Source organism: Aquarana catesbeiana, linkage group LG04 (genome assembly GCF_042186555.1).
Source record: "Aquarana catesbeiana isolate 2022-GZ linkage group LG04, ASM4218655v1, whole genome shotgun sequence".
Taxonomy (NCBI): Eukaryota; Metazoa; Chordata; class Amphibia; order Anura; family Ranidae; genus Aquarana; species Aquarana catesbeiana.
Genome location: NC_133327.1, coordinates 338,092,730 through 338,236,908, shown reverse-complemented (window position 1 = coordinate 338,236,908; position 144,179 = coordinate 338,092,730). Strand labels below are relative to the sequence as shown.

Sequence of the window (144,179 nt, the reverse complement as noted above, 5' to 3'; positions counted from 1 at the left end):
CCAGCTGATTGGAGATTATCTGCAGGTGTATACTCATGTCACCATAAATATGTTGATCAGGTATACAGGGGTGACACGAGCGCACATTCGCTAAACCGATAATATCTTTGCAGAGAGAACACATCCCCCCCAGACGAACGTCTGTGCATCGCACAGGGGCCCTTTCGCCGGCAGACATATCCTCACTCTGCAAACACCTCTCTCCAACCTCAGGAAGTTTTCTACTACCTAACGGATCTCAACCAGCGTCAGTCTGCCCCAGTCAGCTCTTTAGAGCGGGCTGCGGGAGAGCTAATGCTGGGAGACACTATGACAATACATATTAAAATACATCTTCATAAAATTTCCACAACAACTGTTTTGCACTTTTGAAAATCCCCTGTGTGGGCAACCATTGTATTGGACTTTCTTTTCGCTTTTGCTTAATAAAAGTGGGCCACCAAGCCCTTAACCACAGTTTGGACTGAAGCAAGCTCACTGAAAATGCTCACGACCACTGAGATAACCATCCCTCATATAACAGTATATAACACACTATCATAGCACTGTCATAGCTTTTGTGTGTAATTTTTGCTAACATCAATCACATATATTTACACATATGTGATTATATATTAGTCTCTGTGCATGTTCTATACACTCACACAATACAATCTCTGTGCAAATCCATCACCGGTTGCTTAGTTATAAAACATAATCATTCAACTCACATGATCCTCATGTAATTGTAGGCAGAACAACAGGTATGTTAAGCAAATACTTATAAAATTAAAACCACAATAACTAGCCGTTTAATGGCTGCAGCCTTTTTTTAAAGCGGTTGTATACCCGCTGTCTTTTTTTTTTTTCTACACCTGCAAGGGAAAAGGCATAATGAGCTAGTATGCACCGCATACTAGCTCATTATGAGATACTTACCTTAGAACGAGGCGCTGGCATCTCACCTGGTCCATGCCGAGGGAGCTGACATCTCCCCTCGGCGTGTCTTCCGGGTATCGCGGCTCCGGCGCTGTGAGTGGCCGGAGCCACGATGTCGTCACTCCCGCGCATGCGTGCGGGAGACTTCTGCCCGGCAAGCTCCGGAGTTTGCCGGGCTGTCAGCCGAGAATCCCCTGTGCGCATGCGCCGCTGCAGTCAGCGGCTCATTGCGAGGGGAATATCTCCTATTATAGGCTTACCTGTAGGTAAAAGTTAAAAATAAAGGTATACAACCGCTTTAACTGATGTTAAGGGGAATATAATTTAATTGAAATCATAAATAACTCAATATTTTATAGGCATGTAAAAAACAACTATAAAGCTGAAAATATATAATTAACGTTATATATATATATATATATATATATATATATATATATATATATATATATGTAAATGACTTAAGTTATATAAGTATAACTTAAAGTTATTGAAAAACCTCTGATATGAACACAGCATATCCCTCTATAGTTGTATTTGTCTCAATCCAGAGCACCAAGTGTCATTTCTGTCTGCTGCTTTATTCCTGTGCTATCTGCATAAATCACTTGACAAGTTTTCCTGACACCCAGAAATAAAAAAGAGTGACAGGGGTGGGAGCTCCAGCACACAGTCAGTGAGGTATGCTTGTGTGTGCTGTGTTAAGGAGGGTATATCCCTTCCCTTCAATCAGCTCTCACTGAGCTCTGCAGAATGTAAATTCAGCTCCCTGTCCCCTGCTTCCTGAAAGTTCAAAAATGCTGTATAAATTCTTTTGAACGGCTGTAGAGAAGAGAAGGCTACAGATAAACAGGTACAACTTATGAAGGAGGATTTGTTTTATCTCTGTGAATCACTTGAGGCCAGTCACTTCACTAGGTATATGTAAGGGTTTACATTTTAACCCTTTTAGTTGCCAAGTATTTGCCAACTATCAGATTGCAATAGGAGATCATTACCATTAGACTTCATGCAATGTTCTAGCTCACTATAAGGCCTCATTTACATTTACCTCTTGCACTTGCGTCATTTAAACACAATGGAAATTTTTCTGGGAGATGAAGTTTTAATTTTGCTTGCATTTGAGTAATGTCAACTCATTTACATAGCGTTCTAGCATTTCTAATCACATCTATTGCTTCTAAAGGCAGCTAAATTGACCACATATAAATAGAGGTAAATGCATAAAGTAAAAGGTGCAATGAAAATCATTACATGCATTAATATGCATGTATAAATGTCCCATCAATGCATTAAATTACAGCTATGTCATTGCTAGTGTGAATGATGCCTTAGTCATATACAGCTCTTCTGTTGTGGATTGACAGAAAACCTTCTATTGCCAGGAAATGGTAATGACCCTAAAGCTACTTTCACAGTGAAGCGTTTTTCAGGCACTAAAAGGCTAAAAATAGCACCTGTAAAGCACCTGAAAAACGCCTTCCAAGTGCTTTCACACTGGAGCGGTGTGCTCGCAGAATGGGAAAAAACTTCCTGCAAACAGCATCTTTGGGGCGTTGCATGAGCAGTGAATACACCGCTCTTAAAACGCCCCTGCCATTGAAATGAAGGTCCAGCGCTGCCGAAGCGCCCACAAAGCACTTCGGCAGTGGCGCTTTATCGCTGCCCCCCCCCCGTCCCAGTGTGAAAGTGCCCTAAGGTTGCCACTTTTTCTTCAAGTCAAACCCAAACATTTTAGCAGCGCACAGTATTTTTTTTAAAGCATACACTATAGGATTGCAACAGAACTTTGACACATTTGGGCACGCCAAAGAGAATAGTAATGCAGCGTGCATAGTGCCCCCTCACCCTTCTGTCAGGCCCTGTTCTGAGCCACATTCCTGGCTGAATTGAATGTCTGGGTTTCAGGCGGACTGAAACCCGGACACATGATTCAAAACCCAGACTGTCCAGGTGCAACAGGTGGCAACCCTAAATGGCCTTTAACCTCTTCTGGGAGCAGGGCTGCCATCAGGGGGGTACAGCTGATACAACTGTAAGGAGCCAGAGCATCTGGAGGGGCCAGATCAGGCTAGGAGAGGAAGGACGGATGAAGGGGAGCCATGTTGTGCAGTGCAGAAACAATCTTCGCAGAATCTGCTCTCTGTGGCATTAAACTCAGACATTGTACTTTTTACCGCCACCTCTGGCTACTATGTGCATGTGCACCCCTCGTGTGCTGCATGTACTAGGTTATGTAGTGTGATCGGCTGCAGCCCCTCTGTGTCTAAGCAGAAAGGGAGGGGGGCTGTTTGTGTACAGGTATAAGGGGGGGGCTGACATGTATACAGTTGTGGGGGGCTGACATGTATACAGTTGTGGGGGGCTGACATGTATACAAGTGTGAGGGGGGCTGACATGTATACAGGTGTGAGGGGGGCCTGACATGTATACAGGTGTGAGGGGGGACAGGCATGTATACAGTTGTGGGGGAGTTGATATGCATACAAGTGTGAGGGGGCCTGACATGTATACAGGTGTGAGGGGGCCTGACATGTATACAGATGTGAGGGGGGAGGCCATGTATACAGGTGTGAGGGGGGCTGACATGTATACATGCGTGAGGGGGGAGGCTTATGTGTATACAAGAGTGAGGGGGCCTGACATGTATGCAGGTGTGATGGGGGCCTGACATGTATACAGGTGCGAGGGGGGCTGACATGTATACAGGTGTGAGGGGGGAGCTGACATATATACAGGAGTAAGGGGGGCTGACATGTATACAGGTGTGGGGGGGCTGAATGCATACAGGTGTGAGGTGGAGGGGGGCTGAGTGCATACAGGTGTAAGGAGGGGGGCTGATATATACAGGTGTGAGGAGGGGGGCTGATATATACAGGTGTGAGGAGAGGGGCTGATGCATACAAATGTGAGGAGGGGGGCTGATGAATACAGATGTAAGGAGGGGGACTGAGTGTGTACATTTATGAGGAGGGGGGGCTGATATATATGCAGGTTTGAGGGGGAGTGCTAAGTGTGTATGGGAGTGAGAGGGGCTGACATTTGTGCAGATGTGAGGGGGTTGCTGATTGCGTACAGGTGCGAGGTGGCTGAGTGCGTATTTGGTTTGATGGCCCGTGGGCAGGCCCTGGGGAATGTTGGTGGTCAGGCTTGGGGCGGGGTGCATGGCCTAAAGCTGTGTAAGGGCATAGTTGCCAACAGTCCCGATTTTCCCGGGACAATCCCGATTTTGGGACCCTTGTCCCGATTTAATTTTGTCCTGGGTGTTTTCCCGAATTTTTGGGGTTTGTCCCGAGAAAATCGTGAGTGTTTTTGTAAAAAACGGCAACGGCTCCACAAAAATGGCCGCCGTTGCCTCCACGAGTCAGTCACAAAGTTCCCCTTGTGTTCAGTGCAGGGGAGAGGGGCAGCCAATCCGCTTCTCTCTTCAGTGTACAAATAGAAAATTCTATTGTACACCGAAGCCTATTGGCTGGAGGGATTGGCAACCCCTCCCCGCTCTACACTGAACACAAGGAAGACGTGATCAGCCTCCACTGCCATCACCCTCCGCCCCCGTGTGTCCAACGGAGCTCTGAGGAATAGTGGGAGTGACGGGAGGGAAGAAGGGAGGCTTTCATCTGGCTGTTCAGGAGTTGTCTGACCTGTGAGTAGTGGCCTGTCAGTGTAGTGGGGGAGAAGAGAGATAGGGGGAGGGGGTGTACTCAGTGTATGGGAGGCTTGGAGCTTTCCCTGCAGTACACTTCTCAAAGGCTGAGGTCCAGCATGGAAGGACCGGGGCTCCGCTGGCTGGGGACATTGATGGTCCTGGCTCCCCTCTTGCACACCATGTCACCACCATACCTGCACCCCTCTCCCCCCGTGTCACCACCATACCTGATTCCCCCCTCCCCCCTGTGTCACCAACATACCTGCACCCCCCTCCCCCCTGTGTCACCACCATACCTGCACCCCCCTCTCCCCCCCTGTGTCACCACCATACCTGCACCCCCCTCTCCCCCCCTGTGTCACCACCATACCTGCACCCCCCTCTCCCCCCCCTGTGTCACCACCATACCTGCACCGCCCTCTCCTCCTCGTGTCACCACCATACCTGCACCCCCCCTCTCCTCCCCGTGTCACCACCATACCTGCACCCCCCTCTCCCCCCCTGTGTCACCACCATACCTGCACCCCCCTCTCCCCCCCTGTGTCACCACCATACCTGCACCCCCCTCTCCCCCCCTGTGTCACCACCATACCTGCACCCCCCTGTGTCACCACCATACCTGCACCCCCCTGTGTCACCACCATACCTGCACCCCCCTCTCCCCCCTGTGTCACCAACATACCTGCACCCCCCTCTCCCCCCTGTGTCACCAACATACCTGCACCCCCTTCTCCCCCCTCTGCTGGGGGCACCTTATGTAAGGACAGACTCTGCTGGGGGAACCTGATGGCATCTGGTGGCAGGTGACGTGGCAGGTGACACGCTCAGGGGTCCCACTGATTCTGCATTATGGTGAGTTGAATGATTTCATTATTTATATTACAATGTAATAATAGTAATAATGCGCTTCAATCATCCTGACATTATAACAACCATGGTGCCGGGATGATTGAAGTGCTAACACCAGGTGTTTGGAGTATCTTTATCTGCTGATTATTAAACTCTGGAATACACATTGCTATTATGGTGTAGGATCTGGGTCTGCTGTCCCTCCATCCCTCTACCCCCCTTTCCCTCTGCATCCCTCATTCATCTCAGACTCTAACCACACCCCATTTAGCCACGCCCATGTAAGCCACGCACACTATTTCACGTAAACCACGCCCATTTGTTTGCGCGGCGCGCTTCGCGCGCCGCATTTTTCCTTTTTCCTATGCCACGCCTACTAACGCATGCCCCGCCCCCTAATTATAGCCTGACTCCGCCTACAGCCAAAAAAAGTGTCCCGAATTTTTTTTTCCCAATGTTGGCAACTATGTAAGGGGCCCAAAAATTTATGATGGCTGCCCTGTCTGGAAGTGTCTAATAACTGTCTGCTGACCCAGCATCTGCATACCTTCCCTCCCCACATATACTTTTATGTATCTGCCAGCAGAAGAACAAAGGGGAATACAACAGAGTGTCAATGAGTGACACTAAGAAGGCAGTGCCCAGGGCTTTTAGATGTCTACACAAGGAAGGCTTTTACAGATAAATGAAATGCATAAATTCACATATATTCTTACAGGAAGATTATTTAAATAAATGTTCTAACAGGGTCTCTTTAAGCTCTGCCTTAAGCAATCCAACTCCTACAACTTGGCCAAAAAAATGCTGCTCTGGCTTTGTGCAAAACTTACATATACAACATTTAGCTACAATTTTACTTATGCATACACTGTTAAGATTTTAGCTAGGAAAGAAAAAAAAGAAGACTTTTTCATTATCAAGCCGACATGCTGTTGGCATTTCTTAGTTGCCATGGAGATACCAATTCATAATAATGACTTTTTTATCAACTACCCATTATGAGTTCTTTTTAGTGTCTACAAAGTACATTTTCTACTAATTTAGCATGAGAGTGAATAGCACTTTTCTTTTAGTGCAGAAATCATAGATGATGAATTGTCTTCTTAAACGTGTGTTTCTCAAATGACAGTACCATATTTCACACTGTTCTCATCTGACCTTCATTAGCTGAAACATAGCTTTGTAATATTATTTGTGTGTGTTATTATAGTGTAAATCAATATATATGGATATATCAGACATACGGATCGGGGTAGAATTATCTTGCACCATTTTTTCTTAATTAATGTATTCAAATTAACAATTGAAGCTTTTCAGAAGGATGAAGCAACGTGTTTTGTTTTTTTTATTAACAGTAATGAACTTGGATGGGTTTACAAGGCGTAAGGTATGTAATACTCACTCCTACATTTAAATGAATGGCTAACCTAATATAATACAGCACTATGGAAACTAGCGAGCTGGGAGTTGAGAGATTAATATGCTTAGCATGGTAATTTAAAATAATAACATAACTAAATTCAGAGAGGTGAGATGGAGTGTCTGATGGTTTCAAACAGTGAGACATAGTATACTACTAACACTAATAAGACAAGCTAGAAACCACATTTACTGATTGCTAACTGCTCTAACAAACCTAATGAAATGGATGGTCACAAGCTATTTTAGGACAGGAACACTTACAGTGGGAACGAAAAGTATTCATCTCCCACCCGCAAGTGGTCATCTCCCGCCTCGACTACTGCAACTCCCTCCTCATTGGCTTACCTCCAAATCGGCTATCCCCACTTCAGTCCATCATGAACGCTGCTGCCAGGCACATCCACCTCACAAACCGCACAGCGTCTGCTATACCCCTCTGCCAATCCCTCCATTGGCTGCCACTCAGTCACCGAATTAAATTCAAGATACTAACTATAACTTACAAAGTCATCCACAACCTGGCCCTCAGCTACATCTCTAACCTAGTCTCAAAATACCAACCTAATCGTTCTCTTCGCTCCTCCCAAGACCTCCTGCTCTCAAACTCCCTTGTCATCTCATCCCATGCTTGCCTTCAGGACTTCTCCAGAGCCTCTCCCATCTTCTGGAATGCTCTACCCAAATCCATCCGATTTTCTCCTACTTTATCAACTTTCAGACGATCCCTGAAAACTCATCTCTTCAGAGAAGCCTATCTGGCCCCCACATAACAACTGTACATTTATCTTCTCAATCAGCACATCACCCACAGTTATTTCCTCTTGTATCTCTTGACCTTCCCTCTTAGATTGTAAGCTCTAAGGAGCAGGGCCCTCTGATTCCTACTGTATTAAAGTGTATTGTATTTGTACTGTCTACAAGTTGTAAAGCACAACGTAAACTGTTGGCGTTATATAAATACTGTATAATAATAATAATAATAATAATAATAATAATAATATTCAGACCCCCTTAAATTTTTCACTCTTTGTTATATTGCAGCCATTTGCTAAAATCATTTAAGTTCATTTTTTTCCTCATTAATGTACACACAGCACCCCATATTGACAGAAAAACACAGAATTGCTGACATTTTTGCAGATGTATTAAAAAAGAAAAACTGAAATATCACACGGTCCTAAGTATTCAGACCCTTTGCTGTGATACTCATATATTTCCTTGTCAAAAGAAGTTTATTGAGTATACAATATTATAAAGATACATAAAGTAAGTTTACAAGGATCTATAAAGTAAGCTCATTGTTTTACAGTAGGGTTTATATAGGTAAATATCATGAAATTTCAAATATTAAACATTGGGTTCACGTGAACCTAAATTAAAAATATATATCATTTCCTTAGTTACTTTTGTAGGTATTTAAATGATTTATACCTACTATACATATTGTTTACAAGTAGAGTGTATATAGGTCAAATAAATTCTGATAATGAGCTTTAATCGTAAGGTGGAGAAAAGGAAAGAGAAAGAAGAAAAAGGGTAGAAAGGCAGAGGTATGGTCCACAAGGTTGTCCCGCTCGTCAGTTTATTATACTTTTTAGTTCTCTTTGAAGCCTTAGAATGGGTGTCTCTGTAAGTCATTTAATGTGATACTCATATATTTAACTCAGGTGCTGTCCATTTCTTCTGATCATCCTTGAGATGGTTCTACACCTTCATTTGAGTCCAGCTGTGTTTGATTATACTGATTGGACTTGATTAGGTAACTCACACACCTGTCTATATAAGACCTTACAACTCACAGTGCATGTCAGAGCAAATGAGAATCATGAGGTCAAAGGAACTGCCTGAAGAGCTCAGGGACAGAATTGTGGCAAGGCACAGATCTGGCCAAGGTTACGAAAACATTTCTGCTGCACTTAAGGTACCTAAGAGCACAGTGGCCTCCATAATCCTTAAATGTTTGGTACGACCAGAACCCCTCCTAGAGCTGGCCGTCCGGCCAAACTGAGCTATCAGGGGAGAAGAGCCTTGGTGAGAGAGGTAAAGAAGAACTCAAAGATCACTGTGGCTGAGCTCCAGAGATGCAGTCTGGAGAAAGTTGTAGAAAGTCAACCATCACTGCAGCCCTCCACCAGTCGGGACTTTATGACAGAGTGGCCCGACGGAAGTCTCTCCTCAGTGCAAGACACATGAAAGCCCGCATGGAGTCTGATAAAAAACACCTGAAGGACTCCAAGATGGTGAGAAATAAGATTCTTTGGTCTGATGAGACCAAGATAGAATTTTTTGGCCTTAATTCTAAGAGGTATGTATGGAGAAAACCAGGCACTGCTCATTACCTGTTCAATACAGTCCCAACAGTGAAGCATGGTGGTGGCAGCATCATGCTGTGGGGGTGTTTTTCAGCTGCAGGGACAGGACGACTGGTTGCAATCGAGGGAAAGATGAATGCAGCCAAATACAGGGATATCCTGGGCGAAAACCTTCTCCAGAGTGCTCAGGACCTCAGACTGGGCCGAAGGTTTACCTTCCAGCAAGACAATGACCCTAAGCACACAGCTAAAATAACAAAGGAGTGGCTTCACAACAACTCCGTGACTGTTCTTGAATGGCCCAGCCAGAGCCCTGACTTAAACCCAATTGAGTATCTCTGGAGAGACCTAAAAATTGCTGTCCACCAACTTTTACCATCCAACCTGACAGAACTGGAGAGGATCTGCAAGGAGGAATGGCAGAGGATCCCCAAATCCAGGTGTGAAAAAAGACTCATGGCTGTATTAGATCAAAAGGGTGCTTCTACTAAATACTGAGCAAATGGTCTGAATACTTAGGCCCATGTGATATTTCAGTTTTTCTTTTTAATAAATTTGCAAAAATGTCAACAATTCTGTGTTTTTCTGTCAATATGGGGTGCTGTGTGCACATTAATGAGGAAAAAAATGAACTTAAATGATTTTAGCAAATGGCTGCGATATAACAAAGAGTAAAAAGTTAAGGGGGTCTGAATACTTTCCGTCCCCACTGTACATGTAATTCCTTCATTTATATTAAATAGTCTTTTGACTGTACATACGTAATTCACAGATAAAATCTGCCCTTCATTGTCATTAGCCCCCTACTAAGTATTCACTCTCAGTAAGTGTATACTGTATTTCAGACGCAATGTATTAAATGGCCAATGATCAGTGCTATTAGTTACAGGTCAGTACGCAATATTGTATACAAACAAATAACTAAGAATATTGATTTAAATGCATATTAATACTATAAAGAAGACATATGAAAAAGCTTACTTGATACTAATAACAGGGGTAGAGACTTTTACTGGCTCTTGGTTAAAACCATACTATTTCCTAATGGGTTTTTTTTTTGTGCAGGGTCATACCTAGTAATAAAAAAACATAAAACAATGGCAGAAAACCCACTGGTAGGTACAAACGAAGAAGAGCTGCTGGCAAAAAAAAAATAATCAGACAAACTACATAATACCTAGTAATAAAACCTTAACATTTCAGGCATGAAGGTATGTGTTGGGCAGTAGTATATCCACCAACACAAAGGTGGCACTGAGCTGTTTTTTCCAGCTGGCAAGAGACCATTGAGGACTAATTTTGTCTTTTGCTATGGGCTTAAGGTAGTGATCTTGTGGAGGATGATGTATCTTTTTGGACACCTAAATTCCATGAGGTTTGGGCAGCCATCTTGACACAGAAGTCCTTAAATAGGCGATTATGCATCATTTGACTTGCCCACATAGTGAGATAGGGATAGAGCCCCTGTTGGATAGGGAGAGAGTAGAAGTAACATTATGGAGAAGTACCTGTCAAGGAGGGAAAAGATTGTTTTTTCCTTACAGGGTGTCTCCTCTATCATCTTCTCAGAACTGTCTCCCAGTGCCAGCCAGATATCTACAGAGACTTTCAGGAATTGCAGTCAAATATATAATTATGGATTTTCCCTCACTTTCTTTCCTAGAGACAATGGTCATCAACACAACTAGAGAAGATAAATCCCCCCAGCGAGCTTACAAACAGTGTATGTATATATATATATATATATATATATATATATATATATATATATATATATATATATATATATATATACAGTATATACACATACATACACACAGTATACTGTATACATACTGTGTGTGTGTGTATATATATATATATATATATATATATATATATATATATATATATATATATATATATATATATATATATATATACAGTATCTCACAAAAGTGAGTACACCCCTCACATTTTTGTAAATATTCTATTATATTTTTTCATGCGACAACACTGAAGAAATGACACTTTGCAACAATAAAAAGTAGTGAGTGTACAGCTTATATAATAGTTTAGATTTGCGTCCCCTCAAAATAACTCAACACACAGCCATTAATGTCTAAACCCCTGGCAACAAAAGTGAGTACACCCCTAAGTGAAAATGTCCAAATTGGGCCCAAAGTGTCAATATTTTGTTGTTATTTTCCAGCACTGCCTTAACCCTCTTGGGCATGGAGTTCACCAGAGCTTCACAGGTTGCCACTAGAGTCCTCTTCCACTCCTCCATGACGACATCACAGAGCTGGTGGATGTTACAGACCTTGCACTCCTCCACCTTCTGTTTGAGGATGCCCCACAGATGCTCAATAGGGTTTAGGTATGAAGACATGCTTGGCAAGGCCATCACCTTTACCCTCAGCTTCTTTAGCAAGGCAGTGGTCATCTTGGAGGTGTGTTTGGGGTCGTTATCATGTTGGAATACTGCCCTGTGGCCCAGTCTCTGAAGGGAGGGGATCATGTTCTGCTTCAGTATGTCACAGTACATGTTGGTATTCATGGTTCCCTCAATGAACTGTAGCTCCCTAGTGCCGGTAGCACTCATGCAGCCCCAGACCATTACACTCCCACCACCATGCTTGACTGTAGACAAGACAGACTTGTCTTTGTACTCCTCACCTGGTTGCCCCCACACACGCTTTACACCATCTGTACCAAATAAGTTTATCTTGGTCTCATCAGACCACAGGACATGGTTCCAGTAATCCATGTCCTTAGTCTGCTTGTCTTCAGCAAACTGTTTGCGGGCTTTCTTGTGCATCATCTTTAGAAGAGGCTTCCTTCTGGGACGACAGCCATGCAGACCAATTTAATGCAGCGTGCGGCATATGGTCTGAGCACTGACAGGCTGACCCCCCACCCCTTTAACCTCTGCAGCAATGCTGGCAGCACTCATAAGTCTATTTCCCAAAGACAACCTCTGGATATGACGCTGAGTGCGTCCACTAAACTTCTTTGGTTGACCATGGTGATGCCTGTTCTGAGTGCAATCTGTCCTGTTAAACTGCTGTATGGTCTTGGCCATGTGCTTCAGCTCAGTTTCAGGGTCTTGGCAATCTTCTTATAGCCTAGGCCATCTTTATGTAGAGCAATAATTCTTTTTTCTAGATCCTCAGAGAGTTCTTTGCCATGAGATGCCATGTTGAAGTTCCAGTGACCAGTATGAGTGAGAACGATAACACCACATTTAACACACCTGCTCCCCATTCACACCTTAGACCTTGTAACACTAACAAGTCACATGACACCGGGGAGGAAAAATGGCTAATTGGGCCCAATTTGGACAGTTTCACTTAGGGGTGTTCTCACTTTTGTTGCCAGTGGTTTAGACATTAATGGCTGTGTGTTAAGCTATTTTGAGGGGACAGCAAATTGACACTGTTATACAAGCTGTACACTCACTACTTTACATTGTAGCAAAATGTCATTTCTTTAGTGTTGTCACATGAAAAGATATAATAAAATATTTACAAAAATGTGAGGGGTGTACTCACTTTTGTGAGATGCTGTATGTATATATATATTATATATATATATATATAGCACTGGTAGATTTTTAATCTACCGCTGATAGGTAAATCTTGTGGGTTACTTGTTAGAGGAAGTTAGATTTGCTTCTGTTTCAGCTTGGCTGAGTTGCGTGTAGTTCCACACTGTGCCGATGGGTGTCGTTGTCACCATGGGCTGGTGTTGGAAAGGCAACATGTTGAAGCGTATGAGTGCTCCTCTGTCCCGGAGACAACTCGGTGGAAGTGGTCCTCCCAGTTGCATTCTAGGAGAGGGTATTTATGGGACAGACGCCATGTTTAGGGGTTCATTTTCAGCCACCTGCTGGCCCTCCTGGCCGACAGGTATGTGTTAAGGGTACCACCTCGTGGTCCTCCGTTCCGGAGGCCCACGTCGCTGCGGCGTGTGGGTGGGCCCAGAAGCCTGTCTGGGGCCTACCACAGCAGCAGAGGAATGATCCTGAGCTGTCTATCCTGAGTGAAGAAGCTGGACAACCGAGGAGATCCCAGGGGAGGACCCATCATGGAAGGATCGTGCGTGGTGCTGGTCTGGAGAGGGGCCTGGTGACTCGGTTGGAGGACGTATCCTGAAGTAATCTTACTGCATAGTACTGCCGGGTTGGCTTAAAGGTTCAAGTACTGTGTCTGACATTCATCGCAAACCAATACATCCTGTGGCAGAGGATCGTACGGGTTTTATTCCAAACAAGTCTGTGGCAGAGACTTTTGTTCGTGCTGCGTACTGGCTGCTAGGCAAGTGAGAGAGGCCTATCCATCCAAAGAATGTTCTAAAGAATACTAAGGAAAGGTATTTGAGCTTCCCTGCAATTTTCCTTCTGCCTCTTTCCTGCTACTTCCTTTATTATTTGTTCATTAAAGCATTGGAAAATATACTCAAGTGTTTGGTGCTTATATCGTCCAGAGGTAAACTCAACGGGACCCTAGACCCGGTGACGGTGAAACAGAGGTATCGAGAGTGAAGGTAACAGCCCGCTTTAAACCAGCAGCTCCACCGAGAGTTAGTGCTACATGTGGGGGCGTCATCCGGGATTTGTTGGCCATCAGTTCTCGCAACCCGGAGAAGTGTTTCACCGGGAGTTTACGGTGAGAGCTGGACTTTGTCAATTTCTCAGGAGAAGAAGAGGTTAAAAGTTGCAGGACTTTATTTCTGACTGCGTAGGCGGCGGGCGCCAGTGAAATCCTGGGAGCTATGTGATCAGAGGAACAAGTGGGAGGAGCCTAGCCTACTTGACACCGCGTGGGACGCGTGTGTGTGTGTTGGCGTCAGAGAAGAAGAGAGGCCTCGTGATCGTGCTGAGAAGATCCCGCAGAGGAAGCAGAGCCCGCTTTAAACCAGCAGCTCTACCGAGAGTTAGTGCTACATATATATATATATATATATATATATATATATATATATATATATATATATATATATATATATATATATATATATATATATATAGCACTAACCCCCGAAGGAGCTGCTGAAATAAATTGGGTTGTTGCCGTCACCCCTTTACCTGTAATTTCACCACATCAGGAACCTAGAGTCCATGTTGAGCTTTGTATCCAATAATGTATGCACCATTCACTTTAGTATTTTTCCAATGCTTTAATGAAAGAACTTGAAAGAAGTAGCAGTGAAGAGGTAGAAAGGGAGTTGCAGGAAAATTCAAATACCTTTTTAGATCATTGAGGGATTGAAGATCTTAGAGACGATTATACCTTCAGTCCAAATATCTTTGCCCATCAGGATAGGTCTCTCTCACTGACCTAGCAGCCGGAATGGCGCACGAACAAAAAGTCTCTGCCACAGACTTTAAAGGAACAAAATTGTTGTACGATCCTCTGCCACAGGATGTAGTGTTAGATGAACAGTCCTCTGCCACAAGACGTGATGGTTTTAGATGAATAGCGACACAGTACCAGGAGCTTTAAGCCGACCCGGCAGTACTGTGCGGTAAGTTAGGTTAGGATGCATCCTCCAATTGAGTCACCAGGCCCCTCTTGAGACCAGCCTTCCGCACGGTCCTTTCCAAGATGAGTCCTCCCCTGGATCTTCTCAATTGTTTGGCTTCTTCCCACAGGACAGACAGCACAACTCCTCGGGCCAGCACGGAAGCCATCACATACCTCTAGGCCAGGAGGGCCAGCAGGTGAAAGAGAACCCAAAATGGCATCTGCTCCTTAAGTACTCTCTCCCAGAATTCATAGCAGTGGACCACCTCTGCCGAGTTGCTTCTGAGAAAGAAGAGCACTCAATACACTTCAGCCTGTTGCTTTTCAACACTGACCTGTGGTGACAATGACACCTACAGGCAACAGTGTGAAACTGCACACAACACAGCCAATGCTGGAACAGAAGCTAATTTAGCCATAGATTAAATCTGAACTATATACAGAACAGATAACCCACTAAATTTACATATAAGCATACATACTCCCCCCACCAGAAAAAGACGGTGTCCTCAACGTCTGTCAAAAATATGACTCTCAAGCCTGAGAGTAGGTATTTGAATCAAAAACTTGGATGGGAAAGAAGAAAGACAGTAAGAAAGAATGTTACAATTTCAAACATTAATCAACATTTGTTCACATCAGTCATGTTACAGGAACCTCACTATCTATCTAACTGCAAGGCCCCTAACAGCTTGATAGGAGATCTGGTTTTACCTTAAAAAGAACAAAATTAAACACACAAAAATATACATCAGCATTACTAATCAAAGCCTCACTCCCAGGAGAATGAAACTCTCTTCCACACATTTTCCTTTAAATGAAAAATGAACTAAAAGTAATTTAAAAGTCCATCCCTATCTCTGGGCAAATTCCACTATTTAGCAGAAGAAATCTAGTATAACAAAGAGTCTTTGGATATAGGAGGGCCGAGGTAAATGAAATCTTTTGACCACGAAGTTCTCTAAACCCTGGCACTATCTGGCTATATCCCCCAAAGTTCTCTTTTCTTTAGCAAAGGAGAAAACAACAGTCCCTTTGCATAATCATCAACAAAACCAGGGATCTGGCAGAGTCAGTTTCTTCCCCTGTTTATCCACGGTGGTGATAAAATAAACAATGTCATCTTTTCCAGGTCTGCAAATGACCACTTTGTCAGCATAGATGTGCCGACCGTAATTCCAATGTAGCAAACACCCATTGAAACGTTCATCTATAGCAGCAGAATAACCAGCTTTCCGGAAAGGTTTTGGTACAGACAAATAGTCCCAGACAGCTTCACGGTACCACTGCTCTTGATTAGCCTCAATTTCCTGCATAACTTCTTGAGTAACATAAGGAAATTCCAGACCATACTCTGTGGCAACTCGTTTGGTGAGCACTCTCTGTAGTCGGGCAAGTCTAGGTAAAGCTCTGGTTTTTCCCAGACCAGGAGGCACACAAGAATTTGGCGATTTGTGCACCATAGATCCGATGGGCATCGGCTCAGACTCAAACGAACTAGTAACTTTAGACAATGTCTCTGTAATAGTACTGTGCGGCTCCACACATGGTGATGTCTTCCCAGAATCTATGGCTATCCATTCTGAGAAGGTAAAAGTAGAAGCAATATCTTCACCCTGGGCCCACAATAATTCCTGTGACATTGTCTCAAACAAATCATCATCACCGGAGAGATCTGACAAAGAATTTATCTCCGAATCTCTTAACTCCTCTGCCGGTAAATATTTACAAAGAGTCCCAGATATGTTCCCCTTTGATCTCTCACCCGTTCCTATCTTGGACTTCTCCGGATTCATGCACTCCTCCGGCTCCAGTTCAGGTAGTCTCCGGGGTAGGCGGCTAGCCTTCACATACCCCACCTTCCTCGGGACAGGTGCAGCGGGAATAGCTGTAGTGGAAGTAGAAACAAAAGTGATGTCCGCTGATGAAGCAGTAACAGCGACATCTCGCTCAGGAACACTCACGGTAGCAGATGAGACTAAGGCCTGTTTCTCTCCAGCAGTAATGGTAGTAGTTTCCACCGTAGCGATCCCTGTAGCCCAGTCAACTCGGTAAGCACGGGGCGACATTGTAGGTTGCTCCACTGTGAATAGGTATTCTCCGCACTGCAAACATCGGACAAATGGACGGAGATGTATGGCCCGTCCCTTAGGCCCCTTTCACATGGACGGATAGAATGGTGCTTTTAGCTGCGGATTTTCGAATTTTCTACCGCAGCTAAAAGCACACAATGCTTTCCTATGGCCCCATTCACACACTGCGTTTAGCTGCGAATTAGGTACATGCGGTTCTGTGCGGATAGAAAAAATAGAATTGACTGCGTCGAGGAGCGATTTGGCGCAGCTATCCGCAGGTAATCGCAGTGCACTGTGCCAGCTGCAGATAACAGCGCCAAGCTGCTCATCGGGAAAGGAAAAATTATTTTTCCTTTCCCAATGAGCGACAAGCACGGGGATCCGACTCGGATCCCCGCCAATGCCCGACACTGTTTGGTATGAATCTTGAGGGGGAACTCCACGCCAAATTTTAAATAAAAAAAAGACGTGGGTTCCCCCCCAGGGGCATACCAGGCCCTTCGGTCTGGTATGGATTTTAAGAGGAACCCCTACGCTGAAAAACGGCGTGGGGTCCCCCCCAAAATCCATACCAGACCCTTATCCGAGCACGCAACCCGGTCGGTCAGGAAAGGGGGTGGGGACGGGCGAGCGCCCACCCCCTCCTGAGCCGTACCAGGCCGCATGCCCTCAACATGGGGGGTGGGTGCTTTGGGGGAGGGGGCGCCCTGCGGTCCCCCCACCCCAAAGCACCTTGTCCCCATGTTGATGAGGACAAGGGCCTCTTCCCGACAACCCTGGCCGTTGGATGTCGGGGTCTGCGGGTAGAGGGCTTATCGGAATCTGGATGCCCCCTTTAATAAGGGGGTCCCCAGATCCCAGCCCCCCACCCTCTGTGAATGAGTATGGGGTACATGGTACCCCTACCCATTCACCTAGGGAAAAAGTGTCAATAAAAAAAACACTACACAGATTTTTAAAGTAATTTATTAGACAGCTCCGGGTGTCTTCTTCCAGCTTCGGGGGTCCTCTTCCGACTTCGAGGGTCTTCTTCCGGCTTCGGGGGTTGTCGGGAAGAGGCCCTTGTCCTCATCAACATGGGGACAAGGTGCTTTGGGGTGGGGGGGCCGCAGGGCGCCCCCTCCCCCAAAGCACCCACCCCCCATGTTGAGGGCATGCGGCCTGGTACGGCTCAAGAGGGGGGGGGCGCTCGCCCGTCCCCACCCCCTTTCCTGACCGACCAGGCTGTGTGCTCAGATAAGGGTCTGGTATGGATTTTGGGGGGGACCCCACGCCGTTTTTTCAGCGTAGGGGTTCCTCTTAAAAATCCATACCAGACCGAAGGGCCTGGTATGCCCCTGGGGGGAACCCACGCCATTTTTTTATTTAAAATTTGGCGTGGAGTTCCCCCTCAAGAATCATACCAAACAGTGCGAGTCGGCACCCTGTCGGGTTGCCATGGAAAGGGCAAACCGCAGCCAAACGCGACTGCAGCCAATTGCACTGTGCAAATGCAGCTGATCGCAGTGCTTGGAGTCTTGAACTCCACAGGAAAAAAAACATGCTTTTACCTGCGGCAGAATAGCCGTCCGTGTGAAAGGCGCCTTACACTTGTGGCAAAGCATGCCCAGCCCTTCAATATCTCCAACAGTGTATAACACGAACTGCCCCTGCGGCTTCAAACGGATGCCAGTATCCGTCAGCAGGGTTCCAGTTAGCATAGCACCTGCAGTGGTACTTGTAGGGAACATCTTGGACCCCATGGCCGAAGGTATCAGTGGAAAAGAAGACAGGGCTGCACTCTGATCCTCTCAGTATGATCACGAGGCCTCTCTTCTCCTTTGGCGCCAGACACACACACACACCTGTCTCACGTAGTAACAAGCAGGTGTAGCTCCTTTTACTTGCTCCTCTGATCACGTAGCTCCCGGGTTTTTACTTCTCACCCGCAGCCTACGCAGTCAGAAATGTGATCCTGCAGTTTAACCCCTTCTTTTCCTGGAGAAAGTGACAAAGTCCAGGAACCTCTTTTTAGTATAGACTCTCTGTGAAAAACTTCTCAGAGTTGCTTAGGGCAGCGGCAAACAATCCCGGACAACGTCCCCACATGTAGCACTAACCCCGGAAGGAGCTGCTGAAATAAATTGGGTTGTTGCCGTCACCACTTTACCTGTAATTTCACCACATCAGGAACCTAGAGTCCATGTTGAGCTTTGTATCTAACAATGTATGCACCAGTCACTTTAGTATTTTTCCAATGCTTTAATGAAAGAACTTGAAAGAAGTAGTAGTGAAGAGGTAGAAAGGGAGTTGCAGGAAAATTCAAATACATTTTTAGATCATTGAGGGATTGAAAATCTTAGAGACGATTATACCTTCAGTCCAAAAGATCTTTGCCATCCTGGATAGGTCTCTCTCACTGACCTAGCAGCCGGAATGGCGCATGAACAAAAAGTCTCTGCCACAGACTTTAAAGGAACAAAATTGTTGTACGATCCTCTGCCACAGGATGTAGTATTATATGAACAGTCCTCTGCCACAGGAGGTAATGGTTTTAGATGAACATCGACACAATACCAGGAGCTTTAAGCCGACCCGGCAGTACTGTGCGGTAAGTTAGGTTAGGATGCATCCTCCAATTGAGTCACCAGACCCCTCTTGAGACCAGCCTTCCACACGGTCCTTTCCAAGATGAGTCCTCCCCTGGATCTTCTCAATTGCTTGGCTTCTTCCCGCAGGACAGACAGCACAGGACCACCTCTAAACCAGCGGGCCCCAGACGACCTCTGGGCCCACTTATAGCAATGCAGCCTCGGGCCAGCATGGTCCCGAGACTGAACGGAAGCCGTCACATACCTCTAGGCCAGGAGGGCCAGCAGGTGAAAGAGAACCCAAAATGGCATCTGCCCCTTAAGTACTCTCTCCCAGAATGTATAGCAGTGGACCACCTCTGCCGAGTTGCTTCTGAGAAAGAAGAGCACTTAATACACTTCAGTCTGTTGCTTTTCAACACTGGCCTGTGGTGACAACGACACATACAGGCAACAGTGTGAAACTGCACACAACACAGCCATTGCTGGAACAGAAGCTAATTTAGCCATAGATTAAATCTGAACTATATAAAGAACAGATAACCCACTAAATTTACATATAAGCGCCTGATCAACAGGAGCAGGGCGCTATATATATATATATATATATATATATATATATATATATATATATATATATATATATTGCATTGTCAAAAGTATTAGGACGCCTGCCTTTACATGCACATGGACTTTAATAGCATCCCAGTCTTAGTCTATAGGGTTCAATATTGAGTTGTCCAACCCTTTGCAGCTATAACAGCTTCAACTCTTCTGGGAAGGCTGTCCACAAGGTTTGTGCACTGGTGCGCAGTCATGTTGGAACAGGAAGTATGCTTGACAAAGGAATGCGGCCATTCTACCATCAATGGCAAGCCGATTCTGAAACGCGTCGCACTAATGTGACGTCATCACCGGGTGCCACGCTTTGTTTGCTCTCCAAGCCTCGCTGTGATCTCCCACACGGCCGGCCATGTCATAGCTTAGAGGCTCTCTATGCACAGCGGTGAGCGGCAGCGCGGCTGAACGGTTGCTGTGACGTCTCCCCCCCCGTTTCCTGTCCTTTTAAACTTGGAACCCTTATCCTGATATCCAGGAAACCACCAGGATAAACACAGCAGGATATGTGTTGGACTGATTACTACTAGAGTCTGCATCCGGCTGCACCAGCTTATCTCCCATCTCTGGATCTCACATCCCCTGCAGGAACCGCTGCGACCTGTAGTTCTACTGCTCAGCCAACTGACCTGAATGCAACTTCTCCTACCCTCATGTGAGTGGATATTGTTGTTTTTAATTGTTATTGGTATGTCACCCAGGATTGTCAACCAGGCAGATTGAGCAGATCCAGGACGATTATATAGTTTTGGAGGAAACTGTGTGTCAGTTTTCTCTGAGGTTTGTAAAGTCCAGTTGGGGACCTAGAGCCTGGAGATTTTGCAACGATCTTGGTTGGAGGAAATCTCCAATCCTGGGACCAGGATTTAGAGCTAGCCGGAACACTGATTGTTCAGGTGTGTGTGGGCCTGATAGTAACCTACAACCTCTAAATACTTGAGGGGTGTGTGTCACGGGCAGGGCCGGATTTCTTCTCAGCCACCCCCCACCTGCACTAACACCGGCGACAGGGGCGGGGGCAATGGGGCAATTGCTCCCCCCGAGAATATAATGAGCGGGTGAGCGAGCGGATGGGCAGGCCGGAGAGTGAGTAATCATGCCGGAAGGTGGGCGGTCAGCTGGCGTGTGACTGAGGCTGAGCGAGCAGGCAGGTGTTGTCAGAAAGCAGCTCCCCATCTGAATATGAAGGGACAATGCATCGCAGCCATCTTGGTAATCCTGCACTCGTCCACAGTAAGCCTAGTGTTTATAAGTCGGCAAGCGGACATCTTTATACACCCACCAGAGTCTTGCTTTTAACAGTTATTTTTAACAGTAAACTCAACTTATATTTCACTAAATAAGCTGAGTTTACTGTTAAAAATAACTGTGAAAAGCAAGACTCCGGTTGGCGTATAAAGATGTCTGCTTGCCGACTTCTAACTCTAGTCTTACTGCTGACCAGTGGAGGGGTGTACCAAGATGGCCGCAATGCAACATCAGTTGCATATTCTGATGAGTGGCGGCTTTCTCACATCATCTCTCACCCTGCATCACCACAGCTGAGCTTCTGACATCACTGTGCAGGCGTGGGCAGCAGAGAGATTACATTATCTCTCACTGCCCACCCTCACTCTCGGACACAGCCACTGGAAACTGACAATCCGTATCTTGTGGCAGGCGACATTGGCAAGTGACAATCCGCATCTTGTGGCAGGCGACATTGGCAAGTGACAATCCGCATCTTGTGGCAGGCGACATTGGCAAGTGACAATCCGCTTCTTGTGGCAGGTGACATTGGCAAGGGACAATCCGCATCTTGTGGCAGGCGACATTGGCAAGTGACAATCCGCATCTTGTGGCAGGCAACATTGGCAAGTGACAATCCGCATCTTGTGGCAGGCAACATTGGCAAGTGACAATCCACATCTTGTGGCAGGCGACATTGGCAAGTGACAATCCGCATCTGGTGGCAGAGGATGTGGCAAGTGACATGGCAAGTGACATTCTGCATTTGGTGACAGCCAATAGTGGCAAGTGACAAGCTGCATCTGGTGGCTGGCGACGGTAGCAAGTGACACACTCAGGGCTTCCACTGATTCTTCTATAGTGAGTTGAACTATTTCATTTTATATTACAATGTAATAATAGAAATAATGCGATTCAATCAACCTGACACCATATCAACTATGGCGCTGTGATGATTGAAGCGCCAACACCAGCCATTGCCCCGACAAATTGCCCGCAAAATTTTCTGGCAGTGCCCCTCCCGAAACTAGGCTCTGGATCCGCCCCTGCCCGGCGGTAGGGTGCCCACGTGTCCCGGATTGCCCGGGATTGTCCCTTAATTATGATCTTTGTCCCCTGTCCCGGGCACTTTCATTCCGGGACAATACAATTTCTTTTGGTGGTATTTGATGACCTCTGCGGTTTTTATTTTTTGCGCTATAAACAAAAAAAAGCGACAATTTTGAAAAAAAAGCAATATTTTTTACTTTTTTCTATAATAAATATCCCCAAAAAATATGTATAAAAAAATGTTTTTCCTTAGTTTAGGCCAATATGTATTCTTCTACATATTTTTGGTAAAAAAAATCACAATAAGCGTTTATTGATTGGTTTGCGCAAAAGTTATAGCGTCTACAAAGTACAGGATAGTTTTATGGCTTTTTTATTATTATTTTTTTTTTTTTTTAGTAGTAATGGCGTAATGTGTGTGTGTGTGGGGGAGGGGTGGGTGGCATTGAAGGACCCAGCCTTGGGGCAGCAAAGGGAGTAAATCCAGGCCTGGTCATGGGTGCATTTAGTGCAAAAAGTGACAATAAAAGTGCAGAAAATAAATATTTGTATATTCACAAAAATCCACAAAAAAAATCCTACTGTGTAAACTTCCTAACGGCTTATATATAATACATATTGTTATGTTCAAACGAAAATAAAATAAAATAAACACAATCCTGTGCAAAACCTGCAATTCAAAGTGACATTTCTTTAAAAAAAAGTCAGATAAAGTGACACTGTGCTCCTTCAAATTGTTCTGTGCTTCTTGGAAAACAGTGCCCCATAAGAAACACACTCACCGCTATTATTCACCCCACAAGGAGGTATTTCACCTTTTTACCTTCACAGTATGAGCCACTGTGTAGCCTGTGGAATGGGAGGAAACTTCCTGCCCTGTGTTCTCCAAGTGCCTCCTTGTCTGCGATGTAAGTGGTCTCCTCACTGTTAACCTCTTAGATGTTGCCCACATGTAGAGAGGAAAGTCTTTCCTCTCCTTAGGGTGAATTTATTGATAGAGGCTGCAGCTCCTCATTTTTCATTTTCACCATAAGCGTGGGGGTCTAATAATTTTTTCACAGGGCCTGATAGTAGAGTCAGGACCAGGGTTCTGGGCTCCACCCTCCTGAGGAGTCCAGGCCTGCAAGGGAGAAGCATGCATGGCATAGTTAGACAGAGGGCCCAAGCCTGTGGGCTGAGCAGCACGAAAGCTGAAAAAAGGTACAGTGTTTGTACAGGAACTCTGTTATATGGCCAAGAGGGCTGAAGCCTCAAGCCTGAGCAGCTGTGCTGCTAAAAAGCCAGGAGGCTCGGTATTTTCCACGTGTGATTATTACTGTGAGGGTGAAACCCCTGTGTGGGCAATCCTGGATGGATTTGTTTTTCTTTTCATTCAATAAAATTGGGGCAAAAAAACCTTAAACTGCATACCTGGCGATATTAATATATATATATAGATAGATAGATATAGATAGATATATCTATCTATATATATATATATAACTTTTCTGGCCCCAGACTCACTACTAGTAAGGTCATAATTTTGCTCCCTCCTAAACTCTTGGTCCTTTGCCAACAATTCTTAAATCAGTGGTGGTCACTTTAATGAATATAGGGGGCCTCAAGTTCAGCCCCTGATATGTCCAGGGGGGGCAACACAATAGTTCTAATTTTCATGAATTTGTGTTGTAAAACAAATATCCAACCAAGCTTTAACCCTAACACGAGGTAACTTGTGCACTGCTGTGCGTGCATTTGGTGCCATTCACCGCTACAGTGGCGAGCAATGCACCCGCACTGCACTGCACATTACACTCTAGAGGAGGTTCTACAGTGTATGGCCAGTTGAAGAAAATTTGATAGAAGGGATTGCAATGTTTGTGTCCAGTGGTAAAATATACTTATATCTAATGAACACATTTCCAACCACAGTTTCTTACAGCCTCATGCAATTGTTATGGATACATCTTCTTGTGTGATCTTGCACATGTTCAATTTTCAGCTATCTTGCATCTTGAGTGGTGATGGTGAACTGTAACGTTCCATGGATTATGTACTGAAAAATATGAACTAATGGGAAGGTGTTTAGGTACTGTCACAGACCTAGCCAGAACAGAGGCTGTTGGAGAGGACTGTATGCAAGCCTGTTGCCTTTTGATTATGGGCCCTGGATTTTCAATGGATTCATTCTGTTGGGACACATCCTGTGAGGAGATGCTGGTGTCATCAACCTGTGTTTATGTTAATTGAATGAGCTAATGACATTGTCCTCTATACAATGTAGGAGACGGGACGACTGCTATAACTGTGTGAAGCTCGGTGACCACAAGTCTGGGCGAAAGGTCATGTCTCAGTCACCTAGGCTGTATAAAGGATTAGATAATTAGCTCATGTTAATTAGGTTACGTTTGTATTGTTAGAGTAATCTTCTCCTGTGTATATAAGACTGTATTCTGGTTCTGAATAAAGAGAGTTCTTGGTAGCAACAAGTAAGTGTCGCCTTGTTTGTGCTCAGAGAGGTTGGGATATCTGTATACAGACTGGGAGGAAGTGGTATATGACGGAAGCACTCAAGCGGAGTGTGGGACGTTCCGTGACATTGGTGGCAAGCAGCGGGAAAGCTTCCTGCAGTCTGGGACATCCAAACTTCCATCTGGATCCAAGGTCCAGATAGCAGGAGAGGTACAGATACCAGCCGCCATGGTGAGGAATTCAGAAGGAGGTTGCGAGAGATGCAGATACAGCACAGAGGACCAGTATCGGAGCAGGTCCTGCTGGGATGGTGTGATTCTATTCGCTGCAAACTCTGGAAGGAAGCGCTAGCCCGTGAGCAGCGACACCAGGGAAAAGTTCTCCCCTCCATCGAGGAAAGGTACTGGTCGCAGTACGGACTGCGGGTGCGGTTTTTGGGAGAAAAACCACACAAGAAGCAGACAGCTGAATTAAGCAGGCTGGTCTGGGCAGAGATAAAGCTGGATGAGAGCTACAGAGCCCTCCGGTGGCATGTATCCCAAGCATGTCCCTGGATAGCGGATGACAGCCCAACGGAAGGCTTAAGCTACGGCGGCTTGGGACTGTTGTTTGTGAAGCTGACAGGGGACCCTAACTTTGGGAGTGATTTGGAGCGGCGGGTAGACGAAATCATGGATTTCAGAGAAGGGCTACTGAACATTTCGGAAGTGCACTGGGCACAGGAAGATTTGGAGTTTCTGGCCGTTCAGGAATGGGAGCTAGAGATCGCCTACAGACGGCTGCTAGACATTGCTCAGTGCCAGGGCTGGGCTCCCTTTGCCTGGGACTATCAGGAAATACCAGCTGACAACCCTGAAATCCTGGCTGAAGAGTCGGCAATGTGGCAGAGCAATAGTGTGCTTTGCCAACCTGCCCCCACAGCTATGGAGGCGGAGGTCTTATGGCGGATGCAGCAAGTGCTGACTGACCTTGATGATCCTGTTTCTGCATGGGATGATCTTGGATGGAGGAATGTGCCTGTCCAGCAGCATGCCAGAGAATCTGCAGTGGAAAATCTGGAGATTGCCATCCCCAAAGCTGAAGTGCTGACAACAGGGCAGAGCTCTGCTAATCTCTGCCCAGCACTGATAACATCTTCTGGGTTCCATGGACAGGAGATGGTGAACCTCCATCCCCAGACACCAGTTGCAGAGACAGGGGATTTGATAGACTTTTCTGCTGAGGAAGAACCATCGGGTGAGCCCCCAGCAGAAGAGTTGGGATTAGGGCCAAACTTCATTGCGCTCTGCTCAGCACTGATGGCATCTTCTGAGTTCCACGGACAGGAGATGGTGAACCTCTATTTACAGACACCAGTTATGGAGGTAGGGGATTTAATAGACTTTTCTGCTGAGGAAGAACAACCTGATGAGCCTCCAGCAGAAGAGCTGCTATTGGGGCCAAACTTCACTGTGCTCTGCCCCGCACCAACAGCAGTATCTGTGGAGTTACAGGGAACTTCCCCAGTTGAAGCACCGGCAACCGGGCAGAGTGCTACCAACCTCTGGCCATCACCTGCAACAACTACAGAGTTCCAGGGAGGTGGGGCAGTCGGCCTCCCTCCCCAACAGGTAGCCAGAGCAGATGGTGTGGGGTTTCCAGCAGAAGGGCTGGCAACAGGGCCGAGGACTGCTGGACTCTGCCCTCAACTAACAGAGGATGGATTTCCTGTGAAGGTGGATGGGACTTCAGTCTCCACCTGTATACCCCAGGGATGCTGGGCAGTGGGCCCCGATCCCCAACAGCATGACAGAGTGAGCCCAGAAACCCTGTCTTCTCTCCAGCGGCAGAAAGGATTCCAGGGAGAAGAGCCAGTCCAGGCCTCTCCCCAGTGGCAGATATGTTCTCTGAGAGAGGCAGAGGTTGGCTGGGTGAGTAATACTCTGTTTGGAACAATTTGTTTGGGGTACTGTGTGGGTACAGGCAGTAGAGGACTTGAACTATGGACTAACTTCGGAGTCAACCCGTCTGGGGTCTCCTCCTGTGTTAGTCTCCTGCCGAAAGGGGAGAAATGTCACAGACCTAGCCAGAACAGAGGCTGTTGGAGAGGACTGTATGCAAGCCTGTTGCCTTTTGATTATGGGCCCTGGATTTTCAATGGATTCATTCTGTTGGGACACATCCTGTGAGGAGATGCTGGTGTCATCAACCTGTGTTTATGTTAATTGAATGAGCTAATGACATTGTCCTCTATACAATGTAGGAGACGGGACGACTGCTATAACTGTGTGAAGCTCGGTGACCACAAGTCTGGGCGAAAGTTCATGTCTCAGTCACCTAGGCTGTATAAAGGATTAGATAATTAGCTCATGTTAATTAGGTTACGTTTGTATTGTTAGAGTAATCTTCTCCTGTGTATATAAGGCTGTATTCTGGTTCTGAATAAAGAGAGTTCTTGGTAGCAACAAGTAAGTGTCGCCTTGTTTGTGCTCAGAGAGGTTGGGATATCTGTATACAGACTGGGAGGAAGTGGTATATGACGGAAGCACTCAAGCGGAGTGTGGGACGTTCCGTGACAGGTACATTTCAGGGTGACACTTTCAGATCCTGGAAATCAGGATGAATCCTGAAAGCTGAAATATTTGGATGTGACCTCATATACAGTTGTATGCAAATGTTCAGCACCGTATCTCCTCAATTCACGATATATTCGATCCATTGTTACATTCCACACTAGGGATGAGCTTCGAGTTCGAGTCGAACTCATGTTCGACTCGAACATTGGCTGTTCGCAAGTTCACCGAACAGCGAACAATTTGGGGTGTTCGCGGCAAATTCGAATGCCGCGGAACACCCTTTAAAAGTCTATGGGAGAAATCAAAAGTGCTAATTTTAAAGGCTAATATGCAAGTTATTGTCATAAAAAGTGTTTGGGGACCTGGGTCCTGCCCCAGGGGACATGGATCAATGCAAAAAAAAGTTTTAAAAACGGCCGTTTTTTCAGGAGCAGTGATTTTAATAATGCTTAAAGTCAATCAATAAAAGTGTAATATCCCTTTAAATTTCGTACCTGGGTGGTGTCTATAGTGTGCCTGTAAAGGGGCGCATGTTTCCTGTGTTTAGAACAGTCTGACAGCAAAATGACATTTTGAAGGAAAAAACTCATTTAAAACTACCCGCGGCTATTGCATTGCCGACAATACACATAGAAGTTCATTGATAAAAACGGCATGGGAATTCCCCAAAGGGGAACCCCGAACCAAAATTAAAAAAAAAAAATGACGTGGGGGTCCCCCTAAATTCCATACCAGGCCCTTCAGGTCTGGTATGGATATTAAGGGGAACCCCGGGCAAAATTTAAAAAAAAAAATGACGTGGGGTTCCCCCTAAATTCCATACCAGACCTGAAGGGTCTGGTATGGATTTTAAGGGGAACCCCGCGCCAAAAAAAAAAAAAAAAAACGGCGTGGGGTCCCCCCAAAAATCCATACCAGACCCTTATCCGAGCACGCAACCTGGCAGGCCGCAGGAAAAGAGGGGGGGACGAGAGTGCGGCCCCCCCTCCCTCCTGAACCGTACCAGGCCACATGCCCTCAACTTTGGGAGGGTGCTTTGGGGTAGCCCCCCAAAACACCTTGTCCCCATGTTGATGAGGACAAGGGCCTCATCCCCACAACCCTGGCCGGTGGTTGTGGGGGTCTGCGGGCGGGGGGCTTATCGGAATCTGGAAGCCCCCTTTAACAAGGTGACCCCCAGATCCCGGCCCCCCCCTGTGTGAAATGGTAAGGGGGTACATAAGTACCCCTACCATTTCACGAAAAAAGTGTCAAAAATGTTAAAAATGACAAGAGACAGTTTTTGACAATTCCTTTATTTAAATGCTTCTTCTATCTTCCTTCATCTTCTGGTTCTTCTGGTTCTTCTGGCTCTTCTGGCTCTTTTGGTTCTTCCTCCGGCGTTCTCGTCCAGCATCTCCTCCGCGGCGTCTTCTATCTTCTTCTCCTCGGGCCGCTCCGCACCCATGGCATGGGGGGGAGGCTCCCGCTCTTCTCTTCTTCTCTTCTTCTCTTCTTCTTTTCTTCTTTTCTTCTTTTCTTCTCTTCTTCTCTTCTTCTCTTCTTCATTTTCTTCTCCGGGCCGCTCCGCAATACATGCTGGCATGGAGGGAGGCTCCCGCTGTGTGACGGCGCTCCTCGTCTGACAGTTCTTAAATAACGGGGGGGCGGGGCCACCTGGTGACCCCGCCCCCCTCTGACGCACGGTGACTTGACGGGACTTCCCTGTGACGTCACGGGGAATGCCACAGGGAAGTCCCGTCAAGTCACCGTGCGTCAGAGGGGGGCGGGGTCACCGGGTGGCCCCCCCCCGTTATTTAAGAACTGTCAGACGAGGAGCGCCGTCACACAGCGGGAGCCTCCCTCCATGCCAGCATGGATTGCGGAGCGGCCCGGAGAAGAAAATGAAGAAGAGAAGAAGAGAAGAAGAGAAGAAGAGAAGAGCGGGAGCCTCCCCCCCATGCCATGGGTGCGGAGCGGCCCGAGGAGAAGAAGACAGAAGACGCCGCGGAGGAGATGCTGGACGAGAACGCCGGAGGAAGAACCAGAAGAACCAGAAGAGCCAGAAGAACCAGAAGATGAAGGAAGATAGAAGAAAGAAGAAGCATTTAAATAAAGGAATTGTCAAAAACTGTCTCTTGTCATTTTTAACATTTTTGACACTTTTTTCGTGAAATGGTAGGGGTACTTATGTACCCCCTTACCATTTCACACAGGGGGGGGGCCGGGATCTGGGGGTCACCTTGTTAAAGGGGGCTTCCAGATTCCGATAAGCCCCCCGCCCGCAGACCCCCACAACCACCGGCCAGGGTTGTGGGGATGAGGCCCTTGTCCTCATCAACATGGGGACAAGGTGTTTTGGGGGGCTACCCCAAAGCACCCTCCCAATGTTGAGGGCATGTGGCCTGGTACGGTTCAGGAGGGAGGGGGGGCCGCACTCTCGTCCCCCCCTCTTTTCCTGCGGCCTGCCAGGTTGCGTGCTCGGATAAGGGTCTGGTATGGATTTTTGGGGGGACCCCACGCCGTTTTTTTTTTTTTTTTTTTTGGCGCGGGGTTCCCCTTAAAATCCATACCAGACCTGAAGGGTCTGGTATGGAATTTAGGGGGAACCCCACGTCATTTTTTTTTTTTAATTTTGGCCGGGGTTCCCCTTAATATCCATACCAGACCTGAAGGGCCTGGTATGGAATTTAGGAGGACTCCCACGTCATTTTTTTTTTTAATTTTGGTTCGGGGTTCCCCTTTGGGGAATTCCCATGCCGTTTTTATCAATGAACTTCTATGTGTATTGTCGGCAATGCAATAGCCGCGGGTAGTTTTAAATGAGTTTTTTCCTTCAAAATGTCATTTTGCTGTCAGACTGTTCTAAACACAGGAAACATGCGCCCCTTTACAGGCATACTATAGACACCCCCCAGGTACGAAATTTAAAGGGATATTACACTTTTATTGTTTGACTTTAAGCATTATTAAAATCACTGCTCCTGAAAAAACGGCCGTTTTTAAAACTTTTTTTTGCATTGATCCATGTCCCCTGGGGCAGCACCCAGGTCCCCAAACACTTTTTATGACAATAACTTGCATATAAGCCTTTAAAATTAGCACTTTTGATTATTCATGTTCGTGTCCCATAGACTTTAACGGTGTTCGCATGTTCGAACTACTTTTTTCCTGTTCGCATGTTCTGGTGCGAACCGAACAGGGGGGTGTTCGGCTCATCCCTATTCCACACATACAGTTGTATGCAAAAGTTTAGGAACCCCTAATACTTTCCATGATTTTCATTTATAAATATTTGGGTGTTTGGATCAGCAATTTCATTTTGATCTATAAAATAACTGAAGGAAACAGTAATATTTCAGTAGTGAAATGAGGTTTATTGGATTAACAGAAAATGCGCAATATGCATCAAAACGAAATTAGACAGGTGCATAAATTTGGGCACCCTTGTCATTTTGTTAATTTGAATACCTGTAACTACTTAGCACTGATTAATTGGAACACACAATTGTTTTGGTGAGCTCATTAAGCCTTGAACTTCATAGACAGGTGCATCCAATCATTAGAAAAGGTATTTAAGGTGGCCAATTGCAAGTTGTAGTTCTCTTTGACTCTCCTCTGAAGAGTGGCAACATGGGGGCCTCAAAACAACTCTCAAATCACCTGAAAAAAAAGATTGTTCTACATTATGGTTTAGGGGAAGGCTACAAAAAGATATAATATACCCTGAATTGAGAATGTCAGTGGGATATAATAAACCTTGAATCTATGGTGTCAATGGGATATAAAAAACCCCAAATTGATGGTGTCCGTGGGATATAATAAATCCTGAATCAATGGTGTCAGTGGGATAAAATAAACCCCAAATCAACAAAGTCAGTTAGAAATAATAAACCAAAATCGATGGTTTATTATTTCTAATAATGTCCATCCACCATCAATCACACCGCCCGACAGACCCAAAAAATAGAAAAACAAAAAAAACTCCACCTCCACTGGAGGCCTCCCAGCGACTGATGTCTTTTTGCTTTGACACATCTGATATAGGCAAGGACGGGGCCACATCAGCAGGGATGGGGGTCACTCGGTTACATCAACGGGTGGCTCCACCGTTGCCTATATAACAGCTGTCAAGGCCGGGAGACCTCCCATGGAGGCGGAGCTTTTTAAATTTTTTTCTATTTTTCAGGTTCGTCGGGCGGCGCGATTTAAGATAATTGGACATCGTAGGACACTTTTTTTTTTTTATAAAGTAATTGTCAAAACTGTCTGTTGTGGTTTTTACTTTTTGACACTTTTTTTGGTGAATGGGTAGGGGTACAATGTACCTCTACCCATTCACATGGGGGAGGCTGGGATCTCGGGGCCCCCTTCTTAAAGGGGGCTTCCAGATTCCGATAATCCCCCCTGCCAGCAGACCCCGACAACCACCAGCCAGGGTTGTCAGAACAAGACCCTTGTCCTGGATTTTGGGGGGACCCCACGCCATTTAAAAAAAAAAAATTGGTGTGGAGTTCTAATTAAAATCTATGATAGACCAAAAGGGCCTGGTATAAGTTTTGAGGGGGACCCCACAATGTTTTTTTTTTTTAATTTTGGCATGGGGTTCCCCTTAACCACTTCAATACACTGTATTATATACTCTGCACTGCACTTTATACCCTGCACTGTATTATATAGACTACACTGACTGCACTATATATTCTCCACTGTGTTATATATACTACAATGACTGCACTATATACTCTGCAATGAATTATATATACTACACTGATGGCACTATATACTCTGAACTGTATTATTTATACTACACTAACTGCACTAACTGTATTATATACTACACTGACTGATTGCACACTACACTACCTGCCTAATCTCCATTCATTCACTATATACAGCCGCGGTGTAAGCAGCAGCCTTATATAGTGTGCAGCGTAGAATTAGCCCCTGAGCCATGATTGACCAAAGGCACCCTGCCATTGGCCAATCATGGCTCTCACAGCACATCGCGCTGTGATTGGCCAAAGCATGCAGGTCAGGTGTATGCTTTGGCCAATCAGCAGCCATCAATGGACTGCGATTATGGGGCGCTCTGCGGCAGGCGAACTTGCCGCAAGCGCCCCATATGTTCGTTTGTTCTACAAACAAATGAAAAGCTGATATTCGAGCCCATCCCAACTGGGCACATAGCAAACAACTGTATTCTATGGGCCCCAGCAGTGGCCTGTGTTTATCCAGTGCGGGAAAACTGCCAGTCACCAGTCATAGTGAGAACAAGCCTGTAGTTTACACAAGAACTGGTGTGGGTGCTCCTGAACCACAGAGAAGGACTGACTGCCTGTCTGGCAATTATACTGTATGTCACAGAGCGGGCGCCGAAGTTGCAAGAAGTCTGGTTTTATGTGGAGAATGCTCAGTCCAGACGCTTTGCCAACAATTAAAGTGGAAATCCAGCTTAGACCTAACTACTCTTAAAGCTGTCACCTCCGCCCTCTTAACACCTATGCTTACTAACTATTTTCAGCTCCAGTGTCGGCCAGCATGGCTGCAGTGGCTGAGGAGAGAGCGTTGACAACAGATTGGCCATTGAAGACTATGGGTGACGTCAACACTCCAGGCATAACCTGCCATTGTCAGAGAACTGTCGCCTGCAGCTGCCGCTGACTGACAGAGGGCAATGGGATCACAGGACCAGACCGAATTGGCCTAAAAATAGGTAAGTATACAATATATGTTTTTCTTGCAAAAGGCGCCACAAAATCCTTTTACTATAATGCTGACAGTAGTAGTGACAGCGACAACACTACTTCTGTGAGCCCAGTGCTGGAAATATAAGATACGGAAGACTGCTCATGATCAGAAACAACAAATAACAAAAAAAAGCCTTTGACGTACGAGAATTTTCATACATTATTTCTATCCTCAGTTCCGACTTGCAGTGAAACATTGAGGAAAACCCATCGTTCACCTGATTTTCTTAGAGTGTGTACCCCACATTAATCAGTGGTTCCAGTGGGAAATAATAAACTCCAAATTGATGGCATCAGTGGGATATATTAAATCTCAAATCGATGGTGTCAGTGAGATATAATATACCCTGAATTGAGAATGTCAGTGGGATATAATAAACCTTGAATCTATGGTGTCAATGGGATATAATAAACCCCAAATTGATGGTGTCCGTGGGATATAATAAATCCTGAATCAATGGTGTCAGTGGGATAAAATAAACCCCAAATCAACAAAGTCAGTTAGAAATAATAAACCAAAATCGATGGTGTCAGTGGGATGTAGTGAACCCTGAATTTATTGTGTCTGTAGGATATAATAAACCCTGAATTGATGATGTCAGTGGGATATAATGAACCCCCAAATTGATGGTGTCAGTGGGATATAATGAACCCTGAATTGATGGTGTCAGTGGGATATAATGAACTCTGAATTGATGGTGTCAGTGAGATATAATAAACTCTAAATCAATGGTGTCAGTGGGATATAATGAACCCTGAATCAATGGTATCAGTGGGATATAATGAACCCTGAATCGATGGTATCAGGGGGATACGATGAACCCTGAATTGATGGTGTCAGTGGGATATAATAAACCCTGAATAGATGGTGTCAGTGGTATATAAAAAACCTTGAATCCATGATGTCAGTGAGATATAATAAACCCTGAATCTATGATGTCAGTTGGATTTAATGAACCCCGAATTTATGGTGTCTGTAGGATTTAATGAACCCTGAATTGATGGTGTCAGTGGGATATAATGAACCTCGAATTGATGGTGTCAGTGGGATATAATGAACACTGAATTGATGGTGTCAGTGGGATATAATGAACACTGAATTGATGGTGTCAGTGGGATATAATGAACACTGAATTGATGGTGTCAGTGGGATATAATGAATCCAGAATTGATTGTGTCAGTGGGATATAATGAACACTGAATTGATGGTGTTAGTGGGATATAATGAACACTGAATCAATGGTATCAGGGGTATATAATTAACCCTGAATAGATGGTGTCAGTGGTATATAATAAACCCGGAATCAATGGTGTCAGTGGGATATAATGAACCCCAAATTTATGGTGTCAGTGGGATTTAATAAACCCTGAATTGATGGTATCAGTGGGTTCTAATAAACCCTGAATTGATGGTGTAAGTGGGATTTAATAAACCCTGAACTGATGGTATCAGTGGCTTATAATGAACCCTGAATAGATGGTGTCAGTGGGATATAATGAACCCTGAACTGATGGTATCAGTGGGTTATAATGAACCCTGAACTGATGGTATCAGTGGGATATAATGAACCCTGAACTGATGGTATCAGTGGGATATAATGAACCCTGAACTGATGGTATCAGTGGGATATAATGGACCCTGAACTGATGGTCTCAGTGGAATATAATGAACCCTGCATAGATGGTATCAGTGGGATATAATGAACCCTGAATCTATGATGTCAGTGGGATATAATGAACCCCCAAATTGATGGTGTCAGTGGGATATAATGAACCCTGAATTGATGGTGTCAGTGGGATATAATGAACCCTGAATTGATGGTGTCAGTGAGATATAATAAACTCTAAATCAATGGTGTTAGTGGGATATAATGAATCCTGAATCAATGGTATCAGCAGGATATAATGAACCCTGAATCGATGGTATCAGGGGGATACGATGAACCCTGAATTGATGGTGTCAGTGGGATATAATAAACCCTGAATAGATGGTGTCAGTGGTATATAAAAAACCTTGAATCCATGATGTCAGTGAGATATAATAAACCCTGAATCTATGATGTCAGTTGGATTTAATGAACCCCGAATTTATGGTGTCTGTAGGATTTAATGAACCCTGAATTGATGGTGTCAGTGGGATATAATGAACCTCGAATTGATGGTGTCAGTGGGATATAATGAACACTGAATTGATGGTGTCAGTGGGATATAATGAACACTGAATTGATGGTGTCAGTGGGATATAATGAACACTGAATTGATGGTGTCAGTGGGATATAATGAATCCAGAATTGATTGTGTCAGTGGGATATAATGAACACTGAATTGATGGTGTTAGTGGGATATAATGAACACTGAATCAATGGTATCAGGGGTATATAATTAACCCTGAATAGATGGTGTCAGTGGTATATAATAAACCCGGAATCAATGGTGTCAGTGGGATATAATGAACCCCAAATTTATGGTGTCAGTGGGATTTAATAAACCCTGAATTGATGGTATCAGTGGGTTCTAATAAACCCTGAATTGATGGTGTAAGTGGGATTTAATAAACCCTGAACTGATGGTATCAGTGGCTTATAATGAACCCTGAATAGATGGTGTCAGTGGGATATAATGAACCCTGAACTGATGGTATCAGTGGGTTATAATGAACCCTGAACTGATGGTATCAGTGGGATATAATGAACCCTGAACTGATGGTATCAGTGGGATATAATGAACCCTGAACTGATGGTATCAGTGGGATATAATGGACCCTGAACTGATGGTCTCAGTGGAATATAATGAACCCTGCATAGATGGTATCAGTGGGATATAATGAACCCTGAATCTATGATGTCAGTGGGATATAATGAACCCCCAAATTGATGGTGTCAGTGGGATATAATGAACCCTGAATTGATGGTGTCAGTGGGATATAATGAACCCTGAATTGATGGTGTCAGTGAGATATAATAAACTCTAAATCAATGGTGTTAGTGGGATATAATGAATCCTGAATCAATGGTATCAGCAGGATATAATGAACACTGAATCGATGGTATCAGGGGGATACGATGAACCCTGAATTGATGGTGTCAGTGGGATATAATAAACCCTGAATAGATGGTGCCAGTGGTATATAAAAAACCTTGAATCCATGATGTCAGTGAGATATAATAAACCCTGAATCTATGATGTCAGTGGGATTTAATGAAACCCGAATTTATGGTGTCTGTAGGATTTATTGAACTCTGAATTGATGGTGTCAGTGGGATATAATGAACCCCGAATTGATGGTGTCCGTGGGATATAATAAATCCTGAATCAATGGTGTCAGTGGAATAATATAAACCCCAAATCAACAAAGTCAGTTAGAAATAATAAACCAAATCGATGGTGTCAGTGGGATGTAGTGAACCCTGAATTTATTGTGTCTGTAGAATATAATGAACCCTGAATTGATGATGTCAGTGGGATATAATGAACCCCCAAATTGATGGATTTGTCCACTTTGAGACTCAGGAAGCTGCTGAAAGGGCCATCGATAAAATGAATGGCATGCCTTTGAATGACCGAAAAGTATTTGTTGGACGTTTTAAATCCCGCAAAGAAAGAGAAGCTGAACTTGGGGCCAGAGCCAAGGAATTTACGAACGTATACATAAAGAACTTCGTGAAGACATGGATGATGAACGATTAAAAGAGATGTTTGGGAAATATGGCCCTGCGCTCAGTGTCAAAGTCATGACTGATGATAGTGGAAAGTCCAAAGGATTCGGATTTGTCAGTTATATCCCACTGATGGTGTCAGTGGGATATAATGAACCCTGAACTGATGGTATCAGTGGGATATAATGAACCCTGAAGTGATGGTATCAGTGGGATATAATGAACCCTGAAGTGATGGTATCAGTGGGATATAATGAACCCTGAACAGATGGTATCAGTGGGATATAATGAACCCTGAATAGATGGTATCAGTGGGATATAATGAACCCTGAATAGATGGTATCAGTGGGATATAATGAACCCTGAATAGATGGTATCAGTGGGATATAATGAACCCTGAATAGATGATATCAGTGGGATATAATGAACCCTGAATAGATGGTATCAGTGGGACATAATGAACCCTGAATAGATGGTATCAGTGGGACATAATGAACCCTGAATAGATGGTATCAGTGGGATATAATGAACCCTGAATAGATGGTATCAGTGGGACATAATGAACCCTGAATAGATGGTATCAGTGGGACATAATGAACCCTGAATAGATGGTATCAGTGGGATATAATGAACCCTGAATAGATGGTATCAGTGGGATATAATGAACCCTGAATAGATGGTATCAGTGGGATATAATGAACCCTGAATAGATGGTATCAGTGGGATATAATGAACCCTGAATAGATGGTATCAGTGGGATATAATGAACCCTGAATAGATGGTATCAGTGGGATATAATGAACCCTGAATAGATGGTATCAGTGGGATATAATGAACCCTGAATAGATGGTATCAGTGGGATATAATGAACCCTGAATAGATGGTGTCAGTGGGATATAATGAACCCTGAATAGATGGGGTCAGTGGGATATAATGAACCCCTGAATCTATGATGTCAGTGGGATATAAATAAACCCCAAATTGTTGGGAAAATTTAACCCTGAATTGTTGCTGCTGCTCCTACTGACACCAAACGATTCTGGTGTCACGTGTCAGTGGGGGTAAAATGAACCCCAAATCGTTAGTGAGTTAGGTAAGTATACCATAGCTCCCAACTGTCCCTGATTTTGAGGGACTGTCCCTGATTTGGAGCAATGTCCCTCTGTCCCTCATTCCTCCTCATTTGTCCCTCATTTTGGTCTGATCTATATAGTTGTATATAAAATGCACTTTTTATCTATCAAAAAGTGTTTCCCAGTGCTAAAACTTTCATCTGATTTCTAAACTGCTAAAACTGCTACATCTGTAAATTCCAAAAGCCAATATAAAGGAATAGTAGTCATAACAAAAGCCCTTGTGGGTTTAACCATTTTTTTTTTTTGTACAATTCCCCTTTAAGGGGACGTGACAAGGGGTCTGTCCTATGCCTGCATACTTTTGCTGATAGGTGTCCCTCATTCCCATCTCAAAAAGTTGGGAGGTATGTGCACACATTGCTGTGCTGATCTGGGGTGTATGATGACTGTTAGGTAGGTAATGACTCCAGTCAGCAGTGCAGAGAGGGGGGAGCGCACTTTGGCACTCATCTCATACTCTGCACAGTGACTTGGACCCTGCAGAGGGAAGACATCACAAGGCACAGTCCTGCAGGATCTAGACTGGGACACAGAGCATATTAGAACAGTGTGACAGCCAGTCAATTAGCATTTTAAAGAGAAGAGTGAATCAATAGCAGTCTAGGTATTTATTTAGCACACGTTTCTTACAAAATGCAACAAGGACTCAGGCAGGACTGCATACAGTTTGTTCATGATCAAAAGTCTTCATAAAGTTTGTTAAAGAAAAAAAAAAGACTTCCTCTGAATTCTTTGGAAAGTGTCTGACGTAGGTCGGTAGCGCCGCCCCTTTCACCGCCAGTCTGCTCCCGGCCTGTGCAGCTTCCGTCGCTGTATGTATGCTCGGTTCGGGAGAGTGTCAGCGTAGCGGCGGCCGCAGCTCCTTGTACGCCTGGTCCCCGGTGTGTGTGTGTGTGAGAGAGCCGGGTCGTGCAGTGGGGGTGACTCGGACGGTGCAGGGCCGGGGCCGCCAGTAAAGTCCAATTGTACGGTGGCCCCGGACCTTCCAGTCCCTGTCTGCTGTCAGCCTCTGCCCGGGGCCCGTATTCGTTAGGTGAAGGCGCGGCATGTCTGCCTCCTCCGCTGACATGATTGAAACCCCTCCAGTGCTCAACTTCGAGGAGATCGACTACAAGGAGATCGAGGTGGAAGAGGTGAGATGGAGACACGGGCAACTAAGTGCTATGGGGGACACTGAGCCTCTCCAAGTCACTTGTCATTGTCACCACATTGTCATTGTACACTTCTATTAGTACGGTCATCGTACACTTCCATGGTCATTGTCGCTCTAGACTCGCGGGGCGGTGGTCGCCGTAGACTCGCGGGGCGGTGGTCGCGGTAGACTCGCGGGGCGGTGGTCGCCGTAGACTCGCGGGGCGGTGGTCGTTGTGGATTTCCAGGGGTGTGGTCGCTGTTATTGTGGACTTCCACAGGTATGGTCATTGCAGACTTCTATGGGTCGGAAAACTCAGCAAGGAGTTCAATGTGAGCCTTGCTGAGCTTTGAACCAAGTAGTGCAACAGGCAGGCAGTGTCTGCTCCTGTGTATTGCCAATTCAAGCTCTTTTGAAGTGTCTCTGGACGCATAGTGAAATTTGAGCCTGTAATTTTACTTTGTAATGTGAGTATAATTTATTGGTGTATAATAAAAAAAAAAAAAAAGGTGGTGATTGTTAGACAGTGACCCTCTTTCTATCCATCCATCTGGGATCTCTTTGGAGCTGTGAAGAAAAAAAAAAAAGACTGTGGAGGATCGCTGCAGTTTTAGTGGCTGTCTTGGTGGATTGTCCTAATAATGAGATACAAGCCCTGTCAGCCTAATCTTTAATAAGCTAGGCAAATATGTTTAACCACTTCAATACCAGGCACTTAGACACCTTCCCGCCCAGGCCAATTTTCGGCTTTCAGCGCTGTCGCAATTTGAATGACAATTGCGCGGTCATGCTACACTGTAATCAAACAAATTTTTTATCATTTTGTTCCCACAAATAGAGCTTTCTTTTGGTGGTATCACCTCTGCGGTTTTTATTTTTTGCGCAACAAATAAAAAAAGACTGAAAATTTTGAAAAGTTTTTCTTTGTTTCTGTTAAAATTTTTTGTAAATAAGTACCTTTTCTTCAATGATGGGCACTGATACGGCAGCACTGATGATGGGCACTGATAGGTGGCACTCGTAGGCGGCACCGATGGGCACTTATGGGTGGCACCGATGGGCAATGACAGGTGGCACCGATTGGCACTAATTGGTCAGAACTGTAATATAATGGTGCCAATCAGTGCCCATTTGTGGTCACTGATTGGCACAGATTGGGCACATGTGGATGACCATGGGGTACATACCTGGCCATCCACATGTTGCCCCCTTCCCTGGTGGTCCTAGTGGCGTCCCTGGTGGTCCAGTGTGATCATCTGAAGGGGGGCTGCGCTGATAAAAAAAATCAGCGCAGACATCGTGATCAGCCGTGATTGGACACAGCTGATCACGTGGTAAAGAGCCTCCGCCGGGGGCTCTTTACCAAGATCGGTGTAGTGGTATGTCAGACTGACACACCGCTCCACCGATCGGGAGTCAGGATAGCGGAACCACCGCCCAGCCGTCAATCTGCTATAGGCCGGGCGGGAAGTGGTTAATAAGTGAGATTCCAAATAATGGGTGAAGAGAGTGAAGTCCCCATTTACTGAAGATTCACAGAGTATTTCTTGGAATTAGATTCAACTAATTCAACCTGCTTTTGAATTTTGTTGAAATTCTAGTTTTGTGTTTGTCCTTTGTTTATTTGTTCTCGTTTTTAACCTTTTTTTTTTTTTTTCCCCCTAAATGTTTTAATCACACGACTAGTGTGGATAGGACACTTGGTGTTTAAAGTGATACTAACGCTCCATTCACATTTTGGTGTTTTGGGATCTCGCTGCGATTCTGCCTGCAATATCAAATCAAATTGCAATCGCAAAACGCAGGTTCAGGTACCAAAGCGCGGTGAGGTTTTGCTGCGAAGCTTGTTTGCCAAAAGAAGCTCACGCTCCCTTTTGGGCGACAAGCTTCACATGTTGCATTTTGCAGTAATTGCCACGTGCTTTATTGTGGCAGAACTTTATCGTGTTCTAGGTGCATTCATTGATAGTGAGTGACACTCAAACCTGCATTTTGCCATTGGAGATCCCAAAATGCTAAATAAAGATATATATATATATATATATATATATATATATATATATATATATATATATATATATATATATATATATATTACAAACATGGTACGCTTACCTGCTCTGTGCAATGACATTGCACAGAGCAGCCCTTATCCTACTCTTCCCGGGTCCCCTGCCAGCACTCCTGTCTCCACCTCTTCATTGAGTGCCCCAATAGAAAAACGTTTTCTATAGGGACACTCACGCAGACTCAGAATTTGATTGCTATCAATCTGCCCGATGAGAAGGAAGAGAGCCTTTGCTCTTGTGCACAGCTCTGGATCGAGAGCAAGCTCGGGTAAGTATCGAGGGGGGATAGGGGGCTGGGGGGATCCTCTGGCAAAGAAGTTTTTTACCTTCATGCATTAAAGGAGAAGTACAGCCAAAGCTTGTTTGGCTCTACTTCTCCTGTGGACCACAGGAGTGCAGTTCGTTCTGCACTCCTGTGACCCATTTGCAGCAGACAGAGGGCTGAAGCGGAGAACTGGTGACTTGGGAAAACTTGGTAAATTTCATCAAGGGGTCATGGCAATAGAGAGGTTGAGAACCACTGATATAAAAGAAAAATGCAGTGCTTAAATGTCCATAAAGGAAGGGAAAAAGTCCATCAATTCCAGAAAGCACCCGATAGGTGAGTAATCCTTGACTTATAGGTGAGTAAAAGTCTTCCACCAACACCAGAGTATGTCAAGCCTCTTACCCTTAAGAATGGACCACTAGATTATAGGTGGTCTTAACGCCCAAACACTAATCTCCTCAAGTCTTAGCCAACACGGACTGCTCCAGCATTAATCCAGGCATCTCCCCTCATGTTAAAAGGTGTAAGAACAAATACCACTTTATGTAGTATATTAAACCACTTAAAATTTAGTATATTACAGTAAAATTATTTTCGTAGCGTGGGTTGTCAGCACCCAAGGCAAGACAAGTAATTTGTGCCCCTAACCCAAGGACATTTAGCTCTGAGTTCCTTCCTCTCGTACAGTATTAAAACCCTGTATGGTACATTTTAGGATGTACCACTTTCGCTTTGTTCTCCTTTCTTTCCTTTTTATCTCTCTCTATCCTAATTTCTTGTTTTTTTTTCCCCATCTCTCTCTCTAGCCATCTTTTTCTTATTCTTTCTCTCCCTTTTTCTTTGTTCCTCCCCCTCTTTTCCTCTCCCTTCCACGTATTCTCTATTTTTTTTCCTCTCTTACGCCTTGGGGGTGGGGGGAATGGGATGAATGGCAGTGCTGGTGGGAAGTTGGGATGAGTGGCAGTACTGGGGGGAGTTCTGATCAGCCAACTTAGGTGCTCTTGATCAAGGTCATCTGCTGATCTGAGAACTGTAGGTGGGGACTTTTAATGGCAACTCTAATCACAGGTAGTGTTACTCACTGTGTCTCCAGCTCTGTGGTGTCTCGCAGCAGTGAAACCTATGCAGAAATCAGGAGATGGGATCTCCTCCAGCCGCTCCCACTTCACATTCCTCACCAGTCAGCTGACCTCTAGTCTCTGCCCCCCAGGCACGCTATGAACTGAATGAGCGGCTGGGAAGAGGCTGAATGGGAGGCCACTGCTCCAGGAACAGCCTAGCTGGGCTTCCACAGGGTCCATGGCCAGCCTGCTGGGTGGCCGCAAAAAAGCTGGGAGAGTGGTGCGGTCTTCAGCAACAGCCCAGGATTTGGTGACCCCTGGCAAATTGTCATTCGACCCCCAGGTTGAGAACCACTGTTTTATATGAATATTTGTGATGAAGCACAAGTGACAATGCTGTTTATTTTGTAGCACTGTGTTGCTATTTTGTATTATATGTTTAGCAACATTGTTTCATTTGAGGTTTGAGCCTTGTATTTGTTGTAGATTTAATATTTCTAACTTTTCTAGCCATGCTGCCTGTCAGTGAGGCAGAAGAGCAGTTTAATTTATTCATTGTAACCCTATATGAAAAGTTCCTAAAACTGTGTTCCTCAACTGTCACCTACCAGACAGGCAAACTGTGACAGGAGTAGATGTCAAGCCCCAAAAAAAAAACACTGACTCTTCAAAGTCAGTTTTAGCTGCCAGGGCAAGGCAAGAGGGAGCCCTCTGCCGAGCAGGACTCGGGGCACTCCTTGGGGGGTGCTGCAGTGCTAAGCGAGTTGGCAAATTATGTTCATGGTGCTTGTGTGGAGGTTAGGGATTACTGAATAAGGGTATTGATGGGTGACGGGGGCTAGATGTTGTTGGTTGTTAATTTAAAATACATTTTACATTTTTTTTTTTTTTTACTGTTGGGTCATGGACTTTTTTTTGTAAAAATGTAGGGTTGCACCAATAGCGATACTAGTATCGGTGCTGACTCGAGCGTTTGCAGGAGTACTTGTACTCCTGCAAATGCTCTGATGCTTGACCCGATACCTCGACAGTCGGGAACAATCTATGTGGAGGTGGGGGGAGTTAAAATCATTGATCTCCCTGCGCGGCTTTCAATAAAGCATCTGACAGCCACTTCTCCTCCTCTCCCTCCCGTGGCTTTCAGCTGCTTTATTGAAAGCCACACAGGGAGATCGGTGATTGTAACTTCCCCAACCTCCGCACAGATCGATCCTGACTGTCCCCTGTGTCCTCCTCTGGTCCCCCTCTGTGCTCCTCCGCCCCCCCCCCGTCCATATTTCAGGAGGGAGAGCGGATGAAGGAACCGGTATATATGTAATTCACCGGCTCCTTCCTTTTCTGAATGTGCATCGTAAACTGTGTTTTCGATGCTTCAGTTTATGAATCCTGTCCATTCATCTTCAGTGCAGCTGAGGCTGCAGAGAGCAGAACTGGGAAATCTCTGCCATCAGTCCCTTTCCCTGTCTCAAAGGGAAGATGTCAGGGGTCTGTTTAGACTCCTGACATCTCACCAAAGCCCCAAAACAGGGTTGATTTAAAAAAAAAAAAAAAAAGAAAAAAATCAAACGTAATAAATATTTAAAAGTAAAAATAATAAATAAATAAACTACTGACTCAGTGCCACCTATCGGTGCTCCATGTTAGTGCCACGTGACATAAAAAAAAAAGTTTTGGTACTTGTACTCGGTCTTAAATAAGTGGTATCGGTGCGAGCCTATAAAAATATATTGGGCTCTGGTCTTACAAATGTTGAGCACCACTGTACAAAAGAAAATGATGGTCAGTGACTGAACATTCATTCATCCTATTTCCTTCTGTAGGCTATACTGTATATCAGGATTTTATAGCGACTTGCATAGAGGTTTTCTTGTTATTGTTACTCTTCTCTTATTTATAATTGCAATATATTAGTAAAGGTAATCATGCCGTTAAACAATGTATTTGCTATTTTAACAGGACAAAGTGGCCTATATCCTGTGACCTTAATATGAACTGATATGAACAAAGATAAAAAATACTCATTTTTTTAATGGCCATGCTTGTGCAAGGACTCTGTCTGAAAAAGTGTTTTTAAAGAAAGCTTTTCTGAAGGAAATGTCAAGGCTGTCACTGTAGTCTTTGTGTTCCGCAAAGCCCTAAAAAGTGAATCTTGAGTCAAAAAAATACAGGATTATACATGAACTTCTAATTACATCATCTTCCTGTTGAAATCAATAAGTTAGAAAAGTTGTGGCGTTTGCTTGTGATGCAGCTGATGGGGAGAATATGCTACTGTCCTATGATCGCTTTCTTGTCTGCGTAACTATTTGTACAAATTAGTCTCCTTCCATTGCCTCTAAGAGTGTTACATATTTTAACTCCTCTAACAGTAAAGAACCCTTTCCACAATCTAAGGTTAAACCTCCCTTCTAACCTTAAGACCCCTTTCTCACACTGGAGGCATTTTTCAGGCGCTTTAGCGCTAAAAAGAACACCTGTAAAGTGCCTGATAAATGCCTAATCTGCAGTCCCGGTGTGAAAGTCAGAGTGCTTTCACACTGGGGTGCTGTGCTGGCAGGATGTTAAAAAAAAAGTCCTGCAAGCAGCATCTTTGGGGCACTTTAGGAGTGGTGTATAGACCGCTCCTAAAGCGCCCCTGCCCATTAAAATCAGCTTTGCGGGTGCTTTTAACCCTTTATTCGGCTGCTAGTGGGGGTTAAAAGCACCCTACTAGCGGCCGAAAAGCACCTCTAAAACGATGGTAAAGCGCCGCTAAAACTAGCGGCGCTGTAGTGCTATGAGGTACAGAATGGAACAATAACCATCGTACAGAATGGAGAAACAAAGTGCTTCCTAGGAAGGTACCCTTTAGGGTTGGTCTTAATTTAACACATTGGATTACAGGGCATTGAGGGATTTGGTAAGACTCTGGAAGAACTGATATGTAAAGTCACTTGAGGACAGGTGTCCCTTGATTTGGTTAATGATGGGTAAATGCATTGGGACGGATATGGGAATAGGTACTAGTTCTGGAAGTGTTACCAAATTGGAAGACTGTAAATGACATTGGTTTCTCGGGTACAATGCTTTTTGGGTGCCATAGTGTGACGTGAGCGTGAGGCATTGTGAGTAAGGATGATGTTTGCAAGCTGCACGTGCCTAACCTGCCAGGAACTCGGCATTGCACAGCGCTAATCACAATCAGTGAGACATTTCCCGATGTGCTGCTGCAGAGATCAGGAAATGTCTTGCTGCTTGTGATTAGCGCAGCGCATTGCCAACTTCCTGGCGGGCTCGGCACGTGCAGCTTGTGAACACCCTGGAGCTCATCCTTAATTGTGAGATCTTCAGCAGAATCCCCATATCAGGCAGGTACCTAGTACAGGTGCATTGATGATGTGCTGATTCTGTGGGCAGGTACAGTAAATGACTTGTATCATCTCTTCACCGTCTGTTTTAATTTCTTAAATCCCACACCAGCATGCCCCCCCTGAATGGCACCCTTGTTCAGATCATTTTTATTGCTGCATATGTACACTGCCCTTTGCTGTATTTGCAGCTTAAGGGGGGCAGTTAGGGAGCAGCAAAAACACGCTGCAGCTGCACTTTTTCCCCTTTCCCCAATTGCAAGTGTAAGCAAGGTCTTAGAGATACACAAACATGTAATAATAAAATGTGGGATGTCTGTTTCAAAAAATTGGGCATTTAGCCCCAGTGCATGAGACTCCGGAATTTTGCTACAGGTGGAGGGTACAGGTGCCATGTCCAGCCTGGAAGCCTGTCAAACTCTGAGAGGCTGCTGTGGCTGGAAGGGGCTGCACGATTTTGGCTAAAATGAGAATCATGATTATATATGTGTATGTATATGTTTGGAGGTTCCAAGTAATTTTCTAGCAAAAAATACTTATTTTAACTTTGTAAGACATGAGTGTCAAAAAAAGGTTTTGACTTTAAGTGGTTAAACTTCCCTCATGTCAGACAAGTTCATTTCTTTAATCTAAGAACTAAAAGTTACAATGTTCTCTACTAGCTCAGACATTGTTGTGAAAAACTTGGCAGACTGCCTGTGGTTTTTTTTTTTTTTTTTTTTTTTTCTGTTGACACCTGAGTGAGCAGAGAAAGCTCAGCGAAGCTGGCCCCCCTACAATCAGCACAAATAAAAACTCAAGCGTGTTTCTTTAGTGCTATGTTTGTGCTGATTTGTGCTGCTTTTATTTTTAAGATGTTAGCAATTGTTTTTTCCAGACTATGACATCACCTAGCCCCCCTACAATGCCCAAATGACACAAATCTAGTCTCGTTGGTTAGTGCTACGTCTGTGCTGTTTTGTGCTGCTAAAAATTCCGTTTATCTTTTATCGTTTTTGCGTTATTACTGATTTATTAAAGGTCACTCAGCCCCCCTACAATGCCCAAATGACACAAAACTAGTGCTACGTTTGTGCTGTTTTGTGGTCATAAAATCATGTTCTATCTTTAACGTTTTCGCTTTATTAAAGGTCACCAAAGGTCAGTCAGCCCCCCTGCAACGCCCAAACAACACAAAACTGGTCTCGTTGGTTAGTGCTGGTTTGTGCTGCTAAAACTTTTATTTGTGCTGTTATGGTTTTTAAGTTATAACAGTTTTTTTTTTTTTTTTTAAACCCCACTCACTTTGCCCCGCCTCTACAATCAGCACAAATGAAAACTCAAGTGTGTTTCTTTAGTGCTACGTTTGTGCTGTTTAAATTATCATTCTATCTTTTATTGTTTTTGCATTATTAATAATTTTCCGAAAGGTCAATGAGCCCCCCTACAACACCCAAAAGACACAAAATTGGGCTGGTTGGTTAGTGCCTCATTTGTACTGGTTTGTGCTGCTAAAATTTGTATTTGTGCTGTTATGGTTTTTTGGTTATAACAGCTTGTTTATATTTGATAACACCCCACCCACTTTTCACCCCATGTTATTAAATCTTAAAAACAAACATCCTATTTGTTAGTGCTACCTTTGTGCTTTTTTGTGTCATAAAAATAAAAATTTGTGCTGCTTTTATTTTTAAGATAATAGCAATTTGTTTTTTCCAGACGATGACACCCCCCCCCCGTGCCTGTGATCAGTCCAGTAGACTGCGTGATGTCAGCAGCAGATGGATGTGGCAGCAGAACCGGCTGGGGGCAGATGAGCTGGCACTAGCTGTGTGAAGTTGGCACTCCATGTTTGTAAAACCTGAATAAAAATATATTCGTTTGTGCCGCAAAAATGAGCGTTTGTGCCACTTTGGTTTCGGAGATATTGTGCGTTATATTTGCTGAAACCCTGCCCACTTTGCACCCCATGTTGCTGAATTTTAAAAACAAACACGCCATTCGTTTGTGCCACGTTTCTGCTGGTTTGTGCTGCAAAAATAAACTTTTGTGCCGCTTTGATTTCGGAGATATTGTGTGTTATAGCTGTGTGAAGTTGCCATGTTTGTAAAACCTGAATAATAATATACTATTCATTTGTGCCGCAAAAATTAGCGTTTGTGCCGGTTTGGTTTCTGAGATATTAAACATTCAATTGAATGTAAGCCCCGCCCACTTTGCACCCCATGGTGCTGAATTAAAAAAAAAAACCACACCATTCGTTTGTGCTGCAAAAATATACGCTTGTGCCGCTTTGATTTCAGAGATTTTGTGCGTTGTATTTGTTGAAACCCCGCCCACTTTGCACCCCATGTTGCTGAATTTAAAAAACATGCCATTCGTTTGTGCCGCGTTTCTGCTGGTTAAAAATAAACTTTTGTGCCACTTTGGTTTCGGAGTTATTGTTAGTTGCTAAAACCCCGCGTCCAGAGGATCTCACAGCGCGGGTAGCAACTTAAATCCCCTGCGGTTGCTGGACGAGATGCCAGACATGGACAGGCTGCTTTCCCAGCTCAGAGCGGAGGCGGCGTCCAGAGGAGCGGAGTGGCTGCAGGAGCAGCTCTCATCTGTCCTGCGAGATCGAGCCTCTGGGTCAGGGACGGGGGCAGGAGTCTGTATGAGGTCGGAGGTCTTTGCCCCTGGAACGCTTCTCTCCGGTCTCCTCCCCCAGAGCTCTGTGCCACATTGGGAGTCCCATGCGGGCCCCTTCAAGACTACCTGCAAAGCGATCGGCTGCGCCCGCGGGTGGTGCTCCTGGAAGGAATCCCCTTCGTGGGGGGGCAGGGCTTCCGGGGGTGTCTGTCCCTCCCCCGGAATCCCTCCGCATCAGGAACAGGCAGGCTCCTCTCCCAGCGATGGGTCAGCAGGGGCAGAGCCTCAGCAGGGGAATTGTGCTGCTACGGCCCCCAGGCCCTTTACCTCTGTGGCCAGTGGCTCTCCCAGGACCAGCCAGCACCAGGTGATGTAGGAGGTGCGGAGTAGCAACGGTGTGAGACCAGCGGTGAGCGCCCAGGTCTCTGGGCACTCCGGTAAGGTGATCCATAAATTGGTGGATGAAGCCGTGCAAGCAGGCGGGGCCAGCAGCCGCACGGATCCTCGGCATTCAGGGCCACTTCTCCTGGGGTGCTGACGGAGAGGGGAGACGTGGAGATAATGAGAGATCGGAGGGCAAGTTGTCCGCTTCAGAGGGGGAGGAGTCGCATAGACGCCCTGAATCAATGGAGTCGGGACCTGCGGCTGGTGGAATCCTTCCTAGGCAGCCTGGTAAGTCTACTACTTCTTCTAACATATCTGTGTTTTCTGATGTTGATGATAATGTGTGTCTCCCGCGCAGAGTTGACGGCTCTGCGGTCTGATTTGCCTGCTCTTTCTGCACCTTCTAGTGCGGAAAGTGGACACGCCACATCTAGGTCAGATGAGGGGTTGCAGGGGTTCCTTCTGGGTTTGAGGGAGCTGGTCCAGCTATTTGAACCAGAAACGAGTGCCCAAGCCATGCCATCGTCGGCGTGGATCCCGCCGGTGGGTGGGTCAGAGGCGACGAGGCTGGCTTCTGTGTCCAGGGTTGATCCCCCTGCAGCGGTGGTGCCCGCCACAGTGGCAATCGTGGAGCCAGGCCAGTCTGCGGCAGGGCACAAGTTGGCGTTGAGGGACAAGGCTGGGTCGTCGGGGATGGCTGTTACCAAACAGGACTCAGTCAGATTGGCCGACTCTGCGAAATGTGAGGTTTACGTTTGTTTTAAGGGGCCTTTGGGTGCGCACCTGAAGCCGGAATTCCGCAAAAAAAAATTTGGAAGGGTGAGTATGTGGGGATATTCTCTCTGCTACCCCTGGAAAAATTTTATCTGGATAGGGTCAAGCCAGAGGAGAGCAAAAAGGAGGATGAAGAAAAACGGCTGTACAGGCTTATCCCACGGACTTTCCCTAATTGGCTGCAGGCTTTTGCCATTATGGCAAGTGTAATTGGGGAAAAGAATCCGGAACACTGTTCGGCGCTCATCTGTTATCTTGACGTCATCAGGGAGGTCTACGGGGAATCCGCATGGTTGAGGTATGAGGGGGGGGTTGCACATCTACCCCCGGACAACCGGCCGCAAAGAAAAGGGGTGTCTGCTGGCAGTATGAGGGCTCCTGCAAGTTTTGGGGGGGGCTTGCCATTTCCAGCATGAGTGCTCCGGCTGCGGAGGTTTACATCCCTTGTCCCGCTGCTTCAAACAGGGGAAGGGCCGCGCCGGCGAGTCTACTAACAAAAGGGATGACGTTAGTGAGGGTGGAAAGGATGCAGCCTTTCCTCGATATCTGGATCGGGAGGCTGCTTGGTTGTTAGGGGTGGGTTTCTCCGAAGGCTTTTGCATACCTTGTTCCCTGGCCTCTGTTCCACCAGTGTCCCAGAACTTGCGTTCGGCCTTGCAACATCCTGCAGTGGTTTCTGAGAAATTGAGGAAGGAACTTGCGTTGGGCCGCATGGGTGGCCCTTTCCCCTCGCAGCCTTTAGCGGATTTGGTGATCTCACCCCTGGGGGTCGTGCCTAAGAAGGAACTTAAAGTGCGTTTTCACAGTGACAATCTTGGGGTGGTACAGGTCATCAACCATGTCACAACCTTGTCACCACCCGTGGTCCGACTTCTTCAGCGCCTAGTTTTACGTTGTCTACAGTTAAATGTTTTTCTTTATGCTGTTCACCTCTCAGGAGTTGAGAACGACTTAGCTGACGCATTGTCTCGCTTTCAGTGGGGCAGGTTCCAGGAGTTGGCACCGGCAGTGGAGCAATGCAGGGTCCCATGTCCCGAATGGCTGTGGAGGATTGCCTTGGGGTCGTCTCTGGATGGATCAGACGGTCAGTGCGTGACATGACGTGCCTATAATAAATTATGGCAAGAATGGTTGTCTTTGCTGCAGCGGGCTGTGGTGGAGCAAGAGGGCCCGAAGGTGAGGTTGCTGGTCCTTTACATTGTCTCACGGAACCTTGAGGAGGGGGTGTTGGTGTCAGTCGTGGAGCGCAAATTGGCAGGATTAGCATTTTTCTTCAAATTGCAGGGCTGTCGTGATTTCACAAAGATTTTTGGGTCTGACGGGCTCTAAAGGGGTATCATAGATCTCAGAAGCGCAGGGATTCCAGGCACCCTGTTTCTTTTGATATTCTGCAAAATGTTTTAGCCCAGTTGGTTTCCCTGTGTTCCTCAGCCTACGAGGTCTCTTTGTTTAAAATGGCCTTCTCTCTGGCTTTTTTTGTAGCTTTTCGGGTTAGCGAACTAGTCAGCCCTTCCAAGAGGGTCCATGGGGGTATGTTGGATCGGGAGGTCACCTGTGGGGAGGACAGGGTATCCCTGCTTTTGCTATGGTCCAAAACGGATCAGACTGGCAGGGGCAGAAGGGTTCAGATTTTTTCTGTGCCGGCTTTGCCCTTGTGTCCGGTGGGTGCTGTCAGAGAGTTTCTCACAGCGTGCCCGGATTTGGCTGGGTCCTTTTTGTTACATGCAGATGGGTCTCACTTGTCCAGATTTCAATTCATATCCATTTTCCGTAAATGTTTAAGGGCATTGGGTTTGGAGGAGAGAGAATTCATCTTGCACTCATTCCGAATTGGGGCGGCCACGGAAGCCGTCAGGTGTGGGTTGGATGACGAAGCGGCCAAGTGTATTGGTAGGTGGGAATCGAAAAGGTTCCAGCTATATGTTCATCCTTATCTCTTGTCTGGGGGGGGTTAGGTCATTTTGTGAGTGTTCTGTGTTGGTAAGCCTGTGTTTGCGTGCTTGTTTGGTGTTATTTGTGGTGTTGTTTCTTCTCTTTCAGGTGGTGTGATGGGCTTTGTCTGGGTACTGGGCCACACCTATGTGTTTTGGGGGGCCAGGCGAGCAGACGTTAGGCCCAATGGTAGGCAACTAGGCATTTCTAGGCAGGAAGCTTGTGTCCGCTGGTTGTGGGTACCGGGCATGCTGTGGAGCAGAATGGTGCCGGAAGTGCATCGCTTTGCACTACTGGATAGACCGCTGAACGTTCTGGTGCTACACGTTGGCAGCAATGATTTAGGACTGAGGTCCATGTTGGACATCATTTGTGATGTCAAGTTTGATTTCCTGCGGCACCGCATGGCCTTCCCAGATATGCTCGTCATGTGGTCCGACATCATTGCTCAGACGACTTGGCATTTGGCTAGATCGGTGGAGCGGCTTAATAAGGCCCGCAGGAAGGTCAACAGCGAGGTAGGCAGATTTGTAGTAATGGGGGCCTGGTTATCTGGCATTTGGAACTGGAAATGGATACTTGGGGATACCTTTGGGGTGACGGGGTACACCTCAATGTGGTGGTAATTGATCTGTGGGCCCTGGGGTTGCAGGGTGGTATTCAGAGAGCTTTGAGGGTGTGGAGGGGCACACAAGGGTAAGGTCTTCTCCTTATGCGCTGTGGCGAAGGTTGGTCTTTGCTGGCGAATGAAGAAACCTCGGATAAGAAAGGATTCGGGACCCATCGGTGGTATAGGTCCCTCTGGTGTATTCCAGGTAACGTGGTTTAGCTGGAATTGGTTAATGGGTGCACTGCGGTTAGTGGGTTATCTCTGAGCCAGTATGTTGGCTGGAGGCCTAGTATAGTAAAAGGTACCGCAGTGCATTCTTGAACATACGATAGTTTGGGGTTCCTGCAAAGACCAACGCAATTAGTGACTGATGGGTTTTTGGTTTAATAAATGTTTTTTACGGTTTATGTTCATTTAAGTTTATTTGTTAATAAAGAGGCCCCTACAGCCAATTTTTTTACTCCATTTATGGTGTGGTCTCCATTAATGGTATTTAATGGTACGGGTGGGATGGAGTATGGGGTTGGCCTGGCAGTTATTGGCTAAGGATGGAACATCTGTTTTGCAATGGTCATGCCTTTTCCAGGCTACAGTATGAAGTGCAGTGCCCGTTACAGTGGGAGGAGCATTACATTAAGGAAACCCAAGCTGAGTATAGGTTCTGTAAGTTCTGTATGTAAGAATTAATAAAGAGGTGTAAAGTCAGTGTGGTTTGGCAACATATAACGCACAATTTCTTCGAAACCAAAGTGGCACAAACCAACACAAACACAGCAAAAATGGATGGCATGTTTGTTTTTAAAATTCAACAGCATGGGTTGCAAAGTGGGCGGGCTTTAAGCAACTATAACGCACAATATCTCCGAAACCAAAGCGGCACAAAGGTTTATTTTTGCGGCACAAACCAGCACAAATGTGGCACAAACAGATGGCGTGTTTGTTTTTAAAATTCGGCAACATGGGGTGCAAAGTGGGCGGGGCTTACATTAAATTGAATATCTAATATCTCAGAAACTGAACCGGCACAAAACGCTCATTTTTGCGGCACAAATCGGCACAAACGCGGCACAAACAAATAGTATATTTTTATTTAGGTTTTACAAACAAGGGGTGCCAACTTCACACAGCTAGTGCCAGCTCATCTGCCACCGGTTCTGCTGCCACATCCACCTGTTGACTGCTGCTGTTGACTGAAATGCAGTCTACTGGACTGATCACAGGTACTCATACCTTGCTGTGCTCCCATGGCTGCTGTCTAACCAGGAGCTCACTAACCAGGTACGGGGGGGGGGGGGTGATGTCATCGTCTGGAAAAAACAAATTGCTATTATCTTAAAAATAAAAACAGCACAAATTTTTATTTTTATGACATAAAAAAGCACAAAGGTAGCACTAAGAAATAGTATGTTTGTTTTTAAGATTTAATAACGTGGGGTGTTATCAAATATAAACAAGCTGCTAAAAAACCATAACAGCACAAATACAAATGTTAGCAGCACAAAACAGCACAAATGAGGCACTAACCAACCAGCCCAATTTTGTGTCTTTTGGGTGTTGTAGGGGGGCTCAGTGACCTTTGGTGAGCTTATATATATAATAATAAAAATGAATAATAACACAAAAACGATAAAAGAACGAAAATGTAAACAGCACAAACGTAGCAATAAAGAAACACACTTGAGTTTTTATTTGTGCTGATTGTAGGGGGGGAAAGTGAGTGGGGTTTGAAAAAAAAATAAACTGTTATAACTTAAAAACCATAACAGCACAAATAAAACTTTTAGCAGCACAAACGTAGCACTAACCAACAAGACCAGTTTCGTGTCATTTAGGTGTTGTAGGGGGGCTGAGTGACCTTTGGTGACCTTTAATAAATCATTAATAACGCAAAAACGATAACGGAACAGAAATTTTAGGAGCACAAAAGAGCACAAACGTAGCCCTAACCAACGAGACCAGTTTCATGTCATTTTGAGCGTTGTAGGGGTGCTGAGTGACCTTTAATAAATCATTAATAACGCAAAAACGATAACAGAACGGAATTTTTAGCAGAACAAAACGGCACAAACGTAGCACTAACCAACGAGACCAGTTTTGTGTCATTTGGGTGTTGTAGGGGGGCTAGGTGATGTCATAGTCTGGAAAAAACAATAGCTAATATCTTAAAAATGAAAGCAGCACAAATGTAAATTTTTACGGCACAAAACAGCACAGGGGTAGCACTAAAGAAACACACTTGAGTTTTTATTTGTGCTGATTGTAGGGGGCCAGCTTCGCTGAGCTAGCAGAGAACTCTCTCTAAACTTGTTACATGAATGAATCTGGGAAATTCTGCATAGAGATCGTAAGGGGGTTGAATCAAGATCACGACTTTTACACCTGTCAGGTGTTTGAGGCCCTACATTCTTACCTGTCCCTCAAGCTGGGTAGGTACAGCTGCAGCATGTTGATTTTAAAGCGTAGTAATTGCTAATACTTTATGACATGTGTCTCTCGGCAAGATGCAATAGATTCATTCAAGGTCATAGGCCATCTTTTAGCAGTGCTGCTATCATAATAATACATCCTTTTGCTTGTGGACAATTATGATGGCCCGAATTTGAACAGGTTGAGCAGTGTGTGGTAAATGATTGCAGTGTCACCACTATCTTTGGAGGACTTGTCTGGTTATAGGAGAAACTACATACAGTATATTAGCAAATGGAATTTGTGAAAATTGCTCTCATGTTATAATCGCAGTACAAGGAACCCAGCCTTAAAACCGTTTAAGGCTGGGTTCACACTGCAGCACGGAGTGGCCCACAGCAGGAGTCCGGTGCGTCCCTATTCACCATTTCAGCCCAAAGCCTGAATTCAGAGCCGCTGCGGAGATATGTGAACTGGCTCCATAGAGAGCCGGTCACAGTCTCCTGCTATGCAAAGAAACCCACATCCAATTTGCAATAGTGTGAACCCAGCCTCAATGTATGGAGCACATGTAAGCAGGTATTGGTGGAGTATGTCTTCTTTCTCGATATTCGGATTTGATTTCTCCCACCATGGATGCTGTTTATGTATGCTAGTCTGGATGAGCCCAACCCCCATCCCCCCCCACCCCCCCGGTTCGGTTTGCAGCAGAACACGCAAAAAATATGTGCGAACACCGTTAAAGTCTATGGGACACGAACATGAAAAACCAAAAGTGCTAATTTTCAAGGCTTATATGCAAGTTATTGCCATAAAGTGTATGGAGACCCGGATACTGCCCCAGGGGACGTGTATCAATGCAAAAAAAGTTTTAAAATCAACCATTTTTTCAGGAGCAGTGATTTTAATAATGCTTAAAGTAAAACAATATAAATTAAATATTCCTTTAAATATTGTGCATGGGGGGTCTCCTTAGTCTGCCCGTAAAGTAGCGCATCTTTTCCATGTTCATAACAGTACCACAGCAAAATGAAATTTTGCTGTGGTACTGTAAATTACCAGGCCCTTTGGGTCTGGTATGAATATTAAGGGGAACCCTGCGCCAAAATAAAAAAAAAAAAAATTGGCATGGGGTCCCGCCCCCCCTCCCAAATCCATACCAGGCCCTTATCCAAACATGCAACCTAGCAGGCCGCAGGAAGGGGGGGGATGAGAGAGCCGTACCGTACCAGGCCTCATGCCCTCAACAAGGTGTTTTGGGGGGGACCCCAAAGCACCCTCCCCATGTTGAGGGCATGTGGCCTGGTATGGTTCAGGAGGCTCTCTCTCATATCCCCCCCCCCCCCCCTCTTTTCCTGCAGCCTGCCAGGTTGCATGCTTGGATAAGGGTCAGGTATGGATTGGTGGGGGGGGGGGGCACCTTTTTTTTTTTTTTTTCAATGATTTTTATGTATGTTGCCAGGATCCGATAATATATTACAGCCGCGAGCAGTTTTAAATTACATTTTTTCCTTTAGAAATGTAATTTTTCTACTCTCATTCATTACACTATGGCCGCTATGTAAGCAGCCTTACATAGTGTGGTGCGTGGACTTAGCCCCCTGAGCCATGATTAGCCCAAGGCACCCTGCCTTTGGCCAATCATGGCTCTCACAGCAGAGCATGCTGGGATTGGCTAAAGCATGCAGGTCAAGTGCATGCTTTGGCCAATTAGCAGCCGTCAATGCACTGCGATCTCGCAGTGCATTATGGGGCGTTCCGCGGGCGCTCAAATCTCCCGTGAACGCCCCATAATGTTCGGAATTTGATGAACACCCAATGTTCGAGTCAAACTTGTGTTTGACTCGAACCGCGGGCTCATCCCTATATGCTAGTATGAGATATATATTTTGGAGAATTTGAAATACAACACCACTGCCTATGTTTGTGAGATACACATCTGATTCAACGGTTGTACTTTGGATATGTACAAATGGATAACGCCTGGTACACACGATCAGTAGGTTTTTTTTTGTTTTTGTTTTTTCTTTGGTTTTTACAGTGGGCTGAATGAAAAAAACATAAGAGCTTGGGAGGAGCCACTATGCAATGTTAGTACAGTGATTTCCCTGCTGAACTATTGTGTTCTGACAGAGGGACAGCCCACCCACCAGAACACACTGGTCAGCACTCGCAGCCATTGGCTGATCGGCAGATGATTTTCTGGCATGCCCCTTTGACAGAAGCTGAACACGCAGGCCGAATGTCATCCGTTTTATGTTGAACTGGACGATATTCGGCCTGTGTGTACCTGGCTTAAAGGGGTTGTAAACCCTCAATGTTTTTCAGGTGAAAAACCTTCTGTAGTGCAAAAGCCCCCGTTTTACTTACCTGAACCCATTCGTTCCAGTGACAGGGACGAGCACACCAGCTCCGGCCCCTGTCTCGGGTCCTCATTGGCTAGATTGGTAGCAGCGGGAGCCATTGGCTCCCGCTGCTGTCAATCAAATTCAGTGACATGGGGGGCGGTGTTGAGTCCTGCTGTCTGTGTCAATCGACACAGCAGCAGGACTCTGGAGCGCACCTGCACGAGTGCCTCCATGGAAACCCTTACACAGAGGAGGTAAGTAAAACATGTTTAAAAAATAAAAACTACCTTTTACATATATGCTGTGATTACTGGGTTTTCTGTATAATAGAGCAATAAATCAAAAATATGTGCGCTCATAGTCTATGTACAAATCTAATCATATTGAGGAAATACAAATAGAATACATTAAACGTGCATCAGTCAAAGTGCCATGAATAAAAGATCTCAAATGGGGTGTGCAAAAAACACATATGAATGAACAACTTGAAAATATCCAGCACAAAATGCATTGTCACATTAATATATCCTTAAATGCAACAAAGCTTATCAGCAGTGAAAAGAAACGTGAAAATAGTGAGTATAGTCCATAAGCTGAACGACAGAAGAAAAAGTTCCATGAGTGTATGTCCAATTCATGAAAGTAAGGGAAGGCATCCACAATCCATCAGGTCATAACCCACATAGATGAATGGAGAAGGGAGGAGTGTATAGATGAGACTCTCACTTAAGCCAAAGCTATTTAAAGGCTACGCATTGTAAGCCATCACTCAGTCCGCCCCATGATTTGCACGGGCGTTCGTTTGTTTTTAATGCCGGCTATTTTTGATTCGTTTTTTATAGTTTTACGGAGTTTGTTCCCTCCGACTCTGTTGTATTTATCAACAATTAATTTACCAATACATACTACACCATTGGAGCCCTTTTCTACTTTTTACCCACCTCCTTTTGGGTCAGGTGGGCTTTTCACCCCTCTTCAGGTGGACGAGTTGGACTACGCCAGGTCGGTGACGCGGGACACATCAGCTGTTTCGGATACCATCATTCCACAGTCCCCGCAGAGGGCTAAATCTGCTTGCACCTAAGACCTTGCCAACAGGGAGGTCCACCATTTAGGGTAAGGGTCCATCTTTAAATAGCTATGGATTAAGTGAGAGTCTCATCTACACACTCCTCCCTTCTCCATTCATCTATGTGGGTTATGACCTGATGGATCGTGGATGCCTTCCCTTACTTTCATGAATTGGACATACACTCATGGAACTTTTTCTTCTGTCGTTCAGCTTATGGACTATACTCACTATTTTCACGTTTTTTTTCACTGCTGATAAGCTTTGTTGTATTTAAGGATATATTAATGTGATAACGCATTTTGTGCTGGATATTTTCAAGTTGTTCATTCATATGTGTTTTTTGCACACCAGTTCACACCCCATTTGAGATCTTTTATTCATGGCACTTTGATGCACGTTTAATGTATTCTATTTGTATTTCCTCAATATGATTAGATTTGTACATAGACTATGAGCGCACATATTTTTGATTTATTGGCATATTTTACACAGATATTGGTGTTTTATTCGTGTAGATATAGTCTTGGGTTTATATTTGACTTTTTAGCGCGGTTTTTATCTTTTTTTACTTTTCATAATAGAGCAATATACTGCACATACACCAGCTTAGGGGAAAATGACATTTCATGTGGTCTGTCACTATATCATTTAATAATAATTGCAGATAATTACAAGAGAATTCATGGAAATAAAAATGTTGAGCAGAAAGAGCAGTTCCTGGAGCCATTCCTCTGGGTAATTATTTATAAGTTTTTATATACATTTGTTTTGTAAGGTTCATTGAGTCTACTTAAACAGGTTTTTTTCACTATTTATTGCTTAGTGAGAAGTAACTGTAGCTGTACATGGAGATGTTGTATGCTTTCCTGTAGAAAAATAATTAATGGAAATGTTCCAGAGAAGAATAATTCATTACCTTGTGCCCTGGTATCTGCATAAAGCAAGGCATCCCAGTGTCCCTGCGGAGTGATCAGAGCAAACAAATGTCACATTTCTCTGACAGGGTTACCAGAACAGTTCATCGGGGAGGTGCAATTGAAGTGCTTTATTTCGGTTTCAGTTACTCTTTTGATGCTGTTGCATTCGCAGACCTTAAGACAAACTGAGTATCTGGGGAGTGAATCCTAGAACGGTCAGGTTGATGACAGATTGTCACTAGTGTTGCAGCACAAGCGCTCTTACGTAGGCTAGTTATTCATGGTCTCTATGGAACCCTCTGCAAATTTGGTGTGTCCTTTTTAGGTTTCCTTAAAAAAGGCACATCTGCCTTTTGATATGAGTTATTTCCTGATACCCTCTGTGTCAAGAGTGTTTGTATATTGGTAAACTTTTGATTTACCTACTGTGTTTTATTTTATTAAAAACGTGCTGTGAATATGAATGTTATGTGCAATTTTTAATTTAGGAGGTAGTCAATACCATATCAGTGGACGCTTGAAATGTATCCGTTACTGCAAGTCATTTTGTTGAAGGAAAACCATGCAAGTGAAATATGTAAGCGACCACTGCCAGCATTTCTTACTGAAAATGCTGGTTGCTTGGTTGTCATGCATATTTAGAATTAATACTTTGAGTCAGCAGAACAGAGCATCTGTTTAGGATCAGGACAAATATTTCGCTCAGTATGCCTCGCTTGACCGACTGCTTACTACTTTCAGTTCTGCGACTGTGTTGCAGCCAGAGACAACCAGACAGGTAGCACTGGCAGCCCATGACCTATTTATTTTAATCCTTAAATAATTTTTTTTCTTAGTTAGGGATCCTTTTAATCCTAGGCAAATCTTGTATGTAGGCCCCAGTTGGAGAAGAGTGCTGCCTGAACATTCAGCCAAATAATAGATCATATACTAGGATCAGAGGCTCTTGCACTGATCTTTTGAACAAAAGTGGTAAAGGGGTATAAATTAGTTCGGAGTCAGGGTGTATCTATGCTCAGATTGTGGAATTTTAAAAGATTTGATTTATTTTTTTTTGTATTGGGGAGGGTGTATCGCTAAAGTACAAACATATACAATGTATATGTTGTATCGCTAAAGTACAAACATATATAATGTATATGTTGTATCTTCTGTGGTTTACTCCATTCTGACTGGAAAGAAATTTGCACGATTCCCCCCTCCTGCCAAGATATTGTATTCTTAGAAGATAGTTATTGCTAGCGGCTCAGTCGATCGATTTAACGTGGTACATTCAACCTGCCCATACACGTCAGGAACCGGCCGAGATTCGAACAGTATATGGCCAGCCTTACTTAGTTCTAGTCTTGAGTTTTTATAGCATTTGTGGATTAAGTTGAAAAGCGTAAAGCTCTGTTATTAACAAAATGTTTTCTCTTTGCTAACAGGTAGTTGGAAGGGGTACCTTCGGTGTGGTCTGCAAAGCAAAATGGAGAGGAAAAGATGTGGCTATCAAGCAAATAGAAAGTGAATCCGAAAGAAAAGCCTTTATTGTAGAGGTAATGCACATGGCAAATCATTTTATGTGAATCGGGAATTAAATGCAAAAAAAACCCACTGATTTCTTCTGGGAATAAAAGTGTTTTTAGTGAATAGTGACTGTTCTTTTCAATGTTGAAGAGAAATTCCAGGTATGAATACTTTATGCATAGTTACATTGATCCAGCTTGGACCAATGTAACTATACATATACAATACCTGGCCAATGCTCCTGGAAGCTGGAAATCACTGAAGTAAACACTGCTACTCCAGTGATCTCCATCTGCTTCCACGTCCCTCACCGAGTAGCTGCCCTGCTTGCGTTCTGTACACAGGAGGTCGGCTTTCTCTGATTGTACCAGGTGACGTCATGCTCTCCACCTCGTCCCTTTAAAAAATGCTTTGCATTAATTCAGAGAATGCAATGCAATCTCTGAATATTGCCCATGCGGAGTGTCCAACCTCCTGTGTTCAGAACGCAGCAGGGAAGCAAGTGGAGGTCACTGGAGTAGCTAGTGTCTACTTCTGTGAGTTCCAGCTTCTAGGGACATCGGTCAGGTATGGTATATGGATGGACCAATGTAGCTATGTACTAAAATATGCATACCTGGATAATGTTTTTGAACAACAATTTGTGTATAATACAAGCAGTTTAGAAGCAGTGTATGGCTCTGGTGGATCATGGGTGCATTGTCAGGCTCCTACAGAAAAGCTCTACAGCTTTCAGCTCATACCTCAGTACAGGCTGTCGGTTTGAAAGCTGCAGGGTTTGTCAACGAACTACAAAGGAGCTCATCAGTGATCTCGCAGTTCATCGAACTACAAGCCACCTGCCACAGTGCAGATGAGACTGTAGTTTTGTTCATTCACAGATTTCTGTGTGGGGCTGTTTTCAAAATGTGACAGCGGGTGCAGGGAGAGGATCCCCCATCCATTGTCATGGGGGGGAGGATTGCAGGTGGGGAGGACATGTGCTGTAGCGTGTTACACCCTAAATATGGGTGTGATGTGTAACATGCTCCAAAAAGTTAACTTATTCTTTAAAACTGTGTGTGATTATTTTGCATTTACTTTTAGGCCTCTTTCACACGGGCGGCTGTTCTGCCGCTGTTTGTTATTTCAAAATTCCAAGACTCCAGGCACAGCGATCACTTGCAGTTGTACATTGCGTTTACTTGCATTTACATGCGGCTGCGTTGGAGCATTCTTGCCATTTCTGTGCTTCATGTTGTTTTTCTTTCCTTGTTGCTGCTGCTATCGCCAGGAGAAATAGTACATTGCGTTACCTGTGCAGATAGCTGCAATAAATCGGTCCTGGACACAGTCAAATTCATTTTTTCTAACCGCATAAAACCCCATATAACGAAACCGTTGCTAAATGCAGTGTGTGAATGGGACCATAGGAAAGCATTTTCTGCGTTTAGCTACGGTAGATAACTTGACATATCCGCCTCTAAAAGCTTAATTCTATCCACCCGTGTGAAAGGGGCCTTACACCTCTAGTGTACTTGCAGAATTTAAGATTTCATAAGTACAATGCTTCACTGGGTGTTTTGTTTTTTGTTTTTTTTGTCTTTTAAGCACTTCAGCCCCAGAAGAATTTGCCCCTCTTAATGACCAGGCCAATTTTTGTAAAATTCTGCAATACGGCACTGCGCCGATTTAACTGACAAGACAATTTCGCGGTCATGCCACGCTGTACGCAAACAAAATTGACTTCCTTTTTTTCCCACAAATAGAGCTTTCTATTTTTTGCACTATAAACAAAAAATAGTGACCATTTTGAAAAAAAAAAAAATATTTTTTACTTTTTGCTATAATAAATATCCAAAAAAAATTTTAAAAAATTTCTTCCTCATTTTAGACTGATATATATTCTTCTATATATTCGCAATAAGCTTATATTGATTTATTGATTGGTTAGCGCAAAAGTTATAGTGTCTACAAAATAGGGAATAGATTTATGGCATATATATATATAATATAATATAATATATATATATATATATAATTTTTTTTTTTTTTTTTTTTATTATAATTTTTTTTTTTTTTTTTTTTTTTCTCTAGTAATGGAAGCGATCTGCAATTTTTAGTGGGATTGCGGTGGACAGATTGGACATCTTTGACACTTATTCACCGATCAGTGCTAAAAAAAATGCACTGATTGTTGTGTAAATGTCACTAGTAGGGAAGACGTTAACATAACACTAGGGGGTGATATTAAGGGGGTTAAATGTGTTCCCTCGTGACTGACTAGAGGAGACGCCAGATCGTTGTTCCTTACTAGTAGGAACAGATGATCTGTCTCTCCTCTCCTGTCAGAACAGGGATGTGTGTGTTTACGCCCGTTCTGGCACGTGGCCGGTGGCTATCACGCCCGCTATAGCTGTTTAAAGGGCCGACGTACAGCTACAGCGATTTGCCCAGGAGAGACGACCTGCCGCAGTATGATGGCAGCTGGTCAGCTAGCGGTTAAGAATGGTGTGGCTTTGCTATTTAGCACTTTGTACCATTTTTCCATAACTTTCATTTTTGTTTTATTTCAGCTTCGACAGTTGTCACGTGTGAATCACCCAAATATTGTGAAGTTGTATGGAGCCTGCCTAAATCCTGTAAGTAATATTTATTTAAGGCTGTCTTCTTAAAATTCTGCTATTGTTTTAAGTGGACTTATGTGAGGTTTATGTCCCTTAACCCCTTGGCGCCGGCCAAACGCACATATGCAGCCTTTCGGTGGGTGGACCTTGGCACAGATATTTGTGCCGCATATTTGTGTTTATAAATGACACAGTTGCCATCGGCTAACCAAAAGCTCTCGGTTGGTACTTGCAATCAGGAGCTTTCCAGTCATGTGACTGCCAATCATGGCGGTCACATGATCATAAACCCCGCCATCCTAACCCTCTTTAACCACTTCAGCCCCGGACCATTTGGCTAGCCAAAGACCAGAGCACTTTTTGCGATTCGGCACTGCGTCGCTTTAACTGACAATTGCGCAGTCGTGCGACGTGGCTCCCAAACAAAGTTGACGTGCTTTTTTCCTCACAAATAGAGCTTTCTTTTGGTGGCATTTGATCACCTCTGCGGTTTTTATTTTTTGCGCTATAAACAAAAAGAGTGACAATTTTGAAAAAAAAGCAATATTTTGTACTTTTTTTGCTATAATAAATATCCCCAAAAAATATATAAAAAAACATTTTTTTTCCTCAGTTTAGGCCGATACGTATTCTTATACATATTTTTGGTAAAAAAAAAATCTCAATAACCGTTTATTGATTGGTTTGCGCAAAAGTTATAGCGTCTACAAAATAGGGAATAGCTTTATGGCATTTTTATTAATAATTTTTTTTTTTTTTACTAGTAATGGCGATCAGCGATTTTTATTGTGACTGCGACATGGCATACACATAGGACACTTTTGGCGCTATTTTGGGACCATTCACATTTATACAGCGATCAGTGCAATTAAAAATGCACCGATTACTGTGTAAATGTGACTGGCAGTGAAGGGGTTAACCAGGAGGGGGGCGCTGCAGCGGTTAAGTTTGTCCCAGGGAGTGATTCTAACTGTGGGGGGGGGCGCTATGTGTGACACGACACTGATCACCGCTCCCGATTACTGGGAGCGGTGATCAGTGTCAGTGTCACTAGGCAGAACAGGGAAATGCTTGTTTACATCAGCATTTCCCCGTTCTTCCTCTCCGTGAGACAATCGCGGATATCCCAGCGGACATCAAATACGTGGGACCCGCAGTTGGACTCAGAGCTCACGGTGGGCGCGCGCTATACAGACCTCATGAGATCTGGATAGCATGATCGCACCACACATGTGATAATGTCGCAAACGACCGAGTGAGAGCAAATAATTCTAGAGCCAGTCCTCTAGCTCAAAACTGGTACCCTGTAAAGGCTTTTAAAGTGTCACCTATGGAAATCTTTAGGTACCATAGTTTGTGGCCATTCCACAAGCATACACAATTTTAAAGTATACAAGTGGAGAGGAGCCTCTGGGTACAATAGTTTGAACAAACGGCTTTAATCTCTGAATGAATACACACACATTTAGGGGGAAATGATAGGCATAGTATACAGATGTCAGGATGAAGCTCCCAAGCTCTTTGCCATGAGCATTTTTGCTGATCGCAGCTGAGGACAGTGGCTCTTCCGACAGGTGGATTCGCCGGCTCCGGAAGGCGGTCTCAGAGCGAGGCTAGAAGCGCACAGTGCTGCTGGCTCAGATGGGTGACGTCATCAAACGTGGACGCATTTCACGAGCGTGCGCACTTGGATGTGTTTACAAGTCGCGCTCCTTTCTCAACTCATTTGTATATGAAAAAAGGACATGTAGGACTGCTAATGGGGGAATGGTAATAATATGTATATATTATATATTGTGACAGATTTAACCATCTAATGAATGATGGTATGCTGGCATCTGGTGGTGTTATCTAGTAGCATAAATCGCAAGACAGAAAAAAACAAAAAAAGCATGTATACATGAGATGCACATAGACTTATCTATGCGCATATATGTACACAATGTCTTGCTTTTTTTGTTTTTTTCTGTCTTGCGATTTATGCTACTAGATACCATCATCATTTTATAACATCATCTTTCAATATTGTCCCGCTTCATTGCATTACCAGCTTTTCCATTGTGTACATATATGCCCATAGATAAGTCTATGTGCATATAGGAGTCCAGCTCATGTATACATGCTTTTTTTTTTTGTTTTTTTCTGTCTTGCGATTTATGCTACTAGATACCACCACCAGATGCCAGCATACCATCATTCATTAGATGGCTACATCTGTCACAATATATAATATATACATATTATCACCATTCTTCCATTAGAGATCCTACATGTCCTTTTTTCATATACAAAAAGGTGCTCCCCGTGTTATATTATCCATCCATATTGTATTTATTATTGACAGCCCCTTCTGCTCTCATTTTTTATTTGATTCATACCATAGCATCACATTATTTCCAGCCATATATATGTATACTTCATATACTCAATATCCCATTATGATCATCATTGTTGTTCTATTTTTTATTCTCATTTTTATTTTTATTCCTATCATTCATTTTTAATTTTTTGATATATACAAGCAGTCATTTTATTTATTATTTTTAATTTTTTCATATTTTTATCTCCATTTTCATTTTTTAATTGTATGCTAATGTCTTTCTTAAGACTCTGCTATGTGCCTTTTATATATGCTTCTTAATGTCTAGAGTCTTAATGTCTAGAGTCGTTTTTAAATATGTCTTGGGCCGCTTGTATATCCCAGTTTTGTTTTTAAAGAAAGTCCCGCCCATGTCTCCTCCCCTCTCCCTTATCTATGGCCCCTCATGGTATACCTAACTTGTCTGTTGAGAAAGGAGCGCGACTTGTAAACGCATCCAAGTGCGCACGCTCGCGAAACACGTCCAAGTTTGATGACGTCGCCCATCTGAGCCAGCAGCACTGTGCGCTTCTAGCCTCGCTCTGAGACCGCCTTCCGGAGCCGGCGAATCCACCTGTCGGAAGAGCCACTGTCCTCAGCTGCAATCAGCAAGAATGCTCATGGCAAAGAGCTTGGGAGCGTCATCCTGACATCTGTATACCATGCCTGTCGTTTCCACTTAAATGTGAGTGTATTTATTCAGAGATTAAAGCGGTTTGTTCAAACTATTGCACCCAGAGTCACCTCTCCACTTGTGGTTTTTTCACAGCCTTTGGAATATGGCTTCTGTCCCACTCTGACGGAAGCCCTGCTTGCATTTCTTGAACGGTTTTTCAACTCCCTCCAGCGCTAATACATAGACTTTTTAGCCTGCATTTGCTATATGGACTAACTAGTTCTATTATAGAATATTTAATTTTACTATAGATATGCATTGGGAGATTTATGATTCCTGAGTGATTGCGCCTATACTTGTCACAGTTTTAAAGTATGACATTTTAGTTATCTGTTTACTTGGCGTAGCATCATCTTTAATATTTTACCAAAAATAATATTGGGTATTATATGGTGTTTTGTATGCACTAAAATTAAAGTGTACTTTCTCTTTCAAATTTGTGTTTGTTAAACTGCTGTACAAATATCGCGTGACATAAAAATTGCAGCAATCATTTTATTCTTCCTCTGCCTAAAAACAAATATGTTTAGGGGTTCTAACTAATTTTCTAGCAAAAAAAAATGCAGATTTTCACATGTATAAGAGAAATGTCAGAATTGGCCTGGACTGGAGGTGGTTAAAAGTAAATCTCTTATGCACTTTGACTATTAAAATAAATAAAAATTAAAAAATCATACATTATCTAAGTGAAAAAAATGATGTACCTCGTTGCACAAATTTAGCTCATAGTTTTAGGCAGCTAGATCACATGGTCTCTAGCCATTATTCATTACAGTAGTGCATCTGATTTTTATTATTTTTTTTTTTTTTTAAGCATTGCTATTTAAAACACTTCTCTAGTGTACATAGAAAGCAGGGCAGTTATACACATTGTTGAAATGTGTTTTTTAAAATTTTTTTAAATACAAATCTGAAAACATTAATACGATTCTGGTTCCTGTTTACTTTAAAATGGATGTAAACCCTCACATATACCCAGTGAAGTGAACAGCCTCAGATGATACACAGAGATTGAACAAATCTCCCTACATAGGTTTTACATGTATATCTGCTGTCTTCAGCTTTATATATCTTTTAGCAAGTGCACATGGTGTTAGGAGATTTTCTCTTCCTGGTTAGCACTGCAGTGAAGCCTGGGCATACAGCCAAGACAGCTGATTGGAGGAAAGGCACACACCCCCTCTCCTTATAGGTAGAGACTTTCAGCTTTGTTCCTTGAATAGTTCAGCACTCTGCTAATCTATTTATAGCATCCTCCCCAACACAAAACTCAGGCTGCTTTTATCATATGTGACAGAGAACTTGTCAGGAGTTATCAGGCTGATAACAGAAGAAAGGAGAAGGAGAAAGCTACAGGACATAGTGCTGATAACAAAACACTGCAGATATATGTGCCCAGCTGAAATTTCATGAATCGGGTTTACATCCACTTTAATGTAACAGCATATCTATTGCAGATCTTTGTATGTTTTAATCACATTTTAATTGGGATGGTTTTGCTAGCCTACAGATTAACTCGGTCAATCATGTGTGTGGTTTTTTTTTTTTTTTTTGTTTTTGTATTGCTGCATCGCTATATTTTTATCTTGCATACTTGCATTAATGTCCAGTATATTCCTATTTATGTATATACTTTATATAATAACTGTGTCCAGTATTTGGTTGTCAAGACAACTTTAATGCACTTTGAAAGCAATAAATAGGATTGGTTTCTGTCACCAGATTTTTGCAAAGCACTTGTAATATTTAATCTTTTATATGTGATTTTTTATATATTTCAGATTATTGTAGAATGTGTGCAGATAACACACTTAGATTTTTATTCTATGTTTTAGGTATGTCTTGTTATGGAATATGCTGAAGGGGGCTCACTGTATAATGGTGAGTAATGTGTGATTTTCCGACTTGACTAGAAAATGTTAGATTCACTTGCATTAATATAATATAAAACTTTGGGTGTACTTGGATATGGTAAATTTTCTCCAGATGTTATTGTAATTTATCATTTTAATATATACACTTTAAACTCTAGTGTACAGCTGTGGCCAAAAGTTTTTAGAATTACACGAATATTAATTTTCGCAAAGTCTGCTGCCTCAGTTTTTTTATGATAACATTCTGGAGTATATGCAAATTGCTATGACGAGTCATCAGATGAAATGCAATTAATTGCAAAGTCCCTCTTTGCCATGAAAATGAACTTAATCCCATAAAATGCATTTGTGAAGAAGGCTTCAGGGCACCCAAGAAAGTCCAGCAAGTGCCAGGACCATCTCCTACAGTTTATTCAGCTATGACAGTGGTTCTCAACCCTGTCGTCAAGTACCCCCAACAGGCCATGTTTGCAGGTTCTCCTTTATCTTGCACAGGTGCTTTAAATCCGAGTCAATGGCTTGGTATTTTGGACAGCTATTTTAGCTAAGAGAAACTCCCAAAACATGGCCTATTGGGGGTATTTGAGGACAGGGTTGAGAACCACTGAGCTATGGGATCGGGGCACCACCAGTGCAGTAGTAAACCACTGGAAAATGAAACCAAAATAAAAAAAACTGCAAGACACTAGCATAATGTGCTAGTATGCCTAAATGCCTTAGAACGAAGCCCCCGCAGCGGAACCTAGTCACCACTGGGAGGGCTGACATGTTCCCTCTGCGTTTCTTCCAGGTTCGCGAGCTTTGGTGCTGTGAGTGGCCAGAGCCGCAATGTCACTCCCACGCATGCGCACGGGAGCCCTCCATTCCGGCGAGGAGCTCTGAAGTTCCGGCACAATACGCCAGACTTTCAGAGCGGGGCTGTGTCGAGCAGAGTGGAGACAGTTGTAATGTAAGCTGTAACAGCGTGCTATCCTGCTCTGCGATCATGCGGCTCTCCTCTTCCTCCATGGTCTTTTCCCCGGGCGATCGCTGGGAGAATGGTTCCTGATCAATCCCGCATGGCGGCGGTGCTCCCCCCCCCCCCCCACTCCCAGGCAGCCCAGCTCGCAAGCCCTCATTTTCCACTCGCAAATGCCAGTAGGCAGTTTTTTTATGATAACATTCTGGAGTATATGCAAATTGCTATGACGAGTCATCAGATGAAATGCAATTAATTGCAAAGTCCCTCTTTGCCATGAAAATGAACTTAATCCCATAAAATGCATTTGTGAAGAAGGCATTGGACTGGAAAATTTTGAGGGCTGAGTATACCATGCTCTTTGACTTTACCGTAGTATCTCACAAACTTGTTTGTGAGTGTGGTTTCTTCTCTCGATTGATTATATTTAAAGCTGGATATTTAAAACCACCTTATCACATACCTGGGAATCCCACCAGCCAGAGTGGTTCACTTACCTACCTCTCCCGGTTTCTTAAAGAAGAAAGCAAGTCCTAACCTAACTAAGCCTAAATCTACTCTCACCCCCTTTCTAAGCCTATTTTATCTACCCTGTAAAAGGAAAGATCTGTATACTTATTCTAAAGTCACTCTGGCTTGCCCTGAGATCTTCCAGCATTGGCTTCAGTGAAGAGGAGAGATCGCTGACAACGGTTGCAGAGCCTGTGCAGTGAAGTCACCCATAGACTTAGTATGGGGCATCCGTTGTCGGGTTTCCCTCCTCTACACTGAAGCTGGCCATTTATATGACTGGACTGTAAGACTTCAGAATAGGTAGGTATGGGCAGCTTTCCTTTACAGGTTAGGTAGAATAGGCTAAAATGGGGGTGAGAGTAGATTTAAGCTTAGTTAGGTTTGGTCTTACCTTACACTTTAGGCAGGCTAATTCATATAGCATTTTTTTCATTGTTATACATTTTGTGGGTGCTTTTACTGCAGTAAATGCATTGATAAGTGATCAATTTTACCAGTATTTTACTGTTCATGGCGAAGCAGTTTGCTTAACCACCCATGTCAAGGTTTAATCTGCTTGTGTAGTTACTTTCTGACCAGTTTGGTGCCAGTCTTAACTCTAACATTTAGCTGCAAAGAGGACGGTTACTGTCTGTCTGGAAGTACATAGAGTCAAGGTTTTTAGGGAGGCACAGTGGTGTAGGGGAAAGCACTTTCGCCTAGCAGTAAGAAGGGTCGCTGGTTCAAATCCCAACCACGACACTACCTGCCTGGAGTTTGCATGTTCTGCGTGGGTTTCCTCCAGGTACTCCGATTTCCTCCCACACCCCAAAGACATGCTGGTAGGCTGATTGGATCCTGTCTAAATTGTCCCTAGTATATGTATGAATGTGAGTTAGGGACCTTAGATTGTAAGCTCCTTGAGGGTAAGGACTGATGTGAATGTAAAATGTATATGTAAAGCGCTGCATAAATTGACGGCGCTATATAAGTACCTTAAATAAAAATAATAAAATAAAGGTCATAGCTGTGCAGTCAACAATTTCTATGCTTCTTGCCGATTTACATTGCTCTATCTGTTACTAAGCAAATGGTGTGAGACTGCTGCTTCCACACAGAATGCAACAGTCCTCTCTGCAGCTAAATGCCATGGGGAGTGGAGTTTGAACTAATGGAGAAGTGCAGTTTAACTACTTACAACAGCGTGACATTTAAATTTTAGCTTCCGTTACAATGAACACTTTTTTTTTTTTTTTTCTGGCTTTTTTTTAACCTGCAATAGGACTTTTACAGATTATTCTGCCACTTGAAGGCTCAGGCTGTCATCCAATAGAATTCCCTATAAATGAAGCTTTACTTACTTAACCTGATACTTAGGAATTACTAGCATCACAGTCAACCTATGAAGCTTGACCACCTGTTGACCGAAAGGATTTACCCCCTAATGACCAGGCCATTTTTTTGCGATACGGCACTGCGTCGCTTTAACTGACAATTGCGCGGTTGTGGGACATTGTACCCAAACAAAATTTATGTCCTTTTTTTCCCACAAATAGAGCTTTCTTTTAGTGGTATTTGATCACCTGTGCGGTTCTTATTTTTTACGCTATACACAAAAAAGAGCAACAAAAAAACAATATTTTTTGCTAATATTAATATCCCCCCAAAAAATATAAACACATTTCTTCCCATTTTAGGCCAATATGTATTCTACATATATTTGGTAAAAAATTCACAATAAGCGTATATTGATTGGTTTGCACAAGTTATAGAGTCTACAAAATGGGGGATAGATTTATGGCATTTTTATTATTATTTTTTTTACTAGTAATGGCGATAATCATCGATTTTTATTTTTTTTTTTACAGAACTGCGACATTGTGGCGGACATATCGGACATTTGACACTTTTGGGACCAGTGATATTTTATGCAACGATCAGTGCTATAAAAATGCACTGATTACTGTATAAATGACACTGGTAGGGAAGGGGTTAACACTAGTGGTGATCAAGAGGTTAAATGTGTTCCCTGGGTGGTGTTTCTAACTGGTGGGGAGTGGACTGACTGGAGGAGGAGAGAGATCGATGTTCCTAATCACTAGGAACAGCAGATATCTCTCTACTCCCCTGTCAGAACAGGGATCTGTTTGTTTACATTGACAGATCCCCGTTCTGGCTCTCTGGAGCGATTGCAGGTGGCCGGCGGACACCGCGGCCTCCGGTCACGAGCATCGGCTCCGGCGACATGCTGTAGGCGCACGCGTGCCCCCTGTATCTTTTACACAAATCAAGGTACAGCTATGGCAATTTGTGTAATAGAGCCAACCTGCTGCAGTATGATGATGGCGGCTGCTCGGCAAGTGGTTCATTGGTTAAAGGCTAAGTTCGCCTGTAGAACAGCAGGTTAAAAATGTGCGTTTTATTATTTTTTACACTGCAGCTTGCAAAGCACTGCACCCGCGATCAGTGGATCATGGGTGCAGTAACAGGATCTTGCAGACACTCAGTACAGCTGTCTGCCTGTACCTCCCATATGGGCAGACAGAGACAGACAGGAAAAGTCAATGAACTATGAGGATGCTCATCAGCGCTCTTGTAGTGCATTGAAAACTTCAAGCCGTCTGCCGTGGTGTCAGACTGGACTTGTAGTCCATCTCAATGAATGAATGACTGTTACAAGAGATTAACTTATCCTTTTAATCACCACACCCTTTGAAAACATATGTTACTTCAGTAGTTCTCTGCTCTATAAACCAACTATAGCTTACCTGTGTATTGTAGTTAGTAAAGAAAGAACTGTTTAGTTGCTAATAACGGATAGTCTATCAGTGCTGGATAAATGCTTCGGCACTGTCCCATGATAGTGCAACTCTTGAGTTATTGGGTTTTGACGGATCAATAATCAGCATTACTCTGTATATTTCCTCTAGTATTTGATTGGTGCATGTAATTGAATAAACAAAGAAAAGTAGGCTTATACCAGTCACAGATATTGCATATATTTTCTCTGCAACTGATCTTTTACCTGTTTCTGCTTTACCATGCCTTGTTCTGCACTATGCCTTGTTGTGAGAGTAGCCATCTTGGTATAGACAAGGCTTTCCTTCCTCATGTCAGACTCCACCAAGAACAACTGAGCAGCACAGTAATGATGTCTGCAGATCTCACTCCACATCCCTGAGACCTGCAGGCAGAGGCAGCAATGTCTAAAATCTCACACTGCAGATACAGTGCCTTGGAAAAAAATGCATACCCCTTGAAATTTTCCACATTTTGTCATGTTATAACCAAAAACTTAAATGTATTTTATTGGGATTTTATGTGATAGACCAACACAAAGTGAAAGCAAAATGATAAATGGTTTTCAATTTTTTTTTTTTTTTACAAATATCTGAAAAATGTAGCGTGCATTTGTATTCAGCCCCCTTCACTCTGATACCCCTAAGTGAAATCTAGTGGAACCAGTTGCCTTCAGAAGTCACCTAATTAGTAAATAGAGTCCACTTGTGTGTAATTTAATCTCAGTATAGATCGAGCTGTTCTGTGAAGCCCTCAGAGGTTTGTTGTGAACCTTCGTGAACAAACGGCATCATGAAGGCAAAGGAACACACCAGACAGGTCAGGGATAACATTGTGAAGAAGTTTAAAAACAGGGTTATGATATAAATAAATATCCCAAGCTTTGAACATCTCACGGAGCACTGTTCAATCCATCATCCAAAAATGGAAAGAGTATGGCAAACCTACTAATACATTGCTGTCCACCTAAACAGACAGGCCAGGCAAGGAGAGAATTATTTAGAGAAGCGACCAAGAGGCCCATGGTAACTGTGGAGGAGCTGTAGAGATCCACAGCTCGGGTGGGAGAATCTGTCCACAGAACAACTATTAGTCGTGCACTCCACAAATCTGGAATTTTCTTTGTGGAAAAGTGGCAAGAAAGCCATTGTTGAAGGAAAGCGGTTCCATTAGAAGTTCCATATGCAAGAAGCCATGTGGGGGGACACAGCAAACATGTCGAAGAAGGTGCTCTGGTCAGATGAGACCAAAATTTGACTTTTTTATTGGGGATGCACCGAAATTTCGGCCGCTTAAACATATCGGCCAATAATGGCGCCGAAAATTGCACATGCACAGTAGCGGTGGGCGGCGTGCACGTTCCTCGCGGTTAAGACGCCGCACTCGTAAGCACATTCCCTGCTGAGACGCTGGCACCTTCCCCGTGGACGCTCCTCGTGCTTGAGAGACGCTGCTGGGACCCGAGAGACAGCTTCATAGACGGCTGCACATAGCATACTCAAGTACAAGAGTGGGTGCTGTCCCTCCTGCATGGCTACCATTACTACTATTCGCCGGTGAGCATTTCGCCTTATTTAAACTGACAGAAACAATCCAACTAGTAGCAGTATTTTATTTTATTATAGTACTGAAACTGAAATGATGATCTTTCTGTCTATAGCAGTCAAACAACATGTATTACTTACTACTTGGCCTTTGTTAAACAACAAGCCAGCACTCTTGCCATGCAATACTAGTATTTAAAATTTCTGTCTGTCTGCACTGCAGTAGATCTGACTTGTAGCAAAAAGATTTTATATAATTGAACTGATTAAATATGATTTGAAATGGATTGGAGTATATTGCAATTGCATGCTATTTATTTTTTGAGCTATTCTGTAGCTATAAAATGTATGCGCTTGTGGTTGTCATTGAGTATAGTTATACTACACATGACAGCAAGCGCATTAATTTTTTAAACATGACATGACAGTATGCAATAAATATAATATAGTTATTTTAGTATAACTATAATACTAGTATACTACGCTGACAAAGTGTCAAATTCAATGTCAACAAGCACAAGGTTAAAAAATTTACAAGTGACAGTCCCAAAGCTCGTGCCATCACAGATAAAAAAACTTATGGAATTTATTGCATTAGACGACCAGCCATTTTCTGTTGTGGAGGACGTTGGATTCCGTAGGCTCATGCAACATATTGAGCCGCGTTACTCACTACCAAGCAGGCACTACTTTGCAGATACCTGTCTACCTGAATTGTTTTGCAGTGTTAGAAAACACGTTCATGAGCTCATGACTACCAACATCATAGCAATCAGTTTTACTACCGACATTTGGAGTTCAGACGTCAGCCCAACGAGCATGCTTAGCCTGACAGTGCAGTGGATTGATGACAAATTTCAATTGCAAAACATCCTACTTAACACACGTGAGTTTGTTGGATCACATACTAGTGAAGAGGAACACACTGATATGTTTGAAGAAATTTTACACAAATGCACCCCAATCCATAGCGGTGCCACAACAAGTGCAACTACCCAACAGCTGGACATTTATTTAGCTGAACAACCTATTGCCAGAAGCAACAATCCCCTTGATTACTGGCGCATCAACAAAGAACGTTTTCCTTTTGCTTGCACAGATTGCACGCAGATAATTATCTGCCCCAAGCACCAGTACAGAGAGTGAGAGACTATTCAGTCTAGCATCTCATATTCTTGATGAGAAGAGAAACTGTCTCTCCTGTGAGAAAGTTGAACAGCTTTTGTTCTTACAGCGAAATCTGCCACTTTTACTGAAATTTTAAAATCCGTAGCATAGACCAATTCATTTACCATGTTGAACATAGTAAATTAATTGGTATTGGACTTTGCTATTGGACAATTGGAACATACAACATATGACTGACTACCTAGTATGTTCCAATTGTCTAGTTGTGCCATTTGTTGGTTGTTCATCATTGTAGTTCTTCCACAGTTTTTTGCACTTCAATTTAAGAGAGAACTCCAGCTTATGAACTACTGTACCATAGTTTGTTGCTGTTGGGCTAAACTATGTCTCTCCCTAAGCTGTCAGCCCGCTGCATGTGCAAATGCAAAACTGTATGTTCTGTATCTGTTGCTGTCTACATACTACAGTACTATACTGCACTGTTCCGGGTATGGGCGGTGACTTCCATAAACACAGACTAGACTAGTCTACATTGCTTGCTGTGATTGGCTGAGCACCGCTGCTCTAGACTAGTCTGTGTTCCACGTCCAGGATGTCTCCGCCCATACCCGGGGCCGGAAAACACAGTGCGGTCTACTGTAAGTATCTAACCCGCAGCTACATACATATGCTTATATATGGCACATCCAGCCGCTGACACCTTAGGGAAAGAACTTGGGGGGAAAAAAAACTACTAGTTCTCATTTAAGTTGAAAGAAAATAATATAATAAAAATGTTATTATAGCATAGCCGATAGCACTGTACTGTGTTATATTTACAGAAACTGTGAAACAGAATAACTGGTCTTCTGGTTGAGAGAGTTCTTTAAAGTACTAACTTATACATAGTTTGTTGTGTTGTTGGGCCAAACTATGTCATTGTCTCTCCCTAAGCTGTCAGCCCACTGCATGTGCAAAACTATGTTCTGTATCTGTGGCTGTCTAAATATTACAGTACTGCACTGTGTTCCAGGTATGGGCGGTGACTTCCATAAACACAGACTAGTCTACATTGCTTGCTGTGATTGGCTGAGCACCGCTGCTGTAGACTTGTCCGTGTTCCAGGATGTCTCCGCCCATACCCAGGGCCGGAACACAGTGCGGTCTACTGTATGACTATGTATGTAACACGCAGCTACATACATACTTATCGCACATCCAGCCGCTGACACCTTAGGGAGAGAGAACTGAATTACTAGTTCTGATCTAAGTTGGAAATTAATAAAATATAAAAAAGTCAGTCTTTGGCATTTTTATATTATTATTATATTAATAATTTATTATTTATTATTATTTATTTTATTTTTTTATGCCTGTTTTATTTGGTATGGTGGTGCAATGTGCACTGACTGCAGTCTTATTTTATTTTATTTTTTACCTTCTGTGTCCACTGTCCAATTTTATGTGGGTTACTTTTTGACATTACTGGTTTGTAGTATTCATTTCTTCATAAAATGAATTATTAAGTTGAATATAAATATAACGAATACGAATATAACACAATTTTGTATATCCAATAATTTTTTTGTGTAATATATATTAAAAAAAAAAGCCTATTTCGGTGCTGTTTCGTTTTCGGGATCAAGGAAGATTTATTTTCGGTATCTGTTTCGGCACCAAAAAACCCATTCGGTGCATCCCTATTTTTAGCCTAAAAGCAAAATGCTATGTGTGGTGGAAAACTAACACTGCGCATCACCCTGAACACACCATCCCCACTGTGAAGCATGGTGGTGGCAGCATCATGTTGTTGCGATGCTTTTCTTCAGCAGGGACAGGGAAGCTGGTCAGAGAAGATGGATGGAGCCAAATACGGGGCAAACCGAAAACCTGTTAGTCTGCAAAAGACTTGAGACTGGGGCGGAGGTTCACCTTCCAGCAGGACAATAACCCTAAATGTACAGCCAGAGCTACAATGGAATGGTTTAGATCAAAGAATATTCATGTGTTAGAATAGCCCAGTCAAAGTCCAGACCTAAATCCAATTGAGAATCTGTGGCAAGACTTGAAAATTGCTGTTCACAGGTGCTCTTCATCCAATCTGACAGAACTTGAGCTATTTTGTAAAGAAGAATGGCCAAAAATGTCACTCTCTAGATGTGCAAAGCTGGTAGAGACATCCCCAAAAAGACTTGCAGCTTTCTAAAAAAAAATTGAAAACCATTTAGCATTTTCCTTCCATTTAACAATTTGGTGCTAATTTGGTGTTGGTCTATCACATAAAGTCCCAATAAAATATGTATACATTTTTGGTTGTAACGTGACAGAATGTGTAAAATTTCAAGGGGTTTGAATACTTTTTCAAGGCACCGTATACAGCTATGAGGCTAAAGGCACCACCGCATGCTAGAAAGTGAACTGTTACTTTAACCACTAGCTGACCAGCCACCGCAGTTATACTGCGGCAGGTTGGCACAGCTGCGCATATCGGCGTAGCTGTACGTCGCTTCTTTATGTCACAGCGGGCGCGATGACCGCTGGGCACCCGCTATCGTTCGTGACAGAGCGAGAACCGGATCTGTGTGTGTAAACACACAAATCCCGGTTCACTCAGGGGAGAGGAGAGAGATTGTGTGTTCATACTAAGTATGAACACCGATCTCTCTCCTCCTCTAGTCAGTCCTATCCCCCCTACAATTAGAACACACCTAGGGAACACAGTTAACCCCTTGATCGCCCCCTAGTGTTAACGTCTTCCCTGCCAGTGACATTTATACAGTAATCAGTGGCTATTTTTAGCTCTGATTGCTGCATGAATGTCAATGGTCCCAAAATAGTGTCAGAAGTGTCCGATCTGTCTGCCGCAATGTCGCAGTCCTGATAAAAATCGCAGATCACCCCCAGTACTAATAACATTTTTTTTTTTTTTTTTTTTTTAATAAAAGTGACATAAATCTATCCCCTATTTTGTAGACGCTACAACTTTTGTGCAAACCAATCAATTTACGCTTATTGCGATATTTTAGGTAAAAAAAAATATATGTTGAATACATATCGGCCTAAACTGAGGAAAAAAAAGCTTTTTTTTTTTTATTGGGATATTTACTATAGCAAAAACTTCAAAATATTGTGTTTTTTTTTTTGTTTTTTTTCCTCAAAGTTGTCACTTTTTTTTAAAACCACAGGGGTGACCAAATACCACCAAAAGAAAACTTTGTGGGAAAAAAGGACAAAGTTTTTGTTTCGGTACAACGTCGCACGACTGCGCAATTGTCAATTAAAGTGATGCGGTGTCGTACCATAAAAAATGGCCTGGTCTGGAGGGGGGCAAATCCTTCTGGGGCTGAAGTGGTTAAGGAGACAAGACAATTTCAGACGAGGTAGATTTTTCAGGGTAACGCTTAAACAGGTGTTCCAGCCGAAATTTGACTTTTAAGATAAAAATATCTCTAGAATACTCATGTCTCGTGCAATGTAACAAAGGTATGCTGTAAGTTATGCCCAGTTTTTTATTTGTGCAGCATCATTGTGAAGTTCAAGCACAGCGTGGCCATCTCCAGTGTGGGCATCTGAAGCTGCAGTGTCCTCCTTCCTGGATTCCGTGCATCCTGGCTACCTAGCATGCGCCTACCGATCATGCGCAGTGCGGAGCAAGCGAGTACGGCTTGACATGGCTCTGCTTCAGTAACATTTAACATTGGCGTCTATGGGAAATCTTGGTTAGCTTGCTCAAGGAAATGCTCCTGAACCATAAATGACAGGGACAGGAAACTTGTGGTGCACCGAGAGGGGACCCAGGGCTACGAGGATACCACTGAGCAGAGCGGTGGGGGGGTGCAGTTCCGGTGTCAGGCAGGAATATGGCACAGGCTCTGTCAGAAGATAAGTTCCAGGGGGTGCAGGTAAGAGGAGCCCCGGGGGGGGTGCAGCTATAGGGTGATGTCACTCCTAGCAGTGTAGCTGACATAATTTTGTGCCTGCAGACTCAGGTTGGAGAATGTAAACAACATCTTCTGTCTGTCATCCCCTTCCTGATATCGCATGCTGTACAGAGCCATCACATGGCTCTGTACGGCATGCAATGACACTGTACGGCATGTTGAATGAAGAAATGGCTGCACACCACGACTAGTTTCAAGATCCTTTTTTGGACATCCCAAAAGTGACACCACAGGACACCACAAGTTGCCTGGAAGACACGTTTCACACAATACAAATTAGCTTAGTCATTACTGTACGGCATGCGATATCAGGAACGGGATGACAGAAGATGTTGTTTACATTCTCCAGCCTCAGTCTGCACAAAATGATGTCAGCTACACTGCTAGGAGTGACGCCACCCTATAGCTGCACCCCGACTCCCCTGATCGGTGCTGATGGGGGGGCACTGATGGACGATGGTGAGGCTTGCAAGAGCCGCTTAGTGTGTGAAACTGTCAGATAATGTTAACTGCTTACTGGGAGAAAGACCAGCTGTCACAACTCAGCCGCGATGTCGGGGATGGGCGAGACGAATGATTGGGCTGCTTAAAGTCATAAATGTTGCGGCCCGCCCAGACCCCATCCCATTGGCTGGTGTTTGATAGCTGTTCAGTCCTGCCCGCCCCTGACATCACTGCTGAGTTTTGACAGCTGGCCTTTCTCCCTGCAATCAGTGACATTACCTTACAGTTTCACTTACTGAGCGGCTCTGGCAAGCCTCATGATCTGTTCAATGTGAAACTTTTTCGCAGGCTACACCCTCCTTGGATTCAACATTTCAGAGCAGATCTCGGGAGACGGCATGGGTAAATAGGGTGTGCCCAGGCACACCCCGTGCGCACGCCTATGCTCTTAGTCCTGGGTCCCCTTTCAGTGCTCCTCAAGTTTCCTGTCCCTGTCACTTATGGTTCAGGAACAGTGCCATGTCAAGCTGACCAAGATTTCTCATAGATGCCAATGTTAAATGTTACGGGAGTGGTGCCATGTCAAGCTGACCAAAATTTCGTTCATTGCTCTCTGGGATTGATGAAACACATCTCCCAGGAGCCAATGCAAACTGGAAATGACATACATCGCCGCGGCCACTAAAGGAGGAAGTGAAATTAGATAGAGGCATAAATTAGGTAGGTTAACAGAGAAAAAAAAATAAATTGCCAATATATTTTAAGGACTGCATATTGGTGCTGCATAGTGAGGTGTGAAAAATGTGAGTGGCACTCCGCTTTAAGCACAATTAACATTTCTGAATCTTCCCTATAGCATAACTTCACTTTTTTAAATTCAGGTCCACTGTAAGTCGAGGTTCACATCTGCGTGTTTGCTGTAGAGTGCGTTTGCGTAGGCACATCAACCCATTCATTTGAATGGGCTGCGCTGTACCTGCGGTAAACACAAAGAAAAGGTCCCTGACCCTTTTCTGAAATTGTGGCCACACAAAAACATGGTGCATTTTTGCACACGAGAAAACTTGCTGCCCTTTCTAATGCATGGGAATGCCGTTAACAATTGATACCACCCCCTGTGCATCTGCTAAATAGCAGCAGCACGTTTTGGCTGCCAGTGCGGGAACGCATGCAACTTAGACACATAGATCTCATTTAAATGGGCACCATTTGTTACAGTGTAATGTGCTGGCCTGTTCTTATGTTTTCATTTTGTTTTGCAGTTCTGCATGGTGCTGAGCCCCTACCTTGCTACACAGCTGCTCATGCAATGAGTTGGTGTTTACAGTGTGCCCAAGGAGTGGCATATTTACATAGCATGAAGCCAAAGGCTCTTATTCACAGGGACCTTAAACCACCAAAGTAAGTTCATATTTGATTATTGGCAACATTTTTGTTTTTTATATATTTTATATTTAATAAATTTCAACTTTTAATGTGAACAATAAGTAGAATAAAGCAAGGGGTTTGCTAGTTTTTGCTTCACGCACAGAGCACTTTAAAGTGTGTTCTTTCAGATATGTCTTTGATGTCAAGAATAGAGCTGTGATTATAGATCAGCAATCTCTGTGTGGACTTTATTCTCTCATTTGGTCCTGAAGAGAAAACCGAATAGGGTACAGGATGGAGAAAATCCATCTACATAGACCTTAAGTAATAACCTTTTGTTTTTTTAGTAATCTGTTCTGTTTTGTGACATACACAATTATAAACCTGTCTGCAGTATATAAATTACTCAACATTGCACTGTTCTGGCAACTTTTTTTTTTTCTCAATTTCTCAAAATATAGCTTGTCTAACCTTTTAGTTTTGGATAAAGCAGGAATCATTTAGAGCTCTAGTATGGTTTTTGTTGCTCTGTGTGCCCACTGGGAAGATTCACCCCCTCTACTTATCCTTGTGATCATTAGGCAGAACTAAAGGGATCTACAGTATACTTGCCTTTCCCTCAACAGTTCCCGTCTCTCACTGACATCTCCTGTGTTCTGGTCATTGGCTGTTTTCATTTTTCAGCACATGATGATGTCACTCCTGCGCATATGCAGGAGGCCATTATTCCAGCACATAGGGATAGTACCGGCACTGTAAGCTGAGCTACACATATGCAGCTCGGTTTACATTGTGAGCAGACAATGACTAGACAAGTGCATTTTATAGCAGAAGAAACATTGCTTGTCTCTTCTGCAATAAAAAGCCTGTCTGCTCTCTATTTGCTACAGCATAACATTAGTCCAGCTTTAATACTGTGACAAAAAAACAAAGAGGGAAGAAGAGAGAAAGGGATGTGACCCCTGAGAGCAGGAACAGCACATCCCCCTCCACCTACACAAAAGGGGGCATTTTAAACGTGCCAAACCAATGGGAGGACAGACAGAAAAAACTAAACTCCATAAAAGATCATTTTTTTTATTCCTAAATTCCTTTCAAGCCTAGTACCATCTTAAAAACAGATCAACGGAATATGCTGATTGAAATACTGTGGCATAAACTAATGAACAGTCTGCAGTTGAATATGCTTTACTAGAAGAGGAGGTGAGGGGAAGTTTTCCAATGAGGACACGTGTTCTGATTGCAGTTGTCCAAGAGGGTACTTCCCCTCACTTCCAGGGCATTTCCATATACTTTCTGTGGTGTCCCCAGGACAGAAATTAACTGGTTTTGCCAAAAAAACAAAATATTATAGGGACTTTACCTTTTCACACCAGTGTGTTGCAGTAATGCGCTTTATGTGCATTGGTACTTTGCAGTGCTATTCACTTTGAATGGCACCTCCATAAATCACCCGTGTTGCCGTGTAAGGTAACATATCATCATTGTGGTGGCGCAATCTTATCAAAAAAATGCTGCAGGTTTGATTTCTAGGTTTGTTGTGCATTATTCAGCCCATTAAAATGAATGAGCTGCTTTATCACAGTGGGGGTTATTTACGAAAGGCAAATCCACTTTGCACTACAAGTGCACTTGAAATTGAAATGAAAGTGTATTTGGAAGTGCGGTCGCTGTAAGTCTGAGGGGTAGATCTGAAATGAGGGGAAGCTCTGCTGATTTTATTAAGCAATCATGTGCAAGCTAAAATGCTGTTTTTTTTTTTTTTTAATTTTCCTTACATGTCCCCCACGGCTCTACAGCGACTGCACTTCCAAGTGCACTTTCAGTGCAATTTCAAATACAGTTTGCACTTGTAGTGCAAAGTGGATTTGCCTTTAGTAAATAACCCCCAGTGTTTCTCAACCCTTTTTCAGTCTTACCACGTAAAAGACAATTGGAAGCCTGAGCCTGAGACGATTCACACAACTGCCTTGATGAAATTAACCTTATATGAGAGTTGGCTCCCTCTGCTTAATCACACAGTCTCTGTTTCACATCAAAGCCCTACCTTTTGACTCAAGCATCGTCGGTGAGCAAGAGGTGGAGAAGGTCTGGGGGAGCCAGAATTCCATCCTCTCCTTAATCCTGGGGGTGGCCCCGCATGCCGCCTGCCCTGGATCACTGCCATGAGTTGCCATTGTGAAAGCGGGCTGGCCACCAACAAAACCATGAATGATGCCACATATACTACCCTAGAGCGTCATTGGTTGGTATGATACTGGTGGCCGACCCACCCACAACTTGGCAACTCATAACACTGTTTCAAGGCAAACTGAGTCCTGTGTTCGCGGCATCCCAGGGAAACCCAGATGACGCCTCAATTAAAAAGCATTGCCCTAACGTAATGTGCATTAACCGCAACACAACTCAACTGACTGTGAAAAAGACCCAAACATGGGTTTTGGATAAATACACTTGAATCTTGCTCTTCTTCTATTGTGGCAAGTACATTTAACTGTGCATTTTCAAAAGACAGAAAATAAGAATTGTAAGTGAAAATTATTACAATAATGAGTTTATCTCCTAAAGTACTGTTTTCAATACTGCAGTTTGCTCTTGGTGGCTGGAGGTACAGTTTTAAAGATATGTGACTTTGGTACAGCGTGTGATATTCAAACCCATATGACTAACAACAAAGGGAGTGCTGCATGGATGGCTCCTGAAGTCTTTGAAGGTAAAACGTTGTTTGGTGAATTTCTCACTGGTGTAGATTTATTTGTAATATGTTAGACCTGTTACATAAGTAGATTGCCTTTTTAAATGGTCAGATAAATATGTGTGAATATTTACCATTTTGCAACCAGTAGTAAGGCTAGCCATAGATGTCTCGTTTTTTCGGATTCCCCTATCCACACATGGTGGATGGAGGCATCCTCCTCGCTGTGCCAACGCATTCTCTGTGCACACTTCTGTGTCCCTCTGAGACCTTTTTCATGTGCTCTTTCCCACACAGTGCCCTCCCCTTGTGTTCATGGGGGTTTCTTTAACCACCTCCCACCTGGCTAATGCACATTTAAGGCCGAATGGGAGCAGCACCGATGCAGGTGAACATACCCATATGTCATCCCACATCAGAGGCTTGTGCATGGTTTCTAGAGTGCGCACCTGAAAGCCTGGTGATTAGATTCTGAGCATGAGAGAAGAGAGGAACTTTTACTGTCTGACTCAGATTCTGAATATGAACCCATGGACAGTAACAGTTCAGTAACCGGTTCGGAAGTGGAAAGGGCCCCAACAAAAAGAATGAGGTGTTCTGAGGAGCAGCAGGTAAGCCCCAGCAGTGCAGTACACCTGGATGAAAGGCCAAGTACAAGTAGTGGGGGGGGGGGGGGGGGGGGGTCACATCAGCCAAGGATGAGACCCCATACTAGTGTTCCAGAGGCCCTCTTTATAGTTACAAGACAAAGCCATGCTTTCAGGCGGAAACACAGAAGTTTTCAACTGTGGACCAATGCAATCTTTATCTCAACAGTATATCGCCAAAAATCCCAGCTCTGGGTACATCCCCCATTTGAGTGGAAACCTGTCACAGTTCAAGAATTTAAAGTGTTTCTTGTCCTCACACTAATTATAGGACTCACAAAAAAAAAAATGAACTGCCGTCATATTGGTCCACACACCCCATTCACCTTATGCCACTCTATTCCTCCATTATGTCCAAGGCCCGCTAGAAAATATTGCGCCCGCCCCGACATTACCCCTAATACAGCAAGCTTTATAAAATGAGACCATTGTTATTTATTTACAGTTAATATACCCAAACATTTTTTGAAATGTTTGATCCTGACAAACATGTGTTGATAAGTCCCTCATCCCATTTTGCTGGCAGGCTGGGCATAAATATTCCAAGTAAACTGGCCAGGTATGGTGTGAAGTTATACAAACTTTGTGAGAGGGCCACAGGGTACACACATAACTTACGGGTTTATGAAGGACAGCCAGCTGTACCCCCCCCCCCCCCCCCCCCCGGATACCCAACCTATGTGGGGAGCAGTGGAAAAATTGTGGTGGAACCTTGTATTACCCCTATTCCATCAGGGGCACCACCTCTACATGGACAACCTTTACACCAGCTTGCTGAAAAGGGGAGAGTTGGCAAGTTTGCAGAATGAGGAAATTTTGGCTGTTAAATGCAGGGATAAATGGGTTATGAATGTCCTTTCATTCATTCACGAAGACACATTAGTAGAAATCCAAGGAATGCACAGTCTGGTCCAAAAACCTAATGTTATATCACGACTACAATCAGTTTTTTTTTTTCACTTGACCATGTACAACTCCTGTATTATCTATCGTAAATCCACAGAAAGACTCGTCACCTTCCAACGCTATCAAGAGGAGATTGTAATAGCCCTTTTATATCAGGAAGGCCCTGCACATGAGCACCTTCATTCTGATTCAGAGAGCAGGCTGTATGAAAGGCACTTCCCCGATGTTATCTCTCCTACCAAAACAGGCCACAAACCTCCCCCATAAAATATTTGTGTATCAGAATAAGACTTGACACCTGATACTATTGTTCCCAGTGTCCCTCCCAACCTGGTCACTATATAGGAGACTGCTTCCATCACTACCATACATACCTCGCTATGATATTAGTGAAGGTATGGTGAAGATATTTCTTATGTGACTACCTCCTATTTTTCTGTATTCAGTGTCACGTGTATGGAACATTTACATGTTTTTTTTTTTCAACCCCCGCATTGCTGCCTGGTCCAATCATTTGCCTGCATACTGGCCATGCCTGTGCCTGCTGCCTGAACTGACCCTCGCCTGTTAATCGACCATGTTTTATGCTTGCCACCTGGAGGTGAGGCCCTGACACTGTAGTAGTGGGGTTGAAGACAACACAGGGTTTACACTTACACAGCGAGGGGCTCAAGAGTAGTGTTTCCAAGTGGAAAAAAGCTTTTTGTTTTCACGAGGTTCTAATTCCTGGATCGGGGTCTGGAGTCCGGCAGGTTCAAAGAACTTCAGGGGCTGAAGGTGTCCTTACCCCTATGTCCGGCCTTACGGCTTAGGTCCTAAGCCTGAATTTTCTACCTCAACCAATCCTTTGGCTATGTGCTGACCATATCGCTACCTGTGCTGACACTGACCTATTTATGGACCATGGCCCTGCCTGCTGCCCGGACCAATCTTTTGGCTATTTGCTGACCATGTCTCTGGCTGGCACCAGTACTGGCCCATCTGCACATCCCACTTACTACAATCCTGTGAGACACCAATGCCACCCATGCTTTGCAGACAACTGCATTACTAAAACCACAGGTGCTCTTTTTTTCCTTACCCTTTGTTCAGCCTTCTGTACTTCATGGCCAGTGAACATAGCATTGTGCTGTGGGGGCAGTCAGGTACCAGTAGGTTAGGCCTGTTTGGCTTTCAGGTACAGGGACTGCTGTAGGTGAAGTTACACTATGCTGTTTTCACTGACCACTTGTACAAAGGCGCCCATTACAGTACAATGTTTTCTATACAGTGTTAGCTGATTTTTGTGATACACAGGCTGCAATGTCAGCTACATAATCAGTCCAAATGTTAAAAAGGTCCTACACATGTGGTATCCCCATACTCAGTAGAAGTAGCAGAATGTGTTTAGAGATGTAATTCTATGTATGTTCATGCTGTGTGTTAGAAATATAATATGAATTGACAACTTTGTGTTAAAAATACATTTTCATTTTCTTTCCACATTTTCCTAAGACTTGTGGCAAAAAAATGCATTTTCGAAAAGACTCACTATGTCCTTTAGAAAATACATTGGGGTAATTGCTTTCCAAAATATGGTCATTTTATGGGTGATTACACTGTCCTGGTGCTCTAGGGCCTGTAAATTGTGATATGTAGTCGGAAAATGTAATTTGTTTTTTCATCATACTCACCTCATATTTAAATTGCCCAGATTTGTAACTGGGGTGGCTTAGCAGTTTAATTTTAATGAATAGCTCCATAGCACTATGAACAAAATAATGTAAAATAATAAAGTATGAGTAGGGGACTCAGGAATCTTTTAAATATTGGTGTGAGCTCGAGAACTTGAGAGCATGACCAATCTAGCAGCAGGAAAGTTTGAGAGTAACGGTAAAATTATTATTTTACTTGATGTGTATTAGATTCTTGAAACCACATACCAGCAGAATTAAGCCAATCAGCAGTAAGTGGTTTCAATCTTGCCTGGGATAAATATAGCTCTATCCTCAGACAAAAAAAGTAAAGATTAGATGGACCACTAGGTCATTTTCTACTGTTAGCCTTCTTTAGTTCTACGTCAATTAACTATGAATGTTGTGTGCTCAGTTGCTTTAATATATCCACTGGCTAATGGCAGTTTTGTGGCTTTGTTTTGAATGCATTATGGCATAAATTTTAAATTGCACAACTCCTAGTTGGTGCCTTTCCCCTCTTGATTCACCCTTTCAAGTGTCCCAGGTCAAGCAAAGCCTAAAATGCTGTGCTGAACTGTATGCTTTTCTTTTAGGTAGCAACTACAGTGAGAAATGTGATGTTTTTAGTTGGGGCATTATCCTTTGGGAAGTCATTACTAGGAGAAAACCTTTTGATGAAATTGGTGGCCCTGCCTTCCGTATTATGTGGGCAGTTCACAATGGTGAGTTATATATATTATTCCCTTAAATATGGTACATGTTAAATAATTAGCTCTTATTATTGCTAGTTATTAAGATACATGAGATATATGTGTTTCCAAAATTAACACCAGAATTAAATTGAACCTGTCATGTGCACCTGAGTGTATAAACTGATACTGTTAAGGCCCCTTTCAGACGTGGCAGACTCAAGCTGGCCACACACCTATAGATTATCTGCAGATTTTCTATGGTTAGATGGAAAAAGTGGAAGATTCCTCCATCCACACAGTTTAGTGAACATGGAGAAATCTGTTGCACTTTTTCCAACTAACCATAGAAAATCTGCAGATAATCTATAGGTGTATGGCCAGCTTCAGTCAAGTGGATTCACTTGCTCGCCAGGGGATCTGTCTGCTGATCCCTTTTGAGCAGACAGATGACAGGTCCGCTCCGCTATGCAGAGCAGACATAGACACAGCCCCCTCTTCTCTATGGGGCGGTCAGATGTGAACGAACCACCTGCCGTTTCCATCCAACTGTCATCTGATCTTCTGGACAGATGGCAAACGTATCCCCATCCTAAAACTCGTGCAGTGTGTGGTAACTGCAGATACATGTATTGTTCCTTTGTGCCCGGGGTAGATACTGGATCCTAGTCCCAAATATTATAGGGACCAACAGCAGAATCCATCTTTCTCTGTGTCATTCAGCCATTGAATAGCCTATATGTGACCAGGAAAAGGCTTCAGCAGCCCACAATTGAATGACTTGGTAGGCTTGGGAGCAAGGGTTGGTTCTACCTCAACTTAGTGGGAAGTCAAGCTGCTATATGCAGCCTGGATTTAGGATCCAATATCTTCCCTAGGTGAAAAAAAAAAAGTTTTACATAAAATAAAACAAAAAGGTGAATTATGAAGTTTTGCTGCTTCTTCATCCCTCAAGGGCTAATCATTTGCTCTGTCCAAGGAAGTTGGGAGTTTTTCTGGAAAGGCTAGCAGTCAGTTGCTCCTAAAACTACGTTCACATCTGTGTGCCAGGAAATCAAAATCATGTCCTTCCTTGACGTTCCGCCCTTTTGCAAACACACGGCAGTGCCAATAAAAATGACATCTTCGAGCACAAACCAAACCGCATGGTGCCATAGCACCGTGTGGTTCGGTGTATTTTTGGAGAAGAGCCAGGGACTTTCTTTCTGTGTTTATTACGTGCAGGGCACCTGCACTTGGTCACACCTGTGGGCAAAAGAGGGGAAAAGAATTGTAGTGATTTTTCAGGATGTACATTTTTTTTTTTTTCTAAACTGTGTCTGCCTTTTTTTGTACATCACTCTGGGCACAAATGCTGCTGGCTTTTATAGTTTGAACCACTACATTTACAGCTAATAACAGTACTGTAGTCCTTTCTAGAACAAGGAGGTTTTATAAATTTGACAGGAAGGAAAGCATCCTAAAAATTATATTATCTTGATAAAGTGTAAGCATACAGTAAGCCATCCTCCCTAGCCCTCCTGAGCTAAATATACTAAGGCTGGGTTCACACCTACAGGTGCGACCAAGCACAGGTTTGTTTTAACGCAGGGCAGCCTATTAATTTCAGTTGGATGCCATATGGGCAAGAAACACACAAAAAAGTCCCTGACTCCTGTTTAAAAATGTACCGAACCGCATGGTGCCGTTTGGCCTACGTAAAAATGCGGCATGTTTGCAGCTACATGGGGGGGCTGCCATTAACAATGATTTTGCACAAGTTCCTAACAAGAAAATGTCTGAACCTAGCCCAAACCCTGGCTGTTTAGTGTCCTCATTAGGACAGCATCGGCCTACTCCGAGCTGTGGCTTTTGTTTTAATCCACTTTGGCTGAAATCCTTTTCACTATTGGCAGTACCTTCAGAGTGAGCCCTCAAAGACTTTTGTGTAAAACTGTCTCAAGAGTCTGCTGTCTAGTGAGGCAGCTCTATACAAGTCTGTGAGCATTGGGGCCAAAGGGGATAGAAACCAGCCTCAAACAGCAGATTTTTTTTTACAATCACTGATTGTGCTTTTACCCTTTCTCAGCTGCAAATTGGTCTGGTAAGATCGAAAACTATACACTCTCTGTTGCCTTTTAATTAGCCAATTGTATCTGGGCAATTCGGCAATGTTGACTCTACAGCTTGGTATGCAAATAGCCACTAATGGAAGATATACAACTAGGGGAAATTACAAATCAAGGTTTAAAACATGTTTCAGGTATATGTAATATTAGCTCAATGTACACTTGCTGTCGTACGCTATGATTTGTTATGGCGATAGTACCATTTTCTTTTTTTGTAGGTTGCCCATTACTGATATCTGAAGCCTGTGTTATTACCTGAAAAACACCTCCTTGTTAATGAAAGTACATTTATGCTTAAGAATCCTTTCACACAGGTGTCATCAGTTCAGTCGCGTTTATTGCCAAGAAAAAAAACTGATAAATACCGATTCGGGTTACATCACTTCGCACATCGATCATCAGTTCAGTTTACTTTTTTTAAATGGAAAGACAGCATCCGTTTACATCCTTTCGGTTTCAAAAAATGGACCTGAACGGATGTGGCTGTAGCCTGATGTAATCATATGATAAATATCTGCAAGCCCATAGGAATGACATCCATTCATACTTGGGTGTGTTTTCTGCTCCTTTTTCCCTGTGCCTGACTACTCCTTACTGAACCTGACTACACAGAATCCCATTATTTCCAATTGTCCCTTGTATGCTCAGTTGACCTACGCTGTATGCCTTATGATCAAAAACTACATGAGCATATTTAAGTGTTTTTGATCCCATACACTTTAATAGGAATGCCTGTTAAAGATGCGACATGTGCATTTTCGCGCCTGAAGAATTCCCCTCCTCCTAAAGAATTGCTCCCCTCCCCTTGCCCAGCCCAGCCCAGGATATAAAGATTGATATATTTGCAAAAACGCCTGTAATATGTCTGAAAGTCATCCTGGAGAAGCCACATCAATATCACCAGAAATATGTTCTGGTTGGGGGTGAATGCAGGCTTGCCGGACATTTTTTTTTTTTTTTTCTGAAGAGGGCCAGATGAAATACAGACCACCTTTGTGAAAAGGTCGTAAGCTTAGTTTGACTTTGTTTCAGTCTGATAAATATTTTCCAGGTGCATCAAACAAAAAGGCAAGGTCTTTTTCCTTAAAGAGCATCCTAGGGCTGAGTTGAACAACCTGTCCCTGGTCCAGCATGCTGTAGAGAAAGCCCTTTGTTCTCTGTAAGAAAGCAGTGGTCTCCCTGAAGAGGTCTGAGCTAGAGCTCTCCAGTCAGCAATTAAAATAAACTATCAATAGTGGGGGATGGACCTTCTGTCACTTGCTATGGTCCTGTCTATCTACCCAAGGACTGGTCACAGTTAGTCAAATCCCTTCATAATCGCATGGGCTCCCCTCTGAACTTTGCCCCCGCTAGTGTGTATTGGGCCTCCTCTATCTCTGAGGAGAACAAATACTCAAAACTATTCCTCCAAGAGTCTTTCTTTATTTTTAACCAGGATGCAAATAGCCAGGACCTGGATGAGAGAATCACCCCCCACTATCCAACAGTGGATTAGGGCGATCAACACCACCCTTCCCTATAGAAAAGTACTTTACTCTCACAGGGGCTGCCCAAATATCACAAAATTTTGGACAGGTGGTTAGAAGATGCTTCCAGCTGCATCGCTGAGGAATGATCCCCAATCTAATTTAGAAAATGTCTTCATTTAGTGTGTTCTGCAAGCTCAGTGCCCCCCCAAGTGTGTTTTACAGACTCGTATGTTTAAAAAGGTGTGGGGTCAACTCAATGTTCTTGCTTTATGAATAGTGCCTGTTGCACTTTACATATGTTTGGTTTCTTTTCTTTTCATTTTATGCTGAATAAAACTTTGTCTTTGATTTAAAAAAAAAAAAAAAAAATCAAAATAGCAGAGTTATAGGTCCGCATCAGCGTGTCGAACCTAAGCAAGAGACCATTGCTTTCATACAGAGAATAAAGGTCCTTCTCTGTAACATGCTGGCAGGAAATAGGCTTGTCTACTGTCAATTCTTTCTAATGAAAACTAACTGTAGGAATATGCACACTGTTGTTTTGATGCACCTAGAAGGTATTTAACTCTAACTGAAAATTCAGTTGGGCTTTAAATGTGTTTTAATCCATTTGTTTAATTACTTTTTCATATGAATTCCCAGGTACTCGGCCACCTCTAATTAAAAATTTACCTAAGTCTATTGAAAGCTTAATGACTCGATGCTGGTCAAAAGATCCATCTCAGCGACCTTCAATGGAGGAGATTGTCAAGATAATGACACATCTTATGCAGGCAAGTTTTTCAGTCTACATTTTCTAGAAAAACAATTTGTACAAGATCCATGTGGCCTCATTAAACCTTCCAGTTCAAGCCTGAAACTGTGTGCCATTAGGGCACTTTAGTTTGAAGGGAAAGTATTTTCGGCATTTGGATGAACATATAAAAGAGCTTGGCGTGATGTAAATGTATTTTGTATTCCTGTGTATAAATTGTTAAAACAAAATGTGTTTGCTTGTGGGTAGCCATATTTTCTGATTTACATATGTAGGTTCTCTTTTCTGCTAAGAGTCAGTTTACTCGATCCAAGCAGTACATTTCCCATGTAGCTGATCTTCTTTTTTCAACAGTTGTAAAATTATATCAGAATTTACTACACAGGAGGGACCGCAATAGTATTAAACTTCGGAAAACTTAAAATATGCTATACTTTTTCCGAAGCTGCAACTTTACCAGTTACTGGTTTACAGAGTATGGCAGTCTTCATGTAAAAATGTCTCAAACTAACAATATGGAATCTGGCAGGTGTCAGGTTATGGTTTGTTGGAGCGTTTTAAGGCCAGTAAAAGAGTTATTGAGTTCTACAAACTCACACACCCTTTTAATACAGCAGTTATGTATACTTGACCCCAGATCTTGATTTTTTTTTTATGTGTGTACATATGCTGTGAACTTGATGAAAGGTGGGAATGCCCTAAACTGTCTTCATGTACTTGCTGATGTATCATTTTTCAATAGAATAAAGAACACCATGAATATTTAAGTGCCACACGTGTTGTCTTTATACAATTAAGTGGCAGAGTGGAATCTGCTAATAACAGGCCCCTATTCTAGTGTGTACTGGGAGAACTATACAGCTCACCTATCCTAGTGTGTATGAATATAAATGTTTGTCTTTGAATGTCAGTACATTTTGCACACAGGTAAGGCAGTAAATGATACTAAGAGAAAGGGAGCAGGGGAACAATGAATTTCTCTTGCTTTTCTACTCAGCTGTATTGTACACCAGCATCTGTCAAAAATGGCGATTTTATTTAATGGCTATTATGAAAGGCCTTCTCTACTAGAATTTTGGAATATCTAAACTAATGTTACATTCCTAACATATCCACCAAAGACCTAACCGCTTTAAACACACTTTTAACTCTCTAACCCTATAACTCCATCTATGTGATAGGATGCACTGTTCAGCCATTAATTTTCTACTGGGTGGTGCTTGCAGGGCCACCAACATCTTGAATTTAGTAATATGTTTTGTGCTTTTTATTTAAATATGCATTTTGGAAGGGATATCTTACTATTGAACCCAAGACATTTAGGAAGCCAACAGATAAATCTAACAATTTCAAAAAACTGAAATCTATTTTGCTTGGAGTATTTAAAGCTGTATTAAACACCAAACCAAATATATATAGCTCAGCTTGCTTATTATTATGATTATTTTATTTATATTTTAAGTTTTTTTTTTTTTCTGTTTTTATTTGGTGATCTGACCAGTAACACACCACCTGTATTACAGTGCCCCACTCTGGATGAAGGAGCTCAAGGGGCACAGTAGACAGCAACATTGTTAGTCTGGGGGGGAGGAAAGTATTAGATGCACTACAAGCCAAACTCCAGCTCACACTTCCGTTACATAAGCACTTACAGCACCATTTTTTAAATATAAATAAAAGCTGGTCATTGTAAGCACCCCTGTCAGTGGTACATGTTTTGGATAGCGTAATAATACATAATAATTCGTTTGTTTTTTTGGGGGGGGGGGGTTTGCCATGTCTGTCCCATTGGGGAGAGTTCTTTTCACTTCCTGACCCATAGCCAAAACAGGAAGTGACATGAAATCCCAGTTTTTCATCGGGGTCAGCAGAACTAGTGTCCCCTTTGGAAGATATACTGTCCTGGTGACAACCCAAAATTTGGGATTTTCTTTCACTTTCACTCTGTGATACGAACAGGGATACAGACAGCAATAAAAACCACAGGGGTTCTAATCCCTCTCCACCCCATCCAAAACTATAAAAATAAGTTTTAATTATGATTTAACAGTTACATGTGTAGGAGATTTATTCTGTTGAAAAACAGACTTACTGGCCAGATCACCAGGTGAAAATAAAGGAAATGCAGCCACCACATCTAATTATTGGTAAGCTGCAATATAATGTTTGCTTTGGGATTTATTACCGCTTTAAATGTAATTGTATGATAGGTGAAGATACATTCTCCTGAATATGATGTGTTCGAATAAGAAAATGAGAGGAATGAGCATTTATTTATTTTTGTTTCTTAACCCATTATACTTAGTGAGGAAAAAAGTATTTGATCCCCTGCTGTATTTGTACGTTTGCCCACTGACAAAGAAATGATCAGTCTATAATTTTAATGGTAGAGACAGAATAACAAAAATATCCAGAAAAACGCATTTCAAAAAAGTTATAAATTGATTTGCATTTTAATGAGTGAAATAAGTATTTGATCCCCTATCAATCAGCAATATTTCTGGCTCCCAGGTGTCTTCAATACAGGTAACACACTGCGATTAGGAGCACTGTCTTAAAACCACTTACAGACCACCCACCATGGATATACGTCGCTACGTTGACGTTAAATACCATTGCTACGGCAGCCATAACCCCACTATTTTTTTCAACGGCGGGCGGCTTGCTTTATGATAAAAGTGGTCTCCGCGGTGGATTCGCCACAAGATCACTTTTATCGGCGGGGGGAGAGGTGCCCACCCACCTCCCGCCACGTCCTGGTCGTCTCCGCCTCTTATCTGATGCTTTCCCCTGATGAGCAGGAAGTCGAGTGAGTGAATGATAGCCCCCACTCGACTCTATGCCCTTGGAGGACAGGAGCGACGTAAACGCGTCTAAACGAACGTGGCAACCTGTGTTTAGCGGCGTTTCGTTTATAGGCATTTTTCGTTTTTGGCCATTTTGAAAAAACTTTTTTTTTTTTCTTTTTGAAACTCTTCTAAATGCAAAACGCCGCTAAAAGCGGCATGTAAACGCAGCAAAATGGACGTTTTAAATGTGGGTTACTAGCTGTCAAGTTAAATAGTTCAGGAGAGGTTGTAGAAATTGACCCGTGTACATGCCTAAGTGTAAATGTGAGATCGAGGTCTTTTTGACCCCAGATCTCACAATAAAGAGGACCTGTCCTGCTTTTTTCCATTACAAGGGATGTTTTCATTTCTTGTATTAGGAATAAAAGTGATCCAAATAATTTTTATTCAAAGAAGTGTTTTTTGTATGTAAGACCGCTGCGCAAATATGGTGTGACATAGTATTGCAATGACCACCATTTTATTCTCTAAGGTGTCTGAAAAAAAAATGTTTTGGGGATCTAAGTAATTTTCTAGCAAAAAGAAAAAAAACTGATTTTAACTTGTAAACGCCAAGTGTCAAAAATAGGCTTGGTCCTTAAGTGTTAAAGGGAGTGCTCCTAATCTCAGTTTGTTACCTGTATAAGACACCTGTCCATAAAAGCAATCAATCATATTCCAATTTCTCCACCATGGCCAAACCGAAGAGCTGTCCAAGCATGTCAGGGACAAGATTGTATACCTATACAAGGCTGGAATGGGCTACAAGACCATTGCCAAGCAGCTTGGAGAGAGGGTAAAAACAGTTGGTGCGATTATTCACAAATGGAAGAAACACAAAATAACTGTCAATCTCCCTCGGTCTAGGGCTCCATGCAAGATTTCACCTCGTGGAGTTTCAATAATCATGAGAACCGTGAGGAATCAGCCCAGAACTACACAAGAGAATCTTGTCAATGATCTCAAGGCAGCTGAGACCATAGTCACCAAGAAAACAATTGGTAACACTACGCCATAAAGGACTAAAATCCTGCAGCGCCCACAAGGTCCCTCTGCTCAACAAAGCACATGTACAGGCCCGGCTGAAGTTTTGCTAATAAACATCTGAATGACTTGCAGCTCAGAGGGGCCAGAAGACAGAGATTTGGGTCAAATTCTTGGGGAAGCAGTCCCCTCAATCGATGATAGCATGCAATGTCAAGCTGCAGTTCCTAAAGCAGGCAAACTATTGGCATGCATAAAAAAGGGCTATACTCCAGGGATAAAACTATAATTCTGCCACTTTATAAAACCCTGGTTAGGCCACATGTGGAGTATGCTGTCCTGTTCTGGTCACTGGTCCTCAGAAGGGATGTGCTGGAGAGAGTCCAAAGAAGGGCAACAAAATCAATAAGAGGACCTCAATTATGAGGGCTGGCTTCAAACACTAAATGTATTCTCGCTGGAGTAGCGACGCTTAAGGGGGGGCATGATGGTAATCTACATGGCAAATACCTCAATAGGGATCTCGGCATTGAAAATAACTATTTAGTCCCAGGGAGTATATGAGGACATGGGGCCACACGAGAAGTGGTTTAACCTTAAACTGCGCAGGGGGTTCTTCACTGTCAGGGCAACAAGGATGTGGAACTCTCTCCCACTATTGGTGGTGGCTGCGGGGAGTATGAATATTTTTAAAGACTCTTGGATGTACATCTTAAAAAGCACAACATACAGGGATATGGGAAATTATTATAGACACTGACACACATACACATGTTGAACAGGATGGACTATTGTCTTTTTTCATCCTTACTATGTAACTGTATGTATGATTCAGAGGAGGACTGGGTGAAAGTGTAGTGGTCAAATGAGACAAAAATAAAGCTCTTTGGCATCAACTCAATTTGCCATGTTTGGAGGAGGAGAAATGCTGCCTATGACCCAAAGAACACCATCCCCACCGTAAAACATGCAGGTGGAAACATTATGCTTTGGGGGTGTTTTTCTGCTAAGGGGACAGGACAACTTCACCGCATCAAAGGGACGATGGACGGGTCCATGTACCGTCAAATCTTGGGTGAGAACCTCCTTCCCTCAGCCAGGGCATTAAAAATGGGTCATGGTTGGATATTCCAGCATGACAATTACCCAAAACACGCGACCAAGGCAACAAAAGAGGGGCTCAAAGAAGCACATTAAGGTCCTGGAGTGGCCTAGCCAGTCTCTAGACCTTAATCCCATAGAAAATATGTGGAGGGAGCTGAAGGTTCAAATTGTTGGCCTCGAAAGTTCAAATTGTTGGCCTCGAAACTTGAGTTGATGATCTGCAAAGAGGAGTGTGACAAAATCCCTCCTGAGATGTGTGCAAACCTGGTGGACAACTACAAACAACGTCTGACCTCTGTGATTGCCAACAGTGGTTATGCCACCAAGTACTAAGTCATGTTTTGCGAAGGGGTCAAATACTTATTTCACTCATTAAAATGCAAATCAATTTATAACTTTTTTGAAATTCATTTGGATTTTTTTGTTTGTTATTCGGTCTCTCGTTGTTAAAATAAACCTACCATTAAAATTAGACCGATCATTTCTTTGTCAGTGGGCAAATGTACAAAATCAGCAGGGAGTTAAATACTTTTTCCCTCACTGTATTTGACTTTTTGGAATAATGCACCTTTTCATTTGACATGTTCTTTCTTTTTTCCATTTTAGTATTTTCCTGGTGCTGATGAAGCTTTACAGTATCGATGCCAATATTCTGATGGTGGGCAGAGCAATTCTGCCACAAGTACAGGTTAGTGCTTTCTCCTCTTACTACATCAGGTCATAAATAACAATTAACAGGTTCTTTTAAAACATGAATGTTAATGTGCATAGCAGTTAGAGATGTTTTCCCTGATGTTCTAACTTGACCTAAAATCCTAATGATGAGGCCCATTTTAACCAATATGTGGACATTTTAAGTAAGATGCAGCAGGACTGTTGGTATTTGGAATGAAAGTATTCCATTTGTTAAAATGTGTTCCACATACGTATGTGTTTGGAGAGTCTATGATGGTGCCCACTGTTACAAACATTAGGCCGAGACATTGAAAATCATGTTATTCTGAGCTGCAAGAGCCAACACTTCTTGTAGTTTGGAATAGAGGTCGACCGATATGGGTTTTTCTCTGGCCAATGCCGATATTTAGAAATCGCGGTGGCCGATGGCCGATATGCGATGCTGATATATTAGGCCGATTTTTTTTTTTTTTTTTAATTATTATTTATTTATTTATGTATTTATTTATTTTATTTTATTTTATTTTTTTTCCCCTCATCTCATGAAATCTAACAGTTAGACCCCTTTCACACTGGGGCATTTTTCAGGTGCTTTTGGGCTAAAAATAGCGCCTGTAAAACGGCTCCCCTGCAGTCTGTGTGAAAGCCCAAGTGCTTTCACACTGAGGCGAAGTCCTGCAAGCAGCATCTTTGGAGCGGTGTATACCACCACTCCTGCCCATTGACATGAATGCGCACCGCTGCCGAAGCGTCTGCAAAGCGTTTCGGCAGGGGCGCATTTAACCCCATCCACGGCCGCTAGCTGGGTTATAAGCGCCCCGCTAGCAGCCGAATAGCGCAGCAAAAATTACGGTAAATCGCCGTTAAAACTAGCAGCGTTTTACCGTCAACGCCTGCCCGCTCCAGTGTGTAAGTAACCTTAAGTAATAAGTGATACAGAAAATTTTTTACATTTAAACATTTGTTAAACAAAACAAACCTCCAGTCAGTTCACTTGTATGTAGAATTTAGATTAAAAAAAAAACTATATCTTAAATATTAAATACACAAAAACAGGTAATCAAAACTTTTGGACGAAAAAAATGGGCTAACTTTACTGCTTAGTTTTTTTTTTTTTTTTTTTTTTTTATTTATTAGTGTATTTTTTTTTTTAAATTGCGTTTGAAAGACCGCTGCACAAATACCGTGCAACATAAAATATTGCAACAACCGCTATTTTATTTATTAATGTTTGGTGGTTCTAAGTGATTTTCTAGCAGAAAATACAGAATTTTTACTTGTAAGCAACAAGTGTCAGAAAAGATTTAGTCTTTAAATGGTTAAACTGAGAGCTTCTACACACAGAATTCAGCTCATTGATAAGTATAAACATTGTATCTCTTCAGGTTCTTTTATCAGATTTGGCAGGCTGCCCAAAGAGGAGAGAAATCACTTCACAGAAGACTTCAGGCAACTTGCATTGACTTCTATTACAGAAGTCATTTGCAAGTCGCGCTGAAGTTATATCGGCCTTTTTTATCAGCACAATCGGCCGATGCCGATTAAGTAAAAAACAGCAAATATCGGCCGATATATCGGTCGACCTCTAGTTTGAAAGGCCAGAATGCACCTTCAAATTAGGCTTACTAAAAGGCATATTTTAGTTTCAGCTGTTAGTGAAATTAACAAACTCCTTTTTTTTTTTTCTATTAGAGATGATGTATTTACCTTGTACTTCTCCACAGGGTCCTGCATTGATAATTCTACAAATACAAGCAATAAGAGTGATATTGACGACTTGCAGGTTAGTGCAAGCAATGATACAATCAAACGAATAGAGTCCAAGTTGGCACACTGGAACAATCAGTCCAAGCAAGGTGTAAGTATATCTATGTTCACAGTATGTCTTCTTTATTTTCATGGAATATTTTTACCATGTTATCTCACTAAATCGTCTTCTTGAGCGCTCCTCTCAAGTGTACATGCTTTTCCTATGTGGTTAAGGACCTTTAAAAGGGTTAGTTCATCTTTGTCACTGAAAATCACATTTTTAGTAGCTCTTATTACCCTATTTTTCTGCTATCTTGGATTTTGTGGCTCTTTAAAAAAAATACAGCTTGCAGAGCTTCTTTGTGCTTCCATGTCATCTGGGACTGTCGTTTAGTGCCCAGATATGAAACTACATGTCCCAGAATTCAATGCATTTTTGTATTCCTACATGGGAGGTAAGTGAGGAGTGTGGAGGCCAGGGAACAAGCTTCTTACTGTTAGGAAAAGATGAGGAATGCTTTGATCCTGTGATAGAGGGAGAAATAGTCTGAGTAGGCACAAACCGGGCCATTGCAGGGATTTAGATCGATACAGGCAAAGGTGCATTTTCCATCCTGCGCCAGCCCTTATCTTAGTACTGACCTCGCCCTTACCCCACTATTACTTTGGAGGCTGTGTGTGCAAAAATAACAAAACTGCACCTTCCAAGACCTCCTTACTAGGCCCTCATGCACATTAAGAAAAATGAGGGGAATAACTGCGCTACAGTGAAATACATAAACAAACAATAACAATTATAGCCACGATTCATCTATGTAACACAAACACAGTGAAATTAAATAAGAAAAAAAGGGGGGTTGAATCTCGCTAAAACAGATTAGTGATCATACACATCATCACCAAACCAAATATTTAGAACTAAGTGAAGAGTTCCCCTTTAGTGTATACATAATATACAAAACACATGTCAAATGAATAATCAATCCAAAAATAAAATGTTCAAAGTGATAATAAAAAGTCCATTTATAAAAAATAAATCACCCAAGTTATATGAAAGTATCTTAAAAAAGTTCCAAAAAAACATAAATTCTTGCTGTGAGAAGAAAAAAGCGTGCTTGCTCCACCACCATGGAAACCAGACTGGCCGCTTACCAGAAACTCGGCCTCGAAACTTGAGTTGATGATCTGCAAAGAGGAGTGGGAGTACTCAGCTGTTTGTGAGCTTCCGGCCGGCGCTCCAGACTACACTACATGCCTACTATTGTCTACTAACATTGGGCTGATGTCTGAGTACCTGTCAGTGTGAACATCTTTAGCCTGACCCTGCAGTGTTTGATGTCCCATCTCGGTATAAGGTCCCTGATCCATTGGTCGTGGTTCGAAGCAGTATTAACAAACAGCTTTCTCTGATCCTCTGTAACAGGGGATCATGAGTTTCTGGTAAACGGCCAGTCTGATTTCACGGTGGTGGAGCAAGCACGCTTTGTTCTTCTCACAGCAAGAATTTGTTTTTTGGAACTTTAAGATACTTTCATATCACTTGGGTGATTTATTTTTTATGCATGGACTTTTTATTATCACTTTGAACATTTTATTTTTGGATTGATTATTCATTTGACATGTGTTTTGTATATTATGTATACACTAAAGGGGAACTCTTCACTTAGTTCTAAATATTTGGTTTGGTGATGATGTGTATGATCACCAATCTGTTTTAGCGCGATTCAACCCCCTTTTTTTTTTCCTCATGCACATTGGGGCTCCTGAGCGCCAGAACAGGCATTTTTTTTTCCTCTGCCTTTAAATGCTTCTCAATGTTAGATTATGTGTCCATGCACACATAGGTGTTTACAGGAGTTTAAAGGCAGAAAAAATACTCCATCCCCTATGTTCAGGGGAGGCATGCATCTAAATGCACCTAAGTGCTAGGCACGTTTTAGCACTTGAATTTTTTTCGTTTCAATAGCCAGAATAAATTTAATGTTCTGGCCAAATGCCCAAGCGCTTGACGTGCATAAATGTGCCTGAACAGTCATTTACTTAAATGCGGCTTAAGCATGTTTTTGAAGCTGCTTTTCTACTGCCAGGGGAAAAGTATTTAGAAGAGCCCCAGTGTGTATGAAGCCTAAGTCCTGCTCCAGGCTTCCCATGTCTGGCTGGGAGGATGCTGCTGTCACTGAGCGCTCCTTGGATATAAAGGGGCTTTGCATGGAGCAGGTGTCCCCCCTGGGGAAAGAATGGAGCAGTTGCTCCAGGCAACCCATCAACATAGTGCAGTTGCTCCTAGCAACCAGTCAGGTTTAAATATTTAACCTGTAATGGTAAATGAAGAATACTGGTTGGTTGCTAGTGGCAACAGCTTCTCCCTTTGGATTGGTAAATAAAGAATGTTGCTTGGTTGCTAGGGGCAACAGATGCCCCCTTCAGTCTTCCCAACTCGGCACCAGGCTGATGCATATCCAGGCAAATTCCACCCTCTCTTGACTCTGGTCTATGCACTGCTACAGAGGAAGCACTCCCTGCTTATCTGCAAGCAGCCCCCAATCTCAGGCCAAAACTTACTTGGCCCCCTGTGGAGTTGGTTAGGCAACGGTGCTGGCAGTCACATGCCAGGGTGGGCCTAGCTTAGAGAAGTAGTTGAGATTCAGAATCCTTCTGTGTGGCTCAGCAGCTGCTGTGCCGATTAAAGTCTCACGGAACCAGATTCCCTGGTGGATCTAGTGTGGGAGGAGCCCCAGGGGGTTGGTTCCCACCTCTGGCTGCCCCACATCTACCCAGGACACATCAAGGAGAAGAAATGGAAGTGGGGAGGATAGGGCAGTGTAGCCGCCTAAATGCTCGCTGTTCTGTGCATGTTGCGCCTGGTAGGAGAGAGGGCACAGGCAGCATGGGGGAACCAGACACGTATTTAAAAAGTGGTTGGGGATTTGTTTTTTAAGGCTTCCTCCTCATCCTGTTACCCTAAGTAATCAGTAGGCAGGGTTAACATCCAAAGAGCATGTGCCAGGGAGAGGAGATGGCAGAGAGGTGCAATATGGGTGGGGAAATACATCATCATTTTTATGCAAGAAACATTCCATTGGTCCTAGCCATTAGCTGGGATAGAGCCAAATACACTAAGGGCATTTTTGAACTGCTATGCACTGAAAGTCACACTAATACCTATGAAGGGAAATCGATTTCTTCTAACCTAAATGAGCCCCTTCATTGAAGTACATTTTTTAGTTTAAACGTGAACTAACCCTTAAAGGCCACTTTCACACGAGCGGTCCAGTCGGGTCCGCCTGTCTGTGTTTTTCAGACGGACCCGATCGAACCCTCCATTCTCCTCTTTGGAGCGGCAGATGTAAACGGACTTGTGCCTGTTTACAGCCGCCTACCTTCAATTAGATCCAGCAAAAACAAACGAAAGAGGATCTGTTCCCCTCTGTCTGGCTGGACCGGAGGGCAGTCAGGTGTAAACAGTCGATCCATTTACATCTGACTGCCTATAGAGTAGAGTGGGCTGTGCCCGTGTCCTCTAAGCATAAGCACCAGCGGACACGGACTTGTCATCTGCCAGCTCCGCTCAGCAGGGGATCAGCGGACAGATCCCCTGCTGATAACTGATCTGGCTCTTGTGAAAGGGGCCTAAAAGTCAAGTCAATCAAAGCTTGGTTGGCTTTTAATATGAGTGAAGTTTTCCCTAAAAAAAAAAATGTTTGTTCAGGGGTCTTTTATGTCATCTATTTACTGGATTTTTTTTTTTATTATCCTGTATTCTTACTTTATCTTGTATTATATTGTATTCTTTCTCACTTGCCTAGCTAACTTGGGATGTATCTCCAAACATTTTCTAACAATAATCCCTATTTAGGGAGAACCAGGTCGCTTGAGTCTGCCACCCTCTCGAGGTAGCAGCGTTGAAAGTCTTTCTGATACTCGAGTTAAGCCACCTTCAATACTTACACCTGAGAGTAAAAGGAAGAGTGCAGATATGTCTGAATCAGAGCCAAGGATTTCTGCAGGCACAGGTAAATAGACAAGCAAATACTAGATTCACAGCTTTGACTATACGCAGGCCACATAAAGATGATTTTTTTTTTTTTTTTTTTTTTTTTTTTTTATATATAGGAGTCTGCTTTTATATAGTAAAATTCTGCTTTGTTGTGGTGCTATGGTATCCATAACTTAGTAACGCTAGACATATGTTATGCAACCATTTGACAGATACAGGGAAAGGTGCATTAATATAGAAGGTTTAGTTGTAATTGTTAGTAAAGGAGGAAAGTATGTTCCTAGTCATTTAGATCAGCTATGACTGTTGCTTAGATCTCTACCTAAGTAGTAGATAAGTATATTTAGTAGTGAATATGAAATATTTAGATGACTTTATTCATCTGGTAAATATAAAAAGTAATATTTTGTAACTATTTTTTTAGCAGTGATTATAAAAAAGAAATATTTAAACATTTTCAGATTCCCATTCGATAAAGCGGTCAGTTTTCAAGCCAAATTGTAAAATTAATACAATTGTATTTCTTGCAGAAGCATCTTTGCCCTCTGCTTCATTTGTTTTACATAGTTAGTCTAGTTGAAAAAAGATCCATCTAGTTCAACCAATAAAAGGAAAAAATTTAATTTTTACAATCTTATATACACAATCCCATACCCTTAGTTGATCCTGAGGAAGGGGAAAAAAAACAGCAAAGCATGATCTAATTTGCCTACAGCAGGGGATAACATTCCCTCCTGATCCCCAAAAGGCAATCGGATATTCCCTGAATCAACTTTACTTATAAATGTTAATATCCAGTTACATGTGATGTGATTAGTTAAGCAACAGTAAAAATTGCTTGACTGAGCAACTGGAAATTTTAATCATCATGGATGTTTGGTTGACCAATGCTATATTTTAGTCTGAGGCATTATTCGTAATGATGTGATGACCTTATCATCCTATTGTAAAAGAGAGTACTCTTTTTGTAACAGCTGTAATACCATCTTGTCCGTGTGCAGCAATATTTAACTAAACAGTCTGGAAACCTCTGGTTAAATGAAATGTGGTTATTTCAACCAGGGAAACAATGACAACACCCAGGTGTAATACAGCAGTGGGTTTGTATGGTTGGATGGTAGAACAGAACAAAACAAGTACTAAGCAAACTGTTTTATTATGGTACATGAAAAACATCTAATGAAAACTCACAAATAGAACACATAAAAGAGGAATAAAAATCGCAGTTAAAAACAGTGTGTCTAAGGCACATAACGACAATAATGGCAACCAACTAACTCTTAAGTGCCATTAATTTGCTATAAAAGATAAACCAACAGAGAAAAGCATTGGTGTAATAGCCGCATAATATCATGGCATAAATTCTGCAAAGTTCATAGAGAGGTGAAAATGGCAGCAGTGCAATGCTGCAAATAGCAGGTATTTGCCAAGGTTTATACAACGGAGGAGTTGTACACAAAACCTGGCAGCCTTGTTCTTACGAAAGTCTCCGGTTTTGTGGGCTGGGAACCCTTTATCTTTTTTTAAACTGCAGATTATACATACACATCAGAGTCCCTAATATAAACAAAACCCTAGGTTGATTCTGTTTGCTCACACCTATCAATATCTGAAATATTCATTCTGAGGGCTTATCATGTAAAGCAATTGCACAGTAAAAAATTGCATTTAGAATACATTTTTAAAATAAACTTTCACAAACGCAGGCTATCAAAACTGAACATATGATGAGAAAATAAGCGCAAAGTTTACGTTTTTAGTAAAAAAAAAAAAAAAAAAAAATCTTCAGAATTAGGATGTGTTGCTTAGTTCTTGGATATAGTTAATTTTAAGTGAGCAAGTGTAAGGGCATATTTACGCTCGCGGTTGAGGGGTTGGTTGACCTGTTTTAAACACCCCAAAAAGCTGCAAAGGCAACCAGATTGGCTGTACACAAAAATGATACCCCTTGTTGCATTCTGCAGGCAGAACCACTGTTAAGTATATTCATTTAAGTGAATGGTTCCTCAGCGCTCCTGCAAGTCAATGCCATCCTCATGGTTGCTGCATTTTATTGCCATTGAAAAACCTCATTCAACTGTCAAAAACAAAAAGTGAAGGAAGTATCACCTCCTGAATTCTTGTCAACTGCTTGTTTTTAAACCTGCCGTTAATGGCAGGTATAGAAACTTATAGATTATTATAAAAATGTAACTTGTTTTTGTGACTTGTGAAGTTTTATTCATATACATCACATCTTCCAGTTAGGGCAGTCCATAGATAACCATTCCAGGTAGCCTTTGTCTGGATTACTATAAGTTTGTGTGTCCCGTCATGGCGTATTTTGCATGCTCATCTGTTTTTTTTTTGTTTTTGTTTTTATTCTTGTTTTTTTTTTTTTTTTCTCTTTTATTAAAAGCAGAAACTTGGCATGTTTCTTTTTTGCACGCACCTTCATTGTGTAACATTGTGCTGTACACTTCCATGCTTTTGTTAATTGTGTTTTGTACCACTTGTAGTTGTCTGCATGTGTATTGTGTATATGTTTTTGCAGCATATACCAAGTCTAAACGAGGCCACCGTAAAACTGCTTCATTTGGCAATATTCTGGATGTCCCTGAGATCATCATAACAGGTACTACAGAATGGTAGTAACACATCAAGCCTAAAATAATGAACAACTAAATGCATTTTGCTCCAACCTGTGTGTCCAGTCTGCCCATTTTAGTTCTTGACCATGACATCATAATTCATCAAAGGACTTTTGATTTACTGTAAGTAAGGTAGAATACTTACTGTTTCTGCTTTACATGTTTATAGATCTGTGGGAATTTCCTACGCTTATCTCTTCCTCTGTAGTCTGCCATAGTTAAAGCTGATCTCCAAGCAAATACAAATAACAGGGACAGGAGGGACTTTCTTTTTAAAGTCCTTTTTTTAGATTTTACATAGGGTACATGTAAAAGACAAAAAGGCCCAGGAGAACACACAGATCCTTGACAAACATACAGAGATATATGACAATAATTAACAAGCGCGCATCCAATAATGAACAAATAACATATTTAAGAAAAAAAATGTTATTATTAAATAAAAGCCCCAAGGCCTAAATGTGCAAATAAATGATCACACAAAAAAATTATTTTTCACACCAAAAAAAAAATATATGTTGAAAAATTGTGAAAAAAAGGCATAGTATTCATTAACCTAAAAAGTGTACACATGAGATCATGTAGATAGCTAGTCCATATGAATTCTGATGGGAGCGAAAAGGAAACAATATGAAACAATGTGTTCTTCCTATACTCTGGTGTCACAAAGTAATAAAATCGGTGCCGCTTACCAGATCACTAGGATCTCAAATTTATAGAGATCAAACACGTCTGTGCCGGCAGGGATAGTCTCCTACTAAGATTCCTCTCAGGGAAAAAACCTCTTCAGGTGCAGCAGAATGTCCAATAGGTTGGGAAAACTCAGAGAAAAAGATCATCCTAACCCCGATAATCCTAGTTGATCTCGTTGGCAGAAGATGAAAGAGGAGGACTTAATTGTGTAATATTTCCAGAAAATTTATTGAAAAATATAACAACACTTACATCTTAGAATACGGTAGAGTGTGAACTTTTCAAAACAGCCGTGGCTCTGACCAGCTGGCTGATACATGGTAACTTCAAGGATTAGTGCTCCATTCAACGCGTTTCCACATACAAGGCACCGACTTGGCCTTCGTTCCCAGCGATAATTGATACAATGGAACCCAGAGTCATGAGACACAGATTATTACAATAATACCTTGTGACAAAACAGACTAAAGCTGCCCATACATGCGTTTGTGTTTTTTTTTTTTTTTTTTTTAGTCCATGAATGGGAAAAAACTGAACGTGGATGCAGGAATTCTGCCCGCTGTGTCATTGTATTCTGACAGCAGGGAGACTCCCTCATCTCCTTGCTTTTTAGAATACACAAAGGCCCCTTTCACACTGGGGCGGTGGGGGCGTCGGCGGTACAATATCGCTATATTTAGCGCTGCTGTACCGTCGTTCTTGCAGCTGTATTCGGCCGCTAGCGGTGCGGTTTTAACCCCCGCTGGCGGCCGAAAAAGGGTTAAAATCACTCGTACAGCGCGGCTATAGCCGCGGTATTGCCGCGGTGTAGCCGCGCTGTCCCATTGATTTCAATGGGCAGGAGCGGTGAATACACCGCTCCTTCACCACTCCAAAGAAGCGGTTTGCAGGACTTTTTTCACCGTCCTGCCAGCGCACCGCTTCAGTGTGAAAGCCCTCGGGCTTTCACACTGAACAAACAGCGGAGGCTGTTTAGGGGCGGTTTGCAGGTGGTATTTTTAGCGCAATACCACCTGCAAACCGCCTCAGTGTGAAAGGGGCCAAACTGAAATTTTTCAGCAGGCCTGTTCGTGAGAAGTCTATTGACAGATGAACAGGAGCAGCCATATATGACTCGAAATTTGCCCAGTTCCTGCTGAACCAGGCAGATTTTAATCTACTTATGGCCAGCCTAATATCATCTATGCATTATGCACCACTTGCACACTTGCTACTTCCCTCCACCAGTATCGCAGTAGAAGACCTAAAGCTGGGCTTACATGGTTCAATTTTTTTTGTTTTGTTCAGCCAGCGGGTTGAATGAAAAAAAACTGCTTCACCCATCCACACATTTGTTATTAATGCGGGAATCATCCTTGCTCTGTCGTCGGACTTGGCGCCGTAGTCCCGCTGTCAGAATACAAGTGGGGTATTGCCACTTCTATTAGCACTGCAGTTCCTAGATCCTGGGCTAGGAAAATGTAGGTGGAAGTGGGCTAGGTCTGCTGATGCTTCTTCCAGTGACTAAGCCTCCTAGGAGCTTTCTTACACTGCAATTCCATTCTGTAATCGAGGCAGACAGCATCAACAGAGGTTACAGGTGCCTATGGCACTAGTGAAGTGCAGGTAAGCTTATAGTCAGTATTTTGTATTCCTGCTGCCTGTTTATGTAGTCTATGGTTAGTATATTTCTATTCTCTCAAAGTTTCCTCTGGGGCCTGTCTGTTTGTGGCTTGTATAAGCGCAGTGTAGACAGAAGGCTTTTTACAAAGCATTTGCAGAGCTTTCAGCGGTCTTTGTTGAAACCTTACCATTTGGCTTACTTCTGTTTGGGAATGTTAAAGACAGATCCTAATAGAAATGCTGTCAATTAAACAGTCTGCTGGAAGAGATTTGTTTAATCCCTAATGATGCTTGCTACAACCTTAGTTAGTTATCACTTCTACAGAGGTCTCTGTTTAAAATTCCCACACTGAAACTGAAGTTCTCTAAGGCCCCATTCACACCTGAGCGTATCATTTTCAGGCAGAAAGTCGCGCGATTTTGTACAGGTCAAAAGTTCACCAATGTAAAAAAGCAGAAAAACGCCCAAATCTGCCTAAAAAAAAAAGTTCCAGAACTTGTTTGCGCTTCAGGTGTTTTCAAGCTTTTGGCTTCAGGCGTTTTGGAGTGGAGACCTGAACCTTCTCCATAGAGAATATTTGTTTTTTTTTCCCCTCCAGCATTTTGTAGCTTCAGGCTTCAAGCTACAAAACGCTCAGGTGTGAATGGGGCCTTAAGGCTTCAACAAAGCTTGCCGAAAGCTTCGAAAATGCTGTTCAAAGATTGCTGAAAGCTTTACAAAACTTGCTGTACACACAGCTGTTTCATGAGCTGAAGAAATACCAGGGGACCAGTGTCATGCTGTTACACAAATAAGAAAATGTTTATCTTGGGGCTCGTTCACAGGACTGGCCAGAGGGTTTATAAAGCCAGGTCATTCAGCCATGGTTTTACGGCCTCTCGACCACACGTCTGAAGGGCATGCAGCTGCTCAGCGCAGGACGTTTTTCAGAGCAGTGGCTATGTTAGTTGCACATGTGAATGAGCCGGTTATAGTACAGTGCATGACACAGGACTTTTATTCTCAGATCATAGGTTATATGCCACTACCTTCAGAGAATTGGATACTGGCAAAGCTTTGCAGGGTCACCCCCTAGTGCAGTGATGGTGAACCTTGGCACCCCAGATGTTGTGGAACTACATTTTCCATGATGCTCATGCACTCTGCAGTGTAGTTGAGCATCATGTGAAATGTTGTTCCAAAACATCTGGGGTGCCAAGGTTCACTATCACTGCCCGAGTGTATCCATATAACCTTCGCCTACTCCATGAGGCTCCAGTTTTTTGTTAGTGTTTTTGCGTGACAGACCTCTTCTGTGAGATAATTTTTTTCTATTATTTAACAGTTTATTTTCCTAACCTTTGAATTAACAGTTTATGTGGATCTGACTGCTTATTACCTCATAGCTTAATAGCAGTTTCCAGGTCCCATGTCAACGGGGCTGGCTTGTAATGTTTGCCTCAGGCACTGGATCCTGCATTCTGAGCTCACCTTGGACCTATATGGAAAAGGGTGGCGCTGTGGGCATTTTTTTTTTTTTTTTTTTTATGTTTTTTTTTGGGGGGGGGGGGGGGGGTTTGGTTTATACATTTTTCATATAAAGTTAGAAAACAAACATGCCTTATCCTCCCTCTCCCCTCCCCCATTCCAGGTAATCTGATCTCATGAGAGACTCCACCCTCCCGGATAGAGGGGCACATGTTTAGTCAAATTTTTAAAGCATCAAAGGTCCAGCTTTTTTTTTTTTTTTAAATAACAGACATGTCATAGTTACCTGCTCTGTGCAGGTTTTGCACAGAGCAGCCCCAATCCTCTTCTTCTCGGGTTCCCCACCGATGCTTAACCCCCCAAGCTGCTTGCTATGGGGGCACTGGTGTGTGCTCGCTCCCGAGCTCTGCTCTATGCGTTCATTAGACACATAGAGCTGCTGCCTGGCCCCGCCCCCTTCTCTCCTCATTGTCTCACTGGCTGTGATTGAGTCAGTGGCTCCAAGGGAGTCCCGGGACAGCCGAGGCCCTTGTGCACATCGCTGGATTGAAAAGGGGGGTCAGGTGAGCATTGGAGGGGACTGGGGGGAGGCAGCGCACAGGTTTTTTTTTTTTTGTGTTTCAATATTTTTATTGAAGTGTTTTACAAGGAAGGATACAAAAATTATGACACAGAATGCGTTTCTTCCGCAATATAAAATACGTACTGAATGGGTAAAAGGTCCTAACAGTTTTAAACATTTTAAGGAACATATAAAAAGGGGCATTCTTCCAAGAATTCTTCCACCCTTTAAGAAGGGTGTTTTGTTTTCTTTTTTTTTTTTCTTAATAAACCATTAGCCTTTACAACCACTTTAGGTACAGTTGCTTATCTGGTTAATTAAGAATGTTACTGGTAATCTAAAACCCCTTTTATTATTTAGTGACGAGAATAACCTTAGAGATAACCAGTCATCCTTTTAATGCCACATTTTTGCTTTTTTTTTTTTAAAGCAATTCAGAAAATGCATTTTTTTTCCTCTGAGACACTTGAGACAAACACCTAATTGGAGCAAAAAGTATTTGATTCTGATTAATGCTTCTGTTGTTAGTGGGTTTAAGCAGTGTTTAAAATAACATGCATGCCATGTTCAAAATAAACGTCCTCCACTAAACGTGTTAATTAATTGCATAGCATGCACTTACTGTTGTCACTTGCTATTCTTTGACCCCCTCCCTGATAATTGTGACTTCATTTCTTATTCCTTTCCAGCATGTGCATCTTGATATTCACAAGTGCTTCTGTATCAAATTAGGAATGAGAAATATTTCTGTCATGTTTATTTCCTACTAATTTTAGAGCAGTGCTGTTGGTTGAGGTTTATGTACTGAGTGAATGCTAGCATGTTTTGATTTTTTTTTTTTTTTTTTATGGCAAACCCTTAAAGTGGCCACACATTTAACTAGGACTGCAGATAGCTATAATGCACCATAAAGTGCCGCAGCATACCTTTATTGTACATGTGACAGTGCTTGAGACCTTCATTGCAGGGTTGCAGAGAATGTTTTTCTAAAGTTTAACTAAAATACAAAAATATAATATATTGCAGCTTACCAGTTCTTAGATGCATGCGGTGGCTGTATTTTTTTTTTTTTTTAACATTTGTTTTTCCTTTTTTCACCTGGTAGTCCTGCTAGTAGCACATTTCCTGTCCTAGATCAAGTTAGTGAACATATATAATGAAACGGTTTTTATTGGTATTTAGAACAGAGAAAACTGATCAAATATAATCAGTTGTGTTGGGGTTTACATACACTTAAACAAGATGCAATAATGGGTTTCAAAATGTTTGTATTCACATATGAATATTGGACAGGTGACACAGTCTGGGCATGTTGATTTTTACACTACAGGTATGTTGTGACACCTTATAGTATCTTCTAGCTACTTGCAGCTTTATCTACTGTGTATAATTACGTTGATTACATGGGATCCCCAGCTTAATAATTAAGCTAGAGAACCTCTTAAGACTAGAAACAGGAATCACAAACTTGACTAAGAAAATCAACTGTGTTTATTTCACTCATTTAAAAAAAAAATTGCATTGTATGCGATAGAGATAACAGAGATTTTACTTTTCTGCACTTTGTGTTAGATACTGGTAGTTAAATGTTATTCACACAGAAATTGATGAAGTCCCCTATATAAATACATAAAAAGAAAATAACCCCTGGTCTGAATGCGTAGATGCGATGGTCATTAAAGTAATTCTTGAAAGTTACTGAATTGATATGGTTTCCTAAACATTCTTTTCACTAATAATAAAGAAAAAATATTTATGAAACTGAGTTCCTGCTGAACCAGCCGAGATTCGAGCAGTCTATGGCCAGCTTTAGGCTGGCCATACTTTATGCAATTTTCTTTAGATTTACTTTCAACTTGTCTTCAAGTAGTGAAATGGAAATTGAAAGTGTTTACGTTTGACCTCATATTAAATGGTTTTGTTAAATCTAAAGAAAATTGTATAAAGTATGACCAGCCTTAGTTATACAGTTGCAAGACCCTTGAAAGAAAACTGCCACTACCATGGCAGAGTAGCAGCCTCTGAACCACTTGTCCAACAGCAAAACAAGTGTTAGCAGGTGTAAGGGTCAAAAAGTGCAAGATTTGCGTTCTTTTTAGGACTCAGCAAAAAAAATACTTATTTACAAATTAATTCATTTTAATTTTAAAATATCTAAGTTAGTGACTTGGCACATCGGCGGCTACAGATTGATTAACAAAAAGTACCAGTTTTAACCATAAATGTGCAAAATCCTGTAGATTACAGAGTAAATGCAACTTGTGGGGAAAAAAAAAACAAGTATGCTGCTCACCATCCCGGCATAATTAAAAGCCTTGATTGACAAGTGCTTAATGATTTCTATACAGCAAACTACTTTATTGCAGCCCTAGAAAGCATGTAATCAAAATCAGTGGTTATGTCCCCAGTTAAGTTGGATTTAAGTTCATTCCAAGTAACCTTGGCTATCCAACTGCAAGAGAACATTCAGAATTGGGCACATCCCAATGGATGTGGAAATCAAAAAGGCCAAACACTGTAAATAACACACCTATACACTGTCTGTGATGTTTCACAGAGAGCTCAAATTGGTTTTTAAAGAAGAAATAAACGCAGTTGTTGGTGATGGATTTAAACCTTTGTCTCTTGTCTGATTTATTCTATTTTATATTCTGATTGTAAAAGAATATCCTTTTGTTGCAATCATATTTCAAAATGTGGCCCTCTGCTTTGCAAGGTTGGACTGCATTTGGTTTTTCCACTATTTATAGTGTTTAGAATAAGGATGTTATTGTAGAGGGTAAACTGATGAGACAGATTTGTGGTCATTCTAGAAACTGTCAGCGCCTGGGGCGGGATCCACAGCAACTGTTTGTCCTACAGCTACTATGAAACATCATGCAGTTGTGTGCATTGTGAAGAAAGAATTCAGAGCATTGTCTCAGCTGTTGCTTGAAACCATCCGGGATTCCCTTCTGCTTACTGATTACCCTCCTTGCACAAAACACAAACATTACGTAATGCTTTCTGAAAAGAAAAAAATGCTTGTAATTGTCCTTGGTGGTTTACACATTCTCTTCCCTTAGGCATATGTTGTGTTAAAACCTCCCTTTATTGTGAGCATAGATGGCAGAAGTTTGAGTGCTTCTAGCAGTTGATGAGCAGACAGAAGTGGATGAATACTATATTCTCTAACATACTGACAGCAAGATGTGATTTTTACACTGTCGTGTCAGTGGGGTTAAAGCTATTTTTGCTACAGGATGAAAGGAGACCTATGTTTGGCATTTATTCACGAAGGTAAAATGAAAGCAGTTCAGATATCTTTGAGGTTTGCTGTAGACACATTAGGTCAGCAGCCTTATCACGTAAGGTCCTGCAAATAGATGGCGTCATCAGCCCTGGACAGCAAATGCACAAAAGATGGTGGAAGAGAGAAGTGCCTGTTTGTGTGATAGGAGTGGTTATTGTTTAGTAATATAGTCTGTTGGCCAGTGCTTCTCAATTTGAAATGTTGCAGCTGTCATTCGTGCCTTGTGTCGATCCCTCGATTTCCTTCGGCCTTTGGACATGTACAGATTTCAAGCTTCCAAATTTTGCAACCCTCAATTGCATGTGAGGGCTGCATTTGGTAATTCATTTTTTGTTTGCTATCCAGCAGGCAACGGGCAGCAAAGGCGCAGATCTGTTCAAGACGTCAGCATTCTTGGAACTGAGTCCAGTCAGGTGAGGAACACTGATAGCCTACAAAAATATGTAAATGCTTTTTTCCTTTGTTCACCAATGTTTTCATATTTAATGTGTACAAATTAAGCTTTATGGTTGTATGTCCTTTTTATGAAATGGTGTAAGGGCTAATTCACACCATGAATGTGCTGTGCGTTCCTGTGTGATACACATGTGATTTGGGTGCAGTGCGATTTCAGTCCATTCATTTGAATGAGATGAAATTGTGCTACACCACACTTTAAAAAACGCACAGCAACTGGATCGGATGGTACTGCTGTACCATGGAATCCGGTGTAGGCAAACACTGTGCATTTGCAACCTGCATTTGGGGTGTCATTAGGTTAACACTGACACCTGCTTCAGATCACATATGCAATGTGCTTTGAAGGTGTTCTGCTGTGAACTGGCCCTAAGAAGCACTGATGAGCTTTTATGTAATCTGAAATTGTATAACATTGACGTTGGGCTTCCATAGCTTTCTAATTGGCCATTATAATGTATTGTAAAGTCTTAAAAGTTTGTGTAACATTATGCATAACTTTTCTGTAGCCATGACTGACCGTCCTAGTATGTACACATTTACCATCCCTGCAATAAGTTTAGGTAAACCTTTCATCTGTGTAAAACTTACAATATGGATAAGTAGCAGAGAGCAAATAGTATAATATAAACAACAACATGGTTTCTTGCATCATGACAATGTATTTAGGATTAGAGAACATATAGTTCTATATGGTTATCTTGTATAGTTTGCTGTTGGAACTTTTTTTATTTCTTTTTCCTCCACATACAAACATTATGTATAGCCGTTTGACATAATACCCTAACCATCATCTTCCTCTTTCTGTGTGTCATTCAACATTAAAAAATTATTTTTAAAATTATTTTTTTTAAAAGAAGCATCCAGAGAAAGGAATAAAAAATGTGTAAAGATGCCAAAGGTGGGCGTGTCAAGGGGATGGACGGAGTTGCACAGAACTAATATATTTCAAATTGATCTGCATTTCCCTATATTTTATCAGCATTTTTTATTGCTATATGATTGCCATTAATGTCGGTTTGAATGTCATTGCTACTTCCATACCTATTTAAATGGCTATGTTTAAAATTAACCTGAGCTGTAACCTTGTAATGGTATATTTTACTCTTCCTTTGTGCCTTTTAGGAGAGTAGAAGTAGCAGCCGATCCTCAAGTCCTAGTGTGAGGATGATTACTACCTCGGGACCAACCCCTGACAAGCCTCCACGTGGCATTCCTTGGGGTCCCGAAGATTCAGGTAAGCAGATACCTTTAGACCCCTTTCACACCGAGGGCATTTTGCAGGCGCTATAGTGTTAAAAATAGCGCCTGCAATCTGCCCTCAAACAGCTGCAGCACTGTCTCCAGTGTGAAAGCCCGAGGGCTTTCACACCGGAGCGCTGCGCTGGCAGGACGTCAGGAAAAGTCCTGCCAGCAGCTTCTTTGGAGCGGTGAAGGAGCGGTGTGTTTACCGCTCCTCCACCGCTGCTCCCCATTAAAATCAATGGGGCAGTGCTGAGATACCGCCGGCAAAACGCCGCTATTGCGGCACATTGCGGGCGGTTTTAACCCTTTCTCGGCTGCTAGCGGGGGGTAAAAGCGCCCCGCTAGCAGCCGAAATGCGCCGCTATTCCAATGGTAAAACACAGCTAAAAATAGCTGCGTTTTACTGCCGACGCTATGGGCGGCTCGGTGTGAAAGGGCTCTTACAGTCTGCTCTCCTGTATATCTGTTGTACTTATGGTCAGGAAAACAGCCCAGTTTGTATTTTAGCAAAGAGTGCAAATGTACAGGGTCAAAAGCAAATACAAAGAAGTTTTAAAGGACAGCTGTACTTTCTGCACAGTCAACTTAAATGTACTCACGGGTTATTTGTTTGTAACATTCCAATTACATATGGTTTATGTTTTGCAGCCATTCACATTCTTCTCCTAGCTGAATAGCAGTGTTAACAAACATTAGCCAGGTTTACAGCAGCTTCTGTCAACAGCAGTTAGAGGGGAGACAAACCTTCATCTCTGAGGACACACTTCCTGTTGTACTCCACTACACTTCCGCCTGCACACCACCACGTCCCCATTCCTTCCTAGCCAAGTGGGTCCAAGATACCTGCATGAAATGTAAAAGTTCTCAGCAGATACCTTTCCTCTTCTGTCTTTCTCTCTCCTGTGCAGAATCATGGAACCAGCCAGCATTGATAATACAAGTTAATGGGAACGTAGTCTGGGAACAGAAGTATGATTATGCTTAACGCAGCCTAAACCACACCTGGTTGCTGAATCTATTTAGGGGGTTATGTGGACACAGAGAGAATTTATTGCCCTAGAAATGACTATGGGTGCAGTGCACATTCTGCATGCCAATTTGCTGACGGTTGTTAGAGAGGCATAATGGTTCACTTTTTTTAATTTTAAAATGTAAGTTTTGGCCAGGTAATCGTGTTGAATTTGTGGTACTGTTTTATTACACTAAACTTGACTCAATGTACATGAGGTACTTTTGTTTGCTGCAAATATAGAAAATGTGGTATTCAGAGCTAGCGAAGTAATGCCTTCTACCCCTCCTCCTGTCCAGTTTATCGATTTAAATGCTCCGTCAACCCAAATTGTGTTCTAGTTAATAAGAACCAATTTATTTGGTGTTTGTTAAAAATGTTGCAAATGTTCTTGCAGTATTGGGGATATCCTCACCCATACATTTATTTGCTTAATGTTGTTAACCCCTTCCCGACCAGCTGTCACAGTTGTACTGCGGCAGGTTGGCTCCCCTGGGTGAAATGACATTACCTTACGTCGGTTCACCTTTTGACCACTAGGGACGCCACGCCGGAGCTGATGCACGATGACTACCGGGCATCCGCGATCGCTCCACACAGAGACAGAACGGAGATCTGTCAGTGCTCCTTTTTTGAATGGACACACGGAACTATGACTCGGCTCGGGTGATCCTATAACAAGCTGCTTGCTGTGGGGGCACTCAACAGGAGGCAGGGGTCGGGAGCGCCAAAGAGAGACCCGAGAAGAGGAGGATACGGGCTGCTCTGTGCAAATCCACTGCACAGAGCAGGTAAGTATAATATTTTATTTTTAGAGAAATAAAAAAGAGACTTTACAATCACTTTAAGGTTTGCTTTGGTAGAGTTTTTTGGGGGGAAAAAATACATGATGTTGGGCTATGTTTTTTCTGGACTTCTCTTCTAGCCAGTTGTACGCATGAAACCGTTCAGCCCAGGATCTGAAAAAAAAACTGAATGTTAATTTCTTTTATGATGTATGCTGGGCTTACTGCATAGTTCCAATACCTACATTTATGTTTCAGATACCAATGGATCAGATAACTCTATACCAATGGCATATCTTACACTTGATCATCAATTGCAGGTTTGTAAATATCTTAAATTGTTAGATGTTATAATTATTTAAGTAGAAGTAAATCTTTCCTAAAGACAAACTAGTAGGTTTATTGGCGCTGTCTTAATTGGCCCTAGTATGTTTGTGCATGCATGTAAATTACAGACCCCAGATTGTAAAATCCTTGAGGGGGGGGACTGTTAATTTGTGAATGTACAGTATGCAAATTACTGAATAAATTGTGCTACATAAATTCTGTTTAATTATCTGTTTATCTGTGTAATTGTGCAAACAGTTTTGGTGGTTTACCCTGACCAGGAAAGGCACATGTATATGTGTATATAAGTGTGTGTGTATATATATATATATATATATATATATATATATATATATATATATATATATATATATATTTTATTTTATTTTTTTATTTCCCCCAATAATTCACTAACCCTCTGTTTACACTGGTGCGAATTGTCATGGGATATGATAGTTCCAAATCGCATGTCCATTCACACCCAATTGCCAGCAATGGATCCGTTCATATCGCCAAAACTCATGTTGCAGCGATTATGAAAAAGGTTCCTGCTGTACTTATTACCAATTTTCATTGCAACTTGCATAGACTTCTGTTAAATCAAGTCGCAAGCTGCAATATAATCGTCAGTGTAAACCGCACTGATGTATGGCTCTGAAATAGTGTTGAAGTAGCGAGATGTCAAAGGTGCACCCATGTGAACCAGGCCCAAGAGTTACTCACACATAGCAAACATATTGATCAGTTGTTTTCTCTGGTCCATTTATCATACAGATGCAACTCATTACAGCAGTGCACTGTCATTACTCCAGTAACCGTCACTTTTTAGGTTATGTTTTATTTGTTACAAAAAAAATGTAGCATTGAAGAGCACATCCTTGTTTTAGTTCTTGTATGCAGGAGGAGAGCATGAGACTACTTTTGTTGCAGAGTCTTGTTTTTCAGACCACTTACAGATATGTAAAATATAGCAGACAGATTTCTGTTTACCATTGTCAGTTTTAAGATAAAAGTATAACTAAAGGCAAAACTTTTTTTTTTTTTTGGTTTTGGATAGAGGGGAGAAGGACTAGAACCCATGTCAGTTTCTACTGCAGTCTATGTCCCTTTTAGGGAGATTTATCCTCTCCATTTGTCCTGTTTACCATTATCCTTGAAAGTGAAAGAAAATCCCATACTTTGGGATTTTCTTTCACCTTCAAGGATAATGGTAAATAGATAATGCTAAAAAAATATGGGTTGTCCCCAGAAAAGTAATAGAAGGCAAATCTTCCGATTGGGACACTAATTTTGGTGACCTGGGGGTTCCCATGAAATTCCCTTAATTTGCAGGGATTTCCTCTCACTTCCTGTTTGGGTATGGGACAGGAAGTGAAGGTAAATATCACCAATGGTAGAAAGATGACAAAAATAAACCTTACAGGGGTTATAACCCTTCCTTGCTCTATCCAAAATGAAGAAAGTTTTGCCTATAGTTCTACTTTAAGGCTTGCTTGAATAAGATCAGTACAGGAATTTGAACTAATTCCTAAAATGTTCAGTTCCAGTTTTTCCTTGAGTTAATATAGCCATGTTTTGTTTTTTTTACTCATTTACTAAATTGAATTATCTCTGGTTTATCATCATTCAGGATGGTTAAAGAGGAACTGCAGTCTGCTCACATAATTTGTAATAAAAACCTCTTTGCCATTCCAAAGCTTCCCTCCAACCACTTTGCACATTTTATATATACTGTGATTCTGTACTTGCCAAACATGCTGCAGAAATCTCCTTCCACTAAGTCTGGCTGCATCCATTTTAACTGTGGGCAGCTGAAGTTGCTGCCTGTTCACTTCTTGGATTTACACAGACACACAGAGGCACACCTGCAGCTCTCATTGGTCCTCTTATGACTCCTCCCCCCTCCCTTCCTGGCATACTCTCACGAGAGAGAGCGCTGTGCATGATGTCATAAGCCTAGGCCTTTTACCAGACAAGAAATAGGAAGTGGGCTGTATAAGGTATTTACTGGCAGAAAAAAATGTTTTACTATCCAAAGTTAAAACAAGGGCAGAAGATTTAATAGATGGTAAGTTGAAAAAATGACTGAAGGTCCGCTTTAAGCAGTGCAGTATAACAGGTTTTTAACAGGGAACTGTGGTCAGTGCATGGCACAGATTTTCAGTGGACACAAAAATATACCTTTTGAAATGGCATCTCCACCTTCATTTGTTGGGATTACTGCTTAAAATATTCCCTCTCCCATCTTCCTACCTATCCTGCTTAACCTATGTAAACAAATCTGTATGTTTACCTGTTTTTGGACCAGTCTGGTCTTGTGATTCCACAGCTCTGGCTCCTTTGTGCCAGAGAGCACTCAACAAGGGCTGGAAATTCGGGGGCCATGTCACTCATAGGCTTCCATGTTCCAGCCTAGAGCTGCACAATTCTGGCTAAAATGAGAATCACAATTTTTTTGCTTAGAATAAAGAGCACGATTCTCGCGGCGTAATCTTTCACATTATACAAATAGAATTGGGCTAACTTTACTGTTTAGTTTTTTTTGTTTTTTTTTAATTCATTGAAGTGTATTTTTTCCCCAAAAATTGTGTTTGAAAGACCACTGCGCAAATACAGTGTGACATAAAATATTGCAACAATCGCCATTTCATTCCCTAGGGTCTCTGCTAAAAATATATAAATATATATAATATTTGGGGTTCCAAGTCATTTTCTAGCAAAAAATACGGATATTAACTTTGTAAGAAACAAGTGTCAGAAAAAGGTTTAGACTTTGAGGCTTCATGTAAACAGGACGTATATGTGTGTGTGTGTGTATGTGTGTGTGTGTGTATATATATATATATATATATATATATATATATATATATATATATATATATATGTATATATTTATATTTTATTCTCTTTCGTTCGACAGACACAGCGCATCCTTAATCTTGACCATTGGGTTATATAGCCTCCACAGGAGTAGGACTAGGCAGAACAAAAAACACCTGGCTACGCCCATGGGCTGTCCTCAGTCAGTATATAACCCCCTCCCTGCTCTAGGTATTCAGTTTATTTCTGTCTAGTCAGGAGTAAGGACCTAGCTCCTTGCTGGGATCTTTTGGTCCTAGCAAATTTTGATTTTTGTCTCTTTCTTCCATGCATTTTCTCCTGGAAGATCTACAATCAACTGCCAGGCTGGGCAACGGGCTGGATAATCTAGATCCAGTGGTCTCCCCAGTCCAGCCAGCGAGCATGTGCAGACCACAGCTGCACGCTAGGTCAGCTGCGACACATAGCCTCAAAGGACGGGGGCTGGCCTGCAAGTTAAACATCTCGCATGGACGCATTCGAACAGGTTCTGGTCTGAGTCATATCGGTCCCTTGGCTGACAGCCCCCCCACTTCGGTGGAGAGGCGTTCTGTCTGGAGGGTTACCCGCACCATGGATTGGTAAGTTCAGTCCCCCCTCTCCTCCTTTGTGTGGTTTGGGGTGAACGCGGGTACCCTCCAGGGATGGTCGGACCTGCCTACAGGATCCCTCCTCCCATCCTAAAATCCCTTGGTTAAGCTGGGCTTCCCTCTCCCCCCACAGATTGGTGGGAGTCCCAGGGCAGGCAGCAGGGACCCCTGGCGGTCTCCCCCTGCCATTCCCCTTCTGGGTGGTGTGTGTCCTGCCCTGGAGGTATGGGGGGGTTCCAGTGCAGAGGGTGCAGTAGAGACCCCTAGGTGCATGCCCTGCTGTGTGTGCAATGTGAGGCAGTGTGCAGTTTGGGGGTCCCAGTGCTGAGAGAGCATCGGGGCAGAGTGCACAGCGGTGTCCCCTTAAATGTTCTCGCGGCCTGGTGGAGTACAGTACCTTTTGGAGGGGGGGTCCATTTGCAGAGGGTGCAGCGATGTTGAAGGCACAGAGAGGATCCTGGCTGCATGCTTCAGTATGTCAAACGGCCAGCAGCCATGTTTGGGATGTCCGATGACATCACAGTGGCCATTTTTCTTTGGTTTGGCTGGTCTCCGGCCGCCGACCATGTTTGTGTAGCCGATGATGTCATGGCGGCCGTTTTCCGTTAATCTAGTGAGATGCCGGCGCTCCTCCCCTTCCTCTTCTTTTCTCCTCTTGCTGTCCCAGGATATATAAATTAGACGGTTCCCATGGTGTTGCTGGGTCCGAATTGCGGCGCTCTGCTGGTATGGTGAGTCTTTGGGGGTCCTTGTGTATGTCCCTCTCTGCTGGTAGGTATCCTGGTCATTGGGGGGGTCCCTTAGTGGTGCCAAAGTTCCTTTGTACTACAGGGTCTTCTTCCCTATGGAGCCTCAGGGTCACATCTCACCCACTGATCCCCTCATGGATATGGCAGGTCCCTCGTAACCCCAGCTTCCCATGGGTTACGCTGACGGCGGTCCTAGAGTCATTGGTATCCCAGGTGGAAGTAGTGTGTGGGCAAAGACCTATGAGGAAGCGTTCCCCACCTTCCCCTGCTGTCTGTCTCATCTGATTCTGAGCCTGCTGCCGCCGGGGACGCAGCCCATCCAGGGGGGTTTAATATCTCGCCCCCTGACCCATCCCATAGTGGGGATGAGTCCTCCACGGTCTTGGCAGCGAGTGAAAAAGCGCTGGTGGACGCACTTGTTACTGCGGTGCCGGAGACTCTAAAGTTGGAGGATGCGGCTGACAGGGCCACGGATGTGGTTGTGACCTTTGGTACGTATAAGTCGCCTCGCACACCAAAGGCGTTTCCTTATCTGCCTTATTTTGATAGGTTTACCTATAAGAAATGGGAACAATCAAAGTCACCCTTTGTGGTCCCCAAAAGAGTCTCAGTATGCTACACATTTGAAGAATCACTTTTTAAAAAGTGGACTACCCCACCAGTGGTGGACCCTCCTGTTTCCAGGTTGAATAAAGCAACCATGATCCCAGTAGAGGAATCCCCGTCCGTTTAAGGACCCAGTTGACAGGAAAGCGGAGGCTGTAGCACGTGGCATGTTTACTATGGCTGGTTTGGCATTGCCTCCAGACTTGGCCTTGGCCCTGGTGTTGCAGACCCTAACTGAATGGGCCAGGCTTTTGCGCCAGTTTCTGGGTAGTGAGCAGGTTCCTGCTGCTTATGTTGATTTATCAGACCAGTTGGTCCATGTGATGCAGCCTTGGATGCAGCTCCTGTGCTGTCCAAGCTTTCTGTTTCAGCAGTGGTGATTAGACGTGTGCTGTGGCTTAAGAATTGGTCGGCAGACCAAGCCTCTAAGAAAGCTTTCATTGATTTGCCCTTTCAAGGCGACCGTCTGTTTGGGTCTACCCTGGATGACCTCATTAAGGGTGTCACGGGGGGAAGAGTACCTTCCTGCCTCAATCTAGGAAAGGGAAGGAGCCTTGTCACAGGCGGGGGGCCTTCCTTCTCAGACCATAAGAAATTCTTCCTGTAAAGGTTCGGGTGACGTCCGAACTACCCAAGGCCCCCTCTAGCCCCGTCCAGGAAATTGGGTTACCTGGGTCTAACTCTGGAGTGAATGCTGACCAGGTTAGTAATTTTTCTTAAACGCCGGCCCCTTCAGTAGGTTCAGTTCAGCAAGAAGTAATGGAGACTTATCGCAATCTTGTGGGTTCCTCTGGTAGACTCCACAGTCGTCCTAGTGCCACTGCGGGGCCAACACCTTCCTCTTCTGCAGTGCCTGCCAAGGATTGAGGTCGAAAGTGTTCTGGTCATTCTTGTGGACGTAAACGTCCCTTGGAAGCTACCTCTCAAAGAGGACCAGTTGTACCAAGGGCTAAGCGAGGAAGTTGACTTCAAGTAAGATATACCATCGTACATGGAAAGTGTAGATTTCTTGGTGTGAGTCGATTGCTGTTCATCCTCGATCCTTTTCTGTGGCTTGGATCTTAGCTTTTCTGCTCAACGCCCCATTAAAGTTGGGCTTGAGTACCATCAAGGGCCAGGTGTCTGGCTTGGCAGTCTTCTTTCAGCGACCCCCTAGCCACTCACTCTTTAGTTTGTACCTTTATTGAAAGAGTCCGGCATGTGGCTCCGCCTGTACGGTCTCTTTTGCTGCCATGGGATGTAAACTTTGTACTATCGGTTCTCCAGAAACCTCCATTCAAGAATATTCAGGAGATTCCCTTACCTACGTTGTCCCAGAAGGTGGCATTCTTGGTGGCTATTACCTCGGCCCGCAGAGTTTTTGGAGTTGGCTGCATTATCCTGTTGTAGTACCCATTTAGTACTCCATAGGGATAAAGTGCTTCTTTGTCCTTGTCGATCATTTCTGCCCAAGGTTGTCTCTGACTTCCATTTGAATGAGGACATTGTGCTGCCGTCGTGTTCCAAACCGGCTCAACCCAAGGAATTTGCTTTGCATCCCTTGGATGTGGTTCGTGTGATTCGGTTGTATCTGGCAGCCATTGAGTCCTTCCTGAGGTCAGACTCCCCTTTTTTTGGGTTACACAGGGACCAAGGCAAGGGCTGGCCGCTCCTCGGCTACTATCTCCAGATGGATCAGACAGACTGTGACTCAGGCCTATTCTATTAAAGGTCGGGTTCCTCCTTTCCCTGTCACGGCGCATTCTACTAAGGTGCTTAGTACTTCTTGGCTCTTCCCTCATCAAGCGTAAATATTACAGGTTTGCAAGGCGGCCACTTGGTCAACAGTGCATACCTTCACTAAATTCTATAAAGTAGATATTTTGGCATCTGTGGATGCTTCTTTTGGCCGCAAGGTTTTGCAGGCTGCTGTTTTAAAGAGGGGGGTTCCCTCTTGAGGGGTGTTTTTGTTTAAAATTTTTATTGTTCAGATGGGACTCCTGTGACCCAGTTAAGGCCCCTGTGTCCTGGTTAGGGCTCTTGTGGTTAGCCTTGGGTAATTTTGCCCACCCATCATTTTTCTTTGGCACTGCTTTTGGACGTCCCAGTGGTCAAGATTAAGGAGGCGCTGCGTCCGTTGATGAATAAAAGGGAAAATGGGATTTTTGTACTCGCTGTAAAATGCATTTCTTTGAGTTTATCGACGACACAGCACCCACCCCTCTATGGAGCTTTTGATACTTCTATTACTGCTTGATACTAAACTGAATGCCTAGAGCAAGGAGGGGGGTTATATACTGACTGAGGACAGCCCATGGGCGTAGCCAGGTGTGTTTTGTTCTGCCTACTCCTACAGTGATTAAGGAGTCACTGTATGTGTGTATGTATGTGTGTGTGTATATATGTATATGTGTATATATATATATATATATATATATATATATATATAATTTATAGCCAAAAATGAACAATGCCTGTATACAAAAAGCGGCTAAACGCAAGTTGGCACGTTTACAAGCTGTTACAGGCATTTGGCGATTTTTAAATGCCTCTGAACGCATTTTTTTTGCATTTCAAAAAATGCTTCTAAACTCAACTTTCTAGAAACGACTATAAACGACCCTGTGTACATGTACTGATACGACAACACAGAGGAGAGTTCAGGGGCAGCTGAAAAAAAACGCCCAACTGCTCCTAAACATCCGTTTACCGGCAGCAGTGTACATGAGGCCTTAGCGGTTAAACTCCCTTCATTTAGACACCGAAGATCATCCCTTTGATCTATGAAGGAAAAGTTACAATGTTTATAGTACTCTTCTAGCACTGACAATGTTGTGAAAAACCTGGCAGACTGCCGTTTTTTTTTTTGTTTTGTTTTTTTGTTTTGTTTTTTGTTTTTTCTTTTGACAGCTGAGTGAGCAGAGAACTCTCTACACTTGTTGAATGAATCGGGAAATTCTGCATAGAGATCGTGAGGGGGGTTGAATAGAGATCGTTATTTTTTTTTAACGATTAATTGTGCAGCTCTATTCCAGCCTTTGTTCCGTGCTCCCTCCTTTCTCCTGCATGAGCCCCTTACTGACACAGGAAAGCCAGAGCTGCAGGATCACATGACCAACAAGCTCCACAACATGCTCCACAAGTACCATGTGACAGAGCACTAAGGGTTTGGAGTGAGTAGGGGACTGTATTCCAGTTACTTTAGCTACAAAGTATTTTAGAACAGCAGCACTTAGGTCTGTCAAGTTTAGAAACCATGGACTAATATTGTCCAGGACAAGACACGGCTTATTTTTAAGAGCTTACAGGCTCACAGAGCTTACAGAGCTTTAGGCACATTTTAGCAAGATGTACTGTATATTCAGGATTGAGTTGATTGTTTTTTTTTAACATCTGATTTATTTTCAGCCTCTCGCACCATGTCCAAATTCCAAGGAATCTATGGCTGTGTTTGAGCAGCACTGCAAAATGGCACAAGAGTATATGAAGGTTCAGACTGAAATAGCATTATTGTTGCAGCGAAAGTAAGTAGCCATTTCTTGTAGATATTGTAGCATATTTTACTTTTTAAATGTTACTATTTTAGTATTGTTAACCACTTCGGCCCCGGAAGGTTTTACCCCCTTCCTGACCAGAGCACTTTTTACAATTTGGCACTACGCTGCTTTAACTGGTAATTGTGCGGTCATACAATGCTGTACTCAGATGAAATTTGCGTCTTTTTTTTTTTTCTCCCACAATTGGCTTTCTTTTGGTGGTATTTGATCACCTCTGCGCTTTTTATTTTTTGCAATATAAATGAAAAAAAAAAGCATTCAGCCACATGTCTCAGGTAAAAAAAAATTCAATAAGCATATATTTATTGGTTTGCGCAAAAGTTATAGCGCCTACAAACTAGGGTACATTTTCTGGAATTTATGCAACGTTTAGTTTGACTGCCTATCTCAATTCTTGAGGTTCTAAAATGGCCGGGCAGTACAAAACCCCCCAAATGACCCCATTTTGGAAGTAGACACCCCAAGGAATTTGCTGAGAGGCTTGTTGAGCACATTGAATTTTTTTTTTGTCACAAGTGATTGTGTAAAAATTTTTATTTTTCAAAGTTGTCACTGAAATGATATATTGCTCAAAGATGCCATAGGCATATGTAAAATTACTCCCCAAAATAAAACATTCCTTTCCACTGCTTGTAAAAGCAGTCTAGTGGCTAATTAGCCGCTAGGATTACTTTTACATGAAAGACGACCGCTGGAAAGACGACCGCTGGCTGAAAAGAACAATACCAAGATGATACCTAAACCTGCAGGCATCACTCTGGTATAACCACTCAAAGTCCAGCAACATTCCAGTACGTTGCTGGTCCTTGTTGGGCATATATTGTAGTGTTCTTTTTTTTTTTCATGCAGCTTGTGGGCTGAATGAAAAAAGATTGATCAGTGGGTGTGCCCACCATTAGAATACCGCCCTGCATCCACCCACTTCTAATAATGGGCAATACATGCACCATTTTTGTTTTTTGTTTTTTTTTTTTTTTGTTTTTAACTATGATGGTGAAATCACCTCCTACAAACGCTGGAGTCGCTGATTTACGTATCGTGAGAGCAAACGCTGTTGCTGTCAAGATGGGTAAATCAGTGCTGCAGCTGAATGGCGTACCTGAAAAGCAAACCATGATAACAATAAAACAGTAACGCAATAAAACAACAACAATCTGTGCCAGAAAGAGTAAAAAAATATATGCCGGAGCAATGGGGGCAATCCACCCATAATGTTAGGGACAAATCGACCATCCACCCCTGCCCCCATGCTTCGGCATATATGCTCTCTTTTTTTTTTTTTTTTTTTTTTTTTAACTGTGGTGGTGAAATCACCTCCTACAGCGCTGGAGTTGGTGATTTACGTATCACGAGAGCAAACGATGTTGCTGTCAAGATAGATAAATCAGTGCTGCAGCTGAATGGCGTGCCTAAAAAGAAAATAATGGTTAACAATAAAACACAATAAAGTATAAAGAATTACATGTGAGGTAAAGCAAATATTACCCTAACTAGTGCGAATAAGGAAAAAGATATTAAAAAAAAAAAAAAAGGACTGAACCAACTAAACGATCCAAAGGATACAGAGGGTACATCCAAGAGGACTGGTGGACAACAGCTGGGCTGAAGCGTGGGTGACAGGAATGGAAGGACCAACCGACTTACATACAGAGAGTATATAAAAGAAGAAGGTGGCTTCCAATAGTATAGGTCAAAAAAGGTGGGTTTTTATTATAAAACCAGCATACATTAAATAAAATAGTGATCACAAATAAAAGCAATGTGGGGAGTGGAGAAGTGTAGCCTGACGCGTTTCGTCCAACTAGGACATCTACAGGGGCATCTGTATACTGTGGACTTTGTGCTTTTTCCCCTTATATTAGGATTTACCATCATATGGGACTCAATATCCATTTATGTTTTTCACTTATGATTCACTTTATACATATTTGATTATTCACTTTGTATATATAATTTTTTTTTTTTTCACTTTTATTTGTAACTGTAACAGTTTGGTTCCAGGTTCGGGTCTCTCAAAATGCGATGGCATCTTTGGAGACCCTGTGAAAGTGTGTCCTAGTCTGTGCAGTGCTGTACCCTACGCTAATACTCCACTAGTGTGTGGTAGCGTTCGAAACATTCACTGATGCAAAGACCAGGTTGGTTAGGACAGGATTTAATAATAGCGAGTGTCGTGCCTATATCTGCCTTTTCTACAGACATGACATCTTCTTTGGGGTGCTCTTTGGGTTAGGGGTACCAGCGAGGACAAACGGAAAATGCCTCTCATGCAGCCAGCTCACCGCATTTGCGTTGGGAAGTTGGACCACAGCACCGTCTGGAAACAGAAGGGCTGTGATGATCTCTTCCTGAAATTTAAGGAAGGATCCAGTTTGAACGAACGCCTTGTATAGCACATAAGCGTTCAGCAGAGCCAGTTGGAATACGTATACAGACATTTTTTTGTACCAGCGTCTGGCCTTATGGGCAATTAAGTACGGTGCCATCAATGACAAGCGGCCACAGAACTTAATCAGGAACTCATCAACGCAGACAACTTGATCGGGAGTAAACAAGGCTGCAAACTGTTGCTTGCCAGTTCACCAGAAGGATGAGCGCCACTAGTACTGGCTCTCTTCTCCATACAAGAGCCCTGCGCTTCTTGCACCTCAACAACAGCAGAAGAACGGGGTCGGGTACGCCTGACCTTGGCAGAGACCACTACTACGTCGTCGGCTATCTGTCAGGGTAACGCTGCTGTCTACAGGTTGGTATTCTGAGCCTGAATCTGACAGATAGGTGACTTCCTCTTCACTCTCATCTGTCATGCTCAGAAACTTGTAGGCCTTTTCACTAGTGTACCTTCGATTGGACATTGTGGCCTCTAAATTTACTGGTACAATTAGTGAGACTCACGGGAAAAAAAGAGCACCTGTCAGTGACTGCTTCAAACGCTACCAAAAAAAAAACTCAGCATTCACAGGGATCAGGCTTGACTCTGCAAATGCTGCAGTTGTGTTTTTAGTGTTTTGTAAGTGACAGTGATCGATTTGATACTGCACTTGGGTGGGCTGGGCAGAGGGGCTTAAGCGCAGGTGCTAGCAGGTATCTGGTCTGATCCTACTAACGCTGCGTTTTTTTGGGAACCCTAAACTACTGGGGATGCTAGTATAGATCTGATCAGATGAAAGATATTGATCCGTTCAGACACTATACTACTAAGGGAGGTGTATCATGCGTGGGTGTTAGCGCTACTGGCTCTAATCTGACGCTGCCTGGGGCGGCGCAGGCCCTGACACGCTAAAACCTAACTGATGTCACCCACCGGGTGATCAGGGGGTTAAACCTTTATTTAGGTAATATATGGTGGGTGCTCTGACGCTATAAAAAAATAACTAACCAGCGTCACCCGTGACACTAATACGGTGATCACTGGTGACGGGGTGATCAAGGGCTTAAACCTTAATGGGGGTTAAAGGGGTACCCTAAAGCTACCAGGGCCTACTACTAAGTACCCTAATGCTGATTAGTGTCACAAATGACACCAGTACAGTGATCAGTGAAAAAAATCCGAAAAATGCACTGGGTGACGCTGTGACAGGGAGTGAAGGGGTTAACTGGGAGGGCAATGGGGGGGTGACAAGTGTACCTATGTGTACTGGTGTTGGTGCAACTTACTGTGAGATGTTCTCTCTCCTCTCTCTGGAACAAAAAGAGTTCCACGAGGAGAGATGACATCACTTCCCCTGCCTGTGTTTACACTTACAGGCAGGGAAAGCATTTCATTTGTCAGAATCAGCAGGTCCAGACCAGAAATTATTGGCCTGGACCTGAAGATTGATCGGTTCTGTAACAAATCCGATTGGTGGGGGCGGGTACAGCGATTCGCGCAGCGGTGCCATTCTGGTTAATGTGTTTTCTAAGGTAACATGGAAAAAAAGAGCTTTTTCCATCCAAGGTTTCACAGCAACACTCCAGGTTCTTCACACGCATTCCCAGTCACTACTTTTTGAGACAAACCAATTTTCTTTCCTCCCTTGTACTGTATATTTGCCTATTTTTTCTAATGAAATTATATTTAAAAATAGTTTTCTAATACAAGATTTAAAGTTGGGAAGCTGTTCCTCAGAGCAGTGTCCCAAATGTTTCCTGAATTATGATATATAGTATATGTTTAAAAGGAGGCAAATGTTAACCACTTCAGCGCCTCAAGATTTTACCTCCTTCATGACCCAGCTATTAAGCACTGCGTTACTTTAACTGGTAATTGCGCAGTCATGCACCCTTTACCCAAACAAAATTTATATAATTTTTTTCTCAACAAATGGAGCTTACTTTTGGTGGTATTTGAATATATATATATATATATATATATATATATGTGTGTGTATGTAATTTTTTTTTTTTTTTTTTTTTTTTTTAATTTGTTTTATCTTTTTATCGGAGACTTATAATGGGACTGTGATAGTGCAGCGCAGTAATCGGACAACTAACTGCCACTGACATCACTAGTGACATTAATACAGTGATCAGTGATAATATACACTGTCACTGTACTAAGGAAACTCTGGGAAGAGATTAACATTTAGGGTTATCAAAGGCTTAAGACTGTGCCTAACAATTTTTACTGTGTGCTGTTTTTACTAAGCAATGTGACGGTTTTGCAAGGAGAACAAAAAAGCACATCACTGTCATTCACTCAGCCAATTGCAGCCGAGACCTGCTGATCGGCTTGTGCTGTAGCATGTATATTTTACATGATCCTGCGCAGCCGGGCCGCACTGTATCAATAAAGCTACAGAGTTGTCCCAAAAGTGGTTAATGACAACAGTGTCCACTAGTAATATTGGCCTCCTTTTACCAAGTGGATTTGTGAACATTGGTCATATTGAAATTTCAAGCTTTAATACTGGCTCAGCTCTGGTTTCTTCAAACACACACTTTACCCCATTTGAAGATGCATGTATTTTCTTTCTTTCTTTTTTATGTTGTTTTAGGAGGTTTTAGTAGTTGACTACAGAAAGTAGCTAGTTTTTTGAATGAACATGTGTAATGGGTTTTAACACTTAAAATTGTGACATTTAATTCATCTTTTGTGCTGTGTTATAGACAAGAGCTAATAGCTGAACTAGACCAGGATGAAAAAGACCAACAAAATACATCTCGTCTGGTCCAGGAACACAAAAAGCTGCTAGACGAAAACAAAAGTCTTTCTACGTATTATCAGCAATGCAAGAAACAGCTGGATGTCATTAGAAGTCAGCAGCAAAAAAGACAAGGAACTTCCTGATCATCCAAGGGCTGTTTACCTCTAGGTGTGCCACCATTATGGACATCTTGCAAACTTTCCTTCTTTATTTTGAGCATGAAGATGGATATATTCTTTTAAAATCAACACATGAAGCTGCTGGACAAATACAGCAAATAAGGGATTTTTGTGAACTATTGATGTGTGCATGTTTCATGCCTATGGGAAGTCCTATTATGTTATATATAAATAGTTTTTGATTTTTTTTTTTTTTTTTTTTTTTTTTTTTTTTAATGCTGAACTTTGCTTCTAAAAGAGAACCTCAGATCTTGCTTTTAAACAGTTTATTTTTCTGTTAACAAAGTTCATTTTAGTAAGCTGGCTAACACAGTTGAAGAAAAGAAGTCTTCAGGTCATTTCACATGCTCAGTGTTTCAATGTATTCCTTCAGTTCAGTAATTTATATTTTACTGTCAGCGTGCTGAAACAGCGTTGGGGTAAAGGTTGTACAATTAAATAAAGGCAGTTTTATTATATAAAAAAAAAAGAAATACACGTTTAATTTTTCCTGCGCAGTCTGCATTTGGTGGTGATAATTGAACTATAGTAAAAGAATATCATGCTGTTAAGATAATCATTCCCTTCTTGTTGGGTCATGGGATATTTTTAAATTAATTATTGAAATTCTAGAAGAGCATGCAACTATCTGTAAGTCTCTAAAAGGAATAAAACTCATGAGCTGGTAGATTGCTCATTATAAAAATAAATACAATTATTCACCGGGAGTGAACTGGCTATTGTAGTCAAAAGGAAAATTTTAATTCCCCTATGTCAGCAGTTTCTAAATGCTAGAATGACTCAAGTTTTTAATAGGGGTTGGTTGTGTGTTTTCAAGCTGAAAAATATTTCTTTGTACCACTTTGGGCATTTTATGTATGGCATAAGGGAGCACTAACAGTATCTTCTGTTAAGAGTCCTACAGTATTCTGATTAAAGGTTTGCTTATTCTTTTTGCCTGTTGTATGTATGGAATGCCATCCCCCAGTATCTCCAAAGTCCTGAACTCCTGTCTGGGCCCCAGCTGGTTTGTGCTGGTGACTGTTACTAAGACTGAAAGAGAGGGGCAAATGTAGTTGTCATTTGAACAGAGATTGAGTGAACCCCTTTCAATGGGGACATTTGATTGCTGACCATTGTCCAGAGGGATAATTTACATCTGCTTGGAGAGATTTCCTCTTTTCTACAGAACAGAATGTTAAGGTCAGTCATCAAAAAGGATCTTAACCATTCCCTACTCTATCCAACATGAGGATGGGGGGTGGGGGAGAGTATTTTGGCTTTAAATATACTTTAGGTATCTGTTACAGGCCATGTTTTCCAGTTGATGAAGACACACATTCTATTTTCATCAGAATCACTGTTAAAAGAACATATTTTCTGAAAATTAAACTTATTATGCCTTCACTTCATGCTTGTAAGGAAGAAACTGTTACCAGTCATATGATGTAGGCTTGTTTGTTTTCCATATGAACATTGCTACTATTCGTTTTCTTATTACATACTGTATATCTACATTATCTGAACTAACAGCTGCCTCTTGTAAAAAAAGCCATTCCTGATCCTTTACAAAGACAAAGTAGTCTTATGCCCAAGACCTACCTTTCTGCCTAAGATGTTATCTACTTAAGCCTAGTACACACAAGCCAAATGTCAGGCGGCATCGGCCGGTTCAAAAAAAACTGACCGACATTCGGCCCGTGTATACGGCAGCTGGCTTCTGTAGTAGGGGCGTGACCGAAAAAGGTCTGCAGATCGGCATCAGATAAGCGCTTTCAGCCATTGGCTGAGCAGTGTGTTCTGGCGGAGGGGGCTGTCCCTCCTGTCAGAGCACAATAGCTCAATGGGGGAGATTGCTAACATCGCATAGTACAGCGGCTCCTCCCGAGCTGTCAGGTTTTTTTTTTTGTTCAGCCCACGAAAAAGAAATTGTAGCGTGTACTAGGCTTTACACTTCAATTAAAACATTGTCCTTCTCTCTTTGTGTTCGTCTAACCACCCTAACGAGATTACTCTTCATTGTCTGAATGTTGTCAGAGCTATTTTCTAAAAGCCACAGCTTCTTAAAGTGGTATTCCGGCCAAAATTATACTTTTTAAATAAAAATACCCCTATAATACACAAGCTTAATGTATTCTAGTAAAGTTAGTCTGTAAACTAAGGTCTGTTTTGTTAGTTTATAGCAGTAGTTTGTTATTTTATAAACTTACAGCAGGCCGTGGCCATCTTAAGTGTGGGCATCTGAAGCCAGACTGTATTTCTTCCTGGATCTCATCCTTGCAGATCTCGCACATGCTCAGTGCAGCACAAGCAGTGTAATAGGTTTCAGGTCAGGTTTCCATAGCAATGGCAGTTTCAGAGGAAGTTGCCGCCCCTTCCCAGAAGGCATTGCTAACAGGAAATGATGCGATCGGCCGCAGCCAGGGAGGAGGAAGTGAAAAATGAATACAGCAGATATACAGTAGGTACTGAGAAAAAAAAATAAAAAATATCCAATTTGTTTACAGTGCACAGTTTAGTAAGGGATGCTGAAGAGTTGTAAAAGTGGGTGGAACTCCACTTTAACGATTTCAGCCCCAGAAGGTTTTACCCATGACCAGGCCATTTTTTGCGCTACAACACTGCGTTGCTTTAACTGACAATTGCGTGGTCCTGCGATGCTGTACCCAAATACAATTGATGTCTTTTTCTTTTTTTTTTCCCACAAATAGAGCTTTCTTTTGGTGGTATTTGATCACCTCTGCGTTTTTTTTTTTTTTTTGTTTTTTTTTTGTTTTTTTTTTGCGCTATAAGCAAAAAAAAAAAAAAAAAGACAATTTAAAAGAAAAAAAAATATATATACTTTTTACTTTATGCTATAAAACATACCCTATAAAAAAAATGTAAAAAATCTAATTTATTCAACAATTTAGGCCAATATGTATTCTGCTACATATTTTTGACTAAAAAAATCCTAATAAGTGTGTATTGATCGGTTTGTGGGATATATTTATGGAATTTTTATTTGTTTGTTTTTTTTTTTTCTAGTAATGGTGGCGATCTGCGATTTTTGGGGTGACTGCAACATTGCGGCGCACAAATCTTACACCAAGTGACACTTTTTGGGGACCTGTGATACCAATACAGTGTTCAGTGCTAGAAAAAAAAAATGCATGGTCACTGTACAAATGACACTGGCAAAAAAGGGGTTAACATCAGGGGAAATCAAAGGGTTAAATGTGTCCCTAGGGGGTGCCTTCTAACTGGCGGATGTGCTTTGACTAGGGGAAAACAAATATCCATGTTTAGCAGAAACACAAGATCTCCATTTTCTCCTCTGGCAGAATGCCATTCTGCCTCTTCTCGGAACAATTGGTGGGTCTTGGTGGGCATCAAGTTCAATCACACAGCGGGAGTGAGTCGCCAGAGGCACGCGTGCCCCAGACCCCATGCACAAAATCGCATACAGGTACGGGATTTCGCACAGGACGGCCGGATATCTGCTTTTTTGTTATGTCTTGAAAATGACATCCTGCTTCAACATACAGCACTCTTATGTGCTCATTACACTAGATTGGTGGGTGTTTGAGAATTCTGACATCCAGTCTCTGCCCAGCTTTGCAAGGCCAACACCTGGTCTTCTGTTCATACCTTTTCCAAGTTCTAACAGGTGGATGACCAAGCTTCTGTGAGTGCATCTTTCAGCTGGAAGGTTCTTGCAGCAGATTTCTGCATTGGGTCTGTGACCCCTTGTTATTGTTTGGGTATGTTACCACAGTTCTGTTTGCTTTGTTGTTACCCACCCTTCTTATTCTTTGCTTCAGGTTGTCTTCAGGAATTTTTAGTTACCTGTAAATTTCATATTTAGGGGTACAGTATAGGACGCAGGCCACCCTCTCTTCTGTTCGTGTTACTTTACATTGCCTAAAATCGGAGGTCTTACAGAATGGTATAGGGTAATATATTTATTATTTTTTTCAGTAGGTCACTTTTTATTGATGGAAGCCATGGTACAGCTTCTATGAATGGAGACAGGGTAGGCATAGTCGGCACTCTTGCCGAGTACCTGTGACAGGTCGGGCGCTCAAATTAATCCACCAGTAGATTAGGCCTGGGGGGATATTGGAAGGGAAAGCTGAAGATTTTGGATTTCAACTAAGAGACCAGCCAGCATCACAGCACATGGGACCCTTTATATTGAATGTATGTCACATTTCAGCTTTGGTACATTCTAGATGTGGAAGATTAGCAGGCAGACTTTCTCAGCCACCAGCAGGTGGGATAGGAAGTGAGTTCCCTCCACCGAGGTGTTTTGGAACATTTTTCAAAGATGAGGGCGCTGGAAATGGATCTTCTAGTGTCACGATTCAAGCACAAGGTGGAGAGATTTGTGTCTTGATCGTGGGATCCAAAAGCCTTAGGGGTGGATGCTCTGATAACCCCATAGAAACAAATTCTCCTTAATATATGCTTCCTCCCTTAAAGATCCTCCCTCACCAGCTCCGCTGGATCGAGTCTGAAGGCAACCTAGTAATACCAGTTTCTCCAAAATGGCTAAGAACATGGTATGCAGATATACTCCAACTCTTGGCAGACTTTCCTTAACCGTTAACAGACTATCCGGGTCTACGGTCCCAGGGTCCAGTGTTCCGTCCCACTTCTTGGTCACTGGCTTTGACAGCCTAGCTATTGAAGCCCAAGCCCTGAGAAATAGTTGTCCTTTTGGCCTATAGGGTCTTCTTTCTACCTAATGTGGTTTATTCCTTAACAGTACTGCCTTTTGTTCTGCTCCGAAACACCCACAGGACGTAGTGATTCACTTTCTGGTAGTGGTTTCAGCTGTTAGCTTTCACCCCTCAGTCATGGCCCACCTGAGACAATTAGATTGCCTCTTTGTGCTACCTTTGGGTTATTGGGGGGGCTCTGTTTTTTTTTTTTTCCCCCCACTATTGCCAGGTGGACCCCTCAGGTTGTGGTTTGGACCGATTTAGCCAAATATAGATTTCCTTTCTTTCTGCTGACAACTCCTACTACTAGACTGGTGCATTCTTGACTTTTCAGCATCAAGCTTCTGCGTTGCAGATCTGTATGTCTTCCTGGTCTTCAGTTCATACATTTTACCAGGTGGATGTTCAGGCCTCGGCTGATGCTGCCTTTGGTCACAAGGTGCCTCAGCCTGCTGTTTGAATACTAGATCCTTTTTGGTTGTTGTAGGGGACTGTTGGCTGCTTTTATTGCCATTATACCCTCCCCACATTTGTATTGCTTTGGGATGTCCCAGTCGTCTCTGAATCTGCCTGTGTCCTGCATTTTAAGAACAGAAATATTTGGATTTTTAACTTGCCTGTAAAATCCATTTCTTGGTGTACAGTACATGACACAAGACGCCCACCTCTCTGTGGTCCTCTTATTGCATGCTAGAGAACACAGGTCTTCACAGTTTTTTTTTTGCCCTGCTAAAATGCAGTCATGACAAAATTTGTGGCCTAATTATAACTTTATAGCCTCTTTCACATGGGCAGCTGTCCTGCTGCTGTTAAAAGCATGTTTTGTTATTTTGAAATTTCAAGACTCCAGGCACAGCAATCACTTGCACTTGGACATTGAGATTACGTATGTTTACATGCGGCTGCGATTAGCTGCGGTGGAACATTCTTGCCATTTCTGATGTGCTTCCTGTTTTTCTTTCCTTGTTGCCGCTGCTATCCACAGGTGAAATGGTACATTGTGATTACCTGTGGTTATGTACAGATAACTACAATAAATCAGTCCTGGAGGCAGTCAAATTTTTTTTTTCTAACCGCACAAAACCCCATGTAACTAAACCGTCGCTAAACGCAGTGTGTGAATGGGGCCATAGGAAAGCATTGTCTGAGTTTAGGTGCGGTACATAACTTAATCTATCTGCAGCTAAAAGCTTAATTCTAGCTGCCTGTGTGAAATGAGTTATGCTTGGAATGTAGACGATATATGTTTTATAGCTACTCTTATGTAAACAAATGTATTTATCATCCATTAAAGGACACTAGAAGTCATCCACTGGCAGGTTATATTGCTGCCTACATGAGGATTAGACACCGACAAACAAAAAAATAAATCTTTAGGCCAGCACAGGATAACCCCTTGTCCTCCCAGCATATTTAGTTTTTTTTGCTAGTGTCCTCCCTAGACGTCACTTTCTACATTGCCGAGAAAAGTCTAAATATGTATTGCTAGCTTTTGTCTTTGACTTATTTTTAACTTTTTCTTTATTCAAGATTTCTTGCTATGACTCTGCTTCCACGGGTCTCTACAGGGCTGCTGTCAGTGGATCAGCATTTCCTCAGCCTAGCTTTGAAGTGACGCATAGTGTGGCGCTAACCTAAAAATTGTTCTGAATTCTGCTTTCCTGATACCATTCTGCTGACAAGTTAGTCCAGAGCCACTGGCATTGCCTTTACGCTTTCCCTGTTTCTGAAGACTTGCCGAGTAAGCCAATCAGGCTAAACAAAGGGAGCTACCTTGCTATAGCACAGCTGAGCACCTTTAAATTTCCTGCTCACTGCAGAAGGATTAACGCTAAGGGATCGTTGTTGTCATCTAATGGGTGGAGTGTCAAGTGCGTGCTCCATGCTCTTTCCCACCATTTGGCATCTGCTGATGCTGCTTTGCAAAAGATCCGTTCCTACTACCTATATACCGTGACTTTGATTACCTCCGGCCACCAAACTCTCATCGACTACCAGCTGCCTGGGATTGAGAGTACCTAAGACCTTGCTTCCTACCCTGTCATAAGGGGCCTCTGCTGCAGTTACCCAAGGGTTTATGGCCAATTCACCCAATTTCTTTGTGGGTGTTGACTAAAGTTACTACTCCAAATGTTTTGACTGAAGAGTCATTGTCTCCCCACAGCCCTAGAAGCGGCCAAGCCACCTGTCGGTGACCTTCTCTGACCACAGTTTTTCCCATGAGCTTTTTTTTTAGGAATCAGTCTCCTGTCATTAGCTCAGATGTACAAGAGACCTTTATTGATGAAGTACATACAACACCACATCTGAAGAATCTTCCTGCTCTCTCTAGTCATGGGTCTTTATTGAGCATCTACAGCTGCAAAGAAATTCCCACTAATCCTGCTATTGAGGTATTTCACTATGTGGCCTGGAAGCACCCTTAAGGATCTGGGACTTTACTTGAGTGCTTGTTGGATCAGTTCCCCTTTGGGAAGGCGTTCAACAGTGGCCTATAGCCACTATAGATTTGCCAGTGACACACCTTAAACCACCAGCCCGCCAGGCTGTTCTCACTTTTAAGAATTTTATCAAACAACTTGAATCTCTCTTTTATCAGCCAGTTTTTGCTCGTAGGCTCCTCCCTTTGCTTTGTACTGTCAGACTGGTAGAGCTCCACATGTCTACATTTCAGTTGTGATGGCTTGCTAGAATAATCAAAGTTGATGTTCTATATGGTTCTGTTGTCTATTCAGATATGCAGAGAACTCGTAGTTACATAGTAGGTGAGGTTGAAAAAAGGCACAAGTCCATCAAGTCTAACCTATGTGAGTGATTTTATGTTAGTAATACATTGTATATCCCTGTATGTTGTGGTCGTTCAGGTGCTTATCTAATAGTTTCTTGAAAATGACGATGCTCCCCGCTAAAACCACTGCCTGTGGAAGGGAATTCCACATCCTTGCCGCTCTTATTGTAAAGAACCCTCTACGCAGTTTAACCACTTCTATATAGTGCATTTTCACCCCATTCCTGCCCAAGCCATTTTTCATCTTTCAGCGCTGTCACACTTTGAATGACAATTGCGCGGTCATTCAACACTACCCAGATGAAATTATTATAATTTTTTCCCCACAAATGGAGCTTTCTTTTGGTGGTATTTGATCGCCACTGCGGTTTTTATTTTTTGCGCTATGAACAAAAGAAGAGTGACAAGTTTGAAAAAAAAACACATTTTTTACTTTTTGCTATAATAAATATCCATTTTTTTTTCCTTTTTAAAACAAATTTTTTTTTCAGTTTAGGCCGATATGTATAATTCTACATATTTTTGGAGAAAAAAAACTCACAATAAGTGTATATTGATTGGTTTGCGCAAAAGTTATAACATCTACAAAATAGGGGATAGATTTATAGCATTTTTATTATTATTATTATTTTTTTTTTTAACTAGTAATAGCGGCGATCTGCGATTTTTATCATGACTGCAATATTGCGGCGGACATATCGGACACATTTTTGGGACCATTCATATTTATACTGCGATCCGTGCTCTAAAAATGCATTGATTACTGTATAAATGTGACTGGCAGGGAAGGGGTTAATTATGTTTCTAGGGAGTGTTTCTAACTGTAGGGGGCAGGGACTCGCAAGAGGAGGAGACCCATCGGAGTTCCTCTGTACTGGGAACACACATCGGTCTCCTCTCACCTGACAGGACGTGGATCTGTGTGTTTACACACACAGATCCACGGTCCTGCTGTGTTACTGGGCAATCGCGGGTGCCCCGTGACACGAGTGGGCTGGGAAAGCGAGGGCATCATATGACGCCCTCCTGCAACAAGAGCTGCACCGCCTGGCCGTCAATTGACAGCCGGCGGTCGGCAAGCAGCTAGGGTTAAACTTTTTTTATTCTCATTTTAATGAGTGGCCTTGTATCATATTAAACTCCTTTCCACGGAAAAGTTTTATCCCTATTGTGGGGTCACTAGTACGGTATTTGTAAATTGAAATCATATCCCCTCTCAAGCGTCTCTTCTCCAGAGAGAATAAGTTCAGTGCTCGTAACCTTTCTTCATAACTAATATCCTCCAGTTCCTTTATTAGTTTGGTTGCCCTTCTCTGTACCCTCTCCATTTCCAGCACATCCTTCCAGAGGACTGGTGCCCAGAACTGGACAGCATACTCCAGGTGCGGCTGGACCAGTCTCTTGTAGAGTGGGAGAATTACCGCTTTATCTTGAGTCAATCCCCTTTTTAATGCATGCCAATATTCTGTTTACTTTGTTAGCAGCAGCTTGGCATTGCATGCCATTGCTGAGCATATCATCTACTAGGACCCCCCAGGTCCTTTTCCATTCTTGATTCCCCCATAGGTTCTCCCCCCAGTGAGTAGATTGCATTCATATTTTTGCCACCCAAATGCATTATTTTAAATGTTTCCACATTAAACCTCATTTGCCATGTAGTTGCCCACCCCATTAATTTGTTCAGATCTACTTGCAAGGCTTCCACATCCTGTGGAGAAGTTATTGCCCTGCTTAGCTTTAGTATCATCTGCAAATACAGAGATTGGGCTGTTCACCCCATCCTCCAGGTCGTTTATGAATAAATTAATTAGGATTGGTCCCAGAACAGAACTCCAGAGGACCCCACTTTCCACCCCGGACCATTCAGAGTACTCCCCATTTATCACCACCCTCTGAACTCGCCCCTGTAGCCAGTTTTCAATCCATGTACTCGCCCTATTGTCCATGCCAACTGACCTCACTTTGTACAGTAAACATTTATTAGGAACTGTGTCAAATGCTTTTGCAAAATCCGATACACCACATCTACGGGACTTCCTTTATCTAGATGGCAGGTCACCTCCTCATAGAAGGTTAATAGATTGGTTTGGCAAGAACGATTCTTCATGAATCCATGCTGATTACTGCTAATGATACCGTTTTCAAAATCTTGTAAATAGTCCCTAAACCCCTCCAAGAGCTTGGATACTATTAATGTTAGGGTAATTTATCTGTAATTCCCAGGGATGATTAAGTTTTTGAAATTTCCCACAAAATGTAAATCCTCTTGTACAACAGTATCCCTAGTTCTCCCATCTTGTCCGCCAGGCTCCTGGCATTGGTGAAAATGCCACGTAGTTTAGGTTAAAGTGTCATTAAACCTAGACTAACTCAGACTGCTATTGCTATTTAACAGAGTGTGTATGTTCACAAAGCCAATAAATCATTTATGTGTAGAGTGAAATATACCTGGTTGATTCCGCCATCAGTTGTCCCTCCCTGTATGCTCTGTTTCCCCGCTGCAGCCTGAGAGTGTGTAGACCAGCTGTTGTCGTCTACTGAGCATGCTCCAGTTTTAGTTCCCTTCTAAGCTCTTAATTTCCTGCTTTTTTCTTATCTGTGCAGCCCATGTAGTTATTCAGTCATACATGTGGGTGTATACATAGTGCTAAATGGCACTCCCCTCCCTCCATTCTCCTCCTACTGCTAAACACTGTGGGATATAGTATGCTGATTACATTCGCTTAGAAACTCTCACAAAGAAAAGCTTGCATACAAAGCTAGTGTCAATCATCTGACTCTGCCTACATCATATTAGTACACAAAAAACATGTAATTAAATATTAAAAGGAAGCTGTAAAAGTTTTTAGATATAGAGAAATGTGGAGAAACAAAGCCAAATCTGACACATTCCATGCAAAATGCCAAAAAAGACTGGATAAAATGATTGGTACCCTCCATTTAATATTTGATAGCACACCCCTTGGAAAAAAATAACTGAAATCTATTGCTTCCTGTAACCATCAATGAGTTTTACACCTCTCTACTGGAAATATGGACCACTCTTTATTTTTCTTCCAACTGCTCCAGGTCTCGCAGATTGGAAGGGTTCATTTTCCGAACTGCTGTTTTGAGAGATCTCCACATGTGCTCTATGGGATTTAGATCTAGACTCATTGCTGGCCAGCACAGTACTCTCCAACACTCCCTTAAACCATTTCTGTGTGCTTTTTTGAGGTGTGCTTTGAGTTATGCTCCTGCTGTAAGACCCATGACCTCTGACGGAGACCCAACTTTCTGACACTGGGCCCTTCATTGCACCCCAGAAATCTTTTGTTAGTCTTCAGATTTCATAATGTCATACCCACAGTCAAGACATCCAGTGGCTGAAGCAGCAAATCAACCCCAAAACATCAGTGTACCTCCACCATGTTTGACTGTGTAGGGTCTGTATTATTTTCTTTAAAGGCCTAATTTCTTTTTCTGAAACCTGAATGATGGGCTTTATCAAAAAGCTGTCATTTTTTTTTTTTTTTTCGTTTGTCCACAGCACATTCTCCCAAAAGGATTTTGGCTTCCTCAGGTAAGTTTTGGCAAACTCCATTATGGCTTTTTTAGGTTTCTGTGTCAGCAGTGGGATCATCCTGGGTCTCCTACCATAGCATCCCTTTTCATCCAGATGAAGATGTGCAGTATAGTATGAGCTGAGACAGTTGTACCCTATGTCTGAAGGTCAGCTTGAATTTGGAAGTTGATTGAAGTTCTTTAGCCACCATTCGAACAATCCTTTGTTGCAATCTTTGATAACTTTTTCTCTTTTGTCCACAGTCAGGGAGATTAGCTACCGTGCCATGGGCTGTAAACTTCTTGACAATGTTGCTCACAGTACACAGGAACATTAAGATCTCTGGAGATGGACTTGTAATCTTGAGATTGTCCATGCTTTTCCACAATTTTTGTTCTCAAATCCTCAGACAATTCTTTTCTGCTCTTTCTCTTCTCCATGCTGTGTGGCACACAGACACACGCAACAGAAAGCTTGAGTCAATTTTTTTTTTTTTTAACTGGTTGCCGGTATGATTTCCATGTTGTCGGCACCTGTTAATTGATACAGGTGAGTTTAATTACAGATTACAGGAGCATCACAAACGTGGAATGCAATTATTTTCTTACAATTTTGAGAAGGTGCCAATCGTTTTGTCCAGTCCATTTTTGGAGTTTTGCGTGGAATGTGTCAGATTTGGCTTTTGGTTTCTCCACTTTGTGTCATACTAAAACAAACAAAAGAAACATGAGCGTGTCTAAACATTTGTAGCTGCAACAATTTTCTGGGCGAAGTGGTACATTATCTTACAGAATGGCAGGGATCACAATATTTTTGGCCATGACTATATGATTTATGTCGATGAATTATGGCAATACTTCTCTGTTAATTATCAATTTAAAGTGATAACTTGGTCTTCACGTGACACTGTCTCTTACCTACCCATGACATGATCATCAAGGGCATCACTAAATGTCAGAGCCTATACCTGCCTCTCGGGAAAGGTCAGCTGAGTCCCATCCTTCTCCTTCACCTCCTAAAGTAGGCTTACCCAAACCCTCTAGGACTGGTTCCACTGGCCTACAAGACAGGAAGCAAGGAATTTGTTAACCTCTCAGAGGATCCAGACACAGTTTTTCCAGGGCAGGAATTGTGGCTAATCTTTGCAGGTCCTTGGGTAGTTTGCCCTTCAGGCATCCAGTTGCAGAAAGCACCCCTTTAGGTTTACAGGCTAGTCCCTTTCCTCTGGAACGCTTCATCTGTTAACTTATGCCACCACACAGATTAACAGACCTTGCCCCTTGGGGTCTCCTTAACCCGAGTGGGTCCTGCTCCAACTCCTGTGTTAGCTTGGCCCCGGTTGTCTCCCCCTGGCCATAACCCTGTCCCTCCAGAGCAATTCCTAGAATATTGGTGGTACTTAGTATCCACCAGTGTTCTGACAAGCTCTCACACAAAGTTCCTTGTTTCTTGACCCTTAGTAGGTTATATGAATAGAGGCTTAGGGCCTTCCTGCTTACCCTGCTGGTCTTCTTTTTACAAGGACGTTTTCTCAGGTTCTTTTTCCTACTAAGGGGCTCAATCCCTTTCTTTGTAGATCATGTGAGGTTGTGTTGGGTTTTTTTTCTTTTCCTAACAGAAATGTGTTATTTGCTCCACCCCTTTTGGTAAGTTCAAGTTGACTAGCTTATCACTTGGTCCATTCCCCTCAGTGTTATATCATTTTATTCTGGTTGTTGACCATTTTTCTTTTGGCCATGGGCATCAGGTTAACATCTGTACTCCTTGTAAAATCATTTTCTTGGAGTCCAATCTCTGTATGGTTATGATCATGCCATTATTACTGCTTGCTAACACACTGAAGCATGCTGGATAGAGGAGGGGTTATCCTGGGCTTGACAAAAACTTTTTTTCCCCCTATGAGGATTTCCTTGTAGCACCTGATGTAACATGGCAGAGGCGGAACCATGGGACTTCATCACACCAAAAAGTTGGAGATCTTTACATATCCTCTTCATAGATGTCCATGCTTAAGGGGGCAATTTACATGTTATTTAAATAAGCAATCACATCTAGTGCACTGGATATATTAGTGCACTTATTTTGTGAGTAATATTTTAATCTGGTTAATGAAGTATTTTAATGAGTTCATACTGCACTATGGAGGTTTTTATTTTGTAATCTTTCCTGCTGAGTGAGTCCTGCCCTATATGCTCTTGGAGGATTGCTGCAGCAACTTGACTTGGGTGTCTGGGGAATCTTTGGTTTACTTTACCATTATGCGGGCCGACCTTTGAGATAAAAGGCTGCCAAGACTAGTGGAGGATCACTTTTTTTTTTTTTTTTTTTTTTGTAGCAAGCAAGTATAAACGCATTATTTAAATTGTGATGCTGCACAGTTTTAAGAGGAAGATTGTGGGCTATGATTCTAATAAGGCTACTGGTGCCCAGTGATGATTATTTGTGATTTTAAAATCATTTTGGGCACGTTTATGTATAAATGAAATTGGGAATTAAATTTTGCTTATGAAATTTGTAGAAATTTTTATATATATATATTATCATTTTTGTTGCGCTGCACTTTGGAATATTTAAACTTAATACACATTGGGGGTTATTTACTAAAGGAAAATTCACTTCGCACTGCAAGTGCACTTGGAAGTAAAGTCGCTGTAGATCCGAGGGGGACATGCAAGGAAGATAAAAAAACAGCATTTTAGCTTGCACATGATTGGAGAATCAGCAGAGCTTCCACTCAGATCTACCCCTTAGATTTAGAGCAACTGCACTTCCAAGTACATTTGCAGTGCAAAGTGGATTTGCCTTTCGTAAATAACCCCCATTGTTTCTATCGCTG

General features: G+C 42.7%; 1 protein-coding gene across 5 annotated transcripts; it reads left to right on the top strand.

The window, feature by feature from the left end:
- Nucleotides 1-38,448: 38,448 nt before the first annotated feature.
- Nucleotides 38,449-131,712, top strand: MAP3K7 (mitogen-activated protein kinase kinase kinase 7). Of its 5 annotated transcripts, XM_073626942.1 has the most exons (18): nucleotides 38,450-38,648; nucleotides 38,700-38,857; nucleotides 60,082-60,192; nucleotides 62,719-62,784; nucleotides 67,640-67,685; nucleotides 80,226-80,364; nucleotides 82,920-83,044; nucleotides 86,849-86,977; nucleotides 91,164-91,294; nucleotides 96,798-96,879; nucleotides 98,591-98,724; nucleotides 102,472-102,628; nucleotides 105,146-105,226; nucleotides 113,205-113,272; nucleotides 114,441-114,552; nucleotides 116,613-116,674; nucleotides 124,873-124,988; nucleotides 130,110-131,712. In XM_073626942.1, the coding sequence occupies exons 2-18, from the start codon at nucleotides 38,771-38,773 to the stop codon at nucleotides 130,288-130,290; spliced, it is 1,827 nt and encodes a 608-aa protein (XP_073483043.1). In that variant the 5' UTR covers nucleotides 38,450-38,648; nucleotides 38,700-38,770; the 3' UTR covers nucleotides 130,291-131,712. The 5 variants fall into 5 exon arrangements, with proteins under 5 accessions (XP_073483044.1, XP_073483043.1, XP_073483046.1 ...); XM_073626943.1 differs by having other exon boundaries at nucleotides 38,449-38,857; nucleotides 113,208-113,272; XM_073626945.1 differs by lacking the exon at nucleotides 105,146-105,226 and having other exon boundaries at nucleotides 38,450-38,857; nucleotides 113,208-113,272.
- Nucleotides 131,713-144,179: the final 12,467 nt, after the last annotated feature.

Bases quoted from the DNA above. Each gene is read 5' to 3' on its own strand.
- MAP3K7 (XM_073626942.1), top strand. From the start codon at position 38,771: ATGTCTGCCTCCTCCGCTGACATGATTGAAACCCCTCCAGTGCTCAAC. The intron at 102,629-105,145 runs GTAAATAGACAA...ATGTTTTTGCAG, and splicing joins AAGGATTTCTGCAGGCACAG to CATATACCAAGTCTAAACGA. The intron at 105,227-113,204 runs GTACTACAGAAT...TTTGCTATCCAG, and splicing joins CCCTGAGATCATCATAACAG to CAGGCAACGGGCAGCAAAGG.